Source organism: Melitaea cinxia, chromosome 3 (genome assembly GCF_905220565.1).
Source record: "Melitaea cinxia chromosome 3, ilMelCinx1.1, whole genome shotgun sequence".
NCBI lineage: Eukaryota > Metazoa > Arthropoda > Insecta > Lepidoptera > Nymphalidae > Melitaea > Melitaea cinxia.
The window spans coordinates 1,887,531-2,031,709 of NC_059396.1; the positions used below are offsets into that span (position 1 = coordinate 1,887,531).

Consider the following 144,179-nt stretch of genomic DNA (forward strand, 5'->3'; position numbering starts at 1 on the left):
GTAAGTAACACAATACCTGCTCATATAAAGCCTTAAACAAACTTACAAGACAACAGACAAGGAAGCGGAATAAATCCTTATTTGAATAATTTCAAAGGACGGACGCTCTGAGTTAGCTACAATCATTTAATTTATACCTATGTAAATATATATTTAATTAAGTTTAAGTTTTTATTTTATAAAGTTGGCAAAAAATAATATATGTAGGTACATATATCACAGTTTCATTACGTATTTAAATATTTTTTTTCAAGTGCTTACAGTTATAGATAAGATCAATAAGAGAAATAATTATAAAGAGTCAAAATAATCCACGTCAAATAATACTTATAATATAATTTTCTCAATGATATTATCCGTGTGTTCCGTTCGCGACGCATTTTCGGTTTACAATAGTCAACTAATGAACATCAAATATAGCCACCATATTTTGTAGTTTTTTTTTTACATTCTCTCTTATGTAGGTCACCTAGTATTATTTATTACAATTTATATTTTGGTATGGTATATTACTTTAGGTTAAATTATTCTAAATTAAAGATAGTAGAAATTTTAAGATTATTTCATTATATTTCTACTAAGCTTCTTTATACAATATCAAATCATAATCACCAATTAGTATAACAAATACATTTAATTTGACTATTTCTAAATACCTTTTGATTATTATTTTTTTTTTTTTTTAATATAACTAGGTCGATAAAAAAAGCGTCTCATGTGATGGTAAACGATTACCTTTTTTTTTAATTATATAGACACAAATAATTTTAAAGTAACTTAATATTTTGATTATTTTGACTAAGTTAAGGTTGCGCATAACACTGGGTATATTATCTAAGTTTGTAATGTACCCAATGTTAATATACAAAAAATTTAATTTTATTGTTTGATTTTTTTTTTTGCTACCTTTACTTTCTTTTATTATTGTCGTTTTTTTTTTTTAATTTATTTGCATTATTAATTTTGTAAATGACATTATTTTGACTTTCGTTAAGCGTGTATCACCTTATGACGTAATAAATGTTTTCATTTCATTTCATTACCGTAGCTTATCGCAAGCCCGTTGCCGACCCTATCCCCTATTCCCCCCAGGAGCAGGAGAGTCTTTGATGACGTACTGTTCATACTACCACATCTTTATGAAAGAAAGTCTGAAGTCCGTCTGAGTTAGGATAAAAAAAAGACGTAGACACCGTCACTAAAAGAGCGCGAGAGCATTCTTTAATAAAAAAACTTTTTAAGTTAAACGGTTTTATGTTAAACATACATTGCAATGTTTAAGATAAATGTACTAAAAACCAAAAAATAATAAAATAGATACAGTCGTGGGAATTATAAACATATGCATAGACTAGACTAAAATAAAACCGTGGGGCACGTCAATTGTCTACAATCGTTGATTAAAATGTTTGTTTTGTAATGTTACACTATAATTAGGCAGTTGTTCAACCGACAAAGATGGACGTGTGATAAGTAGGGCTAGAATGTGGAAACAAGCTAGCAAGCTCGATTATAAGCGAGTTTTAGGGTTTCATAGTGGTGAGCGAGTAGTACTTTTATCATATGTTTTGTCGATTAAAGACAAACTACGAGCAGTGAAACGATTCCTCGCCAGCCAGCAGTGTGAATGTCCAACGATAAACTAGTTGAAACATCTCTTTTATTTACATGGAGTGTATAACTATTGGAATTTCCATGAGCAAGAAAATAGTAAGTAATTTCCTCACCGTCTGCGGGCCAACTGCCTATTTTAACGACGAATTAAACGATTCTTCTATCGCACATTAAGTCGATAATTTGTAGACAATTGACGTGCCCCACGGTTTTATTTTAGTCTAGTCTATGCATATGTTTATAATTCCCACGACTGTATCTATTTTATTATTTTTTGGTTTTTAGTACATTTATCTTAAACATTGCAATGTATGTTTAACATAAAACCGTTTAACTTAAAAAGTTTTTTTACCTATTTTTATTTTCTAGTTTTTAGTTTTTATTTCGCATTCTGTTTAATTCATTTAGTGCTTCATTATTGCAAGGCCCATCTTAAATATTGAGGTTGTATAGTGCACTGTATTCTTCTTGTCAAGCCCTTTTATTTGATACCCATATTGGTGGGATTGATAAAAAATTGTTATCAGACATTTGGTAGCGGCGGCCAGCTTAGATTTCAATTTTGCATAGTAAATTGTATTCTACTTGTTGAGACCTTTCATTTGATACCCATGTTGATGGGATTGATAAAACCTAAGTTATCCCCCATTTTGTAGAGGCCGCCATCTTGGATTTTAATTTTATATAGTATATTGATTATACTGGTTGAGCACTTTCATTTGATACCCATATTGATGGGATCGATAAAACCTACGTTATCCGCCATTTTGTAGCGGCCGCCATCTTGTATTTCAATTTTTTATAGTATATTGTATTCTGCTTGTTGAGCCCTTTCATTTGATACCCATATTGATGGGATTGATAAAACCTACGTTATCCGCCATTTTGTAGCGGCCGCCATCTTGGATTTCAATTTTTTATAGTATATTGTATTCTGCTTGTTGAGCCCTTTCATTTGATACCCATATTGATGGGATTAATAAAACATAAATTATCCGCCATTTTGTAGCGGCGGCCATCTTGAATTTATAATGATAATGAATAAACATAATTGTATTGTCACCAAAATCCAAAGTGTATATAAAATTTCAGATTAATCGGTTGACAGGAAGAGGGTGAAATTTGAATTACTAAATTTGACCCAAGAATAAATAATAAATAAAAAATAAAACAAACGGGGTGAGCTAAATAAAACCGTTTAAAAACCAACAACGCGGTGAATCGGTATTCGGATACAATGCAGAACGGGAGGCATTAACTATTTTAATCGTAAATTATGGTATGTACCCCTTTCTATTATTCTATTTTGAATCGATTACCCTAATCTAATAAAATAAGCAGAAGTAACAAAATAAACGTTCAAATTAAATACTGTTTCTGTAAGTAGTTTATATAGGTAGATTATTTTCTAGAATTTCGATCACAATTGAGAGGTTTAAAAAAAAACTTTAAAAGAAAAAATACAACGTAATTAATTTTCTTATTTGCCCGTAATATTACTATTTGCCGTTTGTGAAATTACCTAAAGGCAGTTAGTAGCTCGAAACGTTTCCATTAAAAGGTATGACACATATCTAAAAAAAGTTGTAGGTGATGACCTAAAGTTATCGGGAGGAACTCGTTTAACGGTCGCGGCATTTTAAAACGAACTAATAAAGGCTTCTTCTTTTTAACTTCGCACGTTAAGATCTTTTTAACAAAACACCTTCACTGTTTTTAAAAGTTAACTAAATAAAAATGAATTCAATAATCTCCCTGTCTACTTTATAATTTTTTTTACTTGCACTTTGGAGGATTTAAATTATAAGGCGTTTTCCAAAAATGATTTTTATCTATCGAAAATAGTATAGGTACATAACATACCACGTTGGTGGTGGTTACCACATTTTTATGACAACATGATAAAAATGTAATGATCCAATTGTTTTAAAAGAAGTTTAATTTGTAAATTAAAATACATGCATGAAAACCAAAACAATAAAAATTCGGAAATTTCCTATATCAATCGACTTAAGCTGGTTAAAATTTATTTTTAATAAATTATAAAACAAGTTATAACTTAATAGTAATACAATGCAAACCACGTAAAATCGCTAGTAGTCACGTCGCTGTTTTATTATCGTTTTTTGACCGAAAATAGAAAGGCTCGTTCGAGCCAGTGTACCGGCGTTTGTAAAACAAACATAACAAACACAGGGGTGCAAGGAATAAACATGAATCCATATGTGCGCAGGAGTCATACACACAAGAATTTAAAATTAGAATTATTTTCAAATAGAAATATCGTTTTTTCTTCTAATTACAAAAATATTGAGTAAAATAATAATAAAATCTTAATAGATTCTGCGCCTTGGGTTGTTGCAATTACGTTCTTAGTTAAACATTTTACTATAAACTACCTTCGATGATATATATATATATATATTATCAGTAATTTATGATTTTTTTCAAATCTATACGTTTAAAAACACGAAATTATTTTATTTTCATTAACTACAACTGTAGCTATATTTTATATATTTTTTCAGCACAGACATCTCATAAATAATTAATAATTTAAAATATAAAACAAATTTTAAAAAATATCTTAGAATTAACCCATTTTATTTACGACCAAATAAATATTTCATTTCATTATTTCGAAGTGTTGAAAAACAAGATAAATACTCACATTTCGTTTCAACCTCCATGGTCCTTGCGGTAGTTGTTCCAAACAAAGAAAATAAAATTTAGGAGACTAGGAACGAAATACGTCCGCTGAACACAAATGCTCTGCAAAATATACAGACTTTATGACCCGCGCCTGCTTTTTAACTATGCTTCAAACACCGTTGAAACAGTTACGAATTGAATTTAAACTGAAGAAAAGCAGGATGTGAAGTACTGAAGGTTGTTCCAAGCGTTGTTTTTGTAAATAAGATTGAACTCCAGTGACACGGATTGACATAACGGATCTTGAACGTCCACCATTGGTCGAAATCAAATCTACCGCTCTTTTATTCCAATTTAATCGACCCATGATCTAGGAAGCTGCGTTCAAATTATATGAAAAAATATATTTTATATAAAACTAGTATCATTTTCTGTACTTTAATTTATACCTATTTCTTAAATTTAATAGAAGTTAATTTATTATTAATTGTAATATTTTATGTTTCAAAGGACACTTTATGATACTGCCCTTTTCAGACACTACGTGAATAAAAATTTAAAATTTATAAAATGCCTAAATTGTTTATCAAATAGTATATTTTATTTATTCTGAAATCATGATTATAAAATTAATGTTGGTTTTTCTTTCTCGCATTCTATAATATATTTAAAATATCAATAGACATAATAGCGGGCTACAAGCACACAGTCCTAATTCATTCAAAATATTTATTATTTATGTAATAATATGTTTGAAATATATATTTATTGTCTAAAATATGTTTGAAATACTTACGTACTTCAAGTTTGTAATTAAATGACTTATGAAAATAATTTATGAGAAGATTGAAGCTTAATTCGAAGTAATGAGCTAAAAATCAAACAACACTTAAAAAGTACAACACCCACATATTTTAAACATACAGGCGCACGCACAATTGCACAAGCATACACGAACATACGTAGGTACTTACAAAGATGACCCAACAACAGAATCTTGTATTGTTAATTTTGTATGAATGTCATTTCTAATATTTTTATCTCTGCGTCCATGGGTATTGTTTGAATAAGATTCGTATTCGCAATATCTAAATAAGACTAGTAGCGTCACTAATTGTACTGTTCTCTTAAGATATGTATATCTATACTAATCTTATAAAGCTGAAGAGGTTGTTTTTTTTTTTAATGTAATTAGGTCGGCAAACAAGCGTACGGCTCACCTGATGGTAAGCGATTACCGTAGCTTATAGACACCTGCAACACCAGAAGCATCGCAAGCGCGTTGCCGACTCAATCCCCAATCCCCCCAGGAGCTCTGGTCACGTTACTCACCAACAGGAACACAATACTGCTTGAAAACCGTATTATTTAGCTGTGATCTTCTGTAACGTTGAGGTACTACCCCAGTCGGGCTGCTCCATATTTTGAGCAGGAAATTCCTGCTGTGCCCTACCTCAGTTAAAATCAGGTTGTTTGTTTCAACGCGCTAATCTCAGCAACTACTGGTCCGATTTAAAAAATTATTTTAGTGTTAGATAGCCCATTTATCGAGGAAGGCTATAGGCTATATGTCATAATGCTAACACCCACAGAAGTGGAGCACCGATGAAAAATGTTTCAATATCGGTTTTTTTTCCTTTTGATAGCTTCCGCTACGTGCCCTGCGTAAACAGTAAAAGTTTTGCAAAAATCATGTATGACAGAATTGTTCCTATTCCACGCGGACGAAGTCGCAGGCAGTAGCTAGTACTATAATAAAATATATTGTCTGCTCGCAAAAAAAAAACAACTTCAATATGAACCAACAAGCAATATAGCGTAGCTAGTCGAAAAAGTAATAAATTAAATACGTATTATTAGGGACAATCCAAACAGTATTCGTCAGATCTAAATAAATAAATAAACGCTTCACACTCAACGGCCCCCAGTAGGATTTTCTCCTGTGTTCGCAAAACATACACAATACACAAGCACAAACGACCAGACCAGGAAAAACATCTATAGGGTCAATACAAATATCTGTCACGAGCGGAGATCGAACCCGCGACCGCCAGCGGAACAGCCAGTGCTGTGATCGCTGCGCCAACGCGTCGTAAAATCTCGGTCAAATTTAAATGTGACAACAGGTCAAGTGCCAGCTATTGATTAAAAAAATAATAATCAAAATCGGTATTCTTAGTAAAAAGTTATGAAGTAAGTGACACACATAATGAAAAATTCAGGCAAATTGCGAAGCTCCTACTTTTTTGAAGTTGGCTAAAAAATTAATACAATTAGTGTTCCATTGTTTAATAAATTAATAACAATCATATTTGTATATATTGTTACTTAATCACTTCATTGATATTTTGTTACACAGGTTTGGTAAATATTAAGAAATATTTAAAATGTAAAAACATTTGCAAGCAATAGTCAAAAATAATTTTAAAAATTGATTGATTACAAATTACAATGCTTAGGCCATACATACTATGTATTATTTTTTTCTTTATTATTCCAACTACAGAAACCATTACTACAGTATACAATTTTCGTCATAATTTGTGATATTTGTATAAGCAACTTTATAGTAGTTGTTTTTTGAAAATTAGTTTAAATATTGATCATGATGAAAAATATACCAATCACCACATTAACAGATATTTTAAATTACTTAAAAAATCATGGAATGTTTGCAAATTTGTTTTTAAACATTCTGATAAATTTCTTTTTTTTTTAAATAATATAAGTACAAACAAATATATAAATTTGTGTTAATATAAATATTTGGCAAAGAAGTGATAAAATAAAGGTGTTTATTTTACAATAAAATAGTTTGTCATTGGAATAATTTCCACATTTTAGAATATTTTCTACTTATACATGCTTTATTGTATTTATATCTAGTTCTAGAGTTATTTTTTATCTATGTATGACACTATTTTATACGACTGTTATGAATTTTTTTTTTTTAATTAATCCTAAAAACATATAAACAAGGAGTAAAATATAGGTATACATAGCAAGGCTATGTCCATTTGTTTATATATAAAATGCTATTATTATTAAAACTTTCAATTGGCCACTTGGTAAAATTATTCGTTGATCACATACTATTACTAAAAAGATAGTGCAAATTAATAATTACAAATAAAGCAATGAAACATGAGAAAAATTTATAAAATTCTAAACGCCCTCCAACTACCGTAAAATATAATATTGTACTAAAAAATTTAAATATAAATTTGTCGACATTTAAAAATAAGGACATTAATAACTAGAAATAAATAAAACTAAAATTACAAATACAGAATGTTGTGAGTATTTCAATAACTTAAAAAACATATATATATTTACAATATAAATATAACTATCTCGAAAATATTAAGTCACTGTGATCATTTACAAGGAAATGGTATACAAACTGAGCTTTCTTTTTGTCTATAACTTGTTTGTTTATTCTAGATTGGGGTTCTTGGATCAAGTTAGGATTGTCTCTAAGAAATATTGCACCAAAGAGGGTCGATAGAGTTTTAGAATCTAAACCATTTTCGGCGCTGTGTTGTAAGGCTTCTTGCAGAAATTCACATAAATATAGGAAGACATTCTTTCTAAACTCGGGCAATTCCATTATTATTTGCTTGCATTGTAAATAATTAGCAGACGCTCGGAGACATACAGACTGAAGGTTGTAAGGGATTATAGGGTCTGCTGTACTCTCTAATAGTAAGAGGAGAGCTTCAGCAACAGAGTGTATGCTTCCGGGGATAGGATCTATAGACCCACTGTCTAACCAGTCTCTGATCTGTAATACTTCAGAATGAAGACCTGGTTGTTCAAATAAATTAGGTTCCTTGAGACCATGAAGGTAAATGTGATCAACAAGGAACCATATCTCCTTTGGTATAGAATATGTTGACTGATTGGAGATACACTGGTCTCTTTTATTTTCAAGTTCTATCAATTTCCCTACAGGCACTTCTCGTATCGGCATGTTCAAGTTGACTAAAACTTCAATAGAACACCCGAAACAACTTCTTTGGTATGTTCCATTCACTGTGATGAAAATGTCTTTTCCTCCGTACAAATGAAGAACTAAAATATCATACAATTTGTCAGTTCCAGCATTCATTTTGCATGCTGAGGTCTTATTTATAAGTACTTTAAGTTGTATTTCGCACGACTCATCCGCACATATACATTTTTTGTAAGGTTCCACAATCAGCCATTCCTTGCAGAAATTTGCTTCATCTAATTTTTTTATAAACTCAAACTCGACAGGCAGTTTTCCTGTATTCTTAATTGTTATTGTTCTAACTTGCAGTTCTAAGTACCTAACTGTACCAAAGTCTATTTCGGTCACATCGACCTTTACTTGCGGTATGAGTTCATTTTCAAGTTTATCTAATTGTTTTATAACTTCCTCATAAACCTTCCTGTATTTTTCCTCATCAATAATTTTTATTTCGGAAGTGAATATTGCGGACACTGGCTTATGATCACTAATGTTTAACGACGGATGACTTCTGTAAGCTAGCTGTGTGATTTTCTCACCCTTAAAGAAAATCCGATCACACCAAGCTGGTGCACGGTTTTTTTCACTGGAATCCCAATTATCAGTACCTGGATCATATTTATATGTCGGTTTGAAGTTTATAACGCCTTCTATGTAGCCTGCAAATACATTATTATATTTGTGTTGTTGTTTCAATTGATCCCATTCTAAAACTGGTGCAAAATTATTTTCGCTGACTAATTTTTTTACTCTCATTGGATCTAATTCTGTGATACGGTAATTCAGATCGCCAAGCCAGTAGATGTGATCATGATCTTTTATTGCTTTCGGTTGCTGATTCAACTGTGCAAATCTTGTCCTATTGCAAATATCTCTAAAATCCTGATTTCTCCTTTCATATTCTTCGACATGTGCTGCTAAATGAGAATTGACGAAACAGATGGAGGTGTTATGTAGGTCAAATCTGATTGATACACCACCTTTATTTCCCATTTTCCCCATTATTCCTGTTCCGACCGTATCACAGACTATGTTACGTACATGAGAATAATGTTTCTCTTTGATGAGTACAATCAGTAACATACCCACAAGCCTAACCTTCTCAACTTTGACATATTTAGCTCTTCTGTTCACATATGTCACAACAGCATGGTACCATTCATCTTCCCTTAATGTCTGATCAAAAAGAAAAGTTTCCTTAGAGAGGTCCAACTCTTGAAAACCTACTGCGTATATATCAGGAGGTTCTTTATCAACACACAACCAGTCATTAAGGGGTATTACAGGTGACTTATCATTTACATTCCATGTACCACAAAATACTGTAAATTTTTTAGTAAATGTGTAATCAAACTCTTTGTCACACATCTTTCTCTTTATAAGGCTCTCCCTGATTGCGACGGGAGCCTGAGTCTGCGTGACACCATCTCGTGGTACCACCAGGCTATGTGCTAGAATGTCGTCTTCATTTCTACCATTGTATTTTTTCAGCCAAAGAAACTCGGGCTGTATGTGTACTTTGTTAACAGCTTCTATACCTCGGAACAAGTCGTCTACAAAATTATCTACATGAGGAGTCATTTGGATTTCGAACTTAAATTTATTATTACGTGACTGTAAATTCAGGTACAAAATAGCTTCAGGGTCTGAAGGTTTGTTGTCTATTTCACACTTAAAACTATTGTCGATTGGCAGTACTATTTCTATAGACAAATCCGTGAAGGACTTCGGTGGGAAACATGATGTAAATAAACAAAAAACAGCTTTTTCATCTCCATATTCCACGATAGCTAAGAGCCTGTCCTTCTTCACCCATTCCGGATGGAGCACTTTCGCATCACATAGAAACGCTGTTACACGTTCACTCGATAGAAACTTTTCTTGTACCACGGATTTTATCTCTTCGTGATTCATTTTAAATGTAATATCCAATTGGTTTATCACCAATACAATTATTCTGACATAACTCTAGCATCGCAAAATCATATACGAATATTTGACAACTGACTTCTTGTATTGATTAAGTTTGGAAATAACTTTTTTCTCAATTGTACTAAAAATGTAATTGAAAACTTAAATAAAATATGTAATATGATAATTAATGTGCTTATAGCACACTTACTGCTATAAGCATATTAATTTTTTGTTTATATTTGTTTTATTAAACACTATTTTAATACGACGAAATACAAACAAAACTATCTTATAGCACACGTATATAAAAAAAAATCTGTTTAAGTAGTATAATATTTTATTTAATAAGACATTTAATTAATACTCAATAAAAAATGATTAATAAACTATTAATTTTATCATTTCTTCCCAACACTTTATAGAGAAATAAGGTGTATCGGTGTTATTTTAAAAATTGACGGACTTTGACGGTTGCATAAACTATTTTTTCTAAGAAGAAAAATGAAGTTAGTTCAGACTTGGCTCCGGCCTTTTGTTATGTTAGAACGAAACTTACAAATTCAAACTACGCTTCAGCCTGTAACATACCACTACCGGGGCATAGGCCTCTTTCCTCATGTAGGAGAAGGATCAGAGCATAATCCACCACGCTGCTCCAATGCGAGTTGGCGGATATATTCCCTATGAGTATATATTACTATGAGTGACGATCGCTATCAGGCGTAGATGATAACAACCGGAACCGACGGCTTAACGTGCTCTCCGAGGCACGGTGGAGACACCCACAAGGACTGCACAAACACCCAAACCACGGCAAATACCTGTATGGCCAATACAAATTTTTGTCATGTGCGGGGATCGAACCCGCAACCGGAACAATCCATGGCTGTGAGTTGTGACCGAACAAATTCAAACTAGGCCGTATGGATTATAGTCCTTTGCCTTTCCCTATTTCGGATAAATTTTAAAACAACAACAACAACTATTTTTTCTTAACTGTCAAATTGTTGTCAAAGCGTTGAGCAAAGGGTAGCAAAAAATTATAAATTATTATTCTCGAAAACTCTTTCTTTTGAAGTTTTGAGGACTTTCTCTGGCGATAGCTGTGTTAACACACGTGGTCTTTTCGTATTATTTCTAATTGTTTACAGTCTAAATAGTAGATTTTGTCGTTTAACAAATATATTTATTTCAGGTGAGATTTCATTATTTATTATTGCTTTAGTTTTACATTTTTATATTTAAAGTGGATCTCAATTGTCATCTGGATCTTTAAGATAAAGGTGGTATTACTGACGGTCCAACTTGAACCCATATATTATACCCTACAAAATTGAAGAAAACGTCTCGCTATCAATAACCTCTTGTCATTAACATCAGTGATAATCATGTACAATCCCGGCGAGAAATTGAGGGGTGTGAGGGTTTTTCATCCCCCCGGACAACTATTTTCGTGTAAACCCCGCTGTTACAGAGATATCGTGGTTGAAGTTTTGAAGTTAAAATTAACCTACCACCTTTAAGTTTAGAGTAACGCTTGGCTCCGGCGCTGCGGGAAGTGCAGCCCTTCGCCCTTGCGTTCGAAAGCACGCTCACTCATGCTCCGTTCCCTTCGCCGCTCCTCTACGCATTCGTTCACGCGCTTTCGCACGGCGGGCGAGGGCTGCCCTACCTCCGCGCCTCCGGCTTAAAAAAAAAAAACACTAGGGGTAGGGCAGACCAAGACCACGTGGACGGTGGGGTGCTCCGATTCGGTTTTGGGTATTTTTCGAATTTCTAAACCTATATTCTAACATGCAATGTTACTAATTTTATTAGAATATTATGTTTGATGCGTTATTTTGTTTTAAAGTGTATTTGTCAGTCGTTAAAGGTCAGTTCGTTCGTATTTTGATCTTGCAGTAAAGATCGTTTTTACGTAAATTTGTTCGAAAATAACGTGTGATAGTTGCAGTACGGAGCATGAGTACACTTACCGCAGCACCGGAATTAAGGTAGAGTCAGAAACAACAAAAATTTAACCTCGGATAAAAAAATCTACCTATATTGTACATGATACCCCATTCAAGACGCTGGGTCGCTTAATTATAGTAGTAGTCACTTACATGTTGGCAATGCAAGTACACCTTATCACCTGGGTAAAATCGGAATTTGTGTCCTATCATAGCCCAAATTTGGCCTAGATGAAGGGGAACCTTCATCTAGGCCAAATTTGGGCTTTTGGGGCACATCCTCTTTTTTGTCTTTATCTCTAACTCCTTTATCCTATAAAGATATCCTCTCTAGTGATATTTCTCATCTTATGAATGTTAAGTTTTTGTTAATGTTAGAGTTTAGTCCTAATGTTCATTTTTGTGTAAATATCTGAATAAAATATATCCTTTTTAAATTCAATATTTTCTATCTGCGATCAGCTGTTGTCTATAATAAGATTCGTTGGACTATTCATGTCTTTTATGTAGTGTGAAATCCATTGATTAGACTACTATTTGGAATGATGAAGCCTCGTCGTGACTATTTTAAATAGAGGACAGCCTACAATCTACATCTCTTAAGTCGATACTGAAAGATCTGACCTTATTTTCTCAAATTAAAGACTAATTGTTAAGATTTTTCACAGATTTTTATTTCACAACCATTCGGTACAACGTGTCGAGAATAGAATACCCACATTATTACATAACTTTTTAAACGTCAGAAACATTCATTTGTTCGTTCCTTTGTTGCTATATGTAATTAATTAATTTAATGTGTTACTAACAAACTGAAACTTTCTAAATCTAATATTAATGTAAGTTGTGATAATAAATGTATATTACATAATATTTAATATCTAATAATTACATCTTAATATAGTATCTTGGCTAATTAACCTTACAATACAATGTGTATTGTAAGGTCAGTGTGTAGCACAGATGTGTTGAGTTTATTCTTGTGTGCTTTTATTTGGTTTCTTGTTCTTTTCGCACTATTTTTTTATGTCATCCTGAATTTTGCATATTTCAGTAAATTCATAATTCCTTATTTTTAATAAACCATGTGCACATGTTAAGATCTTCAGTGTTTAAGTACAGTGAAACAAAATTAAGTTGTAATTAAATTGTTGCTGTAATAATAATAATAGTATGATAAATTTAATAGTTACTAATAGATGTAGCTTTACTTTTAAATTAAATATTTGTGTTATTTTTCGCTTAAGACTATTCAATCTGTTTTCAATATTACTTTATATTTATCGAGACCTTTCTTTGTGTTTTCTCCATTCTACGTGACATTGGCAGAATCATCCTCGCTTTACTAAACAACTAAAATGGAGCCAAAGTAAAAGAAGAGGAAGAAGAAAGATATCAATTTAAACTCTTACTATATTTCAGTTTCAATTTACTTTTGAACAATGGGCGCTGCACCAACGGATTGGCAGTTGGAATGTAAGGAATTGAAGCAGAGAGGGGCCTATCTGCTTCAAACGGGCCAATGGTCTGATTGCTCGTTCTTAGTAGGAACTGAGCCCAATCAAGTGGCCGTCGCAGGCCACAAGTTGATTCTCGCGATGGCTTCTCCCGTTTTTGAAGCGATGTTTTACGGGGGTATGGCAGAAAGAAATGAGCCTATACCGATTGTTGACGTCCAAGTAGATGCATTTAAGGCTCTTTTAGAGTAAGTGGAATCCTGAATTATTACATATGTTGTCTATATTTAAGTCTGAAATAGTAAGTCTATGAAAAATTTTAATTTTTTTAGATACATTTATACTGGAAATATAAACATTTCCTCGTTTGACAAGGCTTGTGAATTATGCTATGGAGCGAAGAAATATATGCTGCCTCACTTAGTCAAGGAGTGCACCAAGTACCTGTGGTCTGATCTCTATCCTAGAAATGCGTGCAGAGCTTTTGAATTTGCTCGGCTCTTTGAGGAGAGTGTCTTAATGGAGAAATGTATTCAGGTAATTTTGAAGAACTGAAACTAATAATCTTATATGTAAAATTCTCGTTTCACAATGTTAGTTACCATGTTCCTCTGAAACGGCTGGACCGATTTTTATGAAATTTTGTGTGCATGTCGGATAGGTCTGAGAATCTGCCAACATCTATTTTTCATACCCCGAAGTTATAAGGCGGGGGTGGGGATTAAGGGGGTTAATAACATATATGGCAAAACAATGTTTGCAGGATCAGCTAGTACTAATATATAAAATAGGTTAAAACCACAATAACCACAAAAGTTATTGACAGGCTTTATCAGTAGGAGCTATAACAGACTATTGGTGATTAATAATAATTAATAATAATAATAAAAACTATTGTACACCAAGAGTAAGCAAAATTATAAAAATAAAAACAGGAGAGGTTACTGTTTAAACTCTACTTATATACTACAACTTAAGATTGCAAGATAACATTGGGCTTATTACTTAAATTTATAATTTTAAAATGTAGTAATTTATAAATTGTAAATTGATTAATATAACTTTTTGCTAGTAAATGGTAACAGCCGCTCAGGAGCATGGGATGGTGATTTCATGACACTAAACGATAAATGTCATGGCATAATAAATGTTTTCATTTAAACTTTTTGTTTCATAGCTTGTTAATACAAATATCTATCATACAAGTTTTATTACAAATTACATATTTAGTAACGACTACACAATTCAGTCTGTGACATTCCACTGCTGGTCATAGGCCTCTTTCTCCATGTAGGAGAAGGATTGAAGCCATCCAAGACTCTGCTCCAATGCGGGTTGTCGGATAAACATACAGATAAAAACTTTTTGTAATATTTCAGATTATCAGCACAAATACCAAGGAGGTATTAAAAGACAGTAGCTTTGAAGAGGTCGAGTTGAACACCGTGATTACAGTCTTTTCTCTGGACAATTTGAATGTGGACAGTGAACTGGATTTGTTTGAGGCTGCTGTTAGGTAATTAGATAACGTCTAGAAGTCTTTTTATTTAAATAAAATAACAATATTAGTTTTTTTTTTTAAGTAACTTCAATTAATAAATAATTAATATCTTTATCATATTTTTTAAATATAAAGAATCAGACTCGGGCGTGAATCAAACTCACAACCTGCGGAACAGAAAGCAAGCCCACTACAATCTGGGCCAACGGGCTATTGAAATAGATATAAGAAAATCAACTTTTCAACAACTTTTCAAACCTACTTTTCAATAACATTGAGACATAGGCCAATACACATTATTAGGGATAACACAAGAACTCGTCAGATGAGTGTACCCAAATTTAAATTAGACTACAGAAAAATCACCAGTGTTCGAAAAAAAAAACATGAAAATCGATACACTAATAGGTATAGTTCGCGTCATATAAAAAGAACGCTGGCCTTCAAGCTGCTCAAAGGCGATTTATCATTCTATTTGGTGGTATGAAGTAGGGGGCGGGGTGTGTGTATCACGCGCCGCATGCTTGCCGGTGTGCTATTGGTTGGACAGATCGATGTCGACTCAAAAACTATCGCGCACAAAAAGTTTTAAATATTTTTATATAGAGACGGGAAAATTTTTTTTTTATCACGTATAATTCGCGTCATGTAAAGAGAACGCTGGCTGTCAAGATGCGCAAAGGCGATTTACAGTGTTGACAACTCTTGAAAGAAACTTTTCCCTGCTGTCAATTTTTTGTAAGTCTTATTTGGTAAACAAACCCCTGTCAATCGTTATTCCCGTTTTTTCCGCATTTATCACTCACTTTCACAATACATTAGCTTAAGGACATTTGTAAAACCCCATTTACTATTTCTTTCACTAAAAAACAAATATCAATTTATCATTTTAAACACATAAAAACTGTTAAAATACGAATATCGAGAGTACAGATAATTAATATTTTTGAATATGACATTTTAATAACTAAAAAATTTGTTATTCCCATTCTTTAAAAAAAATTGTAATTTTATATGATAATTATTATACTTATTTAATCCGAATTATTCGCACAGGTATTTCTAGTATTTTTAATGTACCTACCAATAACCATACGAAGCCGCGAGTGAAAGCCTAATTAAAAAATAAAACAGTAGTGCTTTCGTGCACGAGTATACCCACGGGCAAACGTACCCCCTCCAGCTTCTTTCAGCGTTCTTTTTACATGACGCGAGTTATAACACAGATTAAAAAAAAACAGTTGAATTGAGAACCTGCTCCTTTTTTTTGTAGTCGGTTTACAAAACTGTTTGTGTATACTAGTGCACAGTTTATATATTCCTTTCAAAAGACTGTGGAGTAAGTAACTGTGGAGTTTCTGGTCAATTCTTTGCAGAATCTACATTCCGAACTGGTGGTAGTTTTACATATATTTATACACGTACATATCTCAAATGTTTCAAACTTAGAATTACATAAGTAACCAATATTATTATCTTTATTCATAAGATATGCAAGGGCTCTAGAAAGAAGGACTGAAAGAAGTAACAGTCCAGTGAGAGAGAGTTCCTCGGGGAAAAGACAGAAGAGTCCCGTGCCGTCCACCTCACAGGATAAAGAACAGGTATTTTATGTCATCCACAATTTTTTTTTATACTAAGAACTAGCTTCTGCCGACGACTTAGTTTGCGTGGAACAGTTTCTTTGGGCTAACTGGGGAAACTCTCAAAGGGGAAAAAAACCCTGATTTTGAATCCTTCTTCTCGTCTTAGCGTGTTGTTATATAGCCTATAGCCTCCTTCCTCGATACATGGGCTATCTGACACTGAAAGAATTTTTCAAATTGGACCAGTAGTTCCTGAGATTAGCGTGTTGAAACAATCGAACAAACTCTTCAGCTTTATAATATTAGTATAAATGTACAAAACAGACGTACGGTCAGTCCCCTGATGGTAAATACATATATCTGTTATCTTCTGTAAGGTTCTGTAACCTTACAGAAGATCATAGCTAAATAATACTGTTTTCAAGCAGTATTGTGTTCCTGTTGGTGAGTAAGGTGACCAGAGCTCCTGGGGGGAGTTAGAGGTAGAGTCGGCAACGCGCTTGCGATGCTTCTGGTGTTGTAGACGAATATAAGCTGCAATAATCGCTTACCATCAGTTGAGCCGTACGCTTGCCTGTCGACCAAATTGTATTTAAAAAAATGTCAGGTAACAGCTAGTAAGTTACAGAACATACCTCTGTAAAAATCATCACTCGCCATCATTTCATAATTTGCCGACCTAGTAGTACATCCCCAGTCAGGCTGCTCCAAATTTTGAGCAGGATATATCCTGCCATGCCCTATCTCAAAAATGTCCATACAATATAAATGTTTATTCTTAATCTTGAATGTATTGTGTTATAAATTCTCAAAATTTTGTTATTCATTTGTGTCCGGATTAAACATACACACCAGTAGGAATTTATAACTATAACTTTATTTTTTGTTTACAATTTATTTCAATAAGTTTAGTTCCTCGATGACGCCTAGATGGCGTTGGTAGATTTATTTAAATTTCTGAATCACGCAAGCACTACATCAACATGTTAATATGTAATCGCTTTCAAGTAAACGATAAAATCTAATATAAGAAAAAAAGTGTTTTATTTCATCGTAATCAGCCTACCAGAGTGTTGTTCATGGTCCTTCGAGCCGGATAGGCAAGGCGTGTTTTTGTGTTATTGCTGCGTCAGTGGTACAGTAGTACCACTAGCTTCGTCACTACTGGCAGTGGATTGCTGTCCAGAACATCCCTACAGCGAGGTGCCACGTGCGGCGCCGAGGCAGTGGAGGAGCCGGGTGTCTACAACCCGGAGGAGAGACGGACGGGAAGCAGCAAGCAGCGGTGAGGTTGCGGAGTGCTAGAGGGCGCCACAGGTGCATTATAGCGAAGTTATGTGAGTGTGTGCGGTGATATATTGTGAGTACATTTTTAAATATTATAATAGAAGAAATTAACTTAAAATTGAACCTTATTTCAATGATTAGTTGAACTTAAAAAATTGAAGATAGTGAATTATACAGTAACTTAGAAGAATATCAATAATTTAGGACTTGTAATAGTTTTAAGTAAATATTGGTTAAGACGGGGAACCTATGCCCGATTTTAGTTAAAATTTAAAGTTAAAAAGACTTGTAAAATTTTGCTCATCTGTTTCTTGGACTTAGAAAAAATTTGGACAAAAATAATTTAGTTGTAAAGAGTTGGTGTTCTGTTTTATATTTGATACTACTGTTTTATATTTACCTATAAGTGATTAAATTGTTAAACTAAAAAATTTAAAATGGAGTCGTTTAATGATCTGCAGGAAGACATAAGGACTAAAATGCTAAAAGTTAAGACTAATTTTAAAAAGTCTCCTAAGGATCGTTTGACGGTTGCTTATATTGAAACAAGGCTAGATAACTTAGAACAACAGTGGACTTTGTTTACAGACACTCATGCTAAAATTATAAGCCAGGTTAAGCGAACTGATTTGTATAGTTCAGATTATCACAAAAATAGTGTGTATGATGATGTAGAAGAATTATATGTTCAATTCAAAACTGAGTTAAAAGAAATGTTGTATAAATTAAAAGCGCCTGAGTTAGAAGTAAAGTTAAGTTCAAATAGTCAAGGTGAGAGTTCAGCAAGACGTTTCAAGTTGCCGGAAATTAAAATACCTACCTTTTCCGGTAAATACACAGAGTGGCAGACATTCAGGGATTTGTTTTTAGGGCTTGTGCATGAAAACAAGTCACTGGATGATGCCCAAAGATTTTATTATTTAAGGGGACATTTAACCGGGGAAGCCGAACAACTGTTACGCAATATTAAGGTGACGTCGGATAGTTATCAAGTTGCCTGGGAGAAATTAGATAGTATGTACAATAATAAAAGGTTTTTGGCGAACGGCATCTTGAAGCGTCTACTAAGTCAAAAAAGTTTGGTGTCTGAATCAGCATCGGAAATTAAAAACTTAATTTGTACAACTTCAGATTGTTTAGACTCAATAAAAAATATTGGTGTGGATGTTTCATCTTGGGATATCCTGATTATCCACATTATAAGCGCTAAATTAGATAAGGACACGCGGAAAGCATGGGAGTTAAAGGTATCTTCAGATCCGAGTGACGAATTACCCACGTTTCAAGATTTTTCCAATTTTTTAATAGGGCGTTTTAGAGGTCTAGAAAATATCGATTCTAAGGTACATCACAGTGAGAAAAAATTTACTAAATCTTTTCACGTGGTTAAAAATAAACCGATTGTATCGTGTGCGTATTGCAGTGCGGATCATAAGATAACTACGTGCAAAAGATTTGGGAAAGAAAGTAATGAGAAACGCCGTGAGTTCGTGTTAGATAAAAACTTATGTTTTATTTGTTTAAATAGCAACCATTCCGCTAAACTATGTAAAAATATTGTCCGATGCCAGGTGTGTAAACGTCGACATCATTCTTTATTACATCCCAGTGGTGATTCTGGTTCTGGTAGTGCTGAAGTTGGGGCGATTCATCAATCAACCTCGTCGACCAGTCGAAGGTCAACGGATGAGGATACTGCCGCAAGCAGTGATAAGTTATCTGTTCAAGCAGAAGGTTTAGATAAACCACTTGTGTCTTGTTTTTCGACAGGAAACTGTTCTAAAACAGTTTTATTAACTACAGCTGTGGTGCAAGCTGAGTCGAAGGACGGGACTTATTTCCCAGTTAGGGCTTTATTGGATCAGGGGTCGCAAGGTTCTTTTATTACCGAGGCTATGGTGCAGCGCTTAGCTTTAAAAAGGCTTGCGGTCAAAAACACCATAGTTGGTGTAGGGGGAGATAAAAGTGTGACTTCCAAGTCCACAGTCAAAATCAATTTAAGGTCGAGAGTTGATCCTAGGTTTCAAGTGAAGGTTAATGCGTATGTCTTGAAGTCGGTTACGTCTCTTCTCCCAGTTGCGAAGGCAACTAGGGTAGAATGGGAAAACCTGACTCTGGATGATCTGGCTGATCCCGAGTATCACACGCCTAATAAGATTGATATCTTATTAGGTGCGGAGATATTCAGTCAGATTATTCAAGAAGGCATTAAGAGAAACCTCAACGGATCTCTCTTGGCGCAGGATACTGCTTTTGGTTGGATAATATCTGGCGTCTGTGAGGTAGACAGCACGTCAAATATCCATTCTCACATAACTGTGATGCATTCGTATCTGGAACTGGACAATATGCTGAAGAGGTTCTGGGAACTTGAAGCCGAACCACCTGTAACAAAAAGAATGCTCACAGATGAGGAAATTAAATGTGAGAAATTATTTAAGGATACTACGAAACGGGATGGAGATGGTCGGTTCATCGTAAAACTGCCGTTTCGTACGGCTAACCCGGACTGCATGCGTGGTGAGTTCAGGAAAATAGCTGAAAAAAGATTGAGAAATTTAGAATTTAAATTGCAAAAGAACATTAGGTTAAAAGAGGATTACATACAAGTTATAAGGGAGTATTTAAACTTAAATCATATGGTAAAAGTTACAGATAAAGATAAATTTAAGGAAACAGCTATTTACTTACCACACCACGCAGTAGTCCGAGAAGATAAGGATACTACTAAAGTCCGAGTAGTGTTTGATGCCTCCTGTAAGGGAAGCAATGGGAAGTCATTAAATGATGATTTATTGATAGGGCCGCCACTGCAAGCCGAACTACGTCATATAATTATGCGCTGGAGACAATATAAGATATGTTTGGTGGCGGATGTGGTGAAAATGTACAGACAAGTGCTGGTAAATCGGGAAGATACTCCATTTCAGAGGATTCTTTGGAGAGACAGTCCTGAAAAGGAGCTTCAAGAGTTTGAATTACTTACCGTGACCTTTGGCACCGCATGTGCTCCATATTTAGCTGTGCGGTCACTGCAAGAGTTAGCCTACAAGGAGTGTCAGAATAAGCCAGAAATCGCTAAAATTATTTTGAATGATTTTTACATGGATGATGTGATGACCGGAAGTGAAAACCTAGAAGATGCTTATAAAATATATAAAGAATTAACCGAAGTGTTAGCGAAAGGAGGGTTTCCGTTGCAAAAATGGAAAAGCAATTCTAAGGAAATATTAGCTAAAATATGGAAAGCAAAGGGTAATAAGGATGAGGAATTAAGGATTAGGGTAGATGATACAACTAAAATTTTAGGACTTACCTGGGATCGGCGTGGTGACTTCTTCCGATACTCTGTAGATCTTGCACCACAAGAGGAACCTGTAACAAAAAGGAAAATCATATCTGATATATCCCGATTATTTGATCCACTCGGATGGTTAGCTCCTTGTATTATAGCAGCAAAAATACTCATACAAAAGCTTTGGTTAGCTGGTATTGGGTGGGATGAGCAAGTTCCTACTAATTTAATAATTGAATGGAATACTTACCGTAAAAATTTAACTGCCTTACAGAATATTAAAATTCCACGATGGATACACACTTGTAATAAATATAAGCGCGAGTTGTACGGGTTTGCTGACGCTTCGAAGGTGGCTTATGCGGCTGTCGTGTATCTGCGAGTTGTAGATGAAGTGGGAAATGTGAATGTCTCGTTAGTTACATCTAAAACAAAAGTAGCTCCAATAAAGCAGGTGTCTATCCCTAGACTTGAGCTTTGTGGGGCCGTACTCTTGGCTAAATTGATGATTGAGGTAGCTGAAGTCATGAATATTGAAAGAAATCAGTTACATGCATTCACTGACAGTGAAGTGGTTTTAGCCTGGCTTAACAATCACCCAAGTCGATGGAAGACCTTCGTGGCTAACCGAGTTTCTGAAATCCTACAGATTTTGGATACACATCATTGGTCCCATGTGACCACTAAGAAGAATCCGGCCGATTGTGCATCACGGGGTATTTCCCCGGCGGAACTATCAGAAATGGCTATATGGTTTGAAGGGCCAGAGTTTCTAAAAAATAAGGTAATTAGGTGTACAAAACCAAAACACCTGGTTACAAATCTTGAGCAAGTTAAAGTTCACACAGCGGTCGTTGACACAACTTTGTGGCAAAGGTTTTCTTCATTCTCGAAGCTTGTTCGTGTGGTCGCCTATTGTCGTCGTTGGTTGAGGTTAAGAAAAGGTTCAAGTAGCATGCCAAGTTTAGGAGCATTGGAGCGACAGGAAATTGAGGATGCGATAAAGGTTTGTATTAAAAAATGTCAAGAAGAAGGGTTCCGGGAAGAATTGGAAGGATTTCGAAAACACGGCATAATAAATAAAAAAAAGAAAAAGTTAAAGACATTAAATATATTTTTAGTAGAGATGCCACGAATAGTAATTTGGCCGAATACCGAATACCGAATGTTCGGCGAGGCTCTTGGCCGAAGCGCCGAACATTCGGCAGCCGAATATTCGGCCACACTTAGTACTTTTCGCGGGCGACAAGACAACTCGTCACCGTACGAGTTTAAACTTGCATTGCTGAAGTAATACGTACTTCACGGTCGTGTTACAACCTGCTTTATTTGTTGGTCGTTGGTGCATCGTACGTACTCTATACCTACTAAAATATAACATTTAATGTTATTGATTACCATAAGAAATATCAGCGTTGATTCGAGTAAAGTTAAATGAATCCAATTATAAGAAATCGCCTATTTGGAACTTTTATGAAATTTATAATGAAGACAATAAACTGGCAGTTTGTTTGTTGTTTTTGTTTCTTACGACTGGTAGATTTTAAATATTAATTTGTTAGTTCTTTTTTGGTTAAATAAAAATCTTTGTCAGTAATATTTTGAGTTTTTTCATAATTTATTTGGTAATCCTTACTGTATTTTATCATAAATAAGGAAGTAAATCTGTTTATCACGATTTCACGTCCAAACTGCTGAACTGATTTTAATAAAATATGTACACAGATACTCTAGAGCCTTAGAAAGGACATGGGCTATAATTTACGCGAAGTCGCGGAAAAACAATTCGTAGGAAATAAAAAAATTACTATTCGGTATTCGGCCAAATGGTTAACCATATTCGGCCGAATACCGAATAGCGAAAAAAGAGGCCGAATAGCCGAATACCGAATAATTGCCGAATATTCGTGGCATCTCTAATTTTTAGATTCAGAAGGTATAATTAGAGTCGGCGGCCGGTTAGAAATGTCTTCGCTGTCATTTAACGAGAAATATCCGATTCTCATACCTAAAGAATCTTTTTTGAGTGGACTCTTAATTGCTGATGCTCATCAAAAAACCCTGCACGGAGGCCCACAACTCATGATTACCTATTTGAGATCGAAGTATTGGATTGTGGGTGCAAAGTCTCTAATTAAAAAATACTATCGTAGCTGTGTAACTTGTACGCGTTACTCAAGCCGGTCCACATCTCAGCTCATGGGGCAGTTACCTTCCGCGCGTGTTAATCCGAATAAGCCCTTTCTTATAAGCGGAGTCGATTATGCAGGGCCTATTAATATAAGAATTTCAAAAGGTAGGGGTAACAAGTCGTACAAAGGATATATTGCTCTGTTTATTTGCATGTCGACCAGAGCCGTCCATCTTGAAGCTGTTAGCGAGCTGTCCACTCAAGGGTTTATAGCCGCTTTTAAAAGGTTTGTTGCAAGACGAGGTAGGTGTGCAGAGCTATACAGCGATAACGGCACGAATTTTGTAGGCGCTGCTCGACAGTTACTGTGTCTGTTCAACGAAGAGAAAACTAATTTTAAACCTGAACTGGCAGAGTACCTCGCGACCAATGGAACCCAGTGGAATTTTATTCCTCCTCGCGCTCCAAATTTCGGTGGACTATGGGAGGCAGGAATAAAGTCCACAAAGTTCCACCTCAAACGAGTAGTTGGAAACTCTACATTGACGTATGAGGAGATGGCCACAGTGTTATCTCAAATAGAGGCATGTCTGAATTCGAGGCCATTGTCTCGTGTAGAGGATCAAACCGAGGTCGTAGTATTGACCCCTGGTCATTTCCTGGTGGGGGAACCACTCATAGTTGTTCCTGATGCAAATTATGAGTCGTCGAATATGTATACTTTGCGAAGATGGCAATTCCACCAGCGAATGATGCAGGACTTTTGGCGTCGATGGTCCCAGGATTACCTTCATCAGTTCCTTCAAAGGCATAAATGGGAATATCAGAACCCGGAACCATCACTGGGTGATGTAGTTTTAGTTAAGGAGGAAGATCTACCCCCGGCGCGATGGTTGCTAGGTAAAATCGAGCAAAAACATCCGGGACCCGATAATATCACGCGGGTAGTCACAATACGTACCAAAAATTCTTTAATTAAAAGACCTACTTCTAAGGTAGCAATTTTACCTGTAACTAAATAAGTTATTAGTCGAAGGATTCTTTACAATTTGGACTGTTGCATGGTGGGCGGTTTGAAGGACATTTCGCATAATGTCCTTGGTGGGCGGTATGTCCGGATTAAACATACACACCAGTAGGAATTTATAACTATAACTTTATTTTTTGTTTACAATTTATTTCAATAAGTTTAGTTCCTCGATGACGCCTAGATGGCGTTGGTAGATTTATTTAAATTTCTGAATCACGCAAGCACTACATCAACATGTTAATATGTAATCGCTTTCAAGTAAACGATAAAATCTAATATAAGAAAAAAAGTGTTTTATTTCATCGTAATCAGCCTACCAGAGTGTTGTTCAATTTGTTAAAAAGAAAGTTTACTATTTAAGATTTACTATTTTAAGTTAAGTATTTTAGATAAATGGGAAAACGAATGGTGGTCCTGAAAACCAGTGTCAGGGCTTTTAGTCCTGAGAATAGCTGAGGTCCCACCTTTTTGTGAGACGCACTGTTGCCGCGCTACTATCTTCTTTTATCGCCTCTTTTTTTTAATTTGTTTTTTAATTACTCACATATTGTATTAGACTTAAGACTTTGATTGTAATGCCTGCCTCGGACGTTATATGTATATGCATATATTGTGTGTTAGGAACAGTGTGCTTTACAAATAAAGATTATTATTATTATTATAACAGCGCTAGGGTGAAGTGGTGCGAGTAGTCGACTAAAACAACGACGGTTTGCGGGTTCGATGCCCGCTCGGGATGGATATTTGAGTTGGAACTAATATTTCATTTCGGTTTGGATGTTGACATTGTCGGTTACCCCGCCGTGCCTTGGAGAGCAGTTTAGCCGTCGGTCCCGGTTATTATCATAAATACCTGATAGCGTTACTCGTAGTAGGGAACATATCCGCCAACCCGCAGTGGAGCAGCGTGGTGGATTAAGCTCCGATCCCTCTCCTACATGGAGAAAGAGGCCTATGCCCAGCATTGGGATGTTACAGGCTGAATGCATTTCAGGTTGTGAATGTGGAAAGCAGCGCCGAGAGTAGCCCAGAGGCAGTGATGGATACTTGCCGTGGTAACGACCCAGATACTGCAGTGCCGCCTGTTGAACACAACAAGAAACCTAAGACAGGTGCGTAAGATTGATTCAAATTTGTTATATAAGTCGATTTTGAAGGACCCCGCTAGGATTTACGTTTCTGTTCGGGATTCGGGAACCCAATACACAAGGTGTTGTCCACTAATCACTTGAAGCTCGAAAGAGGGCGGGAGGTGTTCGGAAAAATATCTATAATAGCTGTAATGACATATCACGTGTATTTATTTTTCGCTAAAAACAACCAAATTACATCCTGCAACTTTGATGTCTATCAATGTCTATATGGAAATTTGTATCACCGTTGGCTTCTCGCCCCCCCCAAAAGAGTCACGTGGTATGGGTACGTTCCTTTAGATATAAAACATTGTAACTGTTTTTCACTGCTTTTGTCAAATCTTGGAGGCACACACAATTAATTACATTTGTTTTAAGACTACAAATGTCAAATTTATCATTAAATCTCTTTTATTAAACCTCTATTAATATAATATAAAATAAATGTGCTTTAGACCACACGACTGAAGTAAAACTTACGTAACTCTCTATCTCTTTCTCTCTTTCTGTCTTCACTAACTTATATCACCCTCTCAACTTCCGTTCGCCTCGCCCGATCACACTTATTGTAACTCTCTCGTCACGCATCCACCAGCTTACTCTTCAAACCAAGCGCGCGTAAAGAAGTTTTGCTTCAATAATACCATATATTTAATTAGTATAAATTCAAAACTGATGTCAATTTTCTCAGATTTGGATATTTTACTCTAAGCACAGTGGAATAGGCTTGTATCATAGCATCTTAATCAATCATCATTACAGCCTATACAGTCCACTGCTGGACATAGGCCTCCAAAAGTTTACGCCAAAAATAACAATAACGTGAACTCATGTGTTTTGCCCATAGTCACCACGCTGGGCAGGCGGGTTGGTGACCGCAGTACTGGCTTTGTCGCACCGAAGACGCTGCTGCCCGTCTTCGGCCTGTGTATTTCAAAGACAGCAGTTGGATGGTTATCCCGCCATCGGTCGGCTTCTTAAGTTCCAAGGTGGTAGTGGAACTGTGTTATCCCTTAGTCGCCTCTTACGACACCCACGGGAAGAGAGGGGGTGGCTAAATTCTTTAGTGCCGTAGCATCTTAATCAATATTATATGTAAATTGTTCCAGAGCACAAAGAAAAACCTTCAATTCGAAGTGCAGTTGAGAAAATCCGGTTCCTCACACTGACTCCACAACAGTTTGCTGCCGGACCAGCACGGTCGTCATTACTCAGTGAATCAGAAGCCTTTGCCGTACTAATGAACATTCTCTCAGCGACCACTGACGTACCACTTCCAGCCGGATTCTCGGCTTCGAGGGTACCTCGGAAACAGTTGATCGGGGGACCGTATAACATTAGACCGATGAATGCTGTGGATAATGTTAGTGATTATGTTGTTGTGAGTTTTTTGTTTTTCAGTTTCAAATTTAGACTTTTTTTATTTTATTAGTAGATTTATGTTTTTGAGTGGTATAAATAGAATTAATTAAAATCCTATTTAGAATTTCGTTTCGAGTTTTTGAGGATTTGTGTATATTTGTTTTTTTTATCCGCCAACCCGCATTGGAGTAGCGTAGTTGACTAAGCTCCGATCCTTCTCTTATATGGGGAAGGAGGCCTATGCCCAGCAGTGGGATATTGCAGGCTCAAGCGTATGTTTTTTACTCTTTCACACAAAAAGTACTGGACCGATTTTAATGAAACTTAGATAGCTGGAGATCTAGAATGACACATAGGCTACTTCTTAATCCGACATTCCCACGGGATCGGATATTACGCGGGTGAAACCGCGTGGTCCAGCTACTATTTATATAAGCTAATTTTAATAGCATTGTTATTATAGTCTCTTCCTTTATTATACCTGTTTGGCACATAAAAACTATGTAAATACGTAATTTTACGATACACCAAAGGACACATTGCTTAATTTAGCCCTAGTTAATTTAGCTGTCTGTTTTGTTAATTTTTCCCGTTTCCGGTCGTCAAATTGACTCGCACATCATGTGCTTAATATCTGCTTTGATTTACGAAAATTCCGTGCATAATTGTGTTGGAAATTGCGTTTTTGCTAAAAAAGAGAACCAAACCGTTACAAACCAGAATGGGAGCGTAGGAAACGGAAGTTTCGATGATCTTGTTTCTGAGGAAATTTGAAACGCAATAAATCTCTGAAATGAGTTTTTTTTTTGCTAATAACAATTCAAGACGTTAGTCTTCTGAGCAGTGCAAAGGATAAAACCACGCGTATCCTTATCAATACGAATGATTACGGAGACTAGGGAAGTCAAAGTCCCATTCTGAACTTGGTTCAAGCTACGTTCGCCCAACGGAACTAGCATCGGGCAGAGTGACTACGTACAAATTTATCAAGTCGCATAATAATAAGTTCTTATTCTTCTATATATAAACATAGAAGATAACTTAGTAAACAAAGTAAACAGAGAGGAATAATTTATTAATACGCAAAAGAGACAGCAACAAGAACCGGATACAGATATTAAGCTGGAATGCATGCTTTAGAGGGATTGATATGATGAATTTTCTTACAGAATTTACGTAAAATCAAAATGTCTTAATCGATTAAAGACATGAACAACATGCAAATTATAACTAATAATACGAGAAAAAAACGCAATCAGGACAATACTGACCGAGCTAAAAAAATTAACCGATAAACAGGATCGATCGAAGAAAAAAAAATTGACATTTCAACAACTTTTTTTTTTTGTTGTATCCAGATCGCCCGGGTAGGCAGTCCTAAACCATATGTCGGCACTTGGGTGGGCTGTACTAACCAGACCCCTGCGGGAGTCTTCAGACGCTTCTAATATGGGGTCGTCTATAATCACGCGTGGATCGAAAGAAATTTTGGAAAAACATCGCGAAATATCACAAGAAAATTAGGATGATGTCTGTGACCTGTCGCAAATAAATACACTATTAATTTCTTTTTTTATTTCTTCCTGTCTTTCTCTCTTTCTTTTTCTAAAAAATCTCAAATTTTTTTTTTTTTTTTTACACAAATGCTAAAAGTATAGTTAAAAAGGGCTATAGTTGAATTACAAGGGCATTCTCCAATCTTAAATATCAAATACATTTAATTATAACAACGGAAACATGAATAAGGTCTTAGGACCAAGCCAAACAATATATTCTGTCAGGATACCATCATTACATCATCATTACAGCCTATACAGTCCACTGCTGGACATAGGCCTCCACAAGTTTACGCCAAGAATAACGTGAACTCATGTGTCTGTAAGGATATACACATTTATAAATACTGAGATGACTAAGGGAGCTGGAGTGTAAAAAAGTAAAAGCGAAAAAATGCTGCAGGCTCTCAAAATTTGTAAACTCTACTCAGTTATCTAATAAAAACGAGCTGTTATTAAGGTAGATTTTAATTTTTGTTCTGATAAACCAAGTAAGCAATATATAAGAGCTATAGAAAAATATAATAGCGTTAAATAAAATTTAACCAGACGATCCTACGCGTGTCACTCCAGACACAAGAAGTACCTATACTAGATTTATAATTCCACTCTTGCAAAAATTTACGAGAATTAACTTTTGACTTTACTGTTATTGATGTCAGGTCCGAACAAAGCCAAACTTATATGGGAAATAAAATATAATCCCATAATAATAAAGTGCTGCGTGGCTACGGCACTAAAGAATTTAGCCACCCCCTCTCTTCCCGTGGGTGTCGTAAGAGGCGACTAAGGGATAACAAGGTTCCACAACCACCTTGGAACTTAAGAAGCCGACCGATGGCGGGATAACCATCCAACTGCTGACTTTGAAATACACAGGCCGAAGACGGGCAGCAGCGTCTTCGGTGCGACAAAGCCAGTACTGCGGTCACCAACCCGCCTGCCCAGCGTGGTGACTATGGGCAAAACACATGAGTTCACGTTATTTTTGGCGTAAACTTGTGGAGGCCTATGTCCAGCAGTGGACTGTATAGGCTGTAATGATGAATAATAAAGAAGATATTATAAAGTGCAATAAATTATAAAGCCATTGAAATATCTAATATAGAAGCACTCACCTCTAACTGCAATGGATGAGACGGAACATAGCCTTTTACTTTTTGTTACTTTTTTAAATATAGTATTATGTATTTTATAATGATTAATTTTTTTATATCAGTGTGATCCTATTTTGGCCATATTTATACATTATATTGTAACATACTTTTGTATCATAATGCTGTTGGATTGATTAATAAAATAACAAAATAAATAAGAAGAAATACTGGAACTACTTAATCTAAAGCTACAGCCTAAAGGTATATATAATGCGGTCAATTGTCCAAGTCTACTTTCCAGCTGAAAAATTTATTAAATTCCGAAGTCGAATCTGTAATCTACATATACATATACATTTAAAACTTTTTAAACTTTAAAATTTAATAGTAATGGGGCGACGAAATTCAATGATAGACAAGTGAAAGAAGGGACAGAGAAAATTGTACTTAGTGCACGTTGTTCGGGAATAAGAACAAGGAGTGGTCAAATGCTGATACAATTTGCTTATGAACATACCTTAAAAATACTAAACAGTCTGTACAAAAGGCGTAAGAACACAAAAAACGGGTTGGCTTCAGACCACACGACTAAAGTAGTGAAATGCTGATACAATTTGATTTCGAACATACCTTAAAAATACTAAACAATCTGTACAAAAGGCGTAAGAACACAAAAAACGGGTTGGCTTCAGACCACACGACTAAAGTAGTGAAATGCTGATACAATTTGATTTCGAACATACCTTAAAAATACTAAACAATCTGTACAAAAGGCGTAAGAACACAAAAAACGGGTTGGCTTCAGACCACACGACTAAAGTAGTGAAATGCTGATACAATTTGATTTCGAACATACCTTAAAAATACTAAACAATCTGTACAAAAGGCGTAAGAACACAAAAAACGGGTTGGCTTCAGACCACACGACTAAAGTAGTGAAATGCTGATACAATTTGATTTCGAACATACCTTAAAAATACTAAACAATCTGTACAAAAGGCGTAAGAACACAAAAAACGGGTTGGCTTCAGACCACACGACTAAAGTAGTGAAATGCTGATACAATTTGATTTCGAACATACCTTAAAAATACTAAACAATCTGTACAAAAGGCGTAAGAACACAAAAAACGGGTTGGCTTCAGACCACACGACTAAAGTAGTGAAATGCTGATACAATTTGATTTCGAACATACCTTAAAAATACTAAACAATCTGTACAAAAGGCGTAAGAACACAAAAAGCGACTTTGCTTTAGACCACACGTATGAACTAAAACTTACGTAACGTAACTCTCTCGTTCTGTCTTCACTAACTTGTATTCCTCTCTCAACTTCCATTCGCTTCGCCCAAACGCACTTTTCGTAACGCTCTCGTCACACATTCACCAGCTTACTCCCAAGTCAAGCGTGCGTCAAGAAGTTATACTTCAATAGGTGGATATGATTACATCCGAATGACTGCCATAAAAACCAGATACTACTTCTTACTAACTTCTTAACAAGTAAAAATCACAAGTCTCGGGATTGCAGAGTTATATACAACATAACTTTTAACAGCAACAACAGAATGGTTTGAAGTAAGTTTGGACTTCATAAACTTAAACCGACAGCTTTTAATGAAGGGAAACAAAACGTGGTATTGGAACATTACTTATAATAATAGTCGCCAGTAATTGTTCACACTAATAATACAAAAAGTAACAATAGGACACCCTACTAACAAATTAAACGATAAAAAAAAAACGACTGAAATAAGACTTCTTTAGCTCCATACAACTTATATCTCCCTCTCAACTGCCGTTCTCCTCGCCCGATCACACTTTTCGTAACTCTCTCGTCACGCATTCACCAGCTCACTCCCCAAGTTAAGCGTGCACAAAGAAGTTTTACTTTGAACACCAAGAACTAGTTTTAAACATCAAACTGATGTCCATAGATGCCAACGTTCACAGTGGACACCCCGAGCCCAGTGACGGTGGAGCAGGTTTGGTGTACTCCTGAGCTGTCTCGTCCGCAACCTATCTCCTACCCAAGACCTTCGAGACAAGAAGGTATTTATATTATAACTATATGTATTTACTAATATTATTGATGAAAATTTGTTTTTCTTTGCGTTTGTACTGTTGAAACTTTTAATTTAAAAAAAGCGAGTGTGCTTTAGACTAAACGACTGAAGTTAAACTTCAGCACAATAGCCTTACACTGTGTCTTAGATATACGATACGTAACTGGCACATGTCCTATTTAAATTTTAGCATGATCTGAGAAGTTTATTTACTTGTTATTCTAAATTCTTCTGACTTCAATCAGTTTTTTTGTTTGATAACAAATATAAATATCTAAATATATATCTTCCATTCCAGGCATGCGGGTACCATACACGATACCTAGCCCAATGTCCGGTATGGTGATAGACGAGATGAACAGCAACAACATGCACAAAATCTACTGCCAACGAGCCATCGTTCAACATACGGATTGCCTCAACACCAGCGCACTGGACTGCTCCGTTACTTTCATGGTGGATAAGAACATCTACGTGCTGGGTATTCAGGTATGATATCTAATTTTTTATACTATAACTTGTGTCAAACAAGTGTATGGTCGACCTGATGGTCAGTCCTGGATTTATAAATAGGCCGTATAGGCCGCGGCCTAGGGGCGGCAGCGTCCTAGGGCGGCAGATTTCAGAGGACGGTCACTTGATTTCAGAGGATAAAAGTCAAACACGTCCACTGGTTTTTTATACAACAACAAATTATCAAAGGTCTTCATTGTCTCAAGAAAAAATGAATTCTCTGGCTCTTCTCTACATAAAGGCAGATATAATGAATACCATAAACTATGATGATATTATAGATGATTTTGCTATTAAAAAGGTCCGTAAAAAATTGTATATCTTGTTTTTTACGCTCTCTTTCTTAATAACTAATTCATTCGTTTATTTAAATAATAATTTTCCATTTGTAGTAAAAGAGGCCCCTTTACTACAAATGGAAAATTGGAACAAAGTTCCTTACGGCTGGCTTGACATTTGGCTGGGCGACCGAACTGAAAAAAATGTGATACTTTTAGTAAAAAGAAGAAAGAAAAATATATAACGGAAGTGACGTAATATCAGTCACACGACTGTATAATATGACGTTTGTAAAACTAAAATATTACTAGTAAACTTTTTTTAAATTATATGTAACTATCGACAAAAATAAATAAAGACATGTTTTTTTAATTCACTTAATAGTTTGAATTATTATTATTATTTTGTTTGATTTATTTTATTTTACGGTATTTTTTTCTAAAATACTAAAGGACAATGGCAGATCCCCTAACAAATTTTTGTTGGCATAAATTTCTAGCGTCTACTAATGAAAAATATGTAATAATATAGTACTTAAATTCCTGATCAAGCACCATCGATAGAAGTAATGAATTGAAGATATTCCAAGTTGAACATTTAGAGGTTATGTTTCGACAACTTGTCAAAAACTTCCTACCTAAAAAAAAACTAATCAAAAACTTAGTCAAATATATGTTAAATATAGTCCGAAACTACATTTTAAATAACTAGATAGATTGATTACAAAACCTTGTAGTAGGTATATCTAGACTTTTTACGCACTCACAGAAAAATAAAGAAAATTTTTTTCTTAGACGCTTGTTTTAAACCTCAGGCCTACAATATTTCATATTCGGGGATTTTCTTTGATAAATGTCCTTAGGTATTTCCTACATATCGTAGGTATCGTATAGGTACATCAGCGTTAGCTGTAGGTGATATAAAATCGACGATCGACAAAGACGTTCATCTTCTTAAATCATGAGCACTGTAGGTCAACAGATCTAATAAACTCAGCTCTTAGAATTTATAGACCACCTTTAAGCTCCTGATTAGATTTTTCTTTAATGATAATCACCATAGATAGTTACTAGGACCATCCACTTATCGTGCCCTTTGCAGCATGAGAACATCTTTTTATCAGATAATTAGATGAACAGCCTGCAACGTCTTAACTAAATAAGAAACAGTTTACAATGGCACACAAAATGGTTGTTCCCTGCAAAAATAGAAGTTGCGGCCTCTAGGCTAAAAAGCAGACTCTAGAAACCACTTAACTACAGATGCGTGCGATAAAGATAGTGGTCCTCTACAGTCAGTTAGAATATCTGGTCATTTTTTCTAATAGAAGAAAGGCATGTTTATAAAATAAAACATCATTATTTTCTACTAACAACTACAACAATACTCTTACTATTCCTGCACGATCGGGTACATTATTTTCACATATATTTTATTATTAAGAGCTGGATTCTAGTCCTTCGCTCAATTGTGACAGTTATGATTTTCAAGTGTTATCGTGGCTGTCATATTATTTTACCATTGCCATACTCGAATTGTTATTGTTTTCATGAAATAATTGGGCTTAGTAAATAAATAAATAACGCGTTATTCTTTATAACAAAACAAAGTTTCGGATTAATAAAATATAAATCGTTTAACGTGATGCAATATAATACGTGTAAAGTGTATTATTTATTTAAAGGCAAAAAGTTCATGTATGTTACTGAGAGAAGATTTATTACCATATGGTAACATTCAACGGAACTATCGCTAGGTACCTCATATTCCAATGACATGTCAAATCATTTTTACAATAATCAAATGCTTTTTTCATTAAAAATTATATTTTTCCTAGACTTAAAAATATATTGAAAAAACGTAAGAAATTATTTTATTTACATTTAACATTAAGACATTTATAGACGCTTGGGAATTCTATCAACAACTTTTTCGCCATTGTTCTTTCCTAAATACTTTTATGTAATCAACAAAATTTAAAAAAAAAAAATTAAGAACTAGAAAATATATATTAAATACAACATTTTTTTTTTCCAAATTGTGTTGCTTCTATACTATCCGAAGGAACTTCGTTCCTACCTGGTGTCCTATGAAACCACGTAATTATTATTTTAGAAAGGTATGTACATGGGGCGGCAGAAATAAAGTGGCCTACACTCATAAAAAATATAAATCCGGCACTGCTGATGGTAAATGGTCATCGTAGCTTATAGACGCCTGCAATGTCATAAGTATCGCAAGTGCGTTGTCGACCCTACCCCGACACCCGACACTGCCAAGCAGCTCTGGCCATCTTATTCACTACTGTGACTTATCAAATGCATTCGATAGCATAGACTACGGAATTCTATTAAGTAAACTTGAGTATTACGGTGCTAATGCTAAAGCTATGAATTTCATTGTTTCGTATCTTAATTATAAAATTTAATATGTATCAATAAAGGGAGTGAAGTCTTCTGGATCTGTGCTAAAAATGGGCGTTCCACAGGGTTCAATTCTAGGTGCTTTTATTTTTCTAATATACATAAATAATCTGTCATTATACGCTAAGGCCAATATTTTTATTTATTGGATTAATTCTATAAACAATTATTTCGTTATGTATTATCTAACTGTTCTAATTATACAGGGTTCGGCACTCGAAGTGTTACTAATACAAAATGCTGTAATTTTGTTAATTATGAGCATATTTATTTTAAAACTTTAGTATCGAAAAGAAAACATATAAAATAAATAAAAAAGAAATTATTGTTCAATATGACCACCTTTAGCGCGGATAACAGCATCGAGTCTGACCGAGAAGGCTTCACACGCTGCACGAATGTGGTCTGCTGGTATTTTGTTCCATTCTCGGCGGAGAGCAATCTTTAAGGCGTCGACCGTCACATATTTTTTTGTTGACACTTTGGCTTCTAGAATTGACCATATAGAAAAATCCATTGGGTTTAAGTCCGGGGAATATAGTGGCCATTGTTGCGAAGAAATGAAGCTCGGAACATTTTCTTGTAAAAAAATTTGGGTTTCACGTGCTTTGTGGGATGGTGTCGAGTCTTGTTGAAAGGTCCAATGATTTCTACCAAATTTTTTACGTGCCCAAGGTAACAAAGCATCGTTTAAAATGTTTTTACGGTAGATCTGCTGGTTTATCTTTACACCCTGGTCAATGAAAACGAGAGGTGAGCGTCCCGTTGCAGTTACCGCAGCTCAAACCATCACAGATGCTGGTGCTTGCTTTCGCAAGGCAATTCGTTGATCTAAATTGTCATTTGATTTACACTTTAACCATACGCGATCATTTTGTTTGTTCACATATTGCTGAACCGTAAAAAAATTTTCATCGGAAAATACCAAATTTTCAAGCATGCCACCAACGTGCAAGTGCTTTAAGTTCTTAGCTCTTTCTAGACGAGTTGCCTTTTGCGCAAGTGTTAGGTCTTGCACTTTTTGTAATTTGTAGGGCTTCAGTTGAAGTTTATTTTTCAATATGCGTCCTATGCTCCGGGCAGATACATTAAGACTTTTCGCCAATTTAACTGCGCTTTGTCGTGGATTTCGTTCAATTCTAGCCTTTACCTTTCGAACCATTTCTGATGATGTTGCTGTTGTTGGATGCCCACCTCCATGGCGTTTTTTGATGCTACCCGTATCATTGTAACGCCTGATGGTCCGATACACAAACATTTTGTTAAATGTCCTAGCTCATTAACGATGACTGACTGCGATTTTCCAGCCAAATACAAAGAAATGACACTGTTTCGTTTGACTTCCATCTGCAAAACTTTTTTTTAACAACGACGAAAAATAATAGGCTATTGTAAGTTTATTAACAATACAATAGACTAAGGAATGTGAAAAAATGGGCGCCATACTGTAAACAGTTTACTTGCTATGGCAACGTAAAGTTAGTAACACTTCGAGTGTCGAACCCTGTAATAGGTAATTACAGCATGTCTCATAATTGACTTTTTGCTTACGTTGCAATTAAATTAACACAGATAGAAACAGATATAAAAATAGACGTAAGCAACCCTATGGAAAAAATCTCATAAAACATGGACAAATGCAGACCAAATTCTCATACAGTGTTGAGAGTCTATGAGATCTGAAAAATTCTTATAACTAGGGGATATAAACTAAAAATACGAAAATATAACAATAATAAAAACATTACATAGTCTTGAAAAAAAAGTGGTAACAAAAAAAAAAAAACAGCATTAAACTTCCCAGTTTATTTCGTACTGTTATGAATAAATATTATACTAACAAAATACAACATATCGCACCTTCGGTGGAACAAGGGCGTATCTTACAAAAAATCGTAAAATGAGTTAAATATGCAGAAATGCCCAAAAAACACTCTAGTATCTAGTGGGACAAAAACTCCCATTAGATTCACTTTAAAAGTCACTACACGGCAATAGTGTCTTTGTCATTTTGGATCGAATTGGTGGGCGTTTTGGCGCGACATCGTCTCATTGTTCAGTTGCGCCGTTGCCCCCGCGCGCAATGTTTTTATCTTGGAGCGCCAAAGCCGCGAAGGTAAATATGCCTTTTGATATTTGATATTCCTGGAGAGACAAAGTCATATTTAGCACACTTATGCCTTTTTCGTGAGCAAATGCTTGGAAAGACAAAGCCATTGCAACATTTGCGACTTTGTACTTCCAACATTTTTATTATTTTATAGTGTTATGAACAAATGTGGTGTTGTTATTCCAATACATCTTTTATAAAATAGGCATAAAAACAATTCATACTTTCTCATACCGAATTCCTTTCTAACTCTGAGTAGTTGATTACATTGTGACAAATATTTTTTTTTTAATTTTAAAATGGTGTTGCTGTTGAAACTCTGAAGCTTTATTCTAAGTTATACAGTTAAATTTTCAGGGAAAAATGGGATCCCGAAGTCGAAAAGTTTTGATGATGTTAAATGATGACAAAGACATTCAGAATATCGAAGAAATGCATGTGCCTCAAATTTATAGCATCCAAGCCACCTTCGTTGAAGACTACCAGAATAAAAAAATCATCATCATCATCATCATAATACCAGCTCATGGACGCCCACTGCTGAGCATAAGCCTCCCCTAATGCTTTCGACGACGATCGGTCCTGCGTTGGTTCTTTTTTTTTGGCAGCGGGTCTTGAAGAACTTAGACCCCACCGCACGGGCAATTTCCACCAGCCCGTCGTTGAGCTCGTCCACATTTACGCAGTCGGCCAGGCGACAGGCCAAAGCGATTTTGGAGTTCGACTTGAAAGCTCTCGGGGTTTTGAATCTGAGCAGGCGCAGGTCGGAGCGCAGACCCTATCAGCCGACCCCTCTCAAACTTGACATCGATATTCAATGTGCCTCGGACAAGTCGGTGATCACTTCCTGTTTTCACAGCATTGATCACTGAGAAATCACTAAATATGTGCTTGTTCGTCGACATGATAAAGTCTATCTCGTTCCTGACGGTGCCATCGGGACTCAACCAGGTCCATTTGCGCCGTTCCGGCTTCCTGAAGAAGGAGTTCATTATAAAGAGTCCCTCCTTCTCCATGAAGTCAGTCAGTAGCCAGTCCCGGGAGTTCCGTTCATCATCATTACAGCCTATACAGTCCACTGCTGGACATAGGCCTCCACAAGTTTACGTCAAAAATAACGTGAACTCATGTGTTTTGCCCAGAGTTCCGTTCTCCGAGTTCCGTTGCTCGTATCCAAATTGTTCCACTCACAACTCATCACCGCATCGTCTGCTTAGCTTCGCATTGAAGTCCCCCATCACAGCAGTGTAGTGGCATGTAGAGCTATGTATGGCTGTAGAGATTTCCTCATACATAGCTTCCACTTCGTCATATGGATGTGTCCAGGTCGGTGCGTAAACCTGTATGACCTTTAGCGAATACCGCTTGGATATTCTGAGTATAAGGTACGCCACCCTGCTCGACACTCTCCTGACGACGTCGATGTTGTTGACGAGAGCCTTGCGGACGAGGAATCTGACACCACCCTGGGACTGTTAGTCGCCCTCCTGATAGTACAGCAGGTTGCCAGACTTGAGATATCGAGTCCTCTATTGCTAGGCTGTGCTTAGAAGGCGCTGCTGCCCACCCTCTAATGGTTTTTCCTCTATCGCCTCTTACGATACCCACGGGATGAGATGGGGTGAAATTACAGATACCTCTTTAAGGGATAGATCTCGCGCTACGTGATTCATTTGTTTTCTATGAAAGCATCGTTGCTATTATTATTTTAGTTTCTTAGATACGTTTTCTTTTTATCGTCTTTTTTTTTTTTGCTAAATATTTACTGTAAAATGCCAAAGTAGTCTGTACAACAATAACTATGAAGATTGTTTGTAGTTTTATGTTCGTTAGTTTTGATTTGTTCAAGTGGAGTTATTGAGTAAGTGAGTTTGATTTGTAAGAGTAAAGTAAAAACGGACTGATTACTATGGACAAAGATTTTATAACGTTAATATTGACGCTAATTTTAAAGGCAAATTCCAAAGAGTTTCGCTAGAGTTTTTTAAGATTTTTCAACAGAAGTTCCTAAAAAAGATATTTAATTATAAAATAAAACATTTTTTGCAACAAATAAACTAATTTCTATTTTTCAAAATCTTTAAAACACGTACGATAAATATGGTCATAATTACAAAACGATTTAAATGTTGGTGGAACAAAGGCATAAATGTACACCTTATTTTGAAAAAAATATTAATAGCAATTAACAAAAAATATTTGGCACTTGCAAACTACATGGCCATATTCACAAATAAATAGGTCGTATTTCATGCAAAGAACAAACACTTTGAAGCAGTACAAAGACGAATAATACGACTCGGAATGTAAAAAAAACTTTAAAATGGCTCTCCTGTAAAATTACAAAAAGTGGAGTTGAGCCCTTGTTCCACCGAAGGTGCGATATGCAGTATGTAAGCCTGGGAAATTTATACAAAACTATTAAGTCAGCGATAAACCCCGTCGCTTCCATTTTTTATTAAAAGGCTAGGCTATTAATAAGGATATTTAGTTAGTTCAAGTCTGACTTTGTGTTAGAACAGTTATCAGTAATTAAATTAATCTACAGCAGTAAATAAAGCGTTTTTTTTAAAAGGACCCACGGAGAGCCTTCCTAAAAAATTTGGTGTCAGAATTGGGATAGTCGTAACAGTACGTAGCTGTTAATTAGCTGAATGACTGCATTTGACCTTTTGAAAGTTTTTATCGATTGCCGTATAAAAGCCAATGTTTTATTTGAATCCAGAATAGTTTTATTAATATTATCTGAAACCTTCAGTTTGTTGTCCAATACAGTGCCAAGATAGTGGTAAGTTTATGTATTTTTACACCGGCTACGGAATATTCTGACATATTCTAACAGTTCGTGAACTTCATAAGATAGCTTTAAATACATATTGTTTAAATTACGTCAATCATTGATATTGTCTACATTATTTTAAACATATTCTACATCCGGGTTAGTTTTGAATGATTTAATAATTTTAGGTCAAAAAATGGAAAAGATTGTTTATCTAGAACTAATACTCGAGAGAGATTATGCGAGTTTAAAATCTCGATTCTCTTGCCAGCAAGACGGCCAAACAATTTCTAACGTTCCATGTCTGTCGGCTAGTGGCGATCTTTCTTGTTTAGACTTGATTGATTCTAATAATTTTAGAATCCTCAATCCACTAAAAAAGTGCCTCAAGTTGAGTACTTTCCTGTCCGACTGCTCCACAACTGTGTGTGGGATTGTATCCCTAGGTGACTCACTATTGTGTCCGCAGGTGCCTACGCAGGCGCCGAGCGAGGAGAGCGGCGGCATCGCGAGCGGCTCCAGCGGCTACTCCGAGCTGCTGTACGCGCACCTGCTGGACGCGGACGGCGCGCGCCTGTCCTACACGCACTACACCAGCCGCGTGCCCTACCGCCACCTGCTCGACATCATGTTCAACCGCCGCGTCTACATCCAGCGGAACAAGGTACCTCCTGGCTCCAGCGGCTACTCCGAGCTGCTGTACGCGCACCTGCTGGACGCGGACGGCGCGCGCCTGTCCTACACGCACTACACCAGCCGCGTGCCCTACCGCCACCTGCTCGACATCATGTTCAACCGCCGCGTCTACATCCAGCGGAACAAGGTACCTCCTGGCTCCAGCGGCTACTCCGAGCTGCTGTACGCGCACCTGCTGGACGCGGACGGCGCGCGCCTGTCCTACACGCACTACACCAGCCGCGTGCCCTACCGCCACCTGCTCGACATCATGTTCAACCGCCGCGTCTACATCCAGCGGAACAAGGTACCTCCTGGCTCCAGCGGCTACTCCGAGCTGCTGTACGCGCACCTGCTGGACGCGGACGGCGCGCGCCTGTCCTACACGCACTACACCAGCCGCGTGCCCTACCGCCACCTGCTCGACATCATGTTCAACCGCCGCGTCTACATCCAGCGGAACAAGGTACCTCCTGGCTCCAGCGGCTACTCCGAGCTGCTGTACGCGCACCTGCTGGACGCGGACGGCGCGCGCCTGTCCTACACGCACTACACCAGCCGCGTGCCCTACCGCCACCTGCTCGACATCATGTTCAACCGCCGCGTCTACATCCAGCGGAACAAGGTACCTCCTGGCTCCAGCGGCTACTCCGAGCTGCTGTACGCGCACCTGCTGGACGCGGACGGCGCGCGCCTGTCCTACACGCACTACACCAGCCGCGTGCCCTACCGCCACCTGCTCGACATCATGTTCAACCGCCGCGTCTACATCCAGCGGAACAAGGTACCTCCTGGCTCCAGCGGCTACTCCGAGCTGCTGTACGCGCACCTGCTGGACGCGGACGGCGCGCGCCTGTCCTACACGCACTACACCAGCCGCGTGCCCTACCGCCACCTGCTCGACATCATGTTCAACCGCCGCGTCTACATCCAGCGGAACAAGGTACCTCCTGGCTCCAGCGGCTACTCCGAGCTGCTGTACGCGCACCTGCTGGACGCGGACGGCGCGCGCCTGTCCTACACGCACTACACCAGCCGCGTGCCCTACCGCCACCTGCTCGACATCATGTTCAACCGCCGCGTCTACATCCAGCGGAACAAGGTACCTCCTGGCTCCAGCGGCTACTCCGAGCTGCTGTACGCGCACCTGCTGGACGCGGACGGCGCGCGCCTGTCCTACACGCACTACACCAGCCGCGTGCCCTACCGCCACCTGCTCGACATCATGTTCAACCGCCGCGTCTACATCCAGCGGAACAAGGTACCTCCTGGCTCCAGCGGCTACTCCGAGCTGCTGTACGCGCACCTGCTGGACGCGGCCGGCGCGCGCCTGTCCTACACGCACTACACCAGCCGCGTGCCCTACCGCCACCTGCTCGACATCATGTTCAACCGCCGCGTCTACATCCAGCGGAACAAGGTACCTCCTGGCTCCAGCGGCTACTCCGAGCTGCTGTACGCGCACCTGCTGTCTATTACCTCCATGATTTAAATATTTTTAAATGAAGAAATAAAATGTTGTCATTAACAATATTTTTAATCTGTACTGAAACACCAACTACAGTACGTGACGTCATTTGTAGGATCAAGTATTGGCCGCGTTCCACTAAGCCTACGCAACGCTCGCATCATGTTTTCACCATGCCGCCATACTGCGAGTACGCAGCTGACGCCTGACACTTAACAGCGCCTAAATGTGCGTTCCATTTATAAAATTCGCCCACAACGCTCGCGACGTTTTTTACGTTAGTGGAACGGCAATTTTAGCGGTCGTGGTCGATGGCGTTGTGGGCCTTAGGTGGAACGCGCCCATTGTTATTACTCCAAACTACACTTTCAGATAACGTTGTGTTTTGGTGGGATTTTTAAATAAACAATATTAGAAGATGATTTTGAGTACCTAAAAGGCTGTAAATAAATAAAATTTTATTTTTTATGAAAATAAGTATCCATTAGGATTAATTTAAAACACTTTCTGAAAATTAATCCGATCCCCCATTGGTTAACTGTTGTAATTCATCGAATCCTCTCCCCTCTATTCCCGTTTTCTTCAGAAATGTAACGCGATAGAATAAAAATTCAGTGTACAATATATAATTTTCAACCATTTTTAACACTATAAACATTTTCCAGGTGTATAAAGTGGGTATAGTGTTCAACAAGGTCGGCTGGTACCCGATGGGCTCGTGCGCCCAGCAAGTAGCAGCTGAATCTGTCTTCTTCAACTTCGGTATTGGACACAGCAGCGACTCAGTGCGGGATGGACTGATACGATCTATTATATTCACTTACTAAACTAGTCATCAATAATGTTGGTAATTTATCGAAAACTGTCGCGTTCAAAGAAAAATGTTAGAAAGAAAGTGGAAATTAAAAAAAATAAGCTGTCATCTGATACACAACTCCAATATTACAAAGAAATCACTATATTTCGTTACAACAGTCAAAACAATATTGTTCTCTCTTTCATGCACTTTAGATCGGCCGCGTGCGAAGGAGACAGGACTATTTACACCGTAATCTCACGTTCAGTTAACTACACAAGCGCCAAATGCAATGCATATCAAATGTCAGTTTTGACAATTTATCTGTATAGTATTAGGGTATGGTTGACGAATGTTTCACTTGATTTTGACCAAAACTTGTTATATAGGAGCGTTCAAGTATTGTGTATTTGTAATGAATAAACATATACCACATAATACTTGACTATGTTTTGGTATAAAATACAATGCAAAGACACGCATGTCTTTGAATCTTCAAGAAATGGCATTGTTCCAAGATTGTTAGATTACTTTTTTATTTTGTTCTCTATTCTGTAATTTTTCTGTATAAGAAGTTGGCGTGTCTATGAATATTTTAATATCATACTAATTTTCGTAACTCTAAATGGACTTCTTCAAAACCCTTCAGTACTTAATAATTTAAAAGCGAGTGAAAAAAAAACTAATAATACGATACTTTTTTTGTAAATTTCAACGGAAAAATATTTTTAAGAAATCAAAATTTGCAAAGAAAACTTAAATATGTTTGTGACGATGGAAAGAAAAAAAAAGTATCCTGTTTTACGTGTATCACTTGAGTGTATAGCGCTTGAGATGTATACCCTGGACATGTTCATTTAACAACTTTATAATTTTTTAAACTTTGATAAAAGTAAACTTTTCCAAGTAAAACAAAAGAAAATATTTATTCATATTATTTTAAAAACCATTTGTGATCTTGATTATTAAATGTATTTTTGACGTAATAAAACTTATATAAGAAAATATTTTAGAATATAAATTTGAAATTAAAAATGAATTTTTCCTTTCCATAATTTTGTTGTTTTAAAAATATGTAGTTGTGTGAATGGATTTTTTTTTCTAATTTTCTACTTGAAAATATGTTTTACATATTTCGTTTAAAAAATAAATAAATTATTGAATTGTTTTCAATGTGAGTGTAGTTATATGAATTAGTTTACATTCTTAAGCTAAATATTATATATTATAGTGATAAAATATAAGTATTTAATTGAATAATAACTTTTTGTTTTATTAATTTTACGAACCCTTAATCTTTAATCAATGAATATTGTTGTTTTTGGCTGTAAATAAAATAATAATAATAATAAATCTTTATTTCTTCAAACGTTAGTACATAATATTAACACATATTACATCAGTTATATTTAGTCACAAAAAGAACAGTATGTCTCTGGGATTCCACACATTAGGATTCCCTGTGTCGTGGGGTCCAGTCCCTTCCATTAGCTTAATACGATTCCGTTAGTTTAAACAAAAACAATGCATTTAAAGAATAAAATAAATGTTTGGTTGTAAAGAGGTAATGTATTTTAAAAGCTAAAACTATTGATTCCCATAAAATGAGTTGTTACTGCACAGATCTATGTGTATAGGTAATCTCATTTAATTATAAAAGAAAAAAAAAATGAGTGCAAATGTAATCCGCGACTGTTGCTGTTAAGTGGAATTTTTCCACCCTTAAGGGTAAGGGGCCTGTAAACGATCAAATTATTTGTCAAATTTTTGTTTGACAAACGTGTTTGTCAAATTTTTTGAAAGTAGCTATGCAAGCTTGTTTGATGTGTTTGTAAAATAATGTAAATGTTTGACGTGTATGATGGTAATTTTGATTCACGGTGTGTTTGATAAACCTGTTTGATAGTGTGCAACTGTGTTTGTTAAATAAAATCTCAGTTATCGCCTTAAAACCATGAAGAACACAAATGCAGTGGCTGTGTATTCCTTTAGAATTATAATATTAGGAACCGGAATGCTCAGGTCTTTGTAAAGTGATATGTATTTCTAAATTGTCGTGCCAATATTTTCTAATTTTCTGGTGTTTTGGGTATTTGGAACATAGAAATACTTATTGTTATTATGTAATATTTATATTTATTATATATTTGTTATTTTGGTTTCTAGGAGTCATCAGTTTATTTGATCTATTGGTTTGATCGTATGCACTTTTGTTTGATGAAAACATGAAGTTTGACAAACAAAATTAACAAACAAATTTTACAGTGTGGCTCTTTACACCGGAATAATTGTAATCATAATAATTTTTTACAATGATATACTCTATACCTATCAATGATGTATGGCTGTGCAATGCACTGTATATACGACGTATGCCGAAGTATAAAGTAAATCGTTTCAAGGTAATTAAAAGTTACCTATGAATTTTATTTGTTTTTTAAATTAATTATATTCACGTTACTTTTTAACATACATGTAGAAAAGGTGCCTCGCAACAGAAGATAAAATCTATATTGAAAATTAACTGTCATATCTATAGCTGTCTTCGTAAAGCGAAGGCTGTCATTTTGACTTTTGTCATGTTGGAAGTAGTGAAATTCCAGTTCCCAGTCAGTTGTTTAGTTCCTTGATTTCAAACATATTATTTTAATTATTTATTGCTTTGAATAAATAAAAAGACTGATGTGGTTTTATTTAGAATTCAGATAGTAGCTATAAGTCGGTGACGCTACTTAATATAAGTTAAATAGATGTTATAAGTGAAGATGTCTCGCAATAGATGTGATGGGTTACTGGCGAAGGTCGATTTTCCTCTTTATACGCTTCAGACTCTCACGAATCGTCATGTCCTCGTGGCCGGAGGCGGCGGAGCATCGAACACGGGTGTAGCCAATGGATTCGTAAGTGTTGTCATTCGTGCCACAAAGAAAACATGCGTCTCGTAACTTTATTTCTATACGCGTCAGCAATTTCATTATCATGGATAGTTCTTGTTTACTTACAACATTCATATGACTGTAGTGTATTGAGGTGAACTCGTTTGGCTTGCAGGAAATATTTGAACTATCACACAATGGAACAAGGTTCGTCGCTGAGGAGGTGATGAGGTACGAAACGGGACCAAATGTGGTGATGACATGTTCTGTACAAAATGTTCAGAACAGGATATACCTGGCCGCGGGTCAGGAGAGTCATTGCCAGCTGTATAAAGTTAATGTTAAGATGGTGGACGCCGCAGAGATGCGCCGCGGCAGTTTCCGCGCTGAAAACGGTCTCGTGCGTCGTCGCCGCACTATATCCGAGAACGACAATATATCAAAGATGGAAAGCCATAACCACACAACAGACAAACGGATGTCTTTCGAAATAAGGCCTTGTGATAGCGTACAAACAGATTTTGGGTAAGGCAATCATGCAAACCAAAAGCACAACTAAATTAAGTTATCTATACTAATAAACGGAGAGCCACTTTTTTGTTCGGTTATACTGCAAAAACTACTGAACCATTTTGATTGGAATAATACTAATACCATAAGATGAAGCGTGTTTCGGAGAAGGTTTTAGTATATATGGTGGTGATTACTTATGGTGTAAAAAAATATGACGGACAGAAGTCTCTATTAATATATATTGTGCTATATAAAGGCTTAATTTTATTAAGCTCTGATCCTTCTCCTATATAGGGAAAGAGGTCTATGCCCAGTAGGGATTTTACAGGCTGAAGTGTATTAATTATCATGTAATAGAAATTAGAAAAAAAACAATGATTTGATTCTTTATATGAAAAAGTTTCCTTTTGGTGTACACTTTAAAAAAATTACTGCGAGGGTAGAATTTATTTTTCATTTATCTTACAATACACAGTCAATTTGAACATATAGGATTATCATGCTAAATCAAATTATAATGAATTAATCTATGTAATTAAATAAAAGGAAGAAATAAATTTACAGTACTGATCCCCTGCAACGAGTTGTAACTATCAGTCACGATGGTAAACTCATGGCTACCGGTGGAGTCGACGGCAAAGTTAGGGTATGGTCATTTCCAAAGATGCAACTACTGTTCGAATTACAAGGACACGCAAAAGAGGTAAGCTGGTATTTTATTTTTAACTTTCTATGCCGTACGGTTTCACCTTAATTTGATGCAAAAATATAATAAAATATTAATCAGCCTAATAGCCTTCCTCACTTAATGGACTATCAAACATAAGAAGACTTTTCCAAATCAAATCGGTAGTTTAGTGAGATTAGCTTGTTTAAACAATAAAAAATTTATAATTAGTATACACATTTATCAAATTAACCCAGATATTTATATCCATTATTATTTATTATATGATTATGATGATTATACCATTATAGAATATAGCTACCCCCTCTCTTCCCGTGGGTGTCGTAAGAGACAAAAGAAATAACACAGTTCCACTACCACCATGGAACTTATAAGGCCGACAATTGGCGGGATAGCCATCAAATTGCTAGCTTTTTTTTGTTTTTCTTTTTTTTATAAATAAATAGACAGGCCGAAGACGGGCAGCAGTGTTTTGGGTGTGACAAAGCCCTGCGGTCACCAACCCGCATGCCCAGTGTGGTGACTATGGGTAACACACATGAGTTCACGCCATTTTTGGCGCGAACTTGTGGAGGCCTTTGTCCAGCAGTGGACTGCAATAGGCTGAAAAGATGATGATAATGATAAATGATGATGTTTTATCAAATAGTTCTATTGTGATAAGATGATGGAGAGGTCGTTTAAGCAATCTGTTGTCATACACATATCTGTTGTTGTGACACATTTTTATATAAGATAAACAAAATAAACGTCTCACACTTAACTGCATGAGGAATTTCTCCTGTGTGGGAGGTTTGAAAACTTACAATATACAAGAATTAATGCCCACACCTTGCCAAACGTCTGTACGGCCAATACAAATTTGAACATACATGAACATAAGTATCACTGGTAAATATGGAGTGTTCGACTCCCTAACTGTGTTCCTTAAAATGTTACGCTTCAGCCTGTAATGTCCCACTACTGGGCATAGGCCTCTTTCCCCATGTAGGAGAAGGATCAGAGCTTAATCCACCACGCTGTTCCAATGCGGGTTGGCGGATATATTCCCTACTATGAGTAACGATCGCTATCAGGTGTACATGATAATAACCGGGACCGACGGCTTAACGTGCTTTCCGAGGCACGGTGGGGAGACTCACAAGGACTGCACAAACACCCAGACCACGGCAAACACGAGTATGGCCAATACAAATGTATGTCATGAGTGGGGATCGAACCCGCAACCGCGAGCGCATCAGGCATAATCCATAGCTGAGACCGTTGTGCCAACGCGGCGTCAAATATGGTATCCTGTAAATATTAGAGATCACTCGATTATTTATTTTATTGCACATGGAAAAAACTCCTACTCCTCCTTTTAACTCCTTTTTTAAATTTTACTTTGTCAATATATGAGCTACTTTGAAAACGTAATTCTGCATAACTGTCGAATACTATTTTTCTCTAAAAACGTCGAAAAATTGAAATATACTAACTTTTGCATACAAGTAAAGAAAAGGATAAAACCGTATAGTATAAATTGTAAATTATAGCCGTGCTTAGCGCTCACGAAATGTATTATGCGACCGATTATCATTATAGATCGTCTTTTTTAACAGTATCTCAGGTATTTAAGACTTTCTTGTTGTTAAGTCAAAAATATGAATAGATTTTTAGCATACGTATCAACAAGAACAATATGAGAATAAATATTAAAACCTGTTTTGACTTAACATACTTGAAGCATTCATAGTTGAGTGCATTCCTTTTGAAGGTTCTATTTTACATCACATTCTGCAATTTCCGCATAAATATTAGTTCTGTTTTTTATTTATTTATTTCTATATTTATATATATATATTTCTTTGTTTCGAAATATAAAATATGTGATACAAAAAACTTTGTATAAAAAATTAAAGTACACACAACAACATTAACAATGAGCTAGCTTATGTTCGCCATATACATAGATTTTTTTTATATCTCATATTTTATGTTATTAAACTGAATAAATTTTTCCAATTTTTGTAACATTTTCCATTGAAGTTCGAAGGCAGTAGCAATATGTTTTGTAGCCTATAGCCATCCTTGGTAAATGGGCTATATGATACTAAAAGTTTTTAAATTCGCTCCAGTAGCTCTTGAGATTAAAATGTTTAATCGAATTATACTACTGTGATGTAATAATAAAACATGTATGTCACAGTCCAGTAATATAAACACACATATTACAGTGATACAGTGAAGACTTGTTTATCAAGGACTTCAGTTGTAGGGTGTTGTAATTACCTTGATTTATTAACGAAATTATCTGTATTTTTATCCCTATATCAGCTGACGCGACTGATGCTGTTTTGCAAACTGTCAAACGCGTGAAGTTTAATAAATCCTTACATTTTCTAAAAGTTTCTAATTTTCTGTGATATTTTATTAAATTTTACATTCCTTAAGAACCTTCTATTATTAGAAAACTTAAAAAAAATCGCCTAGAATTGATCAAGATGTTGACAGATATGTTATCTTTATTTTAGGGCATATTTCACCATTTGTGGATAACGCTATTTGATTGATGACAGTATCTGACAGTAAAAAGTTTTTATGTCATTATCCATTACAATCGAATTCTAAAATATTGATGAGATATTTCTATTCGCATATATTAATCATAAAATTGCAGTTTAGGGGGTAGTGTTTGATTGTTTTCTTTGTAACTACACATACGGTTTAACCCATTGACAATAATTTTTTCTTTTTCTTTTGAACCCCGACTTCAAAAAAAGGAGGAGGTTACTCAATTCGACCGTATATATATATATATATATATATATATATATATATCTGATTATGGGATCCCAGAGAAATCGAGGGAAACTCTCGAAAAGCCGCATAATTTTTTACTGGGTGTACCGATTTTGATGATTTTTAATTTAATCGAAAGCCGATGTTTATTACGTGGTCACATTTAAATTTCATCGAGATCTGATTACAACTTTTGGAGTAATTTTTGATAATACTTATTTACTCGAAAATTTTTTTGTCTACCTACGTTGTATTACTTGTCGATATAATTGAAGGCGGTTTTTCTTCGTTTACCTGCGAACAATTATTAATTGAACGTTTTAAATTAGTCTTAAACCCAGAATGTCATGGAAGAACAAAAAATTGATGAAGTTAATTTAGTCTCAACTATTCTTAAAAGCCGACTCTACTTCAAGTTTCTCGTTTAATATTGAAATGAAATTAAACTTTTCCAGCTCGATGACCTAGACTTCAGCCCCTGTGACAGTCGGTTAGTGAGTATAGCAAAAGATGGTCAGGCACTGGTCTGGGATACCAAAACGAAAAAACCCCCACTTCTCAGCTTAACGTGTCAACCGCCAAATGGAACTAAGTACCTTTTTAGACGATGCAAGTAAGTTTGCTTTATTAGAAGTATACATTTTTTGGTAATTAAATGTGACAACCATTCTGTGGCGTGGAGTAGGGATTAGAACAAAATTACTCTGTTCACTTTCCAAATTATTTCCTTTAAGGAGAAGGATTAGTGTTTTGTCAGCATGACTTCACTGTAGTCTCTAAATCTTTGGATCAGTGTTGTCACTATAAAATATTAATTTATAAATTCAGTTTAGCTGAGTGCTTCGACAATATGTAACATTAATCCACACAATTTCTTTCTGCGTACCCCATGCAGTGTTTCTAATATTTTTTACTGAATCGCACATTGTGTCAAATTCAGCTAGTCGAGTAACAGGATTGATAAGAAAAAAAAAATAGTGACTTAGTCATTGGTGATACCTTAAAACAGTAGAATGAAAGAATGCCTACTTTTTATAACCAAAATAAATGATAACTTCTAGATTCGGCGACGTCGAAGATAGGAAAGGCCAATACAGAATGTTCACCATAGCAAACCCACTGGCTCGGTCTGGTAAACAAAAAGGTTTGGTCCAGCTTTGGGAGCCCAAAACCGGCGAGCTGCGTAAGACCGTGATGGTGATGGAGTCTCTGTCCGCGCTTGCCGTGCGAGATGATGGCAGGTTCGTGGGCGTGGGGACCATGTTCAGCGGTTCCGTGGACATTTATATAGCATTCAGTTTGCAGGTAACTCATCCTTGTAAAAATTATTTTCAGTATTTTTTTATGGGTATTTAATGACCTGCAAATGTTTTACTACGAATTTTACTATTAAGTACAAGGGCAGATTAAGGGGAGGGTATCCGGGGCTTCAGCCTCGGGGCTTCTACAAAAGAGGGATCCCTACAATAGAGGGAAAAATCTTTTAAAATCCCAGGAGTAAGCACTAGTAAACAACTTTTCTTTGGACATTTTTTTGCTGTTTTACTTTCACCTGTAATTTAATTATGTAAATTCTTAAATATATTTATAAAAAAAAAAAAAACGATTCATCTATTGGTAAAAAAATTGACTGAAAACAATTGTTAAATTTATTTGGAAAAGAAACTGGCAGGGGGCTCCACATTAGCGGCCTTGGGGCAACAAAGGATTGTTACGATTAAGTACTAATGTCTTCCAGCTCGTTAGCTTTCGTTGTCAGTGGGCAGCAACTGCACATTGTCCATTTGTTTGTAAATGTGAGTGTAACGCCCCCCCAGCGCGTGCTGCACGTGTCGGGCGCGCACGGCATGTTCGTGACGGGGCTGCAGTGGGTGGGCGCGCGCGGGGCGCCGCTCACCGCGCGGAGCGAGGCCGCGCTGCTCTCCATCTCCGTCGACAACCGCCTCGTCGTGCACACGCTGCCCTGCCCCGGTGAGCGACACACACACACACACACACACACACACGCACGCACGCACGCACGAACGCACGCACGAACGCACGCACGCACGCACGCACACACACACTGCAGGCTGCAGGGCAGCGTGTGCTCGTCGTGCACACGCTGCCCTGCTCCGGTACAGATACACACTCGCGTGCACACGCGCACACTTGTGTGCACGCGACACACTCATACGACACATATGCACACTTCGTCGATCTGATTATCAAAGTTCGTAACTACAAAGGATTACAAAGTTCGTTACGTAATGCGACCTGGGATATTCAATTTATTTACTTTATTTAATTATATTTATTTAATAAATGATGTATTCGTTTTTCGATTGAAATAAAAAATTTAACAATCGTAACAAAAATTTTTATATACCCGCCCATTTATATTTTTTTGTAGCACGAATAATTATAATTTATAATAAATAATATATAACTGAGGTAGGGCACATCTGGAAATTTCCTACTCAAAATATGGAGCAGCCCGACTGGGGCAGTACCTCGACTTTACAGAAGATCACAGCTAAATAACACTGTTTTCAAGCAGTGTTATGTTTCTATTGGTGAGTAAGGTGACCAGAGCTCCTGGGGGAAACTGGGGATGGGGTCAGCAACGTGCTTGCGATGCTTCTAGTGTTGCAGATATCTATAAGCTATGGTAATCGCTTACCATCAGGTGAGCCGTACGCTTGTTTGCCGATCTAGTGACAAAAAATAATAAAATAGGTCAATATCATGAGTATTTTAAATAAGAACAACAGCTTACAGGCAAAAATTAGGCGACCACTGCAAATTATAGTAATATTTTCTGTTTTTTAATATATTTAGTCATAGACTCTTATTACAAAAAATAATTATAATTCCATTTTATTCAATTATTATTAATAGTTATTTTAATTTTATTTCAGGTACCGTTCCTGTCTGGGTTGCCATTCTACTCATCGTATTTGTACTATTCTGTACCTTCTGTTTATGTTCATATCTAGGTATATAACGAAAAATATATCATAATTTAATTTTGTCAATATAAATAAATATTTGTAAGAATGTTGGGAATGTTATAGGTTTAATTTAATAGGAAAATGGCGAACATCAAGATATCGTTATAATGAATGTTTGTATAAATAGAATCAATTAAATGAAGTGAGGACTTGAGTTTGTTTTATTAAAAAGAATCTTTTCTTTTTTGATATGATTGCTAACTTTTGCATCCCGTGGTTTTGGTAAAAAGGGTCGTTTTCTTATCTAAAACATAAATTTTCATATTTTTAAACATTGAATCGGCATTGAATCAGCATTAGCGACAATTTAAAGGAAAAAATGTCAAATACCTTTGTGCGAACTGTAATCCCATTTTTGCTTATCCTTTTGAACGCCATAGTAACATATACTTGACAAGGGCTTGCGAGTCCTGTGCGCCAACAACGTCTATAGGTGACAAAAAACCCGGATCACAAAAATATGAAATGAAATTATAAAAAAAAATATTTCTAGTATTTTAATTCAATATTTCTGAAAATAGAATATCCCTGCAACACTTGAGTATAAACAACAAGTCTTTTAGAGCTAGACGTACTGAGAAACATTGAAATAAAAACATGCATTCTTATTCCACGTAAATGATATGTCCAGAACGCCGAAGTCATCTAAAGTTGACCGCTAGGGATGTGACGCAAGAGGTATAAATAATAAATAAATATGTATAATATACACACACCGTCATCTGTTCCTAAAGTAAGCAACTTAATGCTTGTGTTAAAGATAACAGCCGACTGGTATAGCTACATTTTTTTTTTGATAAACTTACATATGTATAAGTAATACATATATAAATAAATATATATTACACCCAGACTCGGGGTGGGAATCGAACCCACAATCCCCGGAGCAGAAAGCAGGGTCACTACAAACTGCGCCAACGGGCTAGTCAAAATTGTATAATGTTTTTTATGATATTCAAAATTAAACTCAAACGTGTTATATTTTCTATAAATAATTTGATATTTGAATTAAAAAAAAAAATGTAAAAAATATAAAACTATCAGCTAACACATAAATAGCAAATTAATAAAAAAATCAAATCAACTAAAACCAATCAAATTGTAATAATAAATCTGATATCGCAAATCTTTTTATCTAATTATTAAACGCGAAAATTCTCTAAACTACGTGTGTAGTTGATGAAACCACGACTAACATAAGTGTTCTACAGTGCAACAGTAATTCTCAACGTTATTTCTGTCGCATAACAACTCGATTTAAAAATTTTGCGGCACCCAAAAAAAAGATAAGTTTAAAAGTTGTTTACTTATAATACACAGTATCAAATAGTTTGGGATAATAATTTTTAGTATAAAAAAATTATTACCTAACTAAACTTAGCTGACCCGTGCCCACTTCACGGAGTGTCAAAAATTTTCTGTTGATTTTGATTTTATCGACTACTATAGCAGGTACAATGGTCCACCGTCATCTTACTGCATTTCGAACACTGCGTCATAACAACATAAGATTTTTTTAAGAAAAACTTATGACATTTTAAATATAATTTTCATACAAAACGACATTATAGTTAACCTTCCATCGCTTCATCCTGTCTTACTTACATATTATCTTACTGCTGGGCATAGACCTGTCATCATGTCGGGTTGCAGATTAATCCACCACGCTGCTCCACTGCGGGTTGGCGGATATAGTCCCTATTATGAGTAACGATCACTATCATGTATTTGTCATTACTACCGGGATCGACAGCTTAACGTTCAGAGGCACGGTGGAGAGAGGGACCCTCAAGGACAGACATCCAAACCGGTAAGAAATATTTTTAAATACAATTTGGAAGCCTAATAATATTTAATTTTCTGAGAAACATTTTTAATTAGTAACATTAGGAAATACAAATTTTTAATACAAATTCGACATTAATTTAGTTTAAATTTCAAAATATGCATTTCTATAACGAATCCCTATAATAATTTAAATGATAATTTAAGTTTGTTCCGCTTTCACGCGGAAACTACTTAACCGATCATAAACCGATCGTGAAACTTGGTACACATATTCTTGAAAGTATTAGAAGTACCTACATAGGATACTATTTATTAATAATATTTATTCTTTACAAAAGGTAAAATTTATCTCTCTAGCTTCAGTGCGAGCGAAACTGCGGGTAAAAGCTAGTATATACTAAATGATTTTCTGTTCAAACATTTATTTTGTATTTTGTAAGAAAAATCAGCAGCTAAATAAACAGCACATCAGTCTCGCCGCTCTCGGTAAAGAATACTATATTCCTTGCTCTCGCGCTAGAGACGAATTATCGCTTCAACAATGATAGACAGTTTAAAAAAAGCCCTACGAACAAAATGTAATGACTTAGTAATAATTTTACTTTAATTAAAAGCCTTCATCAGTCTAGGGATTAGTTTTGATAATTAGAAAATATGGTATGTCAAATATTTGCAGAAATAAAATCATCAAATAATGTAAATTTACTTTAATAAGACTGTTAAAATAAAGGGCTTCTATAGCATTCTTGGCGCTGATGAGACGAAAATCCGGAGCTTCTGTACATCTCCGTGCCGGTGAGAGGGTTAAAGGCTGAAATTAAGAAAAATATTAGATATCATTGCCACAGCTTAAAACACAAGAAATTATTGTTTATATTCAAAATATATTTTGCATTTTATTGGACTAAAGACTAGTCTGTATAATCTTCGAGTTCTAAGCCTCGTAAATGCTTATTCTAGAGCGATTGAACATATGAGTCTCAACAGAGCAATAAATGTTTTAAATTTGTATCAAGATGGTAAGGTTCAATTTATAAATACAAAAACCTAACCAATATTTTGCTAAAAATTATATAACCAGGATCTTATTTAAACAAACAAATGCAGAAATAAGGTAAGGTAGTGAAAAAGAAAACTCGAAAAAGATTTTTATAACATTTAATCAATTACATCAAAACAAATAACATATAGATGGTCATCGTAAACCTCGGCAAGTTGCATAAAATTAGACCGACTAGAGATCTATGCTACTAGCACACAGAACAATTTTAAACATTGTCCACGTTATAAAAGCTATCGCTTTTCCATTCAATACAAAATTGCTAGCACAATCTTTACACATATTAATGTCACTCACGCACTGCACGACCAAAAAAAGGAATTATACGGTGATAAATAAAAAACACTATTCACAACGAACGTTTAAATTATAAGTCGTAAAGTTATACAATAAAATATAAATAAAAATCGTTCTTCTTTGTAAAATGCAGTGACTTTCCCGCGTTATCAAAGTAGAAAATAATGGAAGACAGATAACATACAAAAAGTTATTAAAAATGTGATGCGTTCATTTAAGTGTAGTTTTTTTTTACACACAATGTAAGGAGATAATTCATCGGTTTATAAATTTTCTGAATGTTTATTTTAAAATTTTTATCTAATAAATTTTACTAACAATATCGTTCAGCACATTACCTAAGACAGTATAATATGAAAAAAAAAAAACAAATTTAATATTAATTCTAACATATACAGTTTAAAAATGAAAGATACCAATATATATATATATTGGTATATATAAAATTCATTGTAATAGGTACGTAAACTAAAAAATTTATACTTATTATTAAAAATATATACTTATTATATATTATTATACACGGTAGACCTGAAGGAAGAGATTCAATTGTTCATTTATAACTTTCAACAATTATTTAAAACTCTAAATATAAAATTTTGAAAATTCATTCTACAAATTCAACACTGTAAATATAATTATTGTATATGTTGTATCAAAACTGTAGTTATCTATAAAATATAAACGGCATATTGTATGATGTGGTCCCTACATGTGTAATTGAACTGTTGCCATGCTGTATGCGCCAGTTACCTACGCTTCTAACATCAACATACGTAATACATTAACTCAGCTAGGTCTATCATTGCTGTAAATACTCATAAGCAATTCTTAATTTTATTTAATTTTAAATACACTATATATACGTAACTTTTATTAATTTAAAACGAAATTTTATAGTTTTTTAACCACTTTGTTAGAACCCCAACATTTTTTTTCTAAATATCGAATTAGATACAAAAAAAGTTGCGGGCGGGGCATGGTTGCAGGGCATTCACATTTGAAGATACTACAGGATGACCAATCAAGTAAAAATAAAGCTCTACACATACATTACGATATTCATATTAACTGGTTGAATGATTTCGGTCGGATGAAACACTTTACAGAGGTACAAAAAATAGTAAGTGACATATTCACAATGCATTTTTTCGCATACAGCCTATCCGTCGTATCATGAATGGCAACCCTTAACAAGTGAAGCCCCGCACTTAACGTTTCATATGATGAACCTGGTTCTACTGTAGCAGTTTTTTGTCGGCCAATAACAATCAATCCGATGACGTCAAAGTATTCGCGATACGACTACACTACCTATAAGTAAGGTTACAATTAGTAAATGGCACATTTAATATGTAGCATTTATTTTTACCTACAAAAATGAACTTTATGTATACATAATAACCTACGTTTATATAATCTTTGCTCTATCACATCAGTACTGTTGTTCTTAGGCAAGGTTTTCATCACATTGCGATTCGATAAAATAAAATAATAAAAAAAAAACGTTACAGTCTGACAGACATTTTTATGTCTGTCAGACTGTAACGTTTATGTCAGACATATTTATATTTATAAATTGACTATAGTTTTGAAAATATTAAATGGCAATGTATATTGAATAAATGTCTTGCTAACTTTATTAATAATAAAAGAAAAACTGAAGGAATATTATATTATAGGAAAAAAGCCACTCAATTATCAAACTGAGTTAGTACAAGTATGTATTTCATGCATTTAAATATAAAAAAGTCAAATCGCTATGTAATGTCACCTTCATATTAAGAATAATCTATTATCTAATGTATAATATACCAAATAACTCCACTATACACTGACCGACACTGTGACTCGGACACGACAAATGTGAAAAAAATTAACACAATTTGCGTGGTAGAACACAGTCAGTGGATACTAGAACTAACAAACATACCTATACCTATTGTATACACTGCTTTACCTTTTTTTCCATATATTTACTTTTATAAGCCCTTTTATGTAAATATTGACTTAAGATGGTTAAAATGTTCAGTCACAGCATATAATTTATTATTTAAAGACAAGTGTACACATTGGTATTTTTAATACAAGCGGTTACCACGGCTACCTTAAAATCAAATTTACATTTTCAAAATTAGAATATAAAAACAATTTTGGTTATCAGATTAATAAATTGTCATTTTGTGCGTTAAACAGAAAGCAAAATCGAATATTGTTGTAAAATTTGCTTTTTTTTTATTTAATAATAAATTCTTACAGTACACGACCATAAATAATACACATCGCCTTTGGAATGATCAGCTAATTTTAACATCATAAGGCGTTGTCTTTGAAGCACATTTACCTATGTGACGTATCGGACTGTCGGTAGCAGACCTAATAGTATAAGATCTTAGGCACTCCAGACCTTTCTTATTTTTTTTGAAGGAATAGAGTAGAAAGAAATAAAGTAGTATTCGTGTAATACAATAAACGTATCACATTAGCTACTGTATGTACGGAAAAATAGTATAAGCGAGTTTTTTTTTACATTACTCATTATATTATTTGTAAAAAAAAACATGAAATTCATACCTGCCAGACACTAATTGGATTATATATAAAAATCCGTACAAAATATTTTAGCAACTCTTTATACTACTATATTGTACATATTTAGTTAATCAGAAAATTAGGAAAATCTGGGATCTTGGACTATAACGCGCTACAATGTCGAAATTAGCCGATTGTCTCTTTCCAACGGTCGATCTGGATCGATTCTTTATGGCCGGGTACTGTAGTTATGTCTAAGATAGCCGTCATCGCACTTTAATAATACATCATAAATACAAATACATCCACTATTAACATAATAAAATTCGAAATCAAAAAACACGTTACAATCATTCACATCTTAACATTTATAAAATTTTTACTTTCATAAAACACACATTTATTAATTTAGGACAACTTGACAATTTAACGAAACGCCAAAGTCAACTAAAATTAAATACTCGAAGTGACAACTGACAGACGAGAAGGATAGAATTTAAATTTAATGTACCAGGCACGAAGTATATATTTCGTGGTACCAGCCATCAGTCTTTTTGAATGAAAATAAAGTTCAAAGAAAAAAAGAATTAGTGGTCTAAGTGTGATTTTTTTATTTTTTATTTTAGTACTAATAGCTCCATGGCGTTGTGTCAAATTTTGTTTCTTCCGTTAGTCCTTTCAATAGCCCTGTAATACTGACTCACATGTATTGATTGACCCAGACATCGTTGCGGAACCAGACACACACATAGAGATTATAATGCCTTACACTAACTAGTGACACTTATTATTAATTCACATATAAACTGCTTTGAGCCCGTACTCGCTACGAAATGCATCAGTGCGGCACCTCACACTGCAAGAGACGCAGATTTGGTTATTAGTATTATAGTTTATACTCATGTATGTACGTATATAAATATATCTTTGCGTACGTAAATATGTGTATGTACGTGGGTATAAGACTTGAAATTAATATTCATAAATTTAAGATGATTGAAGTGTGTTTGGCCTATATTGTCAGTTTTTTTAAAGAGTTCTATTGTCAAATATGACGGTATTCTGCTGAAGGTTGTATTAGCGATAATGCAGTTATTATAAGAATTAATTAATAAACGAAACTAAGCCCTTCTTATATTTATATTAAGATGCCCTCAACTTTAATCGAAATCAACACACCCATTAAACAATGACTTAGTTAAAAAAGCTCTACTTAATAATTGAGGGTAACTACATATTAATTACTCGCTAATGTCTTCGTATAAAAAAAATAATAATTTAAACTTATAAAATACTAATAGCTTCCCCCACCGAGCCCCGCTCACGTGTGTCACCTGCGACAAGTCCGTTCGCAGAAGCACAAGTCCATGTACTCACCCTGGTCGAAGGTGCTGGGGTTGATGTAGGAGAGCAGGTCCTGGTCGCTCATGTCGGTGAGGCCCTGCACGGGCGCCGCCATCTCCTGCGACACGGCCTGCGACACGGCCTGCGACACCGCCTGCGACACGGCCTGCGTCACGGCCTGCGACACGGCCTGCGACATGGCGGCCAGCGGCTCGCCCGCGGGCTCGGCCGGCGGCGCGGCGTCGTCCGCCGTCTCCGACAGGATGTTCGCCGTGTTGATGGCCGACGTGACCAGCGCGTTCATGGTCGAGTCCGACGTCAGGATCTCGGCGGCCGCGTTCAGGATCATCGACTTGACGGCGGCCGGCGGCGTCTTCACCGACGAGGGGATGTCCGGCATCATCATGAGCTCGTCCTGCGCGCCGCCGGCCGGCAGCACGATGCGCGGCGCGGGCTCGCAGAGGACGCTGGGCGACACGGCGGGGTTGAGGATGACGTCGGGCGGCAGGGCGGGCGGCAGGGCGGGCGGCAGGGCGGGCGGCGCGGCGGGCGGCAGCAGCTCGCCGCGGGCGCCCACGGCCGCGTTGGGGCTGAGGATGACGTCGGAGGCGTGCGAGGCGCCCGACGGCGACGACGAGGAGCCCGACAGGTGGTCGTCGGCGCGCGAGTTGACCAGCTCGTCCAGCTTGGCGGCGTCGGCGGGCAGGATGGCGGCCGTGGCCTTCATGGCGTCCTCCACCAGCGCCTCCATGTGCGCCGTCTGCTGCGCCAGGCGCCGCTCGATCTGCGTCGCCTCCATCTTCGTCATGGCGCCGAACGGGTTGAAGCTCTCCTCCCTCTCCGACTGCACCTGGTTGTACGCCATCAGTCTCTGTTCGTTAGTCGACTGCATGACCGTCGTTTGCATCCTCGAGTCCGTCATCATCAGTTCCGGGTTGAGTACTTTCATGTCCGATCCCAGAGGATCCATCGTCGTCTTCGCTGAAATGAGCTGCTGCATCGTGTCCATAGTGTTCATCGGCAGTATGGGCGAGTCGACGTATATCTGGCCTGCGTTATCTGAATTGAAAATGGCGGCCGTGACGGACTCGACCATTTTGTCCGTCTGAACCTGGTTTTGGATTGCCTGCAGCTGTTGCGTGAAGGACACCATGGGCGAGGGGGACTCGCTTTGGGTTGGTGTTGCCGGTGATAGTTTGATCGAATCGTATGCGAAGCCGACCTGCTGAAAGGATATTAGGAATATTTTAAATCTCTATCGAAACGACTGACACCAGAATTTAGTTAGAGTACCAGAACGAGCATTACCTGCGACTGTCCATCCCGGCCGACAGTCTCAGACTTAAGTCGAAGATCCATGACACTGAGTTCATCAGTCATTGGCTTGTCACCGTCCGAGCAGCCTTCCGTTCCGTCGATCAACGAATGTTGACTCGAGTCGTCCGTTACCTGGCGATCGGGAAACAGGATATTGGTCAAACACCACAAAATAAAATAATTATAAAAATATGACAGAAATATGACGGAACCAAATCAGTTAGTACTGTAGGTACAGTAATCTAAACTGTAACTGTAAGCTTATAAAAGACGAATTTGTATCGAACTTGAAAACTAACATACGTATACATAATTGCGTTGCTTCTGGTATTGCAGGCGTCTACAAGCTACGATAACCGCCCACCACCAAGTGAGCCGTGAGTTTGCTTGTCAACTAGTTGTATGAAGAGAGATAAAGGTTTTTTTTTATATATAGAAATATATATCCACAGGCTTATAATGCCCGTGCTTTTGTTATTCCAATTATTTGTTTGTTAACATCGATAACTTGGTACTTACACATGCAGCTTTACATTTAGAGGACTAATTGACTTACTAAACTAAGCTTAGTATCTCTAAATCATACGTGAGTCCAACGACCAAAAATTTTAAGTTACGCTAACTGAAATTACTTATATATATATATATATATATATGTGTGTGTGGGAAACGGAACGTAAGCGTGAGTGAAAGAGAGAGAGAGAGAGAGAGTGTAAGTATGAGCGAGTGAGGTATGGTAAAAGGAAGTGGCGCCATACTGACTTGAGCGAGTGAGCTACGAAATAAATTAATAAAAGTATTCTGTTGTTTTACTCTGAGCCATCTATCCCACATATATATATATATATATATATATATATATATTTATTATTATATATTTTTTTTCATCTTACAGTGATCCAGGGGTAGAAGCTATATACATGTCTTTAAATTTTGTTTACATACTTTTACTATTATTATCTAAGTTTATATAGAGAGATAAAGGTAGCACTGACCTCGCTCTTCAGGCCCAGCGGCGAGTGCGGGTCGGGCACGATGAGCGAGGGCCGGCGCGCGGGCGCCTGCGGGGGCGGCATGAGCCCCGCGCCCCAGCACGCCACCGGCCGCGCCTCCTCACCTGCGCACACGGCCCGTTACTGGCGGCCGGCGGGCGCGCTCCACCAGCCTAGCGTGCCCCTACCCGCTCCCTTCCAGTTTTACACCCTTATTGTTTGAAACAACTTTTTCGGATTTTATCGCGATTTATTAAGTTTTTTAAATGTTCCAGTTTTACACCCTTATTGTTTGAAACAACTTTTTCGGATTTTATCGCGATTTATTAAGTTTTTTAAATGCCCGATATTTCGGATACTTTACAGCAAGCACGGTCACGGGAGGATTATACCCTTACTTCACAATCTCACGCGATCGAGGTTCGATAGCGAAGAATAAATGAAACGATTTAAAAAAAAAACAAACATAACTTTGTTTTTATACGTTCACGGATACAAAAATTATTTACAAATATTTTTAAGCTTTCGTGCACGTTACATTATTGCGGAAAAAATAAGCATAATGATACATTTTCTATCCTAATTTCGAAAATATCGTTTTTTGGTGAAAAACTGAAATGGAGCTGGTATTGTCGAGGGTATGAAGACATAGTTACGTTTTGGCACGAAAGGCGACTAGCTACGTGTGGACTGATTGAACAGGACTTTATGTGTGTGTCTCGTGTGATGTGTGTGTTTATAACCGTATGATATTTATTTAATAGAAGTTTCCTAAAAATGCCAAGCAATTGGCTCGCGGTGCCTGTACTCTGAAGAAATTTTAACAAGGAATTTAGAATAAAATAACTAACGTTCTATGGTTTTTGTACCATTGTTTACACAAAAAATGTGCTTTAAAAAAATTAAAAAAAATTACAATGGAAAGTGAACGTGTTCGTTTTTATATTATTTATTATCTGTGTGATTTATGTCGAATTTATTTATAATTTTGTTTTAAACCAAAATTATGAGAAAATTAAGTAGTGAAACTTTAGAGAATACTGATAACGTAAAACATATTTAGTGTTTGTGAGATGTTATTTTTGTATTTTATCATAGTACTTGTGTATCTATTAATTTCAAAGTGCAAAGAAAAATATTCCGTTATTAAACTGATTCTTTATAATTTAATGTATAGATAAAAATATTAAAATTAAAATACGACAGATTAAAAATTAAAATTATATCTTCTTATATCTTCTAATTATCTTGAAATGTCTTCTTTATGCTATGAAAAAGTATGCGCAGGAGACTTATATAAAATATTTGTTGTAAAAACTAAAAAAAAAAAAAATCTTCTGACGCTGAAAATAATAAAATCGACTAATGCCATTTTGATTGCACGTATTTTGTTGTGTAAGTTTGTCCATCTATTTGATAAAGCAGTGTTTTTTTAATTAAAAATACTAAGGTGACAAATTTTGTTATTTATAAAATAATAAATTTCGATTAAATTGTGTTGTATCGTGTGTTGATGGCTTATGATGTTTTAACTCACCATGTATTATTTTCGTTAAATTTGCACCTTTTGAATGTGTGAACAATCAGTATAGTCTCTTACGCCAGTGTTAACGTTTTGTGTGAATGTGTTTTAGTTTTGTTTATTTGTGTGTAGAGATAACGCTGTACATCAAAGGTGGAGCAGCAAGATGTTATTTATTTCTGATTTAAAATGGATTTTTTTTTTTGTATTATTATTAATTGAATATTTTTAAATTGATTTGAATATATGACTCGAGCTACAAAATATTATATAAACTGTCTTTTCCCTACGCTTAATGTAAATGTTGTACTAAAATTACGCACCGTGTACAAAATAACAATTGGACCCCAAAAGTGACATCCTGCGCTGCTGTACATTATAATGTGTGTTCATTTGCTACATGTTTGGCATGTAGTTAATTCATTGTTAGTGATTACTGTGCATGTGTGAGTATGCGCTGTTTGTGTTTCGATGTTTGTGTAAATGTATTGTGCAATTGTGGGAATGCGCTGTGCACATAGAGTGTTTGTTGTATGTCTATTGTGCATATGTGAGTATGCGCTTCGCACGTTTTCGTGTTCCTTGTATGTGTATTGTGCATGTGTGAGCATGCGTTGTGCGCATTTCGGTGTTTGTGTATGTCTATTGTGCACTTGTGGGTTATATGATGTCCGAAAACGTTGTTTGTTGTATGCGCAATTGTGTGAGAGTATGCTCTGTGCGCGTTTCTGTGTTTGTTGTATGTGTAATTGTGCATGTGTAAGTATGCGCTGTGCGCGTTTTGGCGTATGTGCGTATTTCTGTTTGCGTGTGTGTGCGTGGCAGTACCATAGACGCGGGCGGTGCGACGGCGGGCGGCGGCCGAGCCTGCTACCTAGACAGACCTAGCTTGAACAGACGGGAGAGAAATTGTATGCATATACGCATCAGTCATTTCTTCCAAACTTCACTATAATTATAAAATAAAACAGAACAACATTTATTGCGACGACACCGACGCATGCGCAGTGTAAAAGCAACGTAACACGTCGTTCGAAGCTAAAGCGTTTCGAGTATTAGGTTTAATGCATTGAATGCACAGAGCGAACATACCTTAAATTACCCGACTGAAGTTAAATTAGGCTGCGATTTCTATTCTAAAGTGTATGAAATTAAAAGAAGTTTCAACATTCGTTCAAGCGCTTTGTGTATCCAAAAGTATATTCGTTTTCTCACGCTAAAGCAAAAATCAACATCAGAAACACAAAACTAGTTTGTGAAAAGTATTGCATGTTTAAATAACTTTTTAAATTCAAACGATGCGAGTATAAAGCATAATATTCATGTTCAAGGTTCATCGGTACTCGTTGAAAAAATGTTGTTTTTGTACATCAAAAAGTTCTTTGTTTTAGTGTGAGATTACAGCAAATATACACGCATATATAAATACATACATACATATATATGTGTATATGTATATATGTATTGTATAGCAAGCATCGGCGAGACGAATGAGACTGAATAGTTACAGCAATTAAGATGATTAATATCCAATGTGCACCGTACCATATTAAAACGACTCTATAATATCACCCAAGCGTTAGACGTACGAATCGTCATCTCAACAATTACAATACAATTCGACTTACAATTTCGATAAATTAGCAGACATACACTCAGCAATATCAATCACATTAACATTAGCAATATCATAACAACTATGTTAATCATGCGACATTCTATAGAATATTTATATATCTACGCACAATATTGGCTCGTGCATACCGTACTCTATTCCATTTAGCACAATGAAAGTTACATCAAAAAAAAAAAAAAAAATTAAAAAATATCGACGCGTTTGACGAGTCGTCGATTTTGAAAATGGAACAGGTAGATAGGCGCACGTGTCGCGAGGTCGTTACCTGAGGAGTGCGCATGCGCGTGCGACGGGTGCGTGGTGCAGTGCAGCGGCGAGCGCGAGGCCGGCGTGTAGTAGAACGCGTGCGGCTCGGACGCCTTGCCGGCCGAGCGCACGAACAGCTGCACGCACACCGGCTCCGCGAGGTCGCGCCGCTGGTACGGCGGCACGCAGCACACCAGGTGCGTCTGCGGCGCGGTCACAGCGATGTGTGAATCGGGGGGGTTGTGACGTGAGCGTTACGAAAAGTGTGATCGGGCGAGGCGAACGGGCGTTTAGAGGGAGATATGAGGTAGTGAAGCAAGAAAGAGTAGTTTAGCTAGTACTTGTGGAGTCATCACAGTAGTCACAGCACTAATGGGATAGTGACTGTTTCAATGCGGTATTAGAACATGTCGTGACTAACACTGACACCTATATGATATCAGCGGAATTGTAGTTAAAAAAAAATTGGATCTATTATATGGAACTTAGTGAAATATAAGAATTTCACAACGTTATAATTACGTTATGTGTTACTTCTATTTGCAGTTTCGAATTAGTAGAATTACTAAGGAAACTGAGGGTAGACATGCCAGCAGTGTACCGCATGCGGTATATTGCTTTGGCAGAGATACAATAATTAACACTCTTTATAATTATACCTTGTAAGAAATTTTCTAAATCGCCATTATGTTGTAATTACTTTTATTTACGAAAGACATGTTTTTTCTTCTTCTTCTTAATAAAAACTTCTCGCACTGTTTGCCTAGCTACATGAAACACTCATGACCATGGGTTGACTGGAAGAAATCTATTTCAGAGATAAGTCCACCTTTGCCATAAGTCGTACAATTATTTTATGTTTCTATGTGTATTTTTGAGTGCAATAAAGTATATTTAAGACATTTTTCAACTTGTTTCGCAAGTATAGTAAAGTGCAGTGGTTTATAATTTCTATAATTAATTTATACCACATTTCTTGATTCAATACTTTTGTCAATATAAAAATGTAACATAATATATCACATTTGTTATTGAAGAATATATCAAGGTCGGGTGTTTCCAAATGTTAAAATTATTCACCTCTGGCCTGATTAGTGGTACAAAAAAAGTACCAATTGTAATTCTGCGGTTAGAATTAAATAGCATTATTTTTGAATAAACAACTTTTTGTCCAGAAATGGAAGGTTGGGTCAATAAAAACAAACTTTTAAACGATCGAAAAATATTAAACGGAGTGGCGAGGCATTATGGTGTTATATCCCAGAATTTTTGTAACTTTTTTGAAATGGCGAATAGAAAATTAATACAGAATTTGCACTTTCTCAAAATTATTAGTATATTAGGTTAGATTTCGAAGATTTATTTAATAGATTTGTTAATTGCACGGTAAACTCACTTGTTGCAAGAACTCCTTGTCGGGTGCCACTTCCTCTTCCCACGTGCTACTCTCCTGCTGATGTCTGAACACCACTCTGGTTTCTTTCAGGAAGTTCTTCCCTAACAGGTACAGTTCCAGGCCGCCCGTTGCAGGACACGAAACTAAGGATTTCCTGCACACTTCTGGTACGCCAGGAGGTTGTGCTGAAACGATACAAGATATGATACAATACAAATACAATACTGTTAACTCCTTCTCTATACAAAATGGCGCCTTTGTAAATTCACGTTATAAAAAAAAAAAAAAACTTTACACAAACAATATGAAATGCAAAAGTGATTTTATTTTAACTGGTTATATCTTTTTTCTGACAATCTTCTTTCAGACAATCTTGGACAGACAAAATTAAAAAAGGAAAGGAAATATACAGTTGGGGAAGGATACTTGGTCGTCGGTTTTGTTTGACGAGATTTTTTAAAAGAGGTTAGTTATAATTGAAAATTACAAACAATAAAAAAATCATGACAAAAAGAAATCGTAAGGGAAATAACATTTGTATGTTACCAACATAAAATTATAGGATTAATGCTTGTTTGTCGTGTTAACTTACTGCATATAATCTGCGTGGAGCACACTTGCAGTGTCTCCGGCTGTCCGCTGGAGTCGAGGATCTCTGTGCGGAAGACCATGCGACAGCGCGTAGACTTTTTCTTCCCTCTCGCCGCGTGGGCTCCGCTGGTGCTGCCCAGCGCATCACCGAACCGGTGTTCCACGTCCACGTTGCGTTCCTGAGCGATAACGACAGTTAGGAGACCTTTGTAGGCAAATTATATGTGCACTCGATTCCGCCTGTAATATACCACTGCTGTGAATAGGCCTCTTTCTCCATATAGGAGAAGGATTACAGCTTAATCCACCACGCTGCTCTACTGCAGGTTGTTGGATATATTCTCTACTATGAATAACAATCGCTATCAGATATTTATCGCTCTGATCTAGTGGTGCGTCACCTAAAAGACCAATATTTAGATAATTGTATTTGTACAAATATTTCCGGTTTGGATGTCTGTCTTACTGGATCTCCCCATCGTACCTCGAACAGCACGTAAAGCAGTCGGTCCCGGTTGTTATCATGTATGCACGTGTCCCTTATTCTACGTGGAAAAAGGGACCTACGCCCATCAGAGGAATTTTACAGACTGAATCAATTAATTACTCAACATGTGTGTTCATATTACTGCAAACTTGTGAGGATGAACGGGTATTTCAAATAGCATGCGATGCATAATTTTAAGCAAAGATTGTTATGAGCACTTATCAAATTTTATAATTGGATTGTTGAAAACTTTTCTTTTACCACCAATTGGGTTTGGCCTTGCGCGGGTTGAACTGCACAACTTGCATTATATTAAGCCTACAGTTATTACCTAAGTAGTATCTTACACACCCCATACTGGTGACACAATTTACAGATTAAACACAAAGTTTTATTCGTGCTTGTTTCAAAATGATACGTCAGTAAAATAACAATTAATTAAGGTTCAGGTGCTCATAAGATTTTTGTTTTTTGATATTGTAAGGATTAAGTCGGGAAATATCCTTAAATACATAAGACTACAGGGCGTGTATTTACCTGTAATTACAGAAATTTCTATGTCGCCCAACTTATACCTAGCGGTAGGGTGCGGTGCGCATTCTAGAAATTTCGATAATAACAAATCGAAAGCGACTTCGAGTTTGAGCCATTGAGCAACATTTTTAATACTACTTAAATAATTAATAAGTTGTTGGCCCCTGATATTATTTCATTAGGAAACATTTTCAATGTCTTTTATAAACCTTTTAATAGCAATAAGTACGTTTTTATATTTAACGTGTTACCTACATTGTTATTGAATAACAGGCCAAAAATTTTATGAGAATTTATACAAGCTTCGCTTTCTAGCACCATGCAGAAACAAATGCATCGTAATATCCAAACATATCACAGTTACATTCCGATGCACATAGCGTGGCACGTTGACCCCTGATAGCGGAGGCAGATAGCTTGCCGGGGCAAAGGGCAGGCTAAAATAACGCATAGATAAACATGTGCCTATAATTCGTTATTTCGTTACATATTCAAGTGGGTCATTGTTTGATAAGTAAATTACATAATAACACTTTTAAAGTGTTCAATGAAGTTGATAAAAAGTTGCTTTAAATATTTTTCTATAAAAATAATTGGAATTTATAAGAATTTAAAATTTCTCTCCTTGAGATTTTTGTCATGATTAGATGGGATGTTTACCATGTTAGTTCTTGGTCATTTTGGTTTTCCAATTTTTAGACAATAAGTATGCACGGGTGCCTTTGCGGGTGCCTCTCGTTCCAAATATAAATAAATAGCAGTATTTCTGGTAAGCATAAGTACAATAAATGAACAACGAGAATGGTACTTTACTAGTACTAAGGTAGGTTCAGACTTATGCTTGTGTTGTCAGCTAATAAATGATAAATATAACACACCAAAATATTATTACTTTTATGGGAGTTCTCGTATTTTTAAGGAATATTATATTAAAACCGCTTATAACTTGTCTTCGTTAGATCGTCATTGATCTAAGAGATTTCTTAGATCGTGATAGATTGATCTAAAGATAAATTATATCGACATTAATATATATTTATATAAATATTATTTAATAATACACTCTCAACACACACACACACACATCACACACACATTATTTTAATCATAATTTATTTTTTAAATATTTTGGTTATTTTATGTTTTATTACATCATTTTTTCATTTAGTTTTTATTTCAATAACTAATATGTATTAATACTAAGAAATGTCCTAAAAAACTAAGTTTCAGATTCTGGATAAAATCTTTTTAATAGGTCAATAGACAAACCTTGAGTATTCCGACGCAGTCGCACGTGACCTGCCAATTCTTGGCCGGTTCCAGGTCTATCTCTATGACAACGGTCCCATCTTCTTTTCTCTCCTTGCAGGGCGTGGAGTTCTTCCCGGAGACGCGGCACGCTTGGTAGAACATATGTGGCGCGACGCGACCCGTGTCCGTTCCTATGAAAACCTGAAAAGATTACATTTTATTGCAACTTTCTTGTGTCTCTTCTTGAGTTCCAAATAACGTAGGAATTAATTCATACCTGCAGAACAGCAGGCTTGTCGTAACCGATTAATTTAACTACCGGGAACCCGTTGCCAGTATTGTCTTTGACTGCACCTCTACTACCTTCTGTCTGGTATCTAGAACGATGATATATAGTTTATAATATTAATAATTAATAAATTTTAATTTAATGTGTTTTCGATTTAAAAAAAGGGGGGGGTGTTTGAACGAGCAGGTAGAGCACCACCTGATGTTAAATGGTTAGATCCGCATAAATAAACCATCTGCAATATTAGGGAAGTTGCAACTGCGTTGCCTGTTTTGTATTTAGCTAATAATGCGAAACATCGATTACCTTGCTCTGTGTTGGGTCTCGGGCTGACATAAGATCTGTAGCTCCACTGTTCCATCCCGCGACTTGCTGGATAGCGGAGCTGACAGCCCAGGCGGGCCCGAATGTGTCATTGCCGCTAGTGCTCTTCGCCTGGCCAATGCTTGTGCCAATTTTCCACCATACTTTCCACCCAGCTTTCCGGCCAGTTTACCACCCAATTTCCCCCCTAATTTACCCCCACCGGCATACTTGTTGCCCAGCTTGCCGCTGTTCCCCAGTTTGCCGACAGATCTGTACGTAGGATCCTGAAACCTCTTTCCGGACGTCTCCGATATATTTGGACTAGATATACTGCAGCCTGCTCTTATTCTGGAAAAAGAGAAAGTCCTTTTATTTATTAACGAAATCGAAATCTAATAAAACTAACAAACAAATAATACTAAGCCTTTACAATTAAGTATTCAATTATTAAACTGGATGATTTTGATACTACTCGAATTTACCAAAGAAACTTCAAGATTTTTCATTGCTAATTTATATATAACCGGAGGATATAGTAGTTTTAATGTAATCAGTGAATGTTAATTTAATATCGATCACGACGATAGTAATATTACCAAAGATCACGTAATTTTACTGACGTAAATACTGTATGCATTAAACGTGCCAATTTCACACTAAACCAATGTATATAAATATTAGGAATAAGCTTATTTAAGCAAAATATATAGATGTGACAAAATATACATAGATATGTCAGTTAATTTGAATAAAATTCCAACACATCAAACAGTACTGAATATCGTGTCTGGAATATACAATATCTACGTAAATGACGGAGATAGTAGCGTTACTAGAAATAACAATAGAAAATATATCAATGAAACAAAGTATTAAAATACAATAATATTTTATCGTTTCGTAAAGCGCACGCTACGCTTTATCACTCTTTATCAGCTGCTCCACATTAATAATCATTTGTTGACGAAAGTAAATCCGTACTGTTTGATAGTGTTCTCAAAACTCAATGATATCCCAACAACTATGAACAGACGGAACAGTCATTAGTGAATTGAGGAAAACAAATACGATTTTACTACGCAGAATAACGAAAGCATTTAAGTATGTTTAGTAAATATGAGATGTGTAGTAAGACAGATTTGTAAATTATTGCTAACAACTGCATATTTTGCATTTATGTACATTTTCTAAATAAAAGCCAAAAAGCGTATGATGATGAGATGCGTGAGCGCGTGATGTCTTGTATCGATCCACTGGTTCACGTGGCCGAATGGGATGGATTCGAACCGATCGCACATTTACATGAATTTCTAGAGTTGGTTGTCATGGAGCAAAGTCTGTCAACGCTGCGTCCGCAACATAATTCGTAAATATTGGATGTTATAATAGAAATAAGTCAAAGATTTGATCAAGAAAATGAAAAGGCATGTGTAGAGCACGTACGCGGGGACAGGGAGGGCGGGCGCAGCGTCGGGCAGAGCGGACGCATGCGTCGGCGCTGCGGGCAGCGCGAACGCGTACGCATCGTTAGCGTCGTCGCACTCTATCTTAACACCCGTCTCGTTCTCACGCCGCCTTTTCGTTTCTGGTTGATCCCACTCCTCCGCTACCTCGGATAATCTGCGCACATGCTGATACTGTTTAGATATTTCATATCAAAGATGAGTCATAATGAAACGTCACCCTGATTACACACAGTTTACAACGCTTTATGTTAATACTACAGAAGCAATTACAATTTTCCTACTAGTTTGCATTAGAACACTAACAGTTAGTAAGCTGTGTTGTGACGATTTGAGCGAGGACTGACAATTTAGTTGTTTTTATAACTCTAGGAGCTATTACGTATTTGTGTGATCTTATGACGATATAAGCCTTATAAATTATAGTTAAGTGCAGGGGTTTTCCAAATAAACATATTATAATTGCGAGTAATTTATTAAAAGCCTCAAATTAATGGTTTAATTAAAACACAAGCAGACGACAGTGCAATGACGCAAGTGGCGCAGTGATAATTCTTCTATAACTGGAACTCGCACATCGTCATCTCTTAACACCACCTGTGGTATTTTTGGCAACTGTTCTTACGGTGATGTTATTTCACACAATTTTCACGGTTATATTTATGAATAGATTCCGTCAAGACTGTAAATATGAACATACTTTATATTTTCATAAAGATATTACTTTAAGATTGTTATTCAACTGACTCAATAACAGTTGAAATTACTCAACTATAAAAAGATACAAGGACACAGAGTTATAATAAAGTACGGTCGCAAACAATAGCTATAGAATTAAAACAATATCACCGATTAATTGTAAGCGTGGATAATTAATGTATGATATCATAGAAGAATTAAATAAAACAGAGTTTAAGTAAACTAAAATAGTGCTAAAACGGTCAGAGGTGATCAGGTAAATCCTTCAGTATCGCTACAAGAGATTCAATAAAGATAGTAGCGTCTGATGATTCACGTTCCGCGCGTGCCAAAAATACACACGTGTTAGTTCGTTAATACAGCTCACAGCCGTGCCATGAGGCGTTGTTTCTACTACACTGTGATCGGGAATTCGAAGACTGCAAAAAGTACTTGTTTTTGGAGAATTATGGAATGAAAGTGGTATCAAGGAATAGGGAATTAGAATGACAGTACATTTTTCCTCTCGGTTGTTATTCGTAAGCTTTGAATTATTTTATTTTGATGTTGTGATATAATTTTTAGGTATGCTTGTAAGTCTTTCATTAATTTCTTGAAGGTTATCTTCCAGCCATGAGTATTTTCTCAGTATTGAAACACAGCTTTACTGTTGGCTTGCAAGAATGAATTGTTTTGTGATAGGTTAGAAATTAGCAACAGAGCATGCATCAAATTAAACAATCAGATAGCAATTATTATTGTTCCATGATTGTTTAATTCGATGCAATCATGTTATAAGTACTAATGACCTAAAAATGTCTTCGTAAGGAATAAATTGTCTCATCGCTTTCAGTTGTAGTGATTAGTGTGTTAATTATTTTCAAAAGTTTATTGTAAGTATATTTGTTAGTTACTTATTATCTGTAATTTATTAAAAAATTAATGGTCAGCTTGGAAGACATTTGTAAACATGGTGCTTCGAAGGTGGCGATGAACGAAATTCGCGATCACGTTACAGGTGTGAGTGATCAAAGTGGTTCTGAAGGTGATGTAATATGTTTGTAGTATTGATTATGACTAAAATTCTATGCTTGAAACTTATTAACAGCGTCGTCTGACTGAACAATTGTAACTTCCGCATCCCTGCTCTTATACAAGGATATTCCTCAAAGCTTAGTAGTTAATTACGTATGTTTTGTTATTTTCCTTTTTGTTATTTGTTAATATGTTAATTAAATCCTTAATATGTTAATCAATATAAAAATAGACTATAGAGGAACATAACATTACGTAAATATTTATATCTAGTTTCTTCGACGTAGCTCTTTATCGAAGCGTCGTATTCTCGGCAAACTCGATCGAAGCCGCCGCATAATATTAGTGAGTGACAGTAAGAAGCTGGTCATGCTGCGACAGAAGCGTTAGTCTCACCTGTTGCCCGGGTCGGGCCCGAGGCCGCTGTCGTTACTGTTCTCGCAAGGCTCCGGGGGCCGCAGCGAGTGCGTGTGCGCGTAGTGGCCGAGCTTCCCGAACTTGCCCAGGTGCGCAAACTTGCCCGGGCCATGAACGTTTTTCCCCGGGTGCACCATCTTCCCGGCGTGCAGTATTTTGCCCGGGTGCACGCGTTTATGCGGCGCTCGCATCACTTTCCTGTGCACGCGGGCGCTCATTGTCGCTGTCGTGGACATAGTCATTTTCATGCCTGTTGACAAACAGTCAACGTTAGATCGACGTGCAAACGATAATAAAATGTTAATAACAATTAATTTATAATCTCTAGCACCAGACACTAAAATGGACACCAAACGACAAATTAATTTCTAAATACATAGACATAGTTTTAATCGATTGTTGATATAATTGTGTTTGCTCGCAAACGAAAAAAAAACCGACTTCAATTACATCGACAAGTAATACAACGTAGATCGACGAAAAAATAGTCAAGCAACTACGCGTTATTAAAGATTACTCAAAAAGTAGTTATCAGATCTCGATGAAATTTATATGTGACCACATGATAAACATCAGCTTTCGATTAAATTAAAAATTATCAAAATCGGTACACCCAGTAAAAAGTTATTACGGATTTTCGAGAGTTTCCCTCGATTCCTCTGGGATCCCATCATCAGATCCTGGTTTTCTTATCATGGTACTAAACTAGGGATATCTCCTTTCCAACAAAAAAAGAATTATCAAAATCGGTACACCCAGTAGAAAGTTATGCGGTATAATACAACGTAGGTCGACGAAAAAAGCGTCAAGTAAAAACACATTATTAGATATAACTCGAAAAGTAGTTGTTAGATCTCAAATAAATTTAAATGGGACCAATTGGCACACACCACCTTTCGATTAAAACAAAATTTGTCGAAATCGGTCCACGCGGGCAAAAGTTCTGATGTAACATACATAAAAAAAAAAAAAAAAAAAAAAAAAAATACAGTCGAATTGAGAACCTCCTCCTTTTTTGGAAGTCGGTTAAAAATAAACGATTGGTATCAAAAATAATACTAAACATCGTGATTCAGTTAACAAATTGTTAGCGCGTGGTAGCTAATTCAAATATGTATTATTTCCTATACAGTTGTAGTCTCGATTCGATCGCATGTACGTTTATGACAATGTAGCCTTGAACTGACGTTAAAGCTTAATTATTCTCTAGAACGAAGCAGTGAATCGACATTATCAAAGATAGCTATCAGTGTCGATAGTCGTAAATCCGAGCGCGGCGGAGAATACGTAAACGCTTAGAGTGAATGATCACTTCAAATCGTGCACTTGTCAGTATTCAGGCTGCGTTACTCGTTTTAATATACGGAGGTACGTTATTGCTTTTCAAATAAATCAATAGAAAGTTTTTTGAGGACTTTGGTTATTTTTCGTGGCTGTCTTATAGTTTATAATAAAGACTTTACACTCAATGGCTCCCACTAGGATTCCTGTCAGGAGTCCAGAAACATACAATACACAAGCAGAAATGCTCAGACCACGGCAAACATCTGCATGGACAATACAAATGTTGAACCAGCAACCACCACTACCAGCGCAAGAGCCACAAATCAGTGCCGCGCGCTAACACGTTGCGCTAACACGTTGTACTAAACATGTATGTTTGTTACTTTAATTACATTTATATGACCGGTTAACGGATGGGTGTGTTTTAAATTATATGTACTTAAAAAACGATTTCGTGTTAGACAAATTTACTTTGATAAAAATAATATAATTTATCCAGTAGCATAAACTACTGAGTTTAAGGACGCTATCACATTTTTCCACAAATATCAGTGTTTTTCACGTACCATTTTAATTAATTAGGAGTCACCCTGAGAGGATATTTTGGTTTCAAATGAAAGATAATATATTCATCTCCGAGTGAGACCATAAAAATTTTATAGCCCCATACAAACTTTTCACACAAGTACAGTTTAACCATCACAGAAATCGCAAAAAATTAAAAAAAGACGGGTCTGAATAGGAACCATTATATCTAAATACACTGCACTAAGAAAAATAACTACACTAAGAAATTGTTGCTTATTTAGTCCTCTATGCGTAGCGCTAGATATTTTATATAAAAATAAATAATATTTCCATTTATGAGAAAAATAAGAAACGCTCTCAAATTTCTTCATACATTTTTTACAAGTGAACCATCGTCGTTCGTCATTCCGCGCCGAAACGCGCTCATGGAAGCACGGCTGTATCGCTTCAGCGCAAGTAATAATTACGTAAAAAATGAGTTCCTTGTGTGTACTGTGCTTGGACGAAATTGATACTTCACAATCGATTGTCTTTGCTATGCATCTGGTTTATATATAATAATCAATAATAATAAGTAATCTTCGCAATTTGTCTTCTTTTCAACCGACTTCAAAAAAAGGAGGAGGTTACTCAATTCGACCGTATATATATATATTTTTTTAATGTATGTTCGGAGATAACTTTTTCGTTTATGAACCGATTTTGATAATTCTTTTTTTGTTGGAAAGGAGATATCCCTAGTTTAGTACTATGATAAGGAAACTAGGATCTGATGATGGGATCCTAGAGAAATCGAGGAAAACTTTCAAAAATAGTACGGGTGACTAGTAAATTTAATCATGTTTTCATTAAGTACTATAAAGCACTACTATTTAATAAAGGTCTGGAGTCGATCTGATGATGGAGAAGAAACATAGTCGAGGGAACTCTTCAACAATTTATAGCAATTACCTGGTGTTTGAACTTAATTCGTTCCTATCGATGAGAACTTTGCACCTATATGAGTTACAAGTGCCATTACAGTCTGATGATGGAGACGAAAGATAATAAAGGGAACTTTTCAACGATTTATAGCAATTACCTGCTGTGTGGTCATCTGTGTCGCAGGACCAGGTTTGATGATGGAGCCCTTAAACACTCGAGGGAATTTCTCAACAATTTACAGCAGTTACCTTTTGCTGTTTGACGACCGCTTTGATATAATGGTGCATGTGCCGTGTAGGCGGCGCCTAAACACCGACGGTCGCGGGTTCAATTCCCGCTCGGAGTAGATATTTATGTTTATACTAATATTTATTTTTGGTCTAGTTGTTAATCCTTGTGATTCTCCCAACCAACCTAGCCTCAGAGAACACGCTAGGCTGTCAGTCCCGGTTGTTATTACGTACACCTGATAGCGAACTTTACTCATAGTATGTCGACGCGTTAGCGCAGCGGTCACAGCACTGGCTGTTGCGCTGGCGTTAGTGGGTTCAATCTCCGCGCAGGACAGACATTTGTATTGACCATATAAGATGTTTGTCATGATCTGGGTGTTTGTGCTTGTGTATTGTAATATTTTATAATATTGAAGTCGGTGCCAAGTAAATACTACAACAACCTAACTACAATAACAAATACAAACAACACACACACACAACCAACAAGTACAAAAAATATTATTAAATATATCAAAACAATAACAGAATAATAACAGTATTCAAACTAATTTATAGTCAATGAAACAAATTATGAAAGAAAACTGAATACAACTTACGAGTAGATACTAGAGTAGTTATTTTTTTACTTGGCACCGACTTCAAAATTATAAAATATTTATTAAATCATTTCTGATTAACTAAATCAAAATACGAATTACTTTGTACTAAGTAAATTTATTTTTCACTTTTTAGTTACCTGTTTGAAGTCGTTTTTTTTTTGTTAAAAATTATTTTATTTTCAATTTACATTCATCATCATCATCATTGTTCCGTTTGCAGAGTTATAAAATAAATAAATTTCTAAAATAAAAGTAGCCTAAGTTACTCCTTATTGCATAAGGTATATCCCACTGAAAGTACCGTCAAAATCGGTCCACCCGTTTCAGAGATTAGCTGGAAGATACAGACAGACAGACAGACAAAAATTGGAAAAATGTTATTTTGGTATATGGACCGTGTATACATCCGTATACATTTAGTAAAAAGCAGTATTTTAATATAACAAAAGGACACTCCAATTTTATTTATTTGTATAGATTGTTTACGTAAAATATGTTATGTTTATATTATTATAATGTTAAAACTATAATTATATAACTTAAAATTGTATGTGATTTTGAATTATAAAAATAGGCGTATTATTATATATTATATTTTATTGTATAGTACGACGAACGAGTAGTAGATACCCTGACGCCTTAAGACATCGTCATAAACAGAGTAAGGGAGAGGTTCCGTGAATAGTAGGTAACAGTAACTTAGTAACAGTTACCAAGTTCGACTTTAAACTTACAAATAAATTTACTAATCAATACCAGTAAAATAAAAAATTAATACTTTCAAGTACCAAGATTAGTTACGTCGGTACAAAATCGAGCAGAAAGCGGTATCAATGTGTGCGTACGTGTAATTTTATTGTGTTGCGATTTAAATACCTAAACTTGAGCGAGTTAAAAATGTGATAGCGTCCTTAAGTAGAAAGTGCTACCAAAATACTTACAATGTGATTAAAAAAATTTTTTTTGTTTACCCTCAAAAACAATTTTCGAAATATCATCCGTTTACAGAATCTAAGTGTTTTAGTTGACTTATAAAATAATAGACATTTATCAACATAAAAACATTCAAATATTTGCCAGTAATAGTAGTCCTATCTATCGATGGTAATGTATGGTGACTTACAGAGAAGGCGTCGCCTGTGGGTTTAGTTTTAGTACCGACGGCTAAACATATTTCCGAGCAAGTGCACTTCAATACCAATATACATAAATATCATTTAATATCTCTTATTTTTCAGACATAACTCTGAACCTAAATAAACTTGGGACTAAGAACTTTATTTTACTAAAATCATCTTTATATAAGATAATAAATATACAATACAAAATAAAAATAGATTTTATAGATTTTGCTGATCCAGTGGTGTTATTCTCAGGACCTTTTGAGAACGAGAATCTTTTTAGTGGTCCGAAAACAAACAACACAAACATCCTGACCACGACGAAAATTTGAATACCATATAGGAACTTTTGCCACGTTTGGTGTTCAAACTAGCGACTTTTAGAATTATATCAATCAATTCTGGCCGCTTATTCTCAATTTCTTGCTTAACTTTCATAAGCAGTTGACAGTAGATATCCGAATCGATAGTTTTGCTCGGCGGTAAAAGCTCATAATGAATGATGTCCTTCCTATCCCACCATACATTCAACATCACCTGTGCAGTTTCACCGACCTTTGACTAAGATCTCTTTCGTACATTTCATCGTAGATATACTTATCCGTCACCAGTGACCAATCTCTACAAATATGGTTCGAGATGTCAGCCACGGATAGTGTAGCTTTCTAACAGTGAAAGAATTTTTCAAATCGCTTTAGTAGTTTCGGAGTCTATTCAATGCAAAGAAACAAACAATCAAATCTTTCTTCTTTATAATATTAGAATAGATGATGCGTATTTAAAAGTCGTTTTATTTTTTCGTTTGCGAGAAAACACAATTATTTTTTGACAAAGTATGATTAAAATACAATCTTTGTCAATAAATGTAGACGAAGCCACGTTTACGAGTTAGTATAAAACATTGTTAAATATTTACTACTATTTTTATGCCCATAAACAAATAAACCTTAGCATATAGTGCTCAACTTCTATATTTCCTGTACAATTTATTTGACGTTAAAATCCAATTACTATAATTAAGTTTACTATCTTATAAAACTTTTATCATTATAATTTCTTAACACATTTATTAGTTAAGCTACATACGTCACCAGAATTTTCTCGCAGATCGATTCATCGATTCTTGAAGATGATAAGTTGACATATTAGAATCTTTGAAAAATTGCTATTGTTCTATTAATAATTTTTTGATTTGACATCTTTTCTCAATGATTTGTTCATTAAGTAATCATTAATTATCAAAAGAAAATATAGAAATTAGTTCTGTAGTGAGTAAATGACTGCGTTCACTTTTAATCAGAACGTACCCGTGACCATGGCATTTGCAACATTGCCGTAATATCGGAAACTCAGGACGGTTAACAAGAAACATTTCAAAACCTTAATAAAAAAAAACCCAACGTACATATTAAATTAAGGAAAAAATAACCAAAAAATAATAATACATCCAAAATTCAAAAAATCAAAATTATTCTTTGTAAATTTGGTAATGTTTAAGGTGACAGCCGTTCTGATGTAGTGGTGCAAATAGTAACAATTGGCGACCGTGGCTTCGATGCCTGAAAAGATTTGTACGATTTGTTGTGGGATGTGCCAACTTAACCCCAAGAGCGCGTAAATCTAGAATCGATGATTACAGCCGATAGCAATTATTGTCATAGACACATAATAGTGATCGTTGCTCGTGGTACACTATACGCTAAACCGCAGTGAAGCAGCATGGATTAACCTCTGACCCTACTCCTATGTTAAGAGAAAGCACAGCAGTAGATTAAATGCCCATGAAGACATTTATTTTTTTTGTTTATTATTATATCGATTCTGATATCACAATGAAATATAAGGACGCTAGTTTAATAACACGTATATTTTGGGTCAGATATGTAGAGCATTGTATATGATAACTGTATAAAATTTAAACAGTTCTTGATCCGAACTAATGACGATGTAACGAGTAAAAAATTGTTTAATAATGATAGACTAATGGTCCCACACCTGCAGGACTCATCACGGAGCGCTAGTTGCGCAATAATTAACGCTTTAGTTCGTGGTATGATTTTTTTTACATTTTTTGAATTAATCTCTAATTATTAAAATGAATCATCAAAACGTAATAGAATAATCCTTTTTTTGTGCTCGTCATTGTTAGGGAAAAGTTTGTATAAAAGAAAATAAATATGTTTTTCTTGTGTAGTAAAAAAAGAAGCGAGTTCGTTGATTTAAAACATTTCGTTAAAAAGCTATGCCAGCTAAAAGTTGTTGCAAAATTCTATTTTGGCGTGGTGGTACTCTAATTGGTGGCATTATCTTTTTAATGTCATTTGGACATGCCATAGTCTGCAGTCTGTGTGAGAGACTGTCGACTGTACTAGGGGACCTTTATTACAGATTGCCAGCTCTCGACACCCGGAGCAGATGGAAATTAAGTACATAAATTTGAATCTAGCATTTAATCGTGGTTCCAAAAACTATTAAAAATATGAATACCTATATAAGTGTGTGTATGTATACGAGAGCTGAGGATTGATTACAACTTTTCAGTTTCGTTGTAGTCTAAATCTTCAAGCCATTTAATAGTAATGTTGTTGCTTTCATGCTTAGTAAGCGGATACTTGTTGATTAGTCTGTTTATATTATTGCATAGATGGACTGTCCATTAAAAAAAAAAACTTCTTGAAAAAGCGGTCAATGAACGGGTATTAGAGATGAAGACTTCATCTTTTGTTAGTATTCAGAAAGGGGTCATAGACAATCTTAAAGTGTAGTTTGTGTACAGTGTTCAGTATGAATAGTTGACTAACATTGAGTACATCAGTCAAAAGATCTTTGGTAGGATAAAAAATGTTTTAGGATAACTAACTTTCAACACTGCACGATGAGCCCTTTCAAACTTCATAAGATTAGTTTTACAAGTACATATCCATACTGTGATACAATAGGTTAAAATAGATTAGACCATACGGATTACAATAGGTTAAAATAGATACACCATTTTGACTATCGATAATTCGGCAATGTTTCGGAGATTCCTGAATAGTACATGTTATAAGTTGGCATAGCTCGTTATAGACAGCTGAATTTTATTTTTTATTTGTACTCAGCAATTGAAATTCGTTATAGAGATTCTTGGCTGATGTAGAGATTATAGTATTGCAAAGGTGTTTTTTTGTATTTTTTTTTTATTATAAGAAGTACAAACGAGAGACGGAGCCACCTGATGTTAAATGGCCTACCTCGCGCATGAACACCTTTAACAAGAGAGGAGTTGAAAAGAGGAGGCTTTTGGGAAAGTATGTCTGTAAACTCAACGCTTGAAAGCTTTCAAATAGTAGCACTGAGGGAAAGCCTCTAGAGGAAGGTCATTCCCCAGTTTACACGTACCTACGCGAAAAGAATGAGCGTGAAGCTCGCACACTGGAAGGATACCAGGCATCCGAGTGGTGTGGATGATGCTAGTCCTTCAACGAAGAGTGCGATGGTAGAAATGTTATGGTAACATCATATCGAAGAGTTCTTCAGAACACTACCGATAAAAACACAACGATAGGGAACCGTTGCTCCTTACACTTAAAGGTTCTAAGTTGTCCGTAAGTTTGGGATCGTCGACAATTCGAACTGCCCGGCGTTGGATGGAGTCAAATAGCTGAAGTTAGTATTGTGAAGCACCTGCCAAAAAGTGCGAACAATACTCCATATAGGGACGGACCTGAGCTTTGTAAAGTAGAAGCTGATGTCCCAATGTGAAGTACCGGCACGCCCTGTTCAGGATCTCAAGCTTTTTTACAGCCAGTGTGGCTTTGCTCTCCACCCGTAATCGTAAGTCGGAGATGCAGGTTGGATCCCCGCTGGAACGTTCGATTTTTGATATGATATTAAAAAATTGTTTACAATTTCCTAATGTGTGGGTAGCACAAAAATAAATCGTACGAACTCTTTCGTAATGTCTAATCAAAGGATCGCAATACTTTTATGATGTTTAGGAAAATGTTCAGAAAACTCCGTGCACAATAAAGGTACTTCTTAGCGGTAAACGGGGCTGCACACTGCATTGCACTTTGAACGGGATATACCCTGGTGTGCCCTTACTAAACACCTATGGCCTATACAACGTACTACGTCAACGCGTCTATACCTGTTACATATCTAAATAGTACGTAGTTATCTCACGTGGTAAGCGCGTGTCAACTAAGATCCTATTTAGCGAAGCTTAAACTTGTTTACAGATATAAGTCCTTTTTGTACAACACATTTTTTATAAAATCGCGTCAGTGAAGTTTAGGTTAAATTTTTTTTATGTATAAAACTTAAAAAAAAAGGTTTTTTTTATTAAGCTGAATGTTGTTCTACATATTGTTAATCACTCATTTTAATTCGTACAAATTTAATGTAAAAAAATATAACAATATGTAAAACACTAAAGTAACACACCCGATTTTTTAAAATAGAACGTTCATTTTTTGTAATGCAATCATTATATGTAATCATTTTACCACCGTCATTGGGTTTTACGTGTATTACGTATATCCTAAATATTTGTATAAAAATCAAAGGTTTTTATCAATTTTTTTGTGTACTTTGGGTAGTAATGGTTTCGCTATTCGATCCCTAGCCGGGTCAACTAGTATATAATCATACATATTGCTTCAGCCTGTAATATCCCACTACTGGCCATAGGCCTCTTTCCCCATGTAGGAGAAAGATCAGAGCTTAATCCACCACGCTGCTCCAATGCGGGTTATATATATTCAATATATTCCCTACTATGAGTAACGATCGCTATCAAGTGTACATGATAACAACCGGGACCGACGGCTTAACGTGTTCTCCGAGGCACGGTGGGGAAAACCACTAGGACTGCACAAACACCCAGACCACGGCAAACACCTGTATGGCCAATACAAACCATACATATACATAATAATAATTTAACTGAGGTAGGGCACAGCAGGAATTTCCTGCTCAAAATATGGAGCAGCCCGACTGGGGTAGTACCTCGACCTTACAGAAGATCACAGCTAAATTAATATTGTTTTCAAGCAGTATTGTGTTCCTGTTGGTGAGTAAGGTGACCAGAGTTGAGTCGGCAACGCGCTTGCGATGCTTCTGGTGTTGCAGGTGTCTATAAGCTACGGTAATCGCTTCACCATCAGGTGAGCCGTACGCTTGTTTGCCGACATAGTGACATAAAAAAAAAATTATTCAAAATTTTAATCACTAATTCAATAACAAGTTTAGGTAGGTGTTTTTTTAACTTGTAGTGGATGACTCTTGATGTTAATAACGTTTTTTTTTTTTCATATTAATACACTAATTAAGTCCGCACGACTGAACCAAAGTGGATAATTCCTTTTTTGTGTTTGTAATTGTCGAGATTTGTACAAAATATATAATTATGCTCGCAAACAAGAGAAACATACTTCAATTACATCGACAAGTAATACAACGTACGTAGGCGAAAAAATATTCAAGTAAATACGCATTATTAGAGATAACTCAACTCGTCAGATTTTGATTAAATTCAAACGGTACATCACGGTAAGCACCACTTTTCGATTAACAATAGAATTATCGAAATCTATCCACCCAGTAAAAAAATACGAAGTAACATACATTAAAAAAAAAAAAAAAAATACAGTCGAATTGAGAACCTCCTCCTTTTTCGAAGTAATTTAAAAATAAATAAAAGGTTGCCTGGAAGAGATCGCTTTAAGCGATAAGGCCGCCCTTGCATACATTATTTGTTTTTGTATCAAATCGTTCTAAAATGTATCTTCTTTTTTGTGTGTGCAATAAAGTTTAATAAATAAAAATAAAAATAAATAAATTAAAAAATACAAACAGCCAGTCAATCGGGTCAGCTCGTTTAAAATAAAATATTGCTTTGTTGACCTAAGTTTTTAAAGTAGTTTATTTAAATATTTTCAGTATTATTCGATTTAATTTCGGTACAAATTAACATCCTAATTTTAATTAATCAAAAACGCGTTTAAACAATTATTAAATAAACAAATAAATATCTTATAACATACACACACGGTTGTCTGTTCCTATGGTAAGCAACTTAATGCTTGTGTTACAGGTAACAGCCGAATGTTATAAGTATATTTTTTTTGATAAATATACATAGAAATAATACATTTATATATTATACAAAGTATAAAGCACATAGTGTCTAACTACTTATGAATAAATTTTGACCTAAGGTCGGTAATCTGTCATATATTAAATTCTAATATATAAAATTCTCGTGTCGCGGTGTTTGTAGTTAAACTCCTTCGAAACGGCTTGATCGATTCTCATGAAATTTTGTGTGCATATTGGGTAGGTCTGAGAATCGAACAACATCTATTTTTCATCCCCCCAAACGTTAAGGGTAGTCCACCCCTAACCTTTTTTTAATTTTAAGATAAATTATTTATTTTTTATTTTATTATGATTTGGCGTTGAAAATAGATACAACCCTTAATTTTTACCATTCTACCACCAACCACTATTTTTAAATAGCGTTAAGCGGCAAGACAACGTTTGCCGAGTCAGCTAGTAATATAATTACCGTATTTAGCAAAGACAACGCAACAACAAATAGCTGGATTGTTATTATTAGTATTTTTTTCACGTTTTGTTATCTAATAAAGACATCTCACTAGCGCAGTTATCGAAGCAATTCGCAATGTATATTATTTTTGGAGTTTTTAATCTTTGTTAATATTACAACGAAAACGTGTTTACGTATTTGTAGTCTACACACTTTGATACTAATGCAGTTTCAATAATTCTTGCATTATTACATTTAGCTACAAATCATCATCACTTCAACCTACACCGATATAGGCCTCCACAAGTTAGCGCCAAAAATGGCGTGAAGTCATGTGTTTTGTGTTTTGACATGTGCCCATAGTCACCACGCTGGGCAGGCGGATTGGTGCTTTGTCGCATCTAAGACGCTGCTGCCCGTCTTCGGCCTGTGATAAGTAAGGTGACCAGAGCTCCTGGCGGGGATTGGGGGTAGGATCGGACAACGCGATTGCTATTATTGTGGTATTGCTGGCGTCTATATGCTACGGTAATCGCTAACCATCAGGAGAGCCGTACGCAACCTAGCCGACCTAGTAGTATAAAAATATATACATCGTAGGTAAAAAAAAAAAACAAGTAAAAACGCATTATTAGAGATATAAAAGTACTCGTCAGATCTCGAACAAATTTAAATTGGACCTGAAGACATGCGCCAGCTTTCTATTAAAAAAAGAATCATCAAAATCGGTAGATCCAGTAAAAATTTATTAGGTAACACACATAAAAATATACAGTCGAATTAAAAACCTTCTTGTTATTTTTAAACAGGGTTTTTTTGAAGTCTGGTTAAAAATAACAAAGGCCCTTACAAATGAAGCCAATATATTTCTAAATTTTTAATTGTGGAAAACAATTACTTAAAAGAAATGGTTACTCTCTCGCCGTTACAATAGTTTCGTAATAGCTTTCAATCAAAAAAACCGAATAAAGATCTCAGCTGACAGAAATTTTCGTTTTTTTTTTAATTGCGTGAAAGTTCGAGAATTTCTTCTATGAATTTTAAAAGTGTACGAGCGTAGTATGTCTGATTTATACTAAAAAAGCGTATATATTTTTTTAATGAATTTTAGACACTTGGTTACAATTCTATTATATCACTACTAGTATAAAACAAAGTCGCTTTCCGCCGTCTCTATGCTTAGATTTTTAAAACTATGCAACGGATTTTGATGCGGTTTTCTTAGTACATAGAGTGATTCCAGAGGAAAGTTTATGTGTATAATATATACATAATATAGTAAAGGAACACATCATCAGCATTGCACCCGTGCGAAGCTGGGTGGGTCGCTAGTTATTAATATGTCACAATTCGGTCACGATGTCAAGTCGTTAACGCGTCGACAAGCGATTGAGGAGACATTTGTAAAAATGATTCAAATAAAGATTCGCATTACAGATTGAGCATTTACGACATTGTATCTTTGCTCGATTATCCCGCTGTTCGCCCACATTATGTACTTATGACGTTAGTTAGAATAAAGCTGTCTTCGATATAAAACCTCAGGTTCCCGCGCTAAACTTCCTTTTTGTCCTGTCTTAATAACTGTCTCTGACATGTATATAATTATGTACATATAGTTCACTGACTGATACTAAGTAGGAATATCGTCGTGGCAAACTAATAGAACACGCAAGAACTTATTTAATTGATTATTTTTTCGAATACCTACAAAATATCACTTGTTGCATTTGCGTCACGTTTGCGAGCAAACAATTATATAACAACCAATCACTCATTCATAGTTGGTTACATGGCCCACATATACGTCCATTCTATGATAACTCAGAACACCGCTACAAGAAATAAACTTATTTATGTATACGAGTATGCTTGTATTTGTGAAAGTACTTATAAATGTATGACTAACGTCATTTATATGTATACGTGAAGTCCATAAACAAATGAAATTGTTATTATATTTGTTTTTTTAACCGACTTCCAAAAAAGGAGGAGGTTCTCAATTCGACTGTATTTTTTTTTTTTTATCTATGTTACATCAGAACTTTTGACTGGGTGGAGCGATTTCAACAAATTTTCTTTTAATCGAAAGGTGGTGTGTGCCAATTGGTCCCATTTAAATTTATTTGAGATCTAACAACTACTTTTCGAGCTATATCTAATAATGCGTTTATACTTGACGCTTTTTTCGTCGACCTACGTTGTATTATACCACATAACTTTCTACTGGACGTACCGATTTTGATAATTCTTTTTTTGTTGGAAAGGGGACATCCCTAGTTTGGTACCATGATAAGGAAACCAGGATCTGATGATGGAATCCCAGAGAAATCGAGGAAAACTCTCGAAAATCCGCAATAACTTTTTACTGGGTGTACCGATTTTGATAATTCTTTTTTTGTTGGAAAGGGGATATCACTAGTTTGGTACCATGATAAGGAAAGCAGGATCTGATGATGGGATCCCAGAGAAATCGAGGGAACTTCTTGAAAATCCGCAATAACTTTTTAGTGGGTGTACCGATTTTAATAATTTTTAATTTAATCGAAAGCTGATGTTTGTCATGTGGTCACATATAAATTTCATTGAGATCTGATAACTACTTTTTGAGTAATCTTTGATAACGCGCAGTTACTTGACTATTTTTACGTCGATCTACGTTGTACTACTCGTCGATGTAATTGAAGTCGTTTTTTTTTTTTTCGTTTGCGAGCAAACACAATTATGTTATATTTTAATGGTGGGGGAAACCGAGCGACTAAACTATAAAACGCAGTAGTACTATTATAATGAACTAGTGGTCGCCCAGTGGTCGACATTCGACCATAATTAAATTATGAATTTGAACATTATTAAGGTTCTATTGTCAAAGACTATACTTCTATAATAATGAACAAAAGAGTACATATGCGTGTGTGTGTGTGTGTGTACATGGTGGTGTGGGTACTGTTTTTTTTTTATTGATTTAATGTATTTTTTGCATAATTAAAAAAAATATAAGCATTCTGCACTCCTCTATATAAACTATAAGTGTGCGACATTAAATACTCATGCGTCAATACGTTAAGCAAAAACATTGTACCCCACAAAGTTTTTGTTTCACGTATTAATAGGTATATATATAGAAGATAATAATAAAGTTATGTTTAAATGGCCTATACACAAATAATATAAAACCTATTTTGATGACAAGTCTTTTTATTCTTTTATTAACAAATCTATATAATAAAAGTGAACAAAAGCTAAATTGTCACTTACATTTTTTGATTTTTATTTATATATTTCTGAATGAAAAAAGAACAAAGGAAAACAAACCTTTTTGTACTTTTATCATTATTTCTAATGAAAACCAATATTTATCGGTTATTAGTGGAAGTTAGTTTTAGCCTTTCTGGTGGACCCTTGACATATTTCTAATAATGAAAGAAAACATTACATAATTACAAATGTATAAAATGTCAACGAAAATACATGTTTTAAAAGCGTACAAAGCAGTCTCCTAAACATTCAAATAATAACATAAGTAGGTATTAATATTCAATGTATGTCCAGTAATATTGACAACAGGATGCACATAATTTAACACATAACATAATTACTAAGTAAGAAATATCTGTGTGTTTACAACTGATGAACTAAGACACTACTAAGCCAATATAGATGCCTTAATAAAAAAACAAGTGAGCTTTAAACCACACGACAGAGTGCCTAGTGCGAGTTTTATTCACAGAAACATGACAGAAACGCGTTTATACGTGAAGATTATTTTGCATGGGAATTTAAACAGTGCAGCCTAGACGATAAAGAATAGTATACGATACAATCGATACAGAGTCATCTAGCGGCAAACGAGAGAACTAGGTTGAAATTCCGAATTTCCAATACAAAATGAAGTTAAAATTTACGCCCATTATTGCGAGACGGATTAAACAAAACTCGCACTAGGCACTCTGAAGTAAAACTTACGAAACGTAACTCTCTCCCTATTTCTATCTTCATTAACTTATCACACTTTAAATTTCCACCTGTCGCGATTAAACTTTTCGTAACACTGTTGTTTCGCATTCACCAGCTTACTCCGCAAGTCAAGCGTTCGTAAAGAAGTTTTACTTCAAAAACTATTTATATCATATCTAAAATTTAACTAAAATTATAAGTAATTGTAATAATATGACAAATCGACTCTGAGTGTAATTTGACAGAGATATACACCTAATTACCTACCTACCCATTCGGGCACATTTTGTCCAGTCGAAAGTTTACGGTGGCATAACAAAAGAAATCACCTCACAGAAGATCACAGCTAAGTTATTATATTTTCAAGCAGTGTCATGTTCCTATTGGTGAGTAAGGTGGCCAGAGCTCCTGGGGGGATCGGGGATCGACATCTCGCTTGTGATGTTTTTGGTTTTGCAGGCGTCTATAAACTACGGTAATCGCTTACCATCAAGTGAGCCGTACACGTGTTTGTCAACCAAATTGTATAAAAAAATCTCAGGTAACAGCTAGTAAGTTTCAGAACATACCTCTGTAAAAATCATCACTCGCCATCATTTCATACACAAAAATCGAATATAAATATGACAGACATAAAATGTTACAAAAGACTACCTGCCTATAACTATCTGCAAGCCCATAATATAAATATTTAGATCAGCCGGTGCCCGTATCGCGACACGTCTCCGTGACCTAGATATGCGTATGTACTAGGTGTAAATGATCGTGTTTATTATTTACTCTGGCTTCGTCGGATTATGACAGCTATTTGTTCGGTACCCCTTATCAGTTATTTAGTATTTGTTAATACACATATTTAATAATGATATTTATATATGGATAAGAATTAAGGCTAATATTGATTGTTAATTACTTTTTTCTGTGATAAATTTAATTGTGTGTACGAGTTATCAACATTACTTCGCTTCAGCTCGTAATATCCCACTGCTGGGTATAGGCCTCTTTCCCCATGTAGGAGGAGGATCAGAGCTAAGTGCCGTTAAGCAGTCGGTCCCGGTTGCTATCATAGACACCTGATCGTGATCGTTACTCATAGTAGGGATTATATCCGCTCACCCGCAGTTGAGCAGCGTTGTGGATTAAACTCTGTTCCTTCTCCTATATGGGAAAAAAGGCCTATTCCTAACAGTAGGGTGACACAGGCTGAATCGTGAGCAAATGTGAACTATTATAACACAAGCAGGAGTAGATCGCTGTGGCCGCTGTGTGTGTTTCGTTTAATATTGTTTATTATTTAGTATCAATTAACGCTGTTAGCATAGTAGTCACAGTCATGACCAGAGCGTCAACCTGTCTTTATCATCACAAATTTTTATTTATTTAACACTTTATTGTACATTTGAAATAATATAAGAAAAATAAAAAATTAAACAAGTCAGAATTAACTTTAAAAAAGTGCAAAGGCGGTCTCAAGGACCATCTATAAATTACATCACGTGAATTTCACAATTTTTCAAACTCATCCCCGTCCTTGTCACAGCTAATCACATTTATGAGACATCCTACCTAGTGTGACATCACATGTATGTATTTTGCAATATTACACTTAGAAATTAAGTAAAACGCCAGTGTCGTCGTTATTATTTTTATTTCAATTTAAATTATTTGTGAATAAAATCAACATCAATCACACATAGGTATGAAAATTTATAAACTAGTACAGCGAGTGTCAATTCGCAAACGAAACAATTTACATTAACACGTTGAACGCCATGAGGGACACCAGTTGGGCCTCACTTGTTTAGTTCATATCCAGTTTAAGTTCTTGTTTACAAATTTTTTATGATAAGTTTTTATTGCACTATCATACCCATTCTTAAAGATTTTACTTATTTTTCCTTACACTATCTGACATATTTTGCTAAGTCATATTTTTTAAGTAACTCTGGCTCGGGGTCATGTGATGTCCCCCGCGGCCCAAACAGGAAAACGAAAAAATCAAGACGGTGTTTAACGTGTTAAATTTTATTAAATTAATCGGTAATAGGTATGTAGTTCATATTTCATGTTTTAACACTAACTTTTCGACCCCGCCCCACCTCTTGTCACACAATGCCATACTTCCTTACCTTAAAGTGAGACGTAATTTATGGATGGCCCCTTACCCCTAGCCGACCCAGCGCGGACAGTGGTGGCGACGATCCGGACGACGCGGGGGAGGACATCCCGACATAAAGGACCGACGGACGGAAGTAAGAGAAGACCCCAAGGGCATAAAAGACCCCAAGGGCAATGAGACCCTGGCCCAATAGGGCCAAAATGATGTGACCCCGGAGGCTAAGCCCCGGTGAAGAAAGCCCGGGTAAAGAGGGTAACCTCGAGGCCCGCACCCAGGACCCTCGGGCCTGTCAGGAAGAGCCACACACACAAATAATAAGTTCGATTAGTTAATTTGGTTCTTGCATATGAAATCACATATGGCTCTGATTCTATATTATGATAATAGAAACGTAAAAATAATTATCGCAAACAATCGAAGAATTTCCAGTCTTCACATTCAATAGGTGTCTTAGTTAATAGTTTCCTAACATAATAAAAATGCTCATTCGTCAATTGGTACTTGCGTTATTTTTCTATTATACGTACATCCAAAACGTTAACGTGCAACATAATATTTTTTTATCGTATATTTTTATTATAATAGTATTCAAAAAATACTTCATACCTCAAATGATATGTAATTTATAGCTTGATTTTTATTTTGTATCAGCGAATATTTTATAGCATATTAATGCATTGATATAGCAATATTTCTATATTTTATTAAAAAATAAATAATATTCCCTCTCTTCCGGTAGGTGTCTTAAGAGGCGACTAAGGGGTAACACAGTTCCGCTACCACCTTGGAACTTAAAAAGCCGACCGGTGGCGGGATAACCATCCAACTGCTGGCTTTGAAATACACAGGCCGAAGACGGGCAGCAGCGTTTTCGGTGCATCAAAGCCAGCCCTGCGGTCACCAACGCGCCTGCCCAGCGTGGTGACTATGGGCAAAAACATGAGTACACGCTATTTTTGGCGTCAACTTGTGGAGGCCTATGTCCAGCAGTGGACTGTATAGGCTGTAATGATGAAATAATATTCATTTAAAAGTTAGCGTATTTTTCATTTTGTGAAAGTAAAGCACAATCATCTTCGGAGTCGTGCATTAGATATATCCATACACCGTTCATATAAAAATAAAAAATAATGATTTATTGTGATACTATTCTTGTCCCGAAGAATCACTCATATATGGCACTTTGATACAGAAATACATATACATCGGCACATACTATCTAACTACACGATTACTGGTATACAAAAAAAAAAAAACAAAACTAGTAAGTTAATATGTTACAGCCACACGCGAGAAATAATTGCTGTTGTTCAAAATACCCGACGTAAATATTTACACTCCCGATCCGGAGGTCATCAAACTCGCTTATGAATATAATTAGGTAAACACCGAAATTTGCATACCTCCCTGTCGCGTGGGCGGACTGTCTGGAAACAATAGTCTAATCGATGAAAGTGACAGAAAAATGTTGGCAATAACCGTAGACAAGTCATTACGTGACGAGACGTGAACGTCGAAAAACTAAGCCTATTTTCATGTAACATTTGATCTTTTAAAAGCTATTTCCTATGGCAAGAAAACAAACAGATATTGCGAGTGACGAATTTTAGTCATCAATTATTGTATACTAAGTGACCAGGAAAGATTTGTTTTTTACTTATTTCTTTTAAAAACTACTACACCGATTATAAAAACTATTTTACAAGAATGCTACCACCGACTGGTATAGGCTAGTGGGTGAAAACAACAGCAATAATCGCGCAATCAACGTGTACGAACCCACCGACGAAAAGGTAGTGTAAACCATTACAAATATGAACAATTGAACAATAAGGATTTTACTGAATACCGAATATTCGGCAAAGATATTTGTACGGATTTCTCAAAGCGGTAGTGAAAATGTATTTTTAATTTCGAAGATGTAATTTTTCGCCATAAGTCGCCAAATGTCTGTGTAACATAAATCAAATACACATTACAAATCACGAATTCGTTTATGACAGAAATCATGCTAGCTGAATTGACAGTAATTAAAATTTGATAACTTGAAACATATCTATTTTTCTACTTTTAGTAATAATAACAGCTACAGTGGAAATGTATGGATATTTAAAAGTACTCAAAATTCCCAAAACAAAAATTGAAAAAAAGTGTGTGTGTGTGTGTGTGCAGCCATTCACACACGACATGAACTTACGAGATATTTTTTTCATTTATCTTATTCTCTCCTATATATTTACGTGTTTGTTTTTTTTATCTTGACACATTTTCGTTTCATCGAGTTTCAAATCACAACGGTTCTAAAGAAGGTTCGCTTACAAAAAAAAAAAAAAAAAACTTGTGACAAACGTAAAACCTTTTTTTGATGTCGATCAAAAAATTTTAGTTTTCTGAACAGTGCTACAATACAATTTTTTTATGACAAATTTTTAGTATTACCATAATAATTGAAAAAACATAAATTTAAGTTCAATATTCTAATAGCAAATAAGTATTTAAAAAAATTAGCCACACAGACGATAAGAAATCGAACATTCGCGGTATCACCAGTCTTGACAAATTAACCTAAAACTTTAACCTTTTGGGATTATCAGATCAAGCAATATTATTAGTTTAATTAATTTGTATCTTTTAATTTTACTCAATTATTTTGTATCTGTATTTTTTTAAATAAAACAAAAAAGTCTTGATGAAAAATAAGTGACATTACTATTTATACGTTGTCACAGATAGTAAACCCACCAATTTTTCTCGTAAGATAAGGAACAAAAATACTACTCACACTAACTTTTGAAATTAAACGTCATTTTTATATTTAAATGTCTGTTACCCATACGAAGAGTTACATAATAAAAGAATTGTACAATCATCGAAGATTTAAAATTGTAATTGTCACGTGCGACGCCACGGTGCGGTGTATTCAACTGCTATGTATTCAACTACGCGGAGTCTTCCGACGAAATGTATTCAATCTGTGGCCTATTACCATGGACAAACACTAAATACATACAATTTATTTGTTTTCATACTATTGTAGTTTACTTACGAATGTTCTAATTTTAAATGAAGAAGTTAATTACAATCAATGTATTAAGATATTTTAAAAAAGGATTATGTAAAGGCAGAATATATTAAAAATCTTTAATATACCGTCATGTTGTTTTAAAATTTATCCCCAATAGAGAAAGGCAAAGGACTATAATCCATACAGCCTAGTTTGAATTTGTAAGTTTCGTTCTGATATATCAAAAGGCCGAAGCCAAGTCTGAGATTTCATATATACTGTCATGGTTGACAGTGACGTTTAACAATTGAAGTTTAGAGAAGGTTATTCGATTACAGCGATATTCGATACAGCGAAATGTTCCATGTATTGATGTAAATATCAATTTGTAATTGTTTTGGCACAACACAGTTCTAGGCCGTTGATTCCCAAAGTGGTCCAGGTGGATCCCCACGGGCGACTCGATGGGGGTCTAACTTGGCGTAACCAAAAAGTAGGAGTTCTCAATTCGTAAGTAGGGCTTCACGAAAATTTATCTCAGTACAACAATGTGTCAACAAGGCGGATCCACCGTTGTGGGCACAGTGGGCATGCCCACAACCTTCAGCGGAAAGATATTTTTTTAAAAAGTCAACGAAATTGTGTTTTGGATATTTCCTTTGATTATTTATCTTATGGAAGAATGAATGAAACGGCTGGCTTAAATAAAAGGTCACCCAAAAATTTCATCCCTCTCCCTAAAGTCATCAAACCAAAATGGCCAGGTTTTTTTAAAACTCACTTATACCTATTTCCTACTTTTTTTAATACTTTAGTGAAGATTGTAACCTCGACCGCACGGATTAATCCCCTTCGTGTATTGTCTTCTCTACGTGATATTAGCATAATCATTCGTGCTATATTGACACCATTAGAAGCCAATAAACCAACCTTTAGTGTCGTAACTGCTTTCGCTTTTACAAATTAAATTAATACATTTGCTATATATTAATATTTTATAAATATACCTATCGATCGAGACTAATAACTATTAAAACATAGAGGAGACAACAGAGGCTTTGGAAGATTACGAGTACCTTAAAATATTTAATAAATACAAATTCACTAACTAACCGATAGAAAAGAAAATAACGAAGAAAACATCTGATAGAATACTTTTATTTTAATACGTCAAGAAGGATACAGAGTTAGTGTTACAGTAAACTTGAAAATGTTTCGTTACACTGAAGCAGTGGCGTAGCGTATCTTGGAGGGGTATCCGGGGGAGCCTGTATCAAAATTAGCCATGGGGCCAAATAAACATTTCTTACAAAAGAAAACGGAGATTGCTTTTTTGACTTTTATCATTTCTGAAGCGAAAAATCTATAGGCACGCATGAAAGTTTTTTATATGTTTTATCACGTGAAACACGAAATTAAGTGACATCGTGAATAATATTTTACTAATTTTTGCTAACATACGTTAGGGGCCTCTGTGGCCCGGGGGCCCCGTACCATTGATACGGCTGATACGGCGGTAGCTACGTCCCTGCACTGAAGTGAATTAGCCTATAACGTCCCAATGCTGCTATTTAGAAATAGTTTAATCCGCCACGCTACCCACAGCGGGTTGTTGACGGACAATGTCCCTACCACGAATAACGATGGTTATCAGGTATCTCTGACAATGACCTGGAAATACAGTTTTACGTACTTTGCACTACACCAGAATGTTCGTCGTTTCGTCAAACATTATCTGGTATTTCGTAACTGATTAATATTAATGAAATGTGGATTTAATTTACAACCGCCGGCCATGCATTTCAATCAGTAATTTTATGTGATATAAAATCTATGAGCGAGGAAGTGAGACGAACCTAAAGATGTAACCTCGATTCTTGTAGTTAAAACTTTGAATAATTCATTAACGTCACAATCGTCTCGATTCTTGACACACGGTATGTGGTTTTTTATTAGCGCATTTTTTAAAAGACATGATTTTTTTTAATACTAGCTGTTGCTTGTGACATCGTTTGCATTGAAACGTTGATGTTATTCAATAGAAACCAACTGAAACATTTTAAGTCGGAATACATAAGCTTAATAAAAACAGCAGAATATCGTACTTGCATCTAAGGGTATATTAATTCTGTTTACGTCGCCGCTCAGTTTTAGGTTGGGCGTTGATATTGTCAGTGACGTGCGTCAGTCACAATATCGACGATAGGCGTTGTTTTATTGCGAACTGAGTGCCTAGTGAGAGTTTTGTTTAATCCGCCTCGCAATAACGGGCGTAAATTTTAACTTCATTTTGTACGGGAAATTTACACATTGCAACCTAGTACTCGCGTTTGCCGCTAGATGACTCTGTATCGATTTCTATCGTATTCTATTCTTTATCGTCTAGGCTGCACTGTTTGAATTCCCATAAAAAAATATCTTCACGTATAAACGCGTTTCTGAGAACAAAACTCGCACTAGGCAGTCTGTGAATACATACAGTTCAAAGGATCGTTAAGTTTTTTGATTTTATTAAATTTTCTGCGTAATTTTTTAGTTTTGGAGTAAAACTTCTTCACGCACGCTTGACTTGGGAATAAGCTAGTGATTTCGTGACAAGAACTTTACGAAAAGTGTGATCGGGCGAGGCGAACGGAAGTTGAGAGGGAGACATAAGTTAGATGGAGCTAGAGTCGTGTGGTCTAAAGCACACTCGTTTTGCTATTCCGTAAGAATCTATGACAAAGTATTGAAAAAACTTTTAATAATTGTGTTTGCTCGCAAACGAAAAAAAAACCGACTTCAATTACATCGAAGAGTAATACAACGTAGATCGACGAAAAAAAAATCAGAATAGCCTTATCAAAGATTACTCAAAAAGAAGTTATCAGATCTCGATAAAATTTATATGTGACCACATGATAAACATCAGCTTTCGATTAAATTAAAAATTATCAAAATCGGTACACCCAGTAAAAAGTTATTGCGGATTTTGGAGAGCTTCCCTCGATTTCTCTGGGATCCTATCATCAGATCCTGGTTTCCTTATCATGGTACCAAACTAGGGATATCCCCTTTCCAACAAAAAAAGAATTATCAAAATCGGTACATCCAGTAGAAAGTTATGCGGTATAATACAACGTAGGTCGACGAAAAAAGCGTCAAGTAAAAACGCATTATTAGATATAACTCGAAAAGTAGTTGTTAGATCTCAAATAAATTTAAATGGGACCAATTGACACACACCACCTTTCGATCAAAAAATAATTGTCGAAATCGGTCCACTCGGTCAATAGTTCTGATGTAACATACATAAAAATAATTGTGTTTGCTCGCAAACGAAAAAAAAAACCGACTTCAATTACATCGACAAGTAATACAACGTAGATCGACGAAAAAATAGTCAAGCAACTACGCGTTATTAAAGATTCCTCAAAAAGTAGTTATCAGATCTCGATAAAATTTATATTTGACCACATGATAAACATCAGCTTTCGATTAAATTAAAAATTATCAAAATCGGTACACCCAGTAAAAAGTTATTACGGATTTTCGAGAGTTTCCCTCGATTCCTCTGGGATCCCATCATCAGATCCTAGTTTCCTTATCACGGTACCAAACTAGGGATATCCCCTTTCCAACAAAAAAAGAATTATCAAAATCGGTATATCCAGTAGAAAGTTATGCGGTATAATACAACGTAGGTCGACGAAAAAAGCGTCAAGTAAAAACACATTATTAGATATAACTCGAAAAGTAGTTGTTAGATCTCAAATAAATTTAAATGGGACCAATTGGCACACACCACCTTTCGATTAAAACAAAATTTGTCGAAATCGGTCCACACGGGCAAAAGTTCTGATGTAACATACATAAAAAAAAAAAAAAAAAAAAAAAAATACAGTCGAATTGAGAACCTCCTCCTTTTTTGGAAGTCGGTTAAAAAAATACAGTCGAATTGAGAACCTTCTCCTTTTTTGAAAGTCGGTTAAAAAAAATTGCCGTAATAAGTAGTTCTCGAGTTTCGCGCTTAGCTACATATTTAGCTATTCATTTTTTTAAACAGATATTCTATCCATATAATATGTAGATATGTAGTTTGTTTGATAGACGGAGCAATAGCACGACGTAGACAAAGAGTAGTATAACTAGTATAAAGTTGGAAAACAAATAATATTTACAACATAATTATTTTGTACACAATTAATTATTCACCGATCAGTAAAATATTCATAAGCAGAGTTATAACTTTTTTATAAATATGTAATTCTTATTAAAATGTGATTTCCAAAAAGCACAATTTACTAAAAATACCGAGCTTAGCTCGGTCGCCCAGGTACTGTATGTTTAACGTGTGCCGTCAGCACATTTCATGATACGTATAGTTGCAGCACTCAGTTGGAATGAGAGTCTCGGTGGAGATACTCACACGTATAATAAATATATCTTTCAGTTTTTCGTGTTATTAATTCGCAACTTCTTATATAAATATAACTCCTACCACACCATATACAACCCTCCGCTAAAGTGGCGACCCCGACATGATCGAACCGAAAAAAATATATGTAGCTACACCAGTCGGCTGTTACCTATAACACAAGCATTAAGTTGCTTACTTTAGGAACAGACGACCGAGTGTGTGTGAGACGAGTATATGTATATGTATATATTCATATTTTCAAAGTTGTCATAGATCTGTCGCTATATGCTGCACACGACTAAAGAACCGCAAATGGAGACGAATTCGAATTCTTTGATATAATTACTATATGAACACATGTTAAAACAAAAACAGTTTAATTTACGAGTTTAGAAGTGTATACCTAAATAATGTTAGCATTAGCCGTCTGTTCTTAAGGTGACTTAGTGCCTGTGAATGGCGCATATAGAGTGCGAGGTAGCGAGTTCGTTCCTCCGCTTATCGTGCGCAAACATCTGTGAGGTATACCTACATACCTACACATGCAGGTGTCTGTTATGTTAATATAAACAATGTTGTCGTTCTTTATGTGACGCAAAAGTGTTTGCTGGTATCCTTATACTAGCTGTGCCTGCGGTTTTACTCGTGTTAATTTAAAGAGAAAACTTATATACCAAAATATTGTATAGCGTAAAGCCTTCCTTGGTAAATGGACTATCCAATATAAAAATAATTTTTCATTTCGAACGAGTATTTTGTGAGGTTGGCGCGTTTAAACAAATAAACAAACATACTTCAGCTTTGTAATATTAGTATAGATATATTTCTAATAATACTATATATCGTTTATATGCAAACGTGCTGACATCTATACCTATTTCAATACTTATATTATTAATTGTGTTTGCTCGCAAACGAAAAAAACCGACTTCAATTACATCACGCGCCACCTTTCGACTAAAAAAAAAATCATCGAAATAGGTCCACCCAGTCAAAAGTTACGAGATAACATACACAAAAAAAAAAACAATCGAATGGAGAACCTCCTGTTTTTTTGGAAGTCGGTTAAAAAGTTTTGTTTGTTTGCATTTTTTGAACGAAATGAATTAACTGTACAGCTTATTGATTGATTATTGATTGATTGATAAAATTAACGGCTTTCAGTTGTGCCAGTGAAGCACGGTGTAAATTTTATCGAGTCTAATAGTTTTATATGGAGATGAGGTAAGAAGTGATGAGCATTTACTAGTGGTCGAAATTCGATCATTATTAATTTAAATTATAAGTTTGAACATTATTAAGGTTCTGTTGTCAAAGACTATACTTCTATAATAATAAACAAAAGAGTAGGTATATATGCGTGTTGTTTCAAATATATGGTAGTGTGTGTAATGTTTTTTTACTGATTTAATGTATTTTTTATGTATTATTTAAGAAAAATATTAGCATTCTGCACTCCTTCTCTATATAAACGATAAGTGTGCGAAATTCCATACTCCTCCGTCCGCGCAATTTTCGTAAAAAGGGGTACAAAGTTTTTGCTTCACGTATATGTGTATAGATTTGAACATTTCGATTATGAATATTTAAATCGATTTTTTATGTTTATATCCACAAATTCTTGTTTGGACACATTTTTTTACAACACGTGAATCCATACCTAAAATGTTACGAATAAATTATTTATTTTGTAAGTAATTGATATTTTAAACACATATATTGATTTTTTTAACTTTAATATTTTTCAAATGGTTTAAGTTTATTTTCGGGAATAAACATATTATTTTAATTCGAGCTGGAGATGATTTAGAGGAGAAATATTCTAGTAGATAAAACACGTCGCAGGATTTTATTATAAATATCGAGGGATCAAGTAGTCTTAAACAGTTTTATGTCAAAATATCTATTTCATACTTTATTCGCGAACTAAGTAATGCAGAATTTTTTTTTAAAAGCATCATTAGATTATCAGACAGATTAATTATTATTATTTATAAAAATTATTATCAATAATGTAAATCGCGGATGTACTCGTATCCTGTATTTATTTATTTATTTATTTCCTATTTCAATTTAATTGTAATATTAACTCAGTAAGTTTTTAAAAACGGGTATTATTTAAGTAACGAGACCGACCCAGTAAAAATATGACATATGGTAGAGAGAACAACTGTAAGCTTTTGTTTTTGGTGTTATATAAATATAGCAATTTGATACTGAATATTTCGGAAATGTCTTCTGGGATGGAGAAGATACAATGACGGTTCGGTACTGTTGAGAATCATGAGTCAACTTTAGTTAAATATGTATATTATAAAAATAAAGTTCTTTTTATTATATAGGAAGCGCCAATACATGTATAAATTTTTTTTCATATAAAAAAAAACGGTAGAAAAATTTTTCGTTATACATTTCAATTATAGGCTAACTCAACACATCTTTGGAAATATGTATTATAAAGTAGAGAAAGAAAAAAAAAACTACGTCTTAGCTAAGAGATATAAATAAATAAATAAATAAATAAGTATTCTAATTTATTGAACAGCCGCCATATTGGATTTAACATACACATAAATAAATACTCGAGTGATCCACACTTTTATCACACCGTCATGATTTTTTAATACTTAGATATTTTTTTATTTACCAGTTAGCTGCAACGTAAATAAATTGATTATATTCTTCGAAGTTTTGGAACTAAAAAAAAAATATTACTATAGTTGTATTTCTTACGTTAAATAGAGCAATTTATTGTAATAGCGCTCAATTAAAATATCGGATACATGTAGTGAAGGACGTCTCGCAGCATTGTTTCGAGAAATTTCCTTAATTCTATTCAAGTTATCAAGTAAATACATTAAAAACACGTTACGATGTTAGGTCTAACTAAATAATAGTAGGTATAATAACATTAATAAACGCTCTAACTCTGACTCTATTTTTGTTTACGTCACAACTTTTTACTTGTTGTGCCGATATGAATGATTCGTTTTTTAGCCCACTTCAAAAAAGGAGGAGGAGGTTCTCAATTAGACTGTATTTTTTAATGTATGTTTCCTCAGAACTTTTGACTGAATGGACCGATTTTGATGATTTTTTTTTATTCGAAAGGAGTGAATTTTAAGTGGTCCCATTTAAATTTAATTAATATACTTGACAAGCACTTTTTGAGGTATCGCTGATAATGCGTATTTTAAGGGTGTACCGATTTTGATGATGATTAATCGAAAGCTAATGCTTATCTTGTAGTCCTATTTATATTTGATCGAAATCTGATAAGTATTACTTTTAGTAATCTTTGATAACGCGTATTTACTTGACTAATTTTTCGTCCCTACGTATAATTACTAGTCGATCTAATTGAAGTCGGTTTTTTTCGTTTGCTAGCAAACACAATTATTGTGTATAATATTTATATCCACGAAATGATATATATTGTTTTCAAATAGAAAACCTTGATATAGGCATACAAGAATGACAAAAGAACATCAAATTATTTCATTATATTGTAAAATATGCAATTAAAAACCCCCCTTCTCCTGCCCCGGTGCTTCAGCCAAAATCTAAAATAATATAACCAAGGCCGAATTTTACGAGCTTCTTATCACTTCCTCAATCTGCTTACTAAAGATTTGCTGAATGATCGCTATGACAGGTTTTTGGTCGTTATGTAGTAAACATTTAAGTCCTGTTTCACCGCTTGTGGATATAGTTTATCCTACAAATTAGTTACGGATAAACGTTTACAGTAGGAGGTAGCATAAACTATTGAGACCTGTTTTGCCTTAATTAAGAAAGTATTAGTCGCAATTGCGAATAGAAAAATAATATTCCATTCATATAGTAGAATTCGATGGTGAAAGATAATATCATAAACTTTTATCCGCCGGATACCGTTATCTATTAAATGGCGTTAACGGCAACCAGAAAAACTCTTAGTACATAGTCGTATTGGTATTGCTCCAGGTTGATTTCAACAATAAAAAAGATAGTTATAGAAAGATTTAGCGAATGATAGTGACTCTATTGAATCACGTAAATTTAGAAACATTTTCCGAGGGAAACAATCAACGAAATATAATTTAATTTAAAAGACTGAAACAATTACTATAGATTTCAAGTATTTTTTGACGAAAACATATTCTATAATACTGAGGTGTGAAGGGATAGAGGAGGAGAATGGAATAACCTAACCTCGTGAGTGTACAATAACTACAAAAAAAAAACAAACATAAAAACAAATAATATGTATAAACTAAATCCTCAAGGATTTAAGGTTTGTGTATAAGTAGAATATATTAGCTTTTGTGTGTGGAATAAAAATAAAAGTTTCACGCCCCTTCGAATAACGACTCGCGCCCCGTTCACTAGTCAGAGTCCGTTCCTGCATTTCCGTAAATTCTTATTTTTTTTATTGTCCCCAATTGAAGTTATGGACAAATGAATAACAGAGTATATAAAACAGTACGTGACGGACATGGCAACAATGGCCAAAGATCACATGCGATAGACATCCGAACAGGAATAAAGATAAACAGTCGGATTTAACGTTCCCTGTAATGACTCGAGGCAAATAAAACAAGTCGTTAAATTAACGGCCTTGTTTCGTATTTACGACCTCATTATTATTGTTTTAGGTGACCATTTTTTTATATTTGTCACACTCGACTAGCAATAATAGACAAAGATTTTTTTTTAATTATCATGTATAGTTTTTTTTTATAACACTGACATTTGTGGTTATGATTTTATTTTCAATTTTTACGATACTGATTAACGTTTTGAATTCATTTGCGTTTGGCGTTTGTTTATGCTTTATCTAAAGAGGAAAGATTTGATTGTTTGTTTGTTGCGATAAATAGGCTTCGAAACTAATGAATCGATTTTAAAAAAATTACTGTTGGGAAGCTACACTATCCGCGAGTGACATAATCTACGATAGACTATATTTTCAAAAAAAAAAAAAAAAAACTAAAATTGGAATCCTTAATAAAATTCCAACAACGTAACCCAAGGTGTAAAAAAATTACCGAAAATATTCTTTACATCGCGTGCGCTACGAAAACTATTGACAGAATAAAATAATGTACTACGACTTTGCAGAACAGATCATTAGTTTTCAAAAAGTGTCTGGACAGCATTATGTGTAACTATTATAGTCATGCCACAATATGTGTTCTTTTAATTTAAAAATGTAATTAAAATGCCGCCGCGGGGCAAAAGGCTCTTTATTTGCATCTTGGTATTAATCCTTATCGAAATAAATTCATATTCAAGACTGCTTCGATACCTTTACATAAGTTTTTGAATTATTCAATTCGGACATTCCGTTCGAAAGATATAACGAGTTTAAAAATGTATGTATTAGAAAGTAAATGTATTATTTATGTGTACATTTCATATACATAATTGTTTGCTCGCAAACGAAAAAAAAAACCGACTTCAATTACATCGACGAGTAATACAACGTAGATCAATGAAAAAATAGTCAAGTAACAACGCATGATCAAAGATTACTCAAAAAGTAGTTATCAGATCTCGATGAAATTTAAATGTGACCACATGATAAACTTCGGCTTTCGATTAAATTAAAAATCATTAAAATCGGTAAACCTAATAAAAAGTTATTGCGGATTTCCAAGAAGTTCCCTCGAATTCTCTGGGATCCCATCATCAGATCCTGGTTTCCCTATCATGGTACTAAACTAGAGATATCTTCTTTCCAACAAAAAAAGAATTATCAAAATCGGTACACCTAATAAAAAGTTATTGCCGATTTTCAAGAGTTTCACTCGATTTCTCTAGGATCCTATCATCAGATCCTGGTTTCCTTATCATGGTACTAAACTTGGGATATCTCCTTTCTAACAAAAAAAGAATTATCAAAATCCGTACATCCAGTAGAAAGTTATGCGGTATAATACAACGTAGGTCGACGAAAAAAGCGTCAAGTAAAAACGCATTATTAGCTATAGCTCGAAAAGTAGTTGTTAGATCTCAAATAAATTTAAATGGGACCAATTGGCACACACCACCATTCGATTGAAAGAAAATTTGTCGAAATCGCTCCACCGAGTCAAAAGTTCTGATGTAACATACATAAAAAAAAAAAAAAAATACAGTCGAATTGAGAACCTCCTCCTTTTTTGGAAGTCGGTTAAAAATGTATCTCAGTTATATCTAAAACACAAGCTAAATTGCCACCTTAAGGACAGACGACCGTGTGTTCGTTAAGCATATTTACTTATTTAAAAACCTTATTAAACAAAGGTGTTGTTTGATACAATTTTTGTGTTAGCGTGTTTACATTTTGTTATTTTAACAGATATTATTACGATCTATTGTTGATAACACTCATAGTCACGTTGAACGCAATGCGCTGAAACATACAATCTATAACATGCATCACCAACCCGCCTGCCCAGCGTGGTGACTATGGGCAACACACATGAGTTCACACCATTTTTGGCGTGAACTTGTGGAGGTCTATGTCCAGCAGTGGACTGTGATAGGCTGAAATGATGATGATGAATACATGCATGTCCACCTGAGACAACCAAGAGAATTTTCTTAACTAATTCGTTAATTATTATTGAAGATCACAAAGTCATATAATATCTTGATTTAATATTGTAGTTATAATTTCTATGTCTTTGGACAAACAAAAATTATACTTACGAACTTCATAATTAAATCTCTAACTACAACTTTACACTTAAGCTGTGTTCTAAGATATAATAAAAATAAATAAAAAATTAAATGAACACAAAATATATAGATTAATACAATATCACTTCACCTTTCAAACAAAAAAAATGCCTAGAAATCGTTTCTGTTCTACGATGCTAAACATGCATTTAGCCATAGACATGTCAAATTTATAACTACCCTCACTTTAAAAAAACAAGTTAATAGTATTATTATTTTGCAGAACAATGGTCAACAAAGGTTTTCATAACAACACCGTTTCAAGCGTACAATAATAATACTTACTGTAGTATTCGTCTGTGTATGCTGGGTGAGTGTATGTAAGTGGTCCGACGCCGCGCCCGTGGGGTCGGACGTCACAAGTGTATGCAATTTGCCGTTTAGCGTCTGTTGAACTCTGACACTACTAGGCAAGTACCTCGCATACTGCTCGTATTTTTAACTTTTATGATAGTCCATACACCTTACATGAGCTTAAATGAGGCTATATATCTTGTAATACGTGTAAAGCTCTATATCACACTATCCCTGTAGCACGTCTATACAACTATAACTAAAACACACTCAAACTAAGCTGTTGACATAGTGGGTATATATATGTGAGTAGGTATAGTAGGTATGATGTTTAGACGCAGTAACCAAAATCAAAAATAACTTTATTCAAATAGATTTTAGAAGCACTTTCGTACCACCGATTCGGAATGTAGTTTCTGCAGTGAAGAATCGGAACTATAGCTTCCTTATTAGCAGTAAAGAAATGTTTTTAAAATAACGCTTATCGTATGAGAGTTGGGGGTAGTGATCATGGGGTTGCTATATCAGTGACCTCCTGATGGACACTGGATTTTTTTTTAATATAGGCTAGCGCTTGACTGCGATCTCACTTGATAGTAAGTGAAGATGCATCCTAAGATGGTGCGCGTTTGCCTAGAAGATGCCTAATCACTCTTGATTTAAAGATACCCAATATGTAGAGGTAGACCTTTGGGCGCGAAACTGCCGCACAACTGGGCAAAAGCGTGAAAAAATTTATAGAAAAATTTGTTTCAGATTTTCTCCCAAAACGTGCACGTTCTGTTTGAGCATGCAGAAATTAATTATGTACATTTAAGTATAAAGTTATTGATGTATTGATTTTCAACAGTAATAAACATAACATAAGCTGTATCTGTGACTTTGTCAATATAATCAAACAAAAATGAAAAAAGGAACATTTTTGATTTCAGTATCGATTATAAAATATAAAAAATCTTTGAATTACTTTTTTAAAAATATCATTAAATAGATGTGCCCGCGACTTATCAAAAAAGTTACTGTTCAATTCGCAGAGTTATAAAAGAAATAAATTTCTAATAAAAAGTAGCCAAGTTACTCCTTACTATATCAGCCATCTACCAAAAAAAGTCCCTTCAAAATCGGTCCAGCCGTTTCAGAGATTAGCCGGAACAGACAGACAGACAGACGGAAGAAATTGTACAAAAATGTTATTTTGGTGTATATATTATATATATACCGTGTATACATCCTATGCATTTAATAAAAAGCGTTTATTTTAATATTACAAACAGACACTCCAATTTAATTTTTTGTATAGCTATATAGATTTGCAGAATTTGATCTTTTACAGTTTTGCCAATTTAAATCTATATCGGTTGCTGTAGTGTTATTATAAAAATAGATATCAAATATGCTACAACTGTAAAAAATTAACGAGTGCGCTTTAGACTACGCGACAGCCGACAACAATAAAACTCCTTTAGTTCCCTCTCAACTTCCGTTCGCCCCGTTCGATCACACTTTTCGTAACGCTCTCGTCACGCATTCACCAGCTTACTCCTCACGTCAAGCGTGCGTAAAGAAGTTTAACTTCAAAACTCTACAACATTTTACAACATTTTTTAAAAACAAAACAACACCAACGCATATAGAGAAATTATTCTCGTTGTTATAATATCACTAATAACACCGCGTTCCGAATAGCCAATACATTAATTTTATTATAATGTACGATTTTAAACTATATTCCTATTAGAATACAGGTCAAACTGGCCTGCTGTCGAATGACCGAGATGTCGGGTGAAAGGTGTATAGCGAGCGAGTTGTATAAGTTGATGGGTTACGATTTGAACACTCGCGTTCTTGTTTACGTTTTTTTTTTTTTTTTAATCAGCGTTTTAATATTTCTTAAAGAATTTCCGCTTTATCCGCGTTTGTTGACTTCGCTTCAATTTATGAATTATACAAAACAGTGAAAGTATTATGTTTCACACGTCGATATTGTACATACCTGCGCATACGCACATGATTATTTAGTTACTAACTGACTTAGTAGAACCTACTTATAATTATGTTGTTATAGTGAATGACAGAGCTTTTTTTTAATTTTTTTTTATACCACTAGGTTGGCAAACATGCGTACCGTTATCATTGGAAAAATTAAAATATTTTTAAAAAAGATTTATTTGTTAACACTAATTAATTTATAATATAAAATATAGGGCTACTTTATGATTACTAATATTTTTTTTAATCAACAATAGGACAACTTAGAGATGAGAAATTCGGCAAGTGTTAATGGTTCCGCGATCAGATCCGAACTGCACTTGAACTTTACGAGTTTATAAAATGAATCTCCGGAGTTAAAGGTGCTGATGAAGCACTTAAATACTTAATCATTATTAATCCCTACAGTACAGGGATAACGACCCACCTGTTGGTAAGCGAAATCCGTAGACTACCGACGCCTGCAACACACGAAACATTACAAGTTACTTTTCGACCCTACCCCCAAACCCAGACCACCAGACACATATCACTACTTGACACCAGTATTATTTGGCTGTAATTTTCTGTAAGGTTATGGTGGTTCTCCAGACGGGCTTGTTACAAATTTTAAACAGTGTATTCCGACTGTTTCTTGCCGTAGTTAAATTGTTTTAATGGTATTGAAGTATAACTTCTTTCCGCACGCTTGACTGGGGAGTAAGCTGGTGAATGCGTGACGAGAGCGTTACGAAAAGTGTGAACGAACGAGGCGAACGGAAGTTGAGAAATCATTCGTCATTTATTTCAATTTTTTTTTCCATAAAAATCTCAACAAGTAATTAAATCACAAAACTTTAAAGTAAAATCAGTTTCGCTCCTAATGGTCACTTTAATAGAATTAAAAAGAAATACTTTCAAGAAAACAACTTGTTGTAGAACTGATAAAAATAATACACAAAATTTTAATCGGATTGAATGAAGAGAATAAAAAGTTACGAAATATGAGACGACCTTGTACTAATTCAATTCATTAAAAAAAAGATTTAAGAAACAAACTCTTTTTATGTACCTAATACCAGCTCTCAGCACGCGGCTTCGCCCGTTACACGTTTTTAGCTGTTCTGTTTTCTCCCGTTAAAATATGTCAATGTCAATGTCAAAGTGGCAACGACATTCTAATTATGAAAGAATTTTTAAAACCGGTCAAATACTTTTTGAATTTATCCATTATAAGCAAACAAATATCAAATCGTTTCTCTTTATTATATTATTACAGATTTTATATATTATTATATAAATATTAAAACGAGTGTTTAAGATCATTTTATAAAGCTAATTTTGTATAATTTTTTTCTATTCATCAAAAGATGGCGTTAGTAGTAGAATAAATCGCGCTATCATTTGTTTTATATTATACCATATGAAGAAACGAAAAATTGTTTTGGAGAGACCAAACCAAGCGAGAGGTCAAAGGTGACTAGTAGGCCTTAACCGTTAGTTTAAATTAGTGCAATAAATCTCGTCCGAACCACAGTTCAAACCCGGTAGTTTTATTTCATAAGTGAATTCAGTGCATCGCTACCGGGCCCCTTAGTCATTGGTCCATCGAGATCGGATAATATCGGGATTTTTGAGTTCAACGGTTCGGCCGTTACATGTACCTGCAGTGGATCGCTGCAATAAAGGGTACATGCCAGTCACCTAAGAAGCGGTGACAAAGCAGAAGCAGAAGCAACAGCAAAGTAGCCCAGCATTGGTGGGCGGACGCAGCAACCCAACGGCGGACTCGTGCAACTGGCCACCAGAGGGCGCCACAAGCAGATCATCATATTGAGTTAGTGTGAAGTGCAATTTTGTGAGTACATTATTTTGAATTATTTAACTATTGTTTGGAAGTTAATTTGTCAAGCTAAATTGAACTTAATTTATATGAAGATTTCAACTTTAAAAAATTCGAAGAAATTTGGACTTATATATTTGTGATTATTCTTAGACTTAGAAAATTATTGTTTTAATTTAAAATTAACTTAGTAACTGTGCATGTTAATTAAGGACTTAGAATATTTTATGAAAAACGGGGGAACGAGAAGTCTATGTCCGATTTCCGTCAAACTTTAATGTGTCTAAAACACTTGTAAAATTTTAAACATTTATTGAGACTTAGAAAATTTTATGATATTTCATTTCATTTAACTTGTAATATTTATACTAACTACAATCGGGTCTTGCTTTATAAATTGTTTAATAACTTAGTGTTTTTCTTTTTATATCAATATTTACTTTGAGTTATTAGTTTTTTTTTTTTTTTTTTTTGCAATATAAAGATTACCTATATTGTTTGAAATGGTATATATCATAAGTCATTATAAAAATGGACGGATTACTTAATGTTTTAAAGGATTTACAAAATGTTATAACTAGAGGATTGACTAACTTTAAAAAATGTAATAAAGACAAATTAACGGTCGAATATATAGAAGCAAGACAAGAATTGCTAGAGAAAGATTGGTCATTATTTAAAGATACTAATACTAAAATATATGAAAAGTTTAAAATAGAGGATATAGGTCAAAAAGTTGTTGATATTTATGATGGGGTGGAGGACACTTATATAATGTATAAAAGCCTTATGAAAACAACACTTAATAAAATTAGTGTAAGCAAGTGTTCTGTACAAGGTGATAGTAATTCTAGTTCAACTAAGTCACCTAATTCTTTTGTTAAGTTGCCAAAAATCGCTATACCAATATTTTCTGGCAAATATGGTGAATGGACTACGTTTCATGATCTTTTCATATCATTAGTTCACAAAAATGAGTCTCTTGATAATGTACAAAAGCTCCACTATCTAAAAAGTCACCTGTCTGGTGAAGCTGAACAGCTTATTCGCCACACTCCTATATCTGATGCTAATTACAGTGAGTGTTGGGCACTGTTAGAAAAACGTTATAATAATAAAAAATATTTAAGTAATTGTATTTTAAAAAGATTGTTTGGTCAAAAACGCATACATACGGAATCAGCAATGTCGTTGAAAGAATTGCTCGACACCACATGTGATTGTTTAAATGCACTTAAAAATCTAAATATAAATGTGAGTACATGGGATGTTATTATCATACATATTGTTTCATTTAAATTAGATAACGAGACGCGTAAACAGTGGGAGTTATATATATCTAATAGCGATTCCAACAACGATCTGCCAACCTTTGACCAATTTAAAGTTTTTATTGAAAAACGTTTTAGAGCTTTGGAGTGTATGGAGCCAAAAAATGTCACTGTTCATCGGGCCAATAAGAGTGCTGATGGTTCTCATAGTTCAAAGTCAATGTTAGCCACGAGTTCACCTATGCGCTGTGAGTACTGTTCAGAGTTCCACAAGCTTTGCTTTTGTAAAAGGTTCGCTAAAGAGCCAATTGAAACAAGACGTAATTTTGTTAAGAACAATAGTATTTGTTTTAACTGTTTGGGTAGTAATCATAGCGTGTATAATTGTAAAAGGGACGCGACTTGCAGAGTTTGTAAGAAGCGTCACCATTCTCTGCTTCATATAGATCATGAGGCAAACCAATCCAGTTCGGCACAACAATCTAGCCCTTCAACTAATTCACCACCAATAGTTTCTTGCTTGTCTACGGGAGAGGTGACTCGTCCCAGTCAGGTTTTATTAGCCACTGCATTAGTAAAGATCGAGTCTAGGACTGGTGAGTATTATTCCGCACGTGCCTTGCTTGATCAGGGTTCGCAGGCTTGCTTTGTAACAGAGGCCACTGTACAGTGTCTGAGACTGAAAAAGATTCCTATACAAGGTCTTATTTCGGGTCTTGGAAAGGATGAGTCAACCGTGGTAAAGCATATGGTGTATTTGACTATACAGTCCCGAATAGACCCCGAGTTTGTAATTAAAGTAAAGGCGTATGTATTAAAGAAAATAACATCTTACTTACCTGAGCGCAGCATCGAAACCACACTGAATTGGTTAGATACAACGAAATTATTTCTTGCAGATCCTGGGTTTAAGAACTCTAATAAAATCGATATATTGTTGGGGGCGGACGCCTATAGTTACATCATAAAAAATGGTATTATTAAAAATCCTTATGGTAATTTGATTGCACAGAATACTACTTTAGGGTGGGTTTTATCAGGAACAATTTCTACAGGAAATATGGAAAGGTCACAAAAAATAAATGTAATGCATGTACAAGTAAATGAAGATGATATCCTCAAGAAATTTTGGGAAATAGAAGAGCAAAGTGGTCAAAAGAAAATACTCACACCTGAAGAGAAACAATGTGAAGAATTTTATAGTTCTACAACAAGGAGAGATGAAAGCGGAAGATACATTGTTCGGTTACCTTTTAAAGAAGTAGATCTATCTTGCAAATCTGGAAATTCACGTGCTATAGCTGAAAAAAGATTAATCTCATTAGAAAGAAAATTAAGAAATGATAAGGATTTAAAGAAAAAGTACTGTGAAGTAATACACGAATATCTAGAATTAGGACATATGAGGCTTGTTGAAGCGAAAGATTTGAATAAAGAAGCAGCTGTCTACTTACCTCATCATGCCGTGGTAAGGGACGATAAAGCTACCACAAAGGTTCGGGTTGTGTTTAATGCTTCACAAAAGAATAGTAACGGAGTCTCACTGAATGACACTCTTATGGTTGGACCGACACTTCAAGCTGACTTAAGACACACTGTATTAAGATGGAGGGTGTATTCCATAGCTCTAGTTGCAGATATTATCAAAATGTATCGTCAAATCAAGGTAGCTGAAACGGATGTCATGTTTCAACGTGTACTTTGGCGAGACGATCCTGAAAAGGAAATAAGGGACTATGAATTGACAACGGTCACCTTTGGAACAGCTTCTGCGCCTTACCAAGCAGTTCGTACACTTCATCAGGTGGCTTTGGATGAAGGTGAAAATTACCCACTTGCAAAGGACAAAGTTCTCAGTTGTTTTTATATGGATGATTTAATGACAGGATGTTACACCGTAGATACGGCAATAGAAATATATAAGCAAGTGACAGGGCTGTTAGGAAAAGGTGGATTCGAATTGCAGAAATGGAATAGTAACAATCAAGAAATAATAGACAAAATAAAATCAATGGAATGCAGTAAAGGACAAATAAATAAATATAGAACAAATATAGATATTCATAAGGACATAGATATAAAAGAACACTCAAAAGTAAATAAAATAGACAGTGAAGAAAAAGGAGTAGAAATAAAAATGGATAATATAATGAAAATCTTAGGACTTACCTGGAATCGCAAGGATGACACTTTCCAATACACCGTGAATCTTCCTCCAACGACGACTGCACCTGTAACCAAAAGATCTATAATTTCAAACATAGCTCGATTGTTCGATCCTTTAGGCTGGTTAGCTCCCAGTGTGATACTAGCAAAGGTGTTCATCCAAAAATTGTGGCTTGCAGGTGTGGATTGGGATGAAAAACTTTCAACAGAATTGGTTGAAGAATGGAATATATATCATAAAGAGCTATCACTACTTACTTGTATAAGGATACCTCGTTGGCTTGGTACTAAATTGAATGATGAGTTGGAGCTTCATGGGTTTAGTGATGCGTCTAAAACAGCTTACTCAGCGGTAATTTATTTGAGGATCATGGATCACAGAGGCGAAGTACATGTATCACTACTAGTTGCAAAAACCAGAGTAGCACCTGTAAAACAAGTGAGTATTCCTCGCTTGGAGTTGTGTGGCGCAGTTCTATTGGCACAACTGTTAAATGAAACAGCTGAAGTCCTGAAAATACCTGAAGACAACATCAGAGCATGGACAGATTCTACAGTCGTGCTAGCCTGGATAAATAGCCACCCAAGTAGATGGAAGACTTTTGTGGCCAATCGAACATCTGAAATTTTAAATAATATAAAAGCATCTCAATGGTTTCACGTTTCCACCAAGAATAACCCAGCGGACATTGCATCAAGGGGAATACTACCAAGCTCATTACTTACCTGTGATTTATGGTTTCGTGGACCGGCATTCTTAAAGGCGACTAAATTAGACTACAGTAGACCAACTTATAAGACTGAAGTTAATGTAGACATGGAGGAGTCAGTGAAGACTCATGTAGCCTTAGTTCCTGAAAGCGGATTATTTGAACGATTTTCGACGTTAACGAAATTACTCAGAACAATCGCGTACTGTCGAAGATTTTTAAAACAGAACAAAATATACCACGGACTATATTTGCAAAAGGTAGAGTTAGACGGTGCGTTAGAATGCTGTATAAGACAAACACAAAAGGAAATATATACAAAAGAATATACACAATTAAAGGATAAAGGATATTTACAATTAAAATCAAGTTCATTAAAATCATTAAGTCCATATCTTGATGCTAAGGGCATTATCAGAGTTGCAGGTAGACTAGAGAAATCACAGTTGAGTGACCAAATGAAGCATCCAATACTTTTGCCGCACTCTAGTCATTTAACTCGTCTTATCATTGATGATGCTCATAAGAAAACATTGCACGGAGGTCTGCAATTAATGATAAATTATTTGAGAACAGCTTACTGGATTAAAGGGGTCAGGAATCTAGTTAAATATCAAGTTCATAAGTGTGTTAAGTGTGCTAGGCAGAGAGCTAAAATTCAAAAGCAATTTATGGGATCATTACCATCTGTTCGATGCACTCCAGCACGACCGTTTTTGCATAGTGGAGTGGATTATGCGGGACCCATAAATATTAGGACAACGAAAGGTCGTGGTCACCGGTCTTATAAGGGGTACATTTGCCTGTTTGTATGCATGGTCACTCGTGCGCTGCATTTAGAAGCAGTGAGTGATATGAGTACGCAGTCATTTTTGGCTGCATTTAGAAGATTCGTGTCTAGGCGAGGCCACTGTGCCAAGCTATGGAGTGACAATAGTACAACGTTTGTGGGTGCCTCTAGGGAATTACAGGACTTAGTTTCGATTCAACCATCAATAGCAGAACACTTGGAAGCTAACGGAACTGAGTGGCACTTTATTCCTCCTCATAGTCCTAATTTTGGTGGTCTTTGGGAAGCAGGAGTAAAGTCTACGAAATTTCATGTAAAACGGGTGATTGGTGATGCTACTCTCACGTTTGAAGAGATCACCACACTTCTTAGTCAAGTAGAAGCTTGCTTGAACTCGCGACCCATAAGCATTATTCATGTGGATGAGCCCGGTGAACCGTTACCTTTAACACCTGGACATTTTCTAATAGGGGAACCCTTAGTTAGCGTACCAGATAATCAACATGAAAGTCCAAATTTAAGTTTATTATCGCGTTGGCAATTTGTTCAGGGGATGGTACAGTCGTTTTGGAAGCGTTGGTATAATGAATACCTCTCAAATTTAATGAATCGGTATAAATGGTCTTATATGGTTCCCGAACCTAAAATCGGAGATATTGTCTTGATAAAAGAAGATGATTTGCCACCTAGTCGTTGGTTGTTGGGTCGCATCTTGGAAAAACATCCAGGTGATGATGGCATAACTCGTGTAGTCACATTGCGCACAAAATCATCTACTATTAAAAGACCAACATCAAAAATTTGTATTTTACCTGTAGCAGAATAGCATAGTTTTATCAATTGTTTATAATTACATCTTATTGTGTTATTTTAAGTTAAGTAAACCATTGTCATAGTAGTTATACCTAGTTTATTAAGCATAAATTTAAGGTTCAATTCATCTTTATATTGTAATAACAATGTGATATTGTTATTATTAATAACTCTAATTATTGCATGCTATATTTAAATCCAAATCTTATATTTAAAGGATTTGATAGATTTTTAGTTTTATATAAGTTCTGAATTATTTTAAATTTTGTTATACTAGTAACAGTTGATGCAGTTCAAGTTCAAATATTTTCATTTATTTAAATTTCGTTTCTTTGATTTATTATTGTATAAAGATTGTATTTTTTTTTTTCAAGATCAAACTTAAAGTAAGATCAAATAAGTTCTATATGTAGTGTAAGTCTTTTGTAACGTAGTACAACTTTTATCAAAATTTTGAAGGACGTCCCCTCAGTAACGTCCTTGGTGGGCGGTATGTTTAAGATCATTTTATAAAGCTAATTTTGTATAATTTTTTTCTATTCATCAAAAGATGGCGTTAGTAGTAGAATAAATCGCGCTATCATTTGTTTTATATTATACCATATGAAGAAACGAAAAATTGTTTTGGAGAGACCAAACCAAGCGAGAGGTCAAAGGTGACTAGTAGGCCTTAACCGTTAGTTTAAATTAGTGCAATAAATCTCGTCCGAACCACAGTTCAAACCCGGTAGTTTTATTTCATAAGTGAATTCAGTGCATCGCTACCGGGCCCCTTAGTCAACGAGACTTTATTCCTTTTAACGAAATCTGGAATTAAGTTAATCTTTTGAGCCATAGAAATAAAAATTGATATATTTTTTTAATTATCCCGTCATTATTCCAAGATTAAAAATACATAGTTATAAGTCGAAGATTATTGTTGAAAAATCTGTCTAAAAGGAAAGGATGAAATAGGATTATGAATTTTAAAACTATAATGCCGTAAAGTTAAATTTAAAATGAGGGCTAAGTTTTATTTATCTTCACACAATTTAATACTATGTTCCTTTTCCCACATGAGGAAAGAGGCCTCTGCCCTGCATTGGGATGTTACAGGTAAATCGCAACAGTGGCTTAGCGGGGGGGGGGGAGGGCAAGGGCATCATGCCCCAGGCGCTAGTCACAAAGGGGCGCCAAATGGTTTACAAAACTAAAAATTGCTGGACATATTAAATGGTTTTCGAATGGGGGGGGGGGGGGTATTATGCCCCGTACGCGAATTAAGCTCGCTAAGCCACTGGATCGTGATCGTACTACCTATATCAGAACGTTTTACACATTATTTTTTACATATTTATCAACGACCAAACAGTCTTTGAAACCAAAAAGTATTAGAATGAATTAAATAAAACTCTACATGTATATTTAAATAAAATTAAAACCACAACACGGTCTGTGGTACAATATCGTAGCGATTAAAATAATTAATCGATGTTAATATTAGGTATAAACAACGTTAGCTACACGAGTTGCGTCTTTGGCGTAGTTTCGATTTTTCAATCCGGTTTCGATACAGGAATGGCCGGCTTTTACCTTCCGTTTACGAGTTTCCTCGGTACATATCAGAAACTAGATGGGCAGCTGTACTGGTTCACAAGACGAGATTTTCAAACAGTTACTTTTACCACTTTCATATATATATATATATATATATATATATATATATATATATATATATATATATATATATATATTGTGTCACGATGTATGTTAGCGATAATCTCCGAAACTACTAAGCCAATTTTTATCAAATTTGGAAGCATTTGTAATTTGGTCCAACTTGGGAGATAGGGTAGTTTTTATCTCAATTGGGCCCAGTAGGTGGCGCTGCTATCGGTATGTAAGCAATCAAATTTGGTAGCTGTTTCGGGGGATATATAAATGATTAAAGTCCTCCATTGTGCGCGCATCACGGAAAAAAATTGATAGGTGTCAATTTTTCTAAGCAATACATACCTACATTTTGTTTGCTTAAGATTTCTCAATGTCTTCTCCTCGGTATATAAAATACATAAATATAATATACAACGCAGATCGAGTCGCGGTATCGGCTATTACCCACACATACCGACTCGAAAGGGAAGTTGAAAATTTCGAAATCGTACATTTAAAATATTTAAGTGTGTAATCGCAATTAATGGTTAAACCGTTAAAGAGTTTTTCTATACGTTTTGGTTTATTAAAGATTAGCTCCATCATTAAATATTTGACCTTTTCCATATTTAGACTACTGAACGCGCAGGTGCCATGATTCAATACTACCTATATCAACAATTAATTACAATTTGCATGATAAAACACCGTTGATTACTAACTTATTTATTTATTTATTTAGTAAGAACAACCAACAGAATTATATGTTTGAAAAAAAAAAATGACACTGGAGTTATATGCTTAGGTATCACATATACATACTCGTATATTCCTCTTAATGGTGCATGCGCTTTCAAATTAACTTGTCTGCCTGTTCTAAAAAAATTAAACATTCAGGGTTCAGAAAAAAAAAATACAAAATATAGAACTAAATAACTAATACTATTATAAAATTATAATAGTGCTAGATAGAAAAAAGAAATTAAAAAACAAATAATAAACTAAAAAAACTCAAACATGAGAAAGGTAGGTATGTATTAAAATCAATCGTATCGTCGTATAAAAGGATAATAAAATTATAATCAACAACTCGTTAACTACAAGATAATTTAATAAACAACGGTATTTATGACTAAATTATTGTGTACTTAAAATATTCACTCATTTGCACATACTGATATGATAGAAACATTCCTTACGTACGAGAAAAAGAAGCGAAAGAAATGCAATGAGATGAAATATACAAGTAGTGTTACTAAAACTTTCCGAAAGTCACTGACAAGAATTATTGAATAAAAGCTACCGGTACGCAGCCGGTGAGATGGGATTGATATATATATATATATATATATATATATATATATATATATATATCAATTTCACAGGAGACCGAAGAGCTGGCAGCTACTTCGGACAAAGAATTAGTCTAGCTATTCAAAGGGGGAACGCTGCCAGTATCTTCGGAACCTTGCCTAAAGGGACTTCTTTTAATAATATTTTTTAGTTATTATATTATGTATATATAATATACTTAAGGATTTTTTTTTAATTTAATGTAATTTATCTGTTAAATATAGCTATATATATATATATATATATATATATATATATATATATATATATGAGTATATATCATATCGATAAATTAAAAAAAAAGAAACAAACATGTAATATGTATTGTATACATTATATATTTAATATATTTATAACAGCAAAAAACTGTCAGATTCGGATCATCCTAGCGATTTTACACAGTTTTAGAACGAAACTATTGGAAAAAAGAACGCAAGTTGATGATAAAACAAATCTTTTATATTATATTACAAATGGCATAGGCAAATGTGAGCCCGACCCCGCGAATGTGTTGAAATATAACAAAAATAAAAAAAATAAAACGTTGAGATGGTCAATGTCCTTATTTACGAAAATTAATTTGTCAATTCTTTGAAAATAAACTCTAATAAAGTACATTAAGTTAATTTATTATTAAGTTTTCTAACGTATTAATAAGGACAATTAATTCGTCTTAAGGCTATGTGTACATAGCAATGTAAGTAGTGCAGGCCTTAATCGATGAAGTGGTCACTCAATGCTAGTGTTTATTGAATCGATTGCCGATAACGAGTGCGATGACCCGCTGACGTCTGCGCCTCTCACCGCGTCAGAGAGCTCCGCAATTACACGATACTCGCGCAGTTTTTTAAACTTATATCAATTGAGAGAATATTTATTCAAACTAGTCGTCTAGTGGTCGAAATTCGAGCAATATTTAACTACAGACTTCAACAATAAACAAAAGAGTATATATGCGTGTGTGTGTCAAATACGTGGTAGTGTGTATAACGTTTTTTTTTTATTGATTTAATGTGTTTTTATGCATAATTTAAAAATATATATTAGCTTTCTGCACTCCTTTTTTATATAAACTATAAATGTGCGAAATTTCATACTCCTCCGTCCGCGCAATTTACGTAAAAAGGAGTACAAAACTTTTGCTTCACGTATTAATATATACATTATAAATAATTATTGACGTCACGAAGGGTAACTTGACCACTTTTTATAATAATACCTAACTGCTCGTTTGCGTGCGGGGTCATCAAACTTCTAAGTTTGTTGTTAAGATTGTGTATTTATAAATTTTTAACGACTGAGGAAATTGTTTTCACCAGATTCGACATTCCGAAGCGGTGATAGTTTTTCATTAATTCGCCTCGTTTAGTGGATTTCAACTATATATTCATATCGGAATAGTTTTCTTAATAACATTTAATGAAGGGACTTTATAGTAAGTTCTAACTAAATAAAACTTAAACTTAGATCTACTGAAAATAGTATTTTTTATTAAATTAAGTTTGACGTAGGTTGGTTTGGTTTGCATTAAATGAAATTGATATATATAGTGAATGTTTGTCTGTATGTCCTTTATAGAATTGTAAAATATGCATTTAATAATGGCACGATCTTCAGCAAAGTGTTGTGCATGAGCCCACAAAGGTTTATGAGTTGGTACGACCAAAAAAAGATGAAAAAAAAAAGGAAAAGGTTAGCAGCGCGCGGAGGTAAGGCTACTAAATTGATAAATAATATAAAATGCCACATAGTTACAATGTACAATAACAGCCTGAGTAAAGTAGGTATCTCAACTTTACAAAAGATCAAAACCAAATAATACAGCTCTCAACCTCTTAGGTATTATTATTCTTACCTCCTGTGGTGAGTAACGTAAAGTAAGTAAAACCACAGACTCAAAGAAAATCGGTAAAGCGCTTGTGATGCTCAAACGTTGCAAGCGTCCATATGTACGTAACTGAGGTGAGGCACAGCAGGAAAGTACAGACTCGATCTTACAGAAGATCACAGCTAAATAATACTGCTTTCAAGCAGTGTTGTGTTCCTGTAGGTGACGAAGCTTACGATGCTTCTGGTATTGCAGGCGTCTATGAGCTACGGTAATTGCTTACCATCAGGTGAGCCGTACGCTTGTTTGCCGACCTAGTGATATAAAAAAAAGGTACGTAACCTCGACAGGTAAAAAGTTTATCATCCGGCGGATCTTACGTATGTTTTCGCCACAGTCGTATTAGAAAATGGAATTGGTTCACTCTCAATATATTACGGTATATTTCGTATACTACTTTCAAATTGAAGTTTAAGTCACCAAGAGCCTAGAATTTTTTATGTAGCCTACTAAACAAATTTACAAATGCCATAACAATTACTTAATTACCATTAATGAATTAAATTTTAAATATAAAGCTGAAGAGTTTGCTTGTAAAGATGTTTTATTTATTAAAATGTTTTAAAGCTGAAGTTTGCTTGTTTGTTTAAACGCGCTAATCTCAGGCACTATTGGATCGAATTGAAAAATTCTTTGTGTGTTAGCCCTTTTACTAAGGAAAGCTATGGGCCTTTTTTTCCCTTAAATACGTGAGACCGCGAGCACAACTAGTTTGTGTCTATAAACAGAAGTGTATCGCAGAAATGTATGTATTTATATACGCGAATAGCTTTCGAACGAGTGTAGACTGTTTGTTATATTATATACTTTATTGCAATAATTGTGTTTGCTCGCAAACGAAAAAAAAACCGACTTCAATTACATCGACGAGTAATACAACGTAGATCGATGAAAAAATAGTCAAGTAACAACGCATTATCAAAGATTACTCAAAAAGTAGTTATCAGATCTCGATGAAATTTAAATGTAACCACATAATAAACTTCGGCTTTCGATTAAATTAAAAATCATTAAAATCGGTAAACCTAATAAAAAGTTATTGCGGATTTTCAAGAAGTTCCCTCGATTTCTCTGGGATCCCATCATCAGATCCTGGTTTCCCTATTATGGTACTAAACTAGAGATATCTTCTTTCCAACAAAAAAAGAATTATCAAAATCGGTACACCTAATAAAAAGTTATTGCCGATTTTCAAGTTTCGCTCGATTTCTCTAGGATCCTATCATCAGATCATGGTTTCCTTATCATGGTACTAAACTTGGGATATCTCTTTTCCAACAAAAAAAGAATTATCAAAATCCGTACATCCAGTAGAAAGTTATGCGGTATAATACAACGTAGGTCGACGAAAAAAGCGTCAAGTAAAAACGCATTATTAGCTATAGCTCGAAAAGTAGTTGTTAGATCTCAAATAAATTTAAATGGGACCAATTGGCACACACCACCTTTCGATTGAAAGAAAATTTGTCGAAATCGCTCCACCGAGTCAAAAGTTCTGATGTAACATACATAAAAAAAAAATACAGTCGAATTGAGAACCTCCTCCTTTTTTGGAAGTCGGTTAATAAAGAATATACAGAAAATTACATGTATAATTGACTTTTGTTATTATCAGAACAAGGTTTAAATAACAGAAAATCTAAAAAAAATACAGTGATACGAAGTTCGCCGGCGAATTTGGAAGATGTACGAAATTAGTTTCGAATAAAAATCATTAATCAAATATTGAAATGTAAAGAATTTTAATTATTTTAATTGTATTAAAAAAAGTGTTTCTTAATACGGAAGTGGATCAATGTCGTTCCGTTTATTTCGTTCAGAGTTCTGTTTCAACCAATAAAACTATATCAGGTTTTTTTTTTCTATAGACTAAGTTCAGAGAAGCGTTTGAAACTTTTTGTGTTACAAACTTTTTGTTAAATTTTTTTTGTTAGTTGCTGGTAACAAAAAATTCAAGTAAACATAATTAAAACGTATTTTGTTTAATTTTACTAATTAAGATAATTGTTTTCGTTGAATTAAACTGTTTATACATTAAGATTTGTTTTACCTAAATATTAGTGTCATGGTCGTACGGTAACCACTAACGTCAAATTTTTACTATTAATAGGTGCATGTCAACGACGCGTGTCTCTTAGTGTCTTCTTTCTTATATAATGAAGTATAACTAAAGCTTGAAGAATTAAACAATGAATCTTAATACATTGTAACAAAGTTAACTTTTGCTAATTTAATTTTTTTTTTTACTAAAATTTATTTTGTTACGCTTTAGTTTAATGAATTGTACGTAGCGCTTCAGTGATATAGGGTTTGATGCTACAGAGCAAAAAATTGAGAGAAATAATTATATTTGTTTTAGAAGCCTTGTTTTATAATAATAAAATGATAAATTATCAAGTTAAAGATATGATAAACTATCAAGATTATCTAAATCTTTAGAAAAAATAGTTGCTAGTTTGTTTGGTTTTATATTTGTAAATATACAAATTGGTCGACTTTTGTATTTGTAATCTATTTATTCTGTAACTATCCTGTCCTAGCTTTTCTAGGCAGTCAAGCTCTGTCGGTCTGTACTCTGTCATCATCACTATGAACGTACTTTTTTTTTTCATCATTTATGAACGTACTATTTATTTTGTTTTTTTTTATTCCAATAAAAAAATCACCGTTTTTTTAGTGCATCCTAAAGTGACATATGTGATACATACATACATATGTAGGTATATCTTTATCAGATTTTTCATATTACATTAAAAGCATACACTAAAAAAAATTTTTAAATTATTATTTAAAAAAAAATATCGGCATATCAACGGTGAATGTATTTTTATATGCTGTAAAACACGCAAAACGAATGTTGTTTGCGTCAAGCGGTGAATGTGTATTTTATAATATTTAAATAACTTTTACGTATTCAAACTAACTGAATTAATAACTACACAAAAAATTCGCTTTATCAGCTCACTACAGTCTTGAGTTAAGAAAATAGTGACTCCACGCTGTAACTTTTATTTTGAGGTAGGGCAAAGCAGGAGATGTCCTGCTCCAAATATGGTGCAGCCCGTCTAGGGAAGTACTCAAACTAAACGATTCTGCTTTCAATCAGTGTTGTGTTCCTGAGGTGAGTAAGGTAACCAGAGCTCTTAGGATTGGGTGTAGCGTCGGCAACGCGCTTGCGATGCTTCTGTTGTTGCAGGCGTCTACAAGCTACAGTAATCGGTAATCCGCCGCACGCTTGTTTGCAATTTGCATTAAAAATGTTGTAGTCCTTATATTATGTCGGTAAAAAATCGTAAATACGATATAATTGCATTTATAAGAACATCAACGCCTCGATCTACAGTGAGTCAGAACGAAAGGGTTGGCTTTGACGCACGAACCCCGGTTCACCTTCGCGGTAATGTTCAGGAAAAACCTAAACCAACATCGTTTCTGAAATAAAACCCTATGGCGCTTGAGTTAAGGTTCATTTTCCATTGAGCTGGTCGGTTAATTACAACGCTCAATTATGCTAGTGATGTCTGTGTATCAATAATCGATTTTATATTTACAAATTTTTATCGTTTATTTAAATGTCACGCATGGGTTATTCGATTTTACGTAATGGATCGAGTTTAATAAATTTTAATTAAATTAGATATAATACACGTTTTTTTGCATCGATGCGTCATAAAAAGATTATAACCGGTATGGTTTTTCTTAATAATATACAGTTGTGACGTAGGATAGTTTTGAATGAGTTTAGTTTAAAAAATAATAAAATTGACTCGTTGACTCACATTTCGCATTCTTTTCATTTTCGAAATGAAAAAAAAAAAAAACAACTGCCCCATTAATTTTTATGTACAAGAACTTCACACACTCGTTTAGTCCATTTGTTTACACTTTAGCTCTCCAAGTAGCAAATGTTAATGTATCACAAAAAATTACAATACAATTTGTAGAATAATTTTAATGAAACAAAACAATTAAATTGTTAAGTCCTAGAATACTAGTAAAAAATTAATTATTAATTAGCGGGAAATAATATACAGGATGAAGTTTCCTTATTTGAATAACAAGGCTTTATACGACAAAATTGAGAAAATAAATCTCAAACTTTGATATAACCTAACCAAATTCAAAAGTAAATAAAGTAAATCGCCACCGGACAAATAATATAACATTCGTACTTGGTTGGGTATACTGTTATGATAAAATGGCTGACCGCAAGAAATACTCGTAATATCGCAAACCATATACGGTTTCAATAAAACATTATTTCTCGATAAATATACGTCACGACGATTGGATCGGAAACGATTTGCAATATAATGAGTTTAGTTGTAAGTAAATATTTTATACAACCTTCGATATATATTATATTAAATTTATAATCTGTTGAGCATTTTATTTATTTAAATAATTGATTTAAATTAATAGATTTCAAAATAGCACAGATTATTTCGCCGATATCATGAGTGGAGACGATATAAAGAGATTGATTGATGCGGTAAAGATAACAATCTCAATTTAATTTTAAATACTGCATAGGTATTTTACGCTTAACCCATTTGTAAAAGTTAAATTGGAAGTATTTATGAAAAATACACCTAAACGAATGCAAAAACTTCTTTTTGTAATTACGTAATAAACTAAACATGATCCGCGGCTTTACTTGCACAGACGCTTACTGTCATAGCAATACTGAAATCCAGTGACACTTCTTGTTAGGAAAGCATATGGAAAGTCGTCTGTAATACATATTTTTAGTAGTTTATAGTCTGTGATTGTGTCAATTAAGTCAAAATGTTGTATCTGTGGTCTCTTACCACATCATACCTCAAAAGTAATAATATAATAAATAAATATCTACACAATACACACACGGTTGTCTGTTCCTAAGTATGCTTGTGTTATAGGTAACAGCCGACTAGACATTTTTTTTTCGGTAAACATACATATATAAATAAATATTTATATTACACCCAGACTAAATAATACATATTTATATATAAATAAATAAATATTTATATTACACCTAGACTCGGGGTGGGAATCGAACCCACAACCCTCGGAGCAGAAAGCAGCGTCACTACAAACTGTGTCAACGGCCTAGTCAAGTAACTTTATACTAATGTACCCGTATAATAGATTATATGAATGTTTGTTATCCAATCACGATAAAACCATTTTTACCAGGACGTAGATATGGTTCCCGTGAGATATACAGATTTGTTTTATATAGAATAATGCATCGACAAGATTTTCTTGCATAGTGATAGTTAAGTGAACAGCAAAAGATATAGGCTAGATATGGATAATAAATTTATTATCTATATCGAAAAAGTTCATCGTTCCTATGGGAAACCGTAGCGTTTGTATCATCATTATTTCAACGCTAAAAGCTGAATATAAACGGGCTATAGTGATTTTCTCAGTAATAAATCACTCGAGCAATCGAAGTGCAATAATCCTTTTTTTTATTCTGTAGTCTATGGATGTCTATGAATGTAAATAAAATATTAGTTTCATATAGAAGTCCCTTGATACTGATACACGCGTACACGTACGTAATTATAGAGAATCATATTTTTGTCAGGAACTAGTTTATTATTAGCGCCATATATACGGCTTTCCGGGTCATACTTAAACAGGAAAAAATTAAAAAAAAAATGGATTCAGAAAGCAACTACAAAAAATACCAGAATTTCAAAAGTCGTTCATTTTTCAAGTGTTAAGGTTGCAAAAGTAATACTTAACATTTTTGTTTGACTAACAAAAGTAAAACGTGTTTCAAAGTTTTGTAAATTACCACCTAGAGCTTTTTTTTAAATACAACGATAAAAATGTTATTTTTTTTTTTTGAGAAATAAAATGAAAAGAATATTAGATTTTTTAACTTACGATTTTTGCCTGTACGAAGCCGCTGGTAATTATTATTTAAATTTATTTAGAGGGAGTATCAAATATGGCAAAAATAGCGAACCGAGAACAAACAGTACAACAGCTAGCGGGGTTTTTAACTTGCATAATCCATACCAAGAGACGGGGTCGCAGCCGCCTTCAATCATTACATCACACGATGCAGATAACAACAAAACAAAGATGTATAACATACAGATAATATACACACATATAATACAGACAATATATAATCTATATATTAATACGTGAAGCAAAAACTTTGTACCCGTTTTCACGAAAATTGCGCGGACGGAGGAGTTCGAAATTTTGAACACTGTAGTTTATATAGAGGAGTGCAGAATGCTAATATATTTGTTAAAATTATGTATAAAAATATATTAAATCAATAAAAAAAAACACTACAGACACTACCATGTATTTGACACACTCACGCATATTATACTCTTTTGTTGATTGTCAAAGTCTGTAGTCAAATTGAAAATTTTTAAGAAAGAGTCTTTATTTTCATTATTTTTTTGGTTTTCTTTAATTTCATTTTTTAATTATGGTCGAATCTCGACCTCTGAGCGACCACTAGTAATAATAAATTATTTATTTGGACTAAATGCTTTTACAATTTCTTGACAAGTATAATCATAGAGTCGAAGATCGACTGCGTTTGCATGTGTGGTGGTCACGAGTTGAGCAAAATTAAAGGTAATTAGTAAGGCTATATTTTTACTTCTAGGGAAACAAGCGGTTCGGTATATATATATATATATATATATATATATATATATATTATATTTTATATCAGTTTATTCTTTCCATTTATACACGCATATTATACTATTGTGTCTATTTATGTATGAATGTATGTCTATGTCTATGTATGTATAGAAGGCTGAAGTGATATATGGATATTTGTATGTATTTATGTGGATGCGTATGTATTATTAAATCTATTAAGCACTATTATCATACATCGTTAGAATTGTCGCTACTATATCGTGTCCTGTGCCCAAAGGTTATCTGGAAGAAATCGCTCTTCAGCGATAAGATCGCCTTTGTACATCTGTTTTTAGTTACTACGCTGTTTGTTTGTATTTTGGTGTACAACAAAGAATATTATTATTATTATTAACCTCCCCAAAAGAACTGCTTGAGGATAGTACTATTTAGCTGTGGTCTTCTGAACATAAGTAATTTTTTTTCAAGATCCGACAAGTACATTTTGTATACCTAATAATGAGCATTTAATTGACTATTTTTTATCTACGTTGTATTATTTATACAATTGTTAATTATATAATTATTTCATATCATAATACAATAATTTGTGTACTATCATAACAGACTAAGTTTCAGAATAACGAAGTATTTAGAGCGATAATTATTGGGTTCCTTTCAAAACGCCTATGGCTATGAATAATCACGCAAATTGTTTACGTAGGTACTAATTATGTAGTGCGACGCTGGTGCTCATGTCCCGACGGACACGTAACAATTCTTGAAACTACGAACCGCCCACGTCCGGTTATCCCGGAGCTTATTTCCTTGTGACAAATTTATTTATATGTTTATTTGATTGTATTGCGTATATTGCTGTCATTAAGAGCTATTTGTTCTTGTACTAGTTATATTATATCAAAGTGTTACTACTGGCGTACTTACATTTAACTGCGTTATCAGAATCGATATTATAACCTATAGTAAATATGCAACTTACATTACATTCAAGTAAAAATAATAAACGGATTATTAAATAATTTTTATTTATAAAAATACCGTCGTGTATAAGTCAGTGTGGTGTCAAAGACCGAGTCACCAGAGTTTTACAGTTTACTAGCTGACCTGGCGAACTTCGTATCACCTTATTTTTTTCTGAAATATAATAATAACATAATATATCAAAATAAAATATAGCCTATCTTTTAAGTTGGATCAAACTGCACACGGTGTGCAAATTTGACTAAAATCGGTTAAGTAGTTTAGGAGTCCATTGAGGACAAACATTGTGACACGAGATTTATATATATTAAGATTTGGCTATTTCTAGTCAATTTTCCAATGTCTTCTCAACATTTTTTTTAAATCAAAATTGTTGATTTTTAAAATCGACAAGTTTCGTAGTAATCAGTTGTACTTAATTTTGTTCATTTTTTTCACGTATAATTTCGGCTAGGTTATGTATGTATATAATTGCTGCGTTTTACTTTGAGTATTTATAATAAGTAAAAAAAGTAATTAGTATTCATAAAATAAAAGAATTGTGGAAGAAAAAAAAAGTTTGGTGCTTTTTTTACTAAAGAAAATGAACACAATTTTTGTCCATTTAAGTTTTTCTATATTTATTTCGTAATATTTAGACATTCTGTTTTATCATATAGCATACAAAGAGTATATAATTATTATAATCTAGAGCTAGACTTTAATCAATTTGTTTAATATACTTAACGACCAAACTGCTCAAAATACATCGAAATACACAGAAACAATCGTCCTAACCACGACATATTGTAACGCCTACCTTGAATTGAATTAAAAAATAAAAATAAAAATTGCATGTTTTTGGAATAACAAAGGACATGGGTTCATAAGCCCGTGGATGTATATCACTCGTATAAAAAAAAACCACGACATATACTTTTGACCAATACAAATTTTAGTATTGCGAAAAACACGCAGTTCTTTGCAAAAGTTATGCCATAAATACAATAAACATACATATAAATGATATACAATATAATCGTCGTGCAAATAAACGGTAGATAGACACAGCCTTGGGGAAACCCAGGCGATTAAATTAAATACAATTAGTTACATACAAAAAAGGCTCCAAGGTATTACAAGTAATACAGCTTTTGATATACCACAACTAGGAATTATTACGGTCTGAGTATTGAATCAGACCCGGTTTGACCACCAGATAATTGTCTGATAACGTTTAGATATTGAGACATTCACCACAGGACCATGTTTATTTTTTTTAAAGAATTTTTAAAAAATTCCACCCTTATTAATATTTTTATTTGTTGTTACATGAAGTAAAATATTCTATTTTTATTAACAGCAGACAACTTCCATGGTATTATTATTATATTTTTATCTGTTCCTACGGGACGCAATTTAATGCTTGTGTTATAGATTACCCCTGTCCGATATAGCTCGACATATATTTTTTATCGATAAATACATAAGTATAAATAAATACACATATATAACACCCAGACTCGAAGCGGGAATCGCGAGCCCACAGCCCGCGAAGCAGAAAGCAGGGTCACTGCAAGCTAAGCCAGCAGGCTAGTCAATATAATAATTTAAGACAACGCAGTATTTATTAGAATAAAAAACATAAATATTTGTGGTTAGCGAAATATGCAAACTGAGTTAATAAGACCTTTGAACTTGCAATTAAATAATGAGCGTAACTTATTAATGTTGGGTTGACTTCATTTCTAAAACTTTTTTTTACACAACTAGGTCGGCAAACAAGTGTACGGTTCACCTGATGGTAGTAAGCGTTTGCCGTATAGACGTCTGCAACACCAAAAACAGCGCAACACGTTGCCGACCCTACCCCCAATCTTCGCAAGAAGCTCTAGTCACCTTACTACAGGAAAACAACACTGATTTTGCAGGCAGTATTATTTAGCTGTGATCTTCTGTAAGGTTCTTCCCCAGTTGATACTTTAGTTGTTAAGGTAATAATTGAATTCGATCTCAAACAAAAAAAAAAACACCGACATCAATTTATAAGATACGTATGTAACCACATAATCTTTATAGAATTAAAGAAATTGTTTTTAAATCCCATAAATGGTCATTTACCTAAACAGTTTATAACACTCGGATGTAAAACCAGTGTCGGCACTGAGTCATGTACCATCATTGATTGTATCAACATAAATTAAAACGAGCGAATCGCATTGCATGCGAATTATCGAGTATGGCATGTTCTAACAAGTACGGTACTGAGAATTCTCTATATGGTTTTATATGTAATTACTTATATACTTTATTTACTTATAGGCATATTTTATTTTACTTTTGCTTTTGAACATGACAAGCATTTGTATTCGCCAAACAAATATTTGCCATGGTCTGGGTGTTTGTGCAGTCCTTGTGGATCTCCCCACCGTGCCTCGTAGAGCACGTTGAGCCGTCGGTCCCGGTTGTAATCATGTACAACTGATAGCGATCGTTACTCATAGTAGGGAATATATACCCCAAACCGCATTGGAAGAGCGTGGTGGATTAAGCTTTGATCCTTCTCCTACACGGGGAAAGAGGCCTATGCCCAGCAGCGCGATATTATAGGCTGAAGCAGTTTTGCTTTTGCAATAGATTTGTTACAATATTTGTAGGTATAGTATATGTATTTCTTTATCTAGTAAGTTTCTAACCGTTGATTATTAAGCTTCCCACAGGGTCACCCGTAATGACTTGAAATGAGCAGTAGCTAGAGAACATACACACACATTCCGAAATACCTTATCTTAATCTGTTATCCCGGTAACCCCATGGCATGAAATAAAATATTATTGTCATCGGTTTTTTATATCGACAAGTAATACACCGTAAACACACTTAAATATGCACTATTAGGTACAGATAGGTAACTCAATCGTCATCGTCAATCGTGGATCGTCAAATCGCCATCAAATTCAAATGGGACCACATTTTGATAAAAGAAAGAATCATCGAGATCGGTCCACCCGGTAAAAAGTTTTTAGCTAATACCCATAAAAATACATTTAAATTGAGAACCTCCTCCTTTTTTGAAGTCGGTTAGAAATGTTTACATGCGACAACGTAGCAATAATTGTTGCGTTTGCAAATTATTCGCTCGACAGTGACAGGTTTGTATAGGTTATTTTTATAATAATAATAATAATAATAATTTTTAGATATTAGCACAATTATGGCTATATATATGTCTTCGTTTGTTTATTCTAGCTCACATATACAAGCCTAATAATATATTATACAGTGGACTATAACCTAAGACTACAAAAAACCAAGCAAGATGGTCATTAGAATTGAGTAAAACAAAGCAGGTCGTTAGGGAGCATTCATTAATTACGTGAGCTATTTTTCGATCAGTTTAGACTTACCCTTATGTGAGATTTAGTGAGATTTGCCTGGAACCACTCCCGTTACGTAAGATTGACGCTAAAAATATTTCAAACTAAATTTATTTTTATTATTCGGGAAAATAATAAACTGTTCAGGTATACTATAGTTAATTTATTTTAATTAAATAAAATTCAAAGCAAAAACTAAATGATTTTAATGGCCATGAAATTTATTTTAACGGTTAAAATGAATACACCAAATATTTTTTTTTGATATCTGTAATATTTTATATTTTTGAAGTTGATGTGAGATTTTCGATTATCCCCCCTCGATTTAATTGAGATTTGGTGAGATTTCATTGGACCCCTCCGCCCCATACTGAGCTCAAGTAATTAATGTATATCCCTTTAGTAATATTATAAAATTGAACTCAATATATTAAAGATATAACGTAATACGATGCTGTTGTTCTAAATGGCTTGTATAATTGTACTAACGTTGAACGTTTGTCTCGGTGTGTTGAAAGAGATATAATAAAATAAACGGTTTCCAAACTGTTAAGATTATATACCTAAATAAGATAATATATATAAGATAAACTACCTGGGTCCGCGACTTCGACCGCGTGGAATTTAACAAAAAATTATTTTTCAGTTCGCATAGTTACAAAATAAATAAATTTCTAAGATGAAAGTAGCCTAAGTTACTCCTTACATCAGCTATCTACCAGTGAAAGTCCCGTCAAAAATGGTCCAGCCGTTTCAGAGATTAGCCGGAACAAACAAAGAGACAGACAGACAGACTGCAGATGGACAGACAGACAAAAATTGTAAAAAATGTTAATTTGGTATATATACCGTGTAAACATGCATTTAGTAAAAAGCGGTTATTTTAATATTACAAACAGATACTCTAATTTTATTTATTTCAACGCCTCAGCCTGTAATATCCCACTACTGGGAATAGGCCTCTTTCCCTATATAGGAGAAGGATAAGAGCTTAATCCACCACGCTGCTCCACTGCGTGTTGGCGTATATATTCCCTACTATGAGTAACGATCGCTATCAGGTGTGCATGATAACAACTGGGACTGACGGCTTAAAGTGCTCTCCGAGGCACGGTGGGGAGACCCACAAGGACTGCACAAACACCCAGACCACGGCTAACACCTGAATGGATTTTATTTATTTGTATAAATAAAATAAGACCTTTTGATTGTCCTAATGATTTAACTTGGTCGGAGATTACTAGAACTATTGCTGTTATTTTTTGTTGGAAAATTAGTAGCGGCGATATTAAAGCAATTAGATAATAATTTTATAATAATTAAAAGAGTTATCTAGTGGTGAGGAGATTTAAAAAAAAAATATTCCCCAATCTTATAATTTCGGCAGTGCCTGTGAACGTTTGCAACGAAGCGAAACATTCGCACAAAAAAGCGTAATTTAAATTATTTTTTTTTTTAACGCGTATATTTTTCGCTTTTTCTTGAAAATATTACTTTTTAGACATAGTCAATTCATATTTAAATGTATCATTTGATAAAATATAAATTAAAATTAATTAATTCTTATCAAATTTAAGTTTCCTCAAATTTTTACTCTTATTAAGTATATTTCAATGTAGTCCAAAATGTATACGTTAAAAAATCGTGCGTATGTGTGTAACAGTGGTATTAAAGACTGATACAGATTATATTTAAAAAAATCAACACAACCTTTATGAGACAATTACGCAACGGTACAATTGTAACAGGACGCGACATTGAGAAAAAAAATTTCATTTATGTATAAGTAGAAAGGAGACGTCATTGAAAATACGCGTAAAATCATGTTGTTAATAGGTCTTATTTTAATTCATACTAAATTTAATGGGTCTAGAAAAAGTTAAGATGAGATAAGAGCCTGTAGGCCTTACATCGTGGAATAAACTTTTGATTTTCGTACCATGTCCAACTAAATAATAAAAATATATTTGTATTTAATTTAAAATGATTATCACGTAGTTTACCGCTTTGTATTATAATACAGACATCTGTACTGGATACAGTATCCATTAAAATATTTTTTTAAATAAAACGTATTTATAATGCTCAAAAAACAGTACCTTGGATGTCACAAAACAGTCCTCTGGCGAAAAAGATCTTTATCTCACAGTTCACAGTCACATTTAATTTTTTCTCTCCTTATTATATTTACAGACGCATGTAATTACTGACATTTTGTTTTATTAAATAAAACACCTAAAAGAACTAATAATAATTTTGTTAACAATTTAACACTCAGTCCCCTGGCTTCTGTTTAAAACTGACTCAATAACATTTAATACAATTTAACTTCGTTTCTACGTAGTGCTTTGTAAGCTTTTTGAGTTTGTTCGATGACAATAATTAAATAAAACAAATCTATGACAAAAAAACTGACCAGGAGACAATTTGTAGAGACGAAAATAGACTTAAAGATGTCCAGTTTACAGAAAAATAAGTAAACAAATAAAGTAAACAAACAAAATGTACAAACAAAAGACTAATTTGGAACTAGACAACTCTAGTACGAAGACAATAAATAAAAAACCGGATCAAATACCTTTTCGATTGTGATACCTGTGTAATTTCTAGACGTTTACGTGTGAAATAAAAATAAAAACCATGTAAATGCTTACAATTTACAACAACAAACAGAGCACATTCACAGCACGTCACTTGAAATCACAACACGAGACACAATTATATTTTATATTATGTACTTCTTTATCTTCAAGACACGCGACGACCGGTGTCGTGACACGAACTGAATAGAACTGAGGAATAAAGTAAAGAGAATTACGTAAATTTAATTGCACATATTTCCTTGTAAAGTCGGTGACGATGCTCGAGGTTGAGGGCGCGCCACAAGTCGCCGGCTCACTCCCGTGGATTCGAGCATGCAGGGAAACATCAATTTATTACATCGAATTACCAGAATTTACTGCTTTTCGATTAAAGTAATATCACGAAATTATATTTAGGTGGGACCGCGTAAGGTGTAAGTCAAATTGACAAATTGAAAGTCGGCGGACTTGAAGTATCAAACTGGTTACATATGGACAACCGTTTCCGTTACTACATTGTAAATAATAATTTAGACTGAACGTGTAGTTAATAAGTGCTAGCAAAAAAGGATAAAATTTGAAATTATGAATAGCGCGTAAGTCTGGGATAACGTAAGTCCGGGTACCCATAATAAGTATTACGTTAAAAAAATATTTACGTCTAACAGTCGGCTGTTACCTATGTATAACACCAGCATAGGAACAGATGACTGTGTGCACGCTATATTTATTTATTGTATTCGTTATAAACTACTAAAATACGACGATTGTAAGCATATACATATACATAGAAGTATATTGGTTGAGGGAGGAAGCACCGGCATGTGTGGCGCAGGTCTAAAGCGATTTCATCTATAAGCGATCGTTGGGCTAAGCTTTCTTGGTCATTCGTTTCAATTACGACGAAACGTCTCGATTGTAAGGCTACGAAAAGATACGTCTACTCAAGTAACTACTATAAACATACTACCTACATAATATAATAAATAAAAATATACTATAAATATCTATATAATATTATATAATTATATAAAAAAAACTAACTCTTCAAAAGCAATTTAGAAATGTTATTTCACAATAAGTAGTTATAATTATTTATTATTCACCAAATTAGTTAAAATATAAACGCATCGATTTTAGAAATTTCGCATACACAAATATTTATACTAATATAATAAAGACAGAACGATTCTTAATAAAACAATATATAGATTATAAAACACTACGTTACACGCTACAGTAGCAATTAAAAAAAAAACGTGTGTGCAATTCACACACGGGTGAAGTGGAACTTCTGAAAAGTATCCTGCGAGAGATTTTTCACCGAGAATATAAAATATAATGGAATTTGCAGGCAAACGTAAAAAAACCGACTTCAATTACATCGACAAGTAACACAACGTAGGTAGCTAAAAAATAGTCAAGTAAATACGCACTATCAAAGATTACTCCAAAAGTTGTAATCAGATCTCGATGAAATTGAAATATGACCACATGTAAAGCATCGGCTTTCGAAGATCCATGGAAGGTTTTAATAAATAAAAATAGTTAATTTTTACTACGAAGTATCGGGCAGCTAGTTATTAATAATTGTGTGTTCTCGCAAGCGAGAAATTAAAAAGAGTGTGTACTTATGTACGCACGTAAAATAATAAATAAATATTTACACAATACACACACGGTCGTCTGTTCCGAAAGTAAGCAAATTAATGTTTGTGTTATAGGTAACAGCCGACTGGTATACTACATTTTTTTTTCGATAAACATACTTATAAATAATACATATATAAATATATAAATAAATATTTATATTACACCCGGACTCGGGGTGGGAATAATAACGCCTAATAATAAGTCTATAACCCTCGGAGCAGAAACTGCAAACTGCGCCAACGGGCTAGTCAAAGTACGTAAGAAGTTATACTTCATTAATTAGCTAATTCTTCTTCGTTGACTAGTTAACTTCAGGTGTCGGTTTTTTTGTGAAGGTGTGTGCGCGCATTGTAAAAATTTTCTCTTATCATTTTAGTTGTTTGATATTGTTGTACACACAAACGACTTCATTACGATTTCACTACAATATTTTGATTAAGTTTATCCTGTACATAAGTTACGAATAGAGTTTAACAACAGGAGATAAATTAGGCAATAGGACCAGTTTCTCCCTAATTAATAAGCTATAAGTTTTAGATTCACAATTACGAATAGACAAGTCCAAAAATAAAATTGAAATTTAACGATATGAAAGAAAAATACATCATAAGTTTCTACCTGTTGGATACCGCTATCCATCAAAAAGGGCTATCTGTAGCCGGTGAAACAGGATCTTAAATTCTGGATAGTTATATGTGTGTATAACTATACACATCTACACTTCTAGACTAGGAAGTGTAGAACGGGAGGAGTATAATGTTGAATGTGAGAAAAGTTGAAAAAAGTGTCAAGATGTATGCTATAAATAACAGTTCATAAACCTTCCACTATCGCGCTGGTGTAGACAAAGGATATGGTTATGATTGTACCAATTATAGTTCAAAATTCGACCGAAATGTCACTAAAAGTATGATAAGAAGTGAGCGATTACAGAGAACGCGAAGTTTAAGATTTACTCTGATGCTACTGTGACGCCATCCTAATTTGATGCATTTCGACGGACACTCTGATATATAAAGATATTCTCCTCCCCTCTACCCTCCATATTCTAGACGATGAAAAGCTCGACATAATACGACGAATACATCACGTGACATTAAAATACTAGTCACGTCTCGTCGCGTTCGTCGGTCACTTGATAGGTCAAAGTGGAATCGTGTCGTGCATTACGATTAGGAACAAACGTAATTTTGTGGAAATAAATAACAATTTGAAAAAGTGTTCTTTCATATAATGGTTTTGTATACATTTTAAGTTAATAATTATTTATTTAAACTTTATTACTCAACTTAACATAACATGTCACGCATGAGGCGAAGTTAATGCCTTACATTACAGCCTTATCTACCAGTCAACCTTAAGTCTTACAAATTAAAAAAAAACAGCGCTGAGATAGCTTTATACAATAATAAATAAAAAACGGAAATAATAATAAAAATAATAAATCAATAAATTAAAAACAAAAAAAAATGGTCTGTTTGAAATATACGTAGTACGCATTTACTAACACGCAGAAATATACATACAAACATGTATATATCAAACAAAACAAAAAAAAAACATCCATACAAGAATTTCACGATATTATCACAAAAATTTAGATTTGAAACAGGGTGGTTAAAAGCGTTGAAAATTAAAGAATAAGAATAGGTGACGAGAATTCTCAAATTTCGCCGTTCTCTAATGGGCAACCATTGCAGTTTGGATCGGTAAGACGAAATATGATAGTAATTGCGTTGCCCGTAAATGAAACGTATGCAAATATTTTGCAATCTTTGCAACTTGTTCAGGAGACAGATAATATAGGTAATTACAAAATTTAATTTTTTTTTTCACCCGAATTGCCGTATGTTTTTAAATAAAAGCTAAGGTAAGACTAAGGTACACAAAAGATATGTTGATTATCTTCCTCCTTCTGCAAATCCATAATGCTGCAGAAGGAAGCGGCAGAACGGGAGCAAGAACGAGACCCAAGTTCGCTCCCAATTCGACGCAGGGCCTACCTGGCTAATCTGCCGCCGTAACGCCGGACCAGCGGGCGATAGATCGGATGATGTATCGTCCTCATTGCACGGTCTTGAAAAGGGAGGCGACTTTTGTGTTCGAGGGAGCCTCTCAGGAGTTACTAATCGCGTCGAGCTTTTAAGGCAACCGCTAACGGTATCGCAGAAGTGCAACCTCGTCCCCGTGATTCTGCCCAGGCGTGTCGAAGGAACACACGGACATACCCTCCAGCTTCCCCGGACTGGAGTCATCCGTTAGGGATTTCCTCTGGGTAAAAAAAATAAAGGTACACAAAAGATATGTTGACCTTTTACAACTACGTCGGCAAACAAGCAAACGGCTCAGATGATGCTAAGCGGTTATCGTAAACTATACGCCTGCAACGCCCAGAAACGTCCAAGCGTTTTGCCGACCCTTCCACGACCCTCCCCAGCAACTCTGGTCACCATACTCACAACAGGAACACAACACTGCTTGAGAGCAGTATTATTTAGCAATGATCTTCTGTAAGGTCAAGGTATTTCCCCAACCGGGCTGCTCCAGATTTGAAACAGGATATTTCCTGTTGAGGGCACTACATAGGTACTTTTTATGACGAAATTTATTCTGGTTTCCTTCGAAATTCGGAATGAAAATTAAAATATATAATCGGGGCCGTAGTCGGCGTTACAACTAGTTTTCTAACTTTATAATCTTGTAGTTCACACTCCACAGTTCTCTGTGAAGGACGTACAAAACGTTATAACTCCGATATCGCTTCGTAATTTATTCAAATGTTGAACGACACAGAATCAGTTTTAATATTAATAATATACATTCAAATAATTAGCATTTATTATTTATTAAAAAATAATTGTTAACTCATAAAATATTTAAATGTTATTATAAAATATATTATTAGTTTCTTTATAGTAATTTGTATTCGCATATATTTTGTATTTCAATACATGTACGTATTGTGATTTTTTTATTGAGGCAGGTTCAAGGACTATCAACGAGAAGTGACCATCTATATTAGTTTTTTTTTTTTTTTTTTTTTTTAATTATCAAAAGTAGAGCGACTAGTGGGTCCCATTTTTAACGCTCACGCCCACATCAATATTATTGGCTATATTTAAGAAGCGAATCTACAATAAATGAATAATTTTTATGGCTAATATGGCCATAACATTATTATTATGCTGCCTTGTTATAGCATATAAAATTATAAAATTTATCGTATTAAACTTTACGGTACTTAACTCATAAAACATGGTAGGTACGTACGAATACTTCGGTAAATTGTTTTATTAAAAGGTTTTCTATCTTAGGCAACTCTTTTTTTTGTTTTTACTAACACGTTTCTAAAATTTAAAAAAAGAAAAACGCAGTATTTAAAAAATATGTAATTATTATATGAATAAAAAATATCTAAAATAAAATTAAAAACAAATTATTTAATTATAATATTTAGATTATTTTACCGCAACGTTGAATCGTCATGTTACCTGTAACAAAAATAATAATTAATTATTAAATAAAAAAAAAATTCGTATGTATATGTCACAGTCTTAAACAAAATAATTAACTATTTATCAAAGAAAAGTAAATATTGAAATACGTCAATTCATTTTATTATTACTATATAATAATGTTATCTTAGCGATAAAAATTTACACTGATAAACTTTACTTTGTCTGTCAGATATCTCTATGCAATACGTGTAAATCTACAATTGTAAGCTTTTAGTTGAGGTATAACATAATTAAAGACGAATGAAAAGATGAAATGTTAGTTAGTCTTTATATTTGATAATTGTGTTTGCAGGCAAACGAAGAAAAACCAACAACCGACAAGTAATACAACGTAGGTAGACGAAAAAATCAAAGATTACTCCAAAAGTTGTAATCAGATCTCGATGAAATTTAAAGGTGACCACATCATAAACATCAGCTTTGGATTAAATTAAAAATCATTAAAATCGGTACACCCAGTAAAAAGTTATGCGGATTTTCGAGAGTTTCCCTCGATTTCTCTGGGATCCCATCATCAGATCCTGGTTTCCTTATCATGGTACCAAACTAGGGATATCTCCTTTCCAAAAAAAAAAAGAATTATCAAAATCGGTTCATAAACGACGGAGTTATCTTCGAACATAAATAATAAAAAAGTTTTTCAATTGAGGAGACGTAACTTATCAACAGGATAAACTTTACAAACTAACGGTTAAACAGGCCCTTTGGAACAGACGATCGTGATTATATAGATATTTCTTTATTTCATGTGCACTGTTTTCAGCATCTTAGTTCAAGGACTCATCTGATAGCACGTGTTTTGAGAGGTTGTAAATAAGGTAGCTAATGTCGGAGGGCGGAGCGACGGCCGTGTTACGGTCACGTGCCATGAAGCTTAGCAAACATTACCATTATTATCGACCATGTACCTACATTACACTTATATAAATCCCCTTTACTAACCAAGATATTTTACTTTTTCGTCCGATACCTAAATTTTAATTTTTTAACACACATGGTTGGATTATTCCTAAGGTAACCAACTAAATGCCATTTCATATACAAAATCTTAGTCAACTATATTTCCTACTGTGCACTGCTTCATTAAGTCAATACAATACTTATGTAATTGAGCGCAGCCCGACTGGGGAAGTGCCTCGACCTCACATAAGATCACTGCTAAATAATACTGCTTTCAAGCAGTGTTGTGTTCCTGTGGTAAGTGGAGTGACCAGAGCCCCTGGTGGGGATTGAGAGTGGGGTCAGCAGCACGCTTGCGATGCTTCTGATGTTGCAAGCGTCTATAAGCTACGCTGCTTGGCCTCAGGTACGCATGTTTACCGACCTAGGTGTATAAAAAAATATCATTATATTATGATACACGTTCTGTTACTGTGGTAATTATGTATATAATTATATTCCTTAAATTTTAATTAATTTTTTGTGTCTATCGCTAGCAAAAAAATGCATCTTTCCGAAACAGTGCGCTTACGACTCACACATACGTTTAATTTTCATTTTTGGTATTTTCAGTTGTTTTTCTACATCTTTTTATATGGCTATTTGGAAAAATTTAGGCGCACTTAAATGAAATTTACTTCGACGTGTAAGATTGTGTTGTATATAAATGTTACGTGTTTATATTAAGTAAAGAACAACTAAACTATTAAGAAGCGAGGGAAAGATAGAGGACAACCTTTGTCGTGGTATTCCGGGAGACGGTGACAGATTTTCTTGACCAAGTCCCTCCAAGACGAAAATTCGTAAAATGCTTTAGGGATTTATATTATGAATATTCGCGACCGTCAGCTGCGACTCCGCGGGTGGGACAGAGGGGGGCAGTGGCAGCCTCACGCATGGAGAAAAAAAAAGTTTTTTAAGTCATTTCCTACCATTTCAAAATTTGTCGAATTTATAGTTTACCTTAATATCTTGAAGGAAAAATACAAGTCAGCTGACCGTAACATGGTGGCTTTTTTTTTTAATTTAAATTTTAACATCCATAGTGCTACGTGTTAAAAAATTGCTGTTGGGCCAGAGAGACACCCACAACTCCTAACACGAGACACAAGAGAGAGAGTAAAAAAAAATCCTACAGAATCTTAATTTTTTTTTTCAAAACTCACTAAATCAACTACACTAAAGCAAAGCTTATACCATAAGAACTACAATGACTCACCCACAACAAATCGCACCCAGATCCCAAGACTATATATGCTACAATAGGCTCTTGAGTGTCCTTGCCTTTTTTTATTTAAATTTTAATTTTCAAGCGTTGAGGCGTATTATTTTCAACATTGCATTCGAATTACGAACTAAAGCTTATTTTCTCTATTTCGATGGTGAGTCCTAAACTGACCGTGAGAGATATATATAATTATATAATTAGAATAATTATTAGAATTAAATTAAATAATAATAACTAGAATAATCAATTACGACTATGGTTTTTTTTAGCTTTTTTTTTTTCTACATGCTCCATTAATTTTATAATGCACTACATGCTTTATAATTTACATTGTGTGACTTACATATTGTTAATTTACCGCATTGTCGACGGCCACTCTCATTTTTCTAAAATAACATGGTGGATTATACGTCAGTTCAAGCTGAACATTATATTTTCAATGATTTCCTCTGAACTAAAAATTTACCTGGTGATAGTTTATATGCTACTAGGAATGAAAATTGATGTCAGCTTGCTGTGTCTCAGTGGAAGGTTTGTCAGCTGGTACCTTGAAAACTTTTTGTTACATCTTTCAATTAAAATAAGAATAATAAAAGTCGGTACACCCAGTAAAACTTTATGAGGTAACACACATTAAAAAAAACAGTCGGATTGAAAACCTCCTTTTTTCGAAGTTGACTAAAAATGATAAATGAAATATATACGTGCTTTAATATGTTATTTCGAATATTCATCAGTTCACAATCCCTCCTTTGAAAATTACGTGCCGTTTCTAATTAAAATAAAAAAGATTAGCGTGCGAGGCAAGCGTGGTAGAGAATACAATTTAATAAAGGTATTTTACCGGCTTACAATGTGATAGCTTACTTACGTACACATCACGACGTAGTGTATAGTGTAAAACAAAGTCGCTTCCCGCTGTCCGTATGCTTAGATCTTTAAAACTGCGCAACGGATTTCGATGCGGTTTTCTTTAGTAAATAGAGTGATTCCAGAGGAAGGTTCATATGTATAATACGTGCATAATATAGTAGAGGAGCACTGATAGTTTTAGAGGTTTCTAAGGCGACCAACCCGCCTGCCCAGCGTGGTGACTATGGGCAAAACACATGAGTTCACGTTATTTTTGGCGTAAACTTGTGGAGGCCTATGTCCAGCAGTGGACTGTATAGGCTGTAATGATGAAGGCGATGTCGTAAATAAACACATTTTCTTTGCGCTTACATTGCAAATATTTACTTTATATTTTATATTTAGTATTAGCATTGCATCCGTGCGAAGCCGGAGCGGGTCACTAGTTATTATTATAATACTAGGTCGCCCGCTCGCGGCAATGCCCGCATTGATCACCCGATTTTTACTATTCCGTTTTTTCGTGTTAAAATATAGCCTGTCACAATGATAACGTACTATTCTCCTGGTGATTTTTTTTTAATCGATGCAGTAATTTTTGTATTTATCCATTAGAATAATCCATAAAATTAACTGAGGTGGGACACAAGAGGAAATATCCTGTAGGCGCAACGGTCATAGCACTGGTTTGTGGCTGTTGCGCTGGCGGTTGCGGGTTCGATCCCCGCACATGACAAACATTTGTATTGGTCATACAGATGTTTGCCGTGTCCTGGGTGCTTGTGCAGTCCTTGTGGATCTACCCACCGTGCGTCGGAGAGCACGTTAAGCCGTCGGTCCGAGTTGTTATCATAATAGGGAATATATCTGCCAACCCGCATTGGAGCAGCGTGATGGATTATAAACTCTGATTCTTCTCCTACATGGGAAAAGAAGCCTATGCCCAGTAGTGGGATATTACAGGCTGAAGCGTATACATAGCTGTATGCTTTTTATACGTACGTACTTATAGATTGTTTACCCGGACTTTAACTGTAATATAATCACATTACAAGTTTCTAAATTTAAATGAACTCCAAATTAAGAAATGATAATTTAGTATTCATAAAACCACTTGGTACCTCGGCCGTGACTAATAAGTTAAAAAGTATTATAAATAAGATTAACATACTTTTTTATTCACGGCTATTTCAAAAATAAGTAATTATATTGTAAATTGTTTTGCCTCTTCGCTAAATAGTTTTAATGTACGAACTTACGATCACCATTGTGAATTATCTATGGAAAGAATAAAACAACGCTTTGGCTGCGGTAGCGGCTTGAAGAAATCTGATGCTTGCCTCGTAAGGTGCGGCTAACATTATTGTTTCAACAGTTATGCATAACGCTATTTGACGGATGACGGTGTCCAACAAATAAAAGTTTTGAATATATTGTTCTTTTAAACCCTCGAACTCTAGTTTATTTATGATAAAATTTTCGCAATATGATCTACTGGCCCGATTTCAATGAAATTTTGCACAAAAATGTAACTGTGTGACAGGGAGTGAAATCGCGGGGCAGAGCTAGTAATAAATCCTGCGGTCATTAACACGCCTGCCCAGCGTGGTGATTATGGGCAACACACATGAGTTCACGCCATTTTTGGCGAGAACTTGTGGAGGCATAATATGTCCAGCAGTGGACTGTGATAGGCTGAAGTGATAGGTATAAACGTGGTCTTCTATTCCTAAGGTAAGCAACTTGATGCTTGTGATATGGTAACAGTCGACTGATATAGCAACATTTTTTTTCGATAAACGAATACATAATGCATATATAAATATATATATATTACACCAGACTCAGGGAGGAAATAAAACTCACTACCCTCGGAGCAGAAAGTAGGCTTACTAAAAACTAAGCACGTGCTAGTCTAAGAATAAAAATAATTTAATATGGTCAACCCTAATAGGGTTATATTTCTTTGATCTTAAATATTATTACCTCCATAATGTCGAACGAGATAAGATAATATTCTAGCGGGAGGCAATTTTATTATGTACTAGCTGTGCCCTGCGGCTTCACAGACGTTAATTTAAGGAAAAAATAGCCCATAGCCTTCTTCGATAATGGGCTATGCGATATAAAAATAATTTTTCAATCTAATCCAGTACTGCCCGAAATTAGCGCATTGTAAACAAGGTGTAATATTGTACGTTTGCACGGTAGAAACATTATTTCTATATGTTTAAATAGGGGGTATTTAGAACTTTTTTTTGGAGTGCGAATAAACGGTCAACCAAGTGCTTACGTGTTTCCTTTGTCCCAGTTAATTAATATAGTACCGCTAGATATTTCTCAGAAGGAAGCAAACAATTAAAAAATCTTTTCAGATTTATAACAAGTACATATTTTTGTTTAAAGTTGAATTATTAAATATTATACAATATTTATCTTAATTATAAGAGATTATAGTAACGATTTAAAAAGACTGGTATTAAGAATACAACACCTTTTTATTGATTTTCTTAATATGCCTTTTAAATAAAATGAATCTTCATAGGTGTAACGGATTAAAAAAAAGTAAATTGGAAACAATTAAACCGTA

The 144,179-nt window shown here is 34.8% G+C and overlaps 5 protein-coding genes across 5 annotated transcripts; 3 read left to right on the forward strand and 2 right to left on the reverse strand.

Moving 5' to 3' along the window:
- Window positions 1-7,544: 7,544 nt before the first annotated feature.
- LOC123668835 (type II inositol 1,4,5-trisphosphate 5-phosphatase) lies at window positions 7,545-10,174 on the reverse strand. Its single transcript, XM_045602528.1, has one exon. It carries the CDS (start codon window positions 10,172-10,174, stop codon window positions 7,616-7,618), a length of 2,559 nt encoding a protein of 852 aa, XP_045458484.1. The 3' UTR covers window positions 7,545-7,615.
- A 3,394-nt stretch (window positions 10,175-13,568) lies between these two features.
- Window positions 13,569-43,290, forward strand: LOC123669294. The gene is made up of 10 exons (XM_045602904.1): window positions 13,569-13,831; window positions 13,916-14,120; window positions 14,963-15,099; window positions 16,574-16,688; window positions 25,408-25,525; window positions 26,656-26,900; window positions 31,499-31,613; window positions 31,926-32,116; window positions 40,201-40,554; window positions 42,540-43,290. The coding sequence occupies exons 1-10, from the start codon at window positions 13,569-13,571 to the stop codon at window positions 42,699-42,701; spliced, it is 1,905 nt and encodes a 634-aa protein (XP_045458860.1). The 3' UTR covers window positions 42,702-43,290.
- Window positions 43,291-45,420: 2,130 nt separating this feature from the next.
- LOC123668844 (prolactin regulatory element-binding protein) lies at window positions 45,421-52,673 on the forward strand. The gene is made up of 7 exons (XM_045602538.1): window positions 45,421-45,570; window positions 45,722-46,071; window positions 46,624-46,762; window positions 49,984-50,141; window positions 50,590-50,833; window positions 51,346-51,499; window positions 52,429-52,673. Exons 1-7 carry the CDS (start codon window positions 45,436-45,438, stop codon window positions 52,512-52,514), a joined length of 1,266 nt encoding a protein of 421 aa, XP_045458494.1. The 5' UTR covers window positions 45,421-45,435; the 3' UTR covers window positions 52,515-52,673.
- A 2,328-nt stretch (window positions 52,674-55,001) lies between these two features.
- Window positions 55,002-73,950, reverse strand: LOC123669295. Its single transcript, XM_045602905.1, is given in 12 exon segments — window positions 55,002-55,120; window positions 59,576-60,764; window positions 60,851-60,991; window positions 61,855-62,014; window positions 65,241-65,458; window positions 66,652-66,836; window positions 67,244-67,421; window positions 69,533-69,715; window positions 69,792-69,891; window positions 70,110-70,457; window positions 71,553-71,729; window positions 73,682-73,950. Coding segments are annotated over 12 exon segments (3,240 nt in total). The 3' UTR covers window positions 55,002-55,028.
- A 35,802-nt stretch (window positions 73,951-109,752) lies between these two features.
- On the forward strand, window positions 109,753-114,984 carry LOC123669695. The gene is made up of 2 exons (XM_045603286.1): window positions 109,753-110,315; window positions 110,631-114,984. The coding sequence occupies exons 1-2, from the start codon at window positions 109,753-109,755 to the stop codon at window positions 114,982-114,984; spliced, it is 4,917 nt and encodes a 1,638-aa protein (XP_045459242.1).
- The last annotated feature ends 29,195 nt before the right edge of the window (window positions 114,985-144,179 follow it).

Coding starts and splice junctions, on each gene's coding strand:
- LOC123668835 (XM_045602528.1), bottom strand. CDS start 10,174: ATGAATCACGAAGAGATAAAATCCGTGGTACAAGAAAAGTTTCTATCG.
- LOC123669294 (XM_045602904.1), top strand. CDS start 13,569: ATGGGCGCTGCACCAACGGATTGGCAGTTGGAATGTAAGGAATTGAAG. Junction 15,100..16,573: donor TTGTTTGAGGCTGCTGTTAG/GTAATTAGATAA, acceptor TTTATTCATAAG/ATATGCAAGGGCTCTAGAAA. Junction 26,901..31,498: donor ACATTAGACCGATGAATGCT/GTGGATAATGTT, acceptor TGATGTCCATAG/ATGCCAACGTTCACAGTGGA.
- LOC123668844 (XM_045602538.1), top strand. CDS start 45,436: ATGTCTCGCAATAGATGTGATGGGTTACTGGCGAAGGTCGATTTTCCT. Junction 46,763..49,983: donor TACAAGGACACGCAAAAGAG/GTAAGCTGGTAT, acceptor AAACTTTTCCAG/CTCGATGACCTAGACTTCAG. Junction 50,142..50,589: donor TACCTTTTTAGACGATGCAA/GTAAGTTTGCTT, acceptor GATAACTTCTAG/ATTCGGCGACGTCGAAGATA.
- LOC123669695 (XM_045603286.1), top strand. CDS start 109,753: ATGGACGGATTACTTAATGTTTTAAAGGATTTACAAAATGTTATAACT. Junction 110,316..110,630: donor TACAGTGAGTGTTGGGCACT/GTTAGAAAAACG, acceptor AAAACGTTTTAG/AGCTTTGGAGTGTATGGAGC.